Raw genomic sequence first — 144,179 nt, 5'->3', positions numbered from 1 at the left:
AGTAAAGTGCTGAAAGCTACATCAATTCATGAAAATGACATCAGACTGTGAAATCAACTGTCCTGACGTAGTTTTTTGAAGAAAATCTTTGAAACTATGTTTACTTTCACAAAATCAACTTTTGGCCTCCTCTCTGCCTGAAACGTCTTTTAAGAGCATAAAAAGTGAAAATGCATCTCTAGGCAGGAAAGTGCTGAAAGCTGCAGATATTCATGAACATGACATCAGACTGTGAAATCAACTGACCTGATGGACGTTTTTGAAGAAAATCTTTGAAACTATGTTTACTTTCACAAAATCAACTTTTGGCCTCCTCTCTGCCTGAAACGTCTTTTAAGAGCATAAAAAGTGAAAACGCATCTCTAGGCAGTAAAGTGCTGAAAGCTACATCAATTCATGAAAATGACATCAGACTGTGAAATCAACTGTCCTGACGTAGTTTTTTGAAGAAAATCTTTGAAACTATGTTTACTTTCACAAAATCAACTTTTGGCCTCCTCTCTGCCTGAAACGTCTTTTAAGAGCATAAAAAGTGAAAATGCATCTCTAGGCAGGAAAGTGCTGAAAGCTGCAGATATTCATGAACATGACATCAGACTGTGAAATCAACTGTCTTGAGGAAGTTTTTTGAAGAAAATCTTTGAAACTATGTTTACTTTCACAAAATCAACTTTTGGCCTCCTCTCTGCCTGAAACGTCTTTTAAGAGCATAAAAAGTGAAAATGCATCTCTAGGCAGGAAAGTGCTGAAAGCTGCAGATATTCATGAACATGACATCAGACTGTGAAATCAACTGTCCTGACGTAGTTCTTTGAAGAAAATCTTTGAAACTATGTTTACTTTCACAAAATCAACTTTTGGCCTCCTCTCTGCCTGAAACGTCTTTTAAGAGCATACAAAGTGAAAACGCATCTCTAGGCAGTAAAGTGCTTGAAAGCTACATCAATTCATGAAAATGACATCAGACTGTGAAATCAACTGTCCTGATGTAGTTTTTTGAAGAAAATCTTTGAAACTATGTTTACTTTCACAAAATCAACTTTTGGCCTCCTCTCTGCCTGAAACGTCTTTTAAGAGCATAAAAAGTGAAAACGCATCTCTAGGCAGTAAAGTGCTGAAAGCTACATCAATTCATGAAAATTACATCAGACTGTGAAATCAACTCCTGACGTAGTTTTTTGAAGAAAATCTTTGAAACTATGTTTACTTTCACAAAATCAACTTTTGGCCTCCTCTCTGCCTGAAACGTCTTTTAAGAGCATAAAAAGTGAAAATGCATCTCTAGGCAATAAAGTGCTGAAAGCTACATAAATTCATGAAAATGACATCAGACTGTGAAATCAACTGACCTGATGGACGTTTTTGAAGAAAATCTTTGAAACTATGTTTACTTTCACAAAATCAACTTTTGGCCTCCTCTCTGCCTGAAACGTCTTTTAAGAGCATAAAAAGTGAAAATGCATCTCTAGGCAATAAAGTGCTGAAAGCTACATAAATTCATGAAAATGACATCAGACTGTGAAATCAACTGACCTGATGGACGTTTTTGAAGAAAATCTTTGAAACTATGTTTACTTTCACAAAATCAACTTTTGGCCTCCTCTCTGCCTGAAACGTCTTTTAAGAGCATAAAAAGTGAAAACGCATCTCTAGGCAGTAAAGTGCTGAAAGCTACATCAATTCATGAAAATGACATCAGACTGTGAAATCAACTGTCCTGACGTAGTTTTTTGAAGAAAATCTTTGAAACTATGTTTACTTTCACAAAATCAACTTTTGGCCTCCTCTCTGCCTGAAACGTCTTTTAAGAGCATAAAAAGTGAAAATGCATCTCTAGGCAGGAAAGTGCTGAAAGCTGCAGATATTCATAAACATGACATCAGACTGTGAAATCAACTGTCTTGAGGAAGTTTTTTGAAGAAAATCTTTGAAACTATGTTTACTTTCACAAAATCAACTTTTGGCCTCCTCTCTGCCTGAAACGTCTTTTAAGAGCATAAAAAGTGAAAATGCATCTCTAGGCAGGAAAGTGCTGAAAGCTGCAGATATTCATGAACATGACATCAGACTGTGAAATCAACTGTCCTGACGTAGTTCTTTGAAGAAAATCTTTGAAACTATGTTTACTTTCACAAAATCAACTTTTGGCCTCCTCTCTGCCTGAAACGTCTTTTAAGAGCATACAAAGTGAAAACGCATCTCTAGGCAGTAAAGTGCTTGAAAGCTACATCAATTCATGAAAATGACATCAGACTGTGAAATCAACTGTCCTGATGTAGTTTTTTGAAGAAAATCTTTGAAACTATGTTTACTTTCACAAAATCAACTTTTGGCCTCCTCTCTGCCTGAAACGTCTTTTAAGAGCATAAAAAGTGAAAACGCATCTCTAGGCAGTAAAGTGCTTGAAAGCTACATCAATTCATGAAAATGACATCAGACTGTGAAATCAACTGTCCTGATGTAGTTTTTTGAAGAAAATCTTTGAAACTATGTTTACTTTCACAAAATCAACTTTTGGCCTCCTCTCTGCCTGAAACGTCTTTTAAGAGCATAACAAGTGAAAATGCATCTCTAGGCAGGAAAGTGCTGAAAGCTACATCAATTCATGAACATGACATCAGACTGTGAAATCAACTCCTGACGTAGTTTTTTGAAGAAAATCTTTGAAACTATGTTTACTTTCACAAAATCAACTTTTGGCCTCCTCTCTGCCTGAAACGTCTTTTAAGAGCATTAAAAGAGAAAATGCATCTCTAGGCAATAAAGTGCTGAAAGCTACATCAATTCATGAAAATTACATCAGACTGTGAAATCAACTCCTGACGTAGTTTTTTGAAGAAAATCTTTGAAACTATGTTTACTTTCACAAAATCAACTTTTGGCCTCCTCTCTGCCTGAAACGTCTTTTAAGAGCATAAAAAGTGAAAATGCATCTCTAGGCAGGAAAGTGCTGAAAGCTGCAGATATTCATGAACATGACATCAGACTGTGAAATCAACTGTCCTGACGTAGTTTTTTGAAGAAAATCTTTGAAACTATGTTTACTTTCACAAAATCAACTTTTGGCCTCCTCTCTGCCTGAAACGTCTTTTAAGAGCATAACAAGTGAAAATGCATCTCTAGGCAGGAAAGTGCTGAAAGCTACATCAATTCATGAACATGACATCAGACTGTGAAATCAACTCCTGACGTAGTTTTTTGAAGAAAATCTTTGAAACTATGTTTACTTTCACAAAATCAACTTTTGGCCTCCTCTCTGCCTGAAACGTCTTTTAAGAGCATAAAAAGTGAAAACGCATCTCTAGGCAGTAAAGTGCTGAAAGCTACATCAATTCATGAAAATGACATCAGACTGTGAAATCAACTGTCCTGACGTATGTTTTGAAGAAAATCTTTGAAACTAAGTTTACTTTCACAAAATCAACTTTTGGCCTCCTCTCTGCCTGAAACGTCTTTTAAGAGCATAAAAAGTGAAAATGCATCTCTAGGCAATGAAGTGCTGAAAGCTACATCAATTCATGAAAATTACATCAGACTGTGAAATCAACTCCTGACGTAGTTTTTTGAAGAAAATCTTTGAAACTATGTTTACTTTCACAAAATCAACTTTTGGCCTCCTCTCTGCCTGAAACGTCTTTTAAGAGCATAAAAAGTGAAAATGCATCTCTAGGCAGGAAAGTGCTGAAAGCTGCAGATATTCATGAACATGACATCAGACTGTGAAATCAACTGTCCTGACGTATGTTTTGAAGAAAATCTTTGAAACTATGTTTACTTTCACAAAATCAACTTTTGGCCTCCTCTCTGCCTGAAACGTCTTTTAAGAGCATACAAAGTGAAAATGCATCTCTAGGCAATAAAGTGCTGAAAGCTACATAAATTCATGAAAATGACATCAGACTGTGAAATCAACTGACCTGATGGACGTTTTTGAAGAAAATCTTTGAAACTATGTTTACTTTCACAAAATCAACTTTTGGCCTCCTCTCTGCCTGAAACGTCTTTTAAGAGCATAAAAAGTGAAAACGCATCTCTAGGCAGTAAAGTGCTGAAAGCTACATCAATTCATGAAAATGACATCAGACTGTGAAATCAACTGTCCTGACGTAGTTTTTTGAAGAAAATCTTTGAAACTATGTTTACTTTCACAAAATCAACTTTTGGCCTCCTCTCTGCCTGAAACGTCTTTTAAGAGCATAAAAAGTGAAAATGCATCTCTAGGCAATAAAGTGCTGAAAGCTACATCAATTCATGAAAATTACATCAGACTGTGAAATCAACTCCTGACGTAGTTTTTTGAAGAAAATCTTTGAAACTATGTTTACTTTCACAAAATCAACTTTTGGCCTCCTCTCTGCCTGAAACGTCTTTTAAGAGCATAAAAAGTGAAAATGCATCTCTAGGCAGGAAAGTGCTGAAAGCTGCAGATATTCATGAACATGACATCAGACTGTGAAATCAACTGTCCTGACGTATGTTTTGAAGAAAATCTTTGAAACTATGTTTACTTTCACAAAATCAACTTTTGGCCTCCTCTCTGCCTGAAACGTCTTTTAAGAGCATAAAAAGTGAAAATGCATCTCTAGGCAATAAAGTGCTGAAAGCTACATCAATTCATGAAAATTACATCAGACTGTGAAATCAACTCCTGACGTAGTTTTTTGAAGAAAATCTTTGAAACTATGTTTACTTTCACAAAATCAACTTTTGGCCTCCTCTCTGCCTGAAACGTCTTTTAAGAGCATAAAAAGTGAAAATGCATCTCTAGGCAGGAAAGTGCTGAAAGCTGCAGATATTCATGAACATGACATCAGACTGTGAAATCAACTGTCCTGACGTATGTTTTGAAGAAAATCTTTGAAACTATGTTTACTTTCACAAAATCAACTTTTGGCCTCCTCTCTGCCTGAAACGTCTTTTAAGAGCATAAAAAGTGAAAATGCATCTCTAGGCAATAAAGTGCTGAAAGCTACATCAATTCATGAAAATTACATCAGACTGTGAAATCAACTCCTGACCTAGTTTTTTGAAGAAAATCTTTGAAACTATGTTTACTTTCACAAAATCAACTTTTGGCCTCCTCTCTGCCTGAAACGTCTTTTAAGAGCATAAAAAGTGAAAATGCATCTCTAGGCAGGAAAGTGCTGAAAGCTGCAGATATTCATGAACATGACATCAGACTGTGAAATCAACTGTCCTGACGTATGTTTTGAAGAAAATCTTTGAAACTATGTTTACTTTCACAAAATCAACTTTTGGCCTCCTCTCTGCCTGAAACGTCTTTTAAGAGCATACAAAGTGAAAATGCATCTCTAGGCAATAAAGTGCTGAAAGCTACATAAATTCATGAAAATGACATCAGACTGTGAAATCAACTGACCTGATGGACGTTTTTGAAGAAAATCTTTGAAACTATGTTTACTTTCACAAAATCAACTTTTGGCCTCCTCTCTGCCTGAAACGTCTTTTAAGAGCATAAAAAGTGAAAACGCATCTCTAGGCAGTAAAGTGCTGAAAGCTACATCAATTCATGAAAATGACATCAGACTGTGAAATCAACTGTCCTGACGTAGTTTTTTGAAGAAAATCTTTGAAACTATGTTTACTTTCACAAAATCAACTTTTGGCCTCCTCTCTGCCTGAAACGTCTTTTAAGAGCATAAAAAGTGAAAATGCATCTCTAGGCAGGAAAGTGCTGAAAGCTGCAGATATTCATGAACATGACATCAGACTGTGAAATCAACTGTCCTGACGTATGTTTTGAAGAAAATCTTTGAAACTATGTTTACTTTCACAAAATCAACTTTTGGCCTCCTCTCTGCCTGAAACGTCTTTTAAGAGCATAAAAAGTGAAAATGCATCTCTAGGCAATAAAGTGCTGAAAGCTACATAAATTCATGAAAATGACATCAGACTGTGAAATCAACTGACCTGATGGACGTTTTTGAAGAAAATCTTTGAAACTATGTTTACTTTCACAAAATCAACTTTTGGCCTCCTCTCTGCCTGAAACGTCTTTTAAGAGCATAAAAAGTGAAAATGCATCTCAAGGCAGGAAAGTGCTGAAAGCTGCAGATATTCATGAACATGACATCAGACTGTGAAATCAACTGTCTTGAGGAAGTTTTTTGAAGAAAATCTTTGAAACTATGTTTACTTTCACAAAATCAACTTTTGGCCTCCTCTCTGCCTGAAACGTCTTTTAAGAGCATAAAAAGTGAAAATGCATCTCTAGGCAGTAAAGTGCTGAAAGCTACATCAATTCATGAAAATGACATCAGACTGTGAAATCAACTGTCCTGACGTAGTTTTTTGAAGAAAATCTTTGAAACTATGTTTACTTTCACAAAATCAACTTTTGGCCTCCTCTCTGCCTGAAACGTCTTTTAAGAGCATAAAAAGTGAAAACGCATCTCTAGGCAGTAAAGTGCTGAAAGCTACATCAATTCATGAAAATGACATCAGACTGTGAAATCAACTGTCCTGACGTAGTTTTTTGAAGAAAATCTTTGAAACTATGTTTACTTTCACAAAATCAACTTTTGGCCTCCTCTCTGCCTGAAACGTCTTTTAAGAGCATAAAAAGTGAAAATGCATCTCTAGGCAATAAAGTGCTGAAAGCTACATCAATTCATGAAAATTACATCAGACTGTGAAATCAACTCCTGACCTAGTTTTTTGAAGAAAATCTTTGAAACTATGTTTACTTTCACAAAATCAACTTTTGGCCTCCTCTCTGCCTGAAACGTCTTTTAAGAGCATAAAAAGTGAAAATGCATCTCTAGGCAGGAAAGTGCTGAAAGCTGCAGATATTCATGAACATGACATCAGACTGTGAAATCAACTGTCCTGACGTATGTTTTGAAGAAAATCTTTGAAACTATGTTTACTTTCACAAAATCAACTTTTGGCCTCCTCTCTGCCTGAAACGTCTTTTAAGAGCATACAAAGTGAAAATGCATCTCTAGGCAATAAAGTGCTGAAAGCTACATAAATTCATGAAAATGACATCAGACTGTGAAATCAACTGACCTGATGGACGTTTTTGAAGAAAATCTTTGAAACTATGTTTACTTTCACAAAATCAACTTTTGGCCTCCTCTCTGCCTGAAACGTCTTTTAAGAGCATAAAAAGTGAAAACGCATCTCTAGGCAGTAAAGTGCTGAAAGCTACATCAATTCATGAAAATGACATCAGACTGTGAAATCAACTGTCCTGACGTAGTTTTTTGAAGAAAATCTTTGAAACTATGTTTACTTTCACAAAATCAACTTTTGGCCTCCTCTCTGCCTGAAACGTCTTTTAAGAGCATAAAAAGTGAAAATGCATCTCTAGGCAGGAAAGTGCTGAAAGCTGCAGATATTCATGAACATGACATCAGACTGTGAAATCAACTGTCCTGACGTATGTTTTGAAGAAAATCTTTGAAACTATGTTTACTTTCACAAAATCAACTTTTGGCCTCCTCTCTGCCTGAAACGTCTTTTAAGAGCATAAAAAGTGAAAATGCATCTCTAGGCAATAAAGTGCTGAAAGCTACATAAATTCATGAAAATGACATCAGACTGTGAAATCAACTGACCTGATGGACGTTTTTGAAGAAAATCTTTGAAACTATGTTTACTTTCACAAAATCAACTTTTGGCCTCCTCTCTGCCTGAAACGTCTTTTAAGAGCATAAAAAGTGAAAATGCATCTCAAGGCAGGAAAGTGCTGAAAGCTGCAGATATTCATGAACATGACATCAGACTGTGAAATCAACTGTCTTGAGGAAGTTTTTTGAAGAAAATCTTTGAAACTATGTTTACTTTCACAAAATCAACTTTTGGCCTCCTCTCTGCCTGAAACGTCTTTTAAGAGCATAAAAAGTGAAAATGCATCTCTAGGCAGTAAAGTGCTGAAAGCTACATCAATTCATGAAAATGACATCAGACTGTGAAATCAACTGTCCTGACGTAGTTTTTTGAAGAAAATCTTTGAAACTATGTTTACTTTCACAAAATCAACTTTTGGCCTCCTCTCTGCCTGAAACGTCTTTTAAGAGCATAAAAAGTGAAAACGCATCTCTAGGCAGTAAAGTGCTGAAAGCTACATCAATTCATGAAAATGACATCAGACTGTGAAATCAACTGTCCTGACGTAGTTTTTTGAAGAAAATCTTTGAAACTATGTTTACTTTCACAAAATCAACTTTTGGCCTCCTCTCTGCCTGAAACGTCTTTTAAGAGCATAAAAAGTGAAAATGCATCTCTAGGCAGGAAAGTGCTGAAAGCTGCAGATATTCATGAACATGACATCAGACTGTGAAATCAACTGTCTTGAGGAAGTTTTTTGAAGAAAATCTTTGAAACTATGTTTACTTTCACAAAATCAACTTTTGGCCTCCTCTCTGCCTGAAACGTCTTTTAAGAGCATAAAAAGTGAAAATGCATCTCTAGGCAGGAAAGTGCTGAAAGCTGCAGATATTCATGAACATGACATCAGACTGTGAAATCAACTGTCCTGACGTATGTTTTGAAGAAAATCTTTGAAACTATGTTTACTTTCACAAAATCAACTTTTGGCCTCCTCTCTGCCTGAAACGTCTTTTAAGAGCATAAAAAGTGAAAATGCATCTCTAGGCAATAAAGTGCTGAAAGCTACATAAATTCATGAAAATGACATCAGACTGTGAAATCAACTGACCTGATGGACGTTTTTGAAGAAAATCTTTGAAACTATGTTTACTTTCACAAAATCAACTTTTGGCCTCCTCTCTGCCTGAAACGTCTTTTAAGAGCATAAAAAGTGAAAATGCATCTCTAGGCAGTAAAGTGCTGAAAGCTACATCAATTCATGAAAATGACATCAGACTGTGAAATCAACTGTCCTGACGTAGTTTTTTGAAGAAAATCTTTGAAACTATGTTTACTTTCACAAAATCAACTTTTGGCCTCCTCTCTGCCTGAAACGTCTTTTAAGAGCATAAAAAGTGAAAATGCATCTCTAGGCAATAAAGTGCTGAAAGCTACATCAATTCATGAAAATTACATCAGACTGTGAAATCAACTCCTGACGTAGTTTTTTGAAGAAAATCTTTGAAACTATGTTTACTTTCACAAAATCAACTTTTGGCCTCCTCTCTGCCTGAAACGTCTTTTAAGAGCATAAAAAGTGAAAATGCATCTCTAGGCAGGAAAGTGCTGAAAGCTGCAGATATTCATGAACATGACATCAGACTGTGAAATCAACTGTCCTGACGTATGTTTTGAAGAAAATCTTTGAAACTATGTTTACTTTCACAAAATCAACTTTTGGCCTCCTCTCTGCCTGAAACGTCTTTTAAGAGCATAACAAGTGAAAATGCATCTCTAGGCAATAAAGTGCTGAAAGCTACATAAATTCATGAAAATGACATCAGACTGTGAAATCAACTGACCTGATGGACGTTTTTGAAGAAAATCTTTGAAACTATGTTTACTTTCACAAAATCAACTTTTGGCCTCCTCTCTGCCTGAAACGTCTTTTAAGAGCATAAAAAGTGAAAATGCATCTCTAGGCAGGAAAGTGCTGAAAGCTGCAGATATTCATGAACATGACATCGGACTGTGAAATCAACTGTCCTGACGTATGTTTTGAAGAAAATCTTTGAAACTATGTTTACTTTCACAAAATCAACTTTTGGCCTCCTCTCTGCCTGAAACGTCTTTTAAGAGCATAAAAAGTGAAAATGCATCTCTAGGCAGGAAAGTGCTGAAAGCTGCAGATATTCATGAACATGACATCAGACTGTGAAATCAACTCCTGACGTAGTTTTTTGAAGAAAATCTTTGAAACTATGTTTACTTTCACAAAATCAACTTTTGGCCTCCTCTGAAACGCCTGAAACGTCTTTTAAGAGTATAAAAAGTGAAAATGCATCTCTAGGCAGGAAAGTGCTGAAAGCTACATAAATTCATGAAAATGACATCAGACTGTGAAATCAACTGACCTGATGGACGTTTTTGAAGAAAATCTTTGAAACTATGTTTACTTTCACAAAATCAACTTTTGGCCTCCTCTCTGCCTGAAACGTCTTTTAAGAGCATAAAAAGTGAAAATGCATCTCTAGGCAATAAAGTGCTGAAAGCTACATAAATTCATGAAAATGACATCAGACTGTGAAATCAACTGTCCTGACGTAGTTTTTGAAGAAAATCTTTGAAACTATGTTTACTTTCACAAAATCAACTTTTGGCCTCCTCTCTGCCTGAAACGTCTTTTAAGAGCATAAAAAGTGAAAATGCATCTCTAGGCAATAAAGTGCTGAAAGCTACATAAATTCATGAAAATGACATCAGACTGTGAAATCAACTGTCCTGACGTAGTTTTTGAAGAAAATCTTTGAAACTATGTTTACTTTCACAAAATCAACTTTTGGCCTCCTCTCTGCCTGAAACGTCTTTTAAGAGCATAAAAAGTGAAAACGCATCTCTAGGCAGTAAAGTGCTGAAAGCTACATCAATTCATGAAAATTACATCAGACTGTGAAATCAACTCCTGACGTAGTTTTTTGAAGAAAATCTTTGAAACTATGTTTACTTTCACAAAATCAACTTTTGGCCTCCTCTCTGCCTGAAACGTCTAAAAAGTGAAAACGCATCTCTACACTGTAACACTTTGATGTAAATTTACAGGGAAATTCTAACAGTTACCTACTGTATTGTGCTAATACTGTATAATGCTGTAAAAGCAATGCATTCTGGGAGTCACAACGCTCGCTAACGGCCAAGTGTTTCTTTTCACAGTAATCTACTGCGTACCGCTGAGAATCTCGGGAAAGTAACGTTTATTAATTTTGAAATGATCATAAAGAATGAGTTGCCAGAGCTGAGTTTTGCAATTCCTCTGTCCATCTCGTCATTTTTTATTTTAATTATAATGTCTTCTGTGTTAATACGTAGGTCACTTTAGTTTTACCAGATTATGATAAAACATTTTAATGTCGCGCTATTATTTTTCACCATTGCGCGCGAGGTCGGTGTATCGGTTCACTCTCGTCGCGGCAGCAGTAAACACTTCCTGTTCCAGTGCAAGTGGAGGAGACGAGCACCCAACATTGTTAGGATATATATCATTTTTATTTTCACCACCGCCAGTTTTGGACCGTCCAGCGAATTTATTTAGTTTCTTTTTTTATACTCAAACTGGAAGAAAACAGTAGCGTTACAGTTAGTGCACCTGAGTCGCGGCAGCACCAGCCTCATTAACGTGGACCTTTCCAGTGCAAGTCTCGGAGAAACAACACCTGGAGCTTGGGTATTTTTTTAATTTCTACCCCGCCAGTTTAGGCAAGTCAAGTGGATTTATTCTTTTTAATTTTTGATCTTCAGACCAGACGAAAAGCGCAAGTAGGACAACTACTAGCTGTACCCCATGGTAAGTCCAGTTTCAACTTAAGCTAAGTTTTCGAACACATTTGCTAACATGTAGCACATGTTTCTCCATGCGGCAGGCATGTATGTAGCTAGCTAAGCCGTTAGCCACTCTTAGCTTAGTTAAGATTGAAATACTGAATACTATTAGTTACAGGTAACTAAAAAATATCAAGGGAGACAAGGCAGCAGTCTAGCTTATTTTTTCATAATGTTCAGTTGTCAATTTTGCGGCCATGCATGTGTTACTAAATATGCCTTCCAAAATACCCCCACATCAAATTTAAATGTGCTTTTCATGTGTGTAACTGATAATTTGGCAAAGTTTTTGCTTTAAAATGTCATGTATATAGAGATCACCCAGGTCAGAGGGAGTCAAGCTTGAGGGAAGTATGTACTGGCATAACGTTAACGTTAGACGTTTTACTGTCATGCCACTTCGATTTCTGTACCGTCTAGTGTGTTTGTCACGTTTATTTTCACATTTGAAGACACATTAAAGAGGGAAGACCAGTCTTATGTCCATTCCAAAACGGTGGTAAAGTTTTTACTGTGATATCCACGTTTTCATCACACTTGTCAAGAACACATAACAGTTGTGCAGTTGATAATCTTTTCAGCCCGACAATGTCAGGTAGAGAGGTAATGGAGAGAATACTGTTGAGCAAGCAGGGTGCTCTCATGAAGAAGCAGAGGCTTCCAATGTTCATGATGACATAGAGGGAGACCAGGCACAAGTGTTTCCAGAAAGCACAGATGAGCCACTTTTCCTAAAGAACTTGGCTTTGTTTTACCTTAAACTTCAAGCTAAGTTGTTGCTCCCATCTACAGTTATACAGAGCATTATTGAAGATTTCCAGGCAGTGCATGACATAAGTCAGTCTCATCTGTTTCATAAACTGAGTGAAAAGTTGGCAACTTTAGGGATTCCTGATGGTGACATTACGAATGTATTAGATGCCTTGAAATCAGATGATCTATTTCGGCTTGCAACACTGGTACTCTAAAAACGGATAAAAGAAGAAAAACGTTTTTTTTAAAGGAATTCAGATATGTTGAACCAGTGCCTTCGTATCTTGGGCAGAATTAATCTGGAAAGGAATGCTTTGTTCAGTATGTACCTGTTAAAGAAACTTGTCAGTCACTTCTTCAGTGTGACTCAGTCAGACACCAAGTTCATTCAGATTTTGTGACATAGACTGTACAACATTTATTTCTACACCACTGGCCAGGTCCTCTCTAAGAACAGTTGAGTCCTATTAAAAATAATGTGCAGCAGATAATTGCAAATGATCTACACTAATCTGTTAGTATTAAATCTGATTCCAAGTTTAATGAACTTGTGTTTTTTTCATGTTTGTAACCTTGGTTTACCACCTTGCTTGGGCCATGATATTTACTTTGTAAATACTTTTGTATTGCACAGGAAGAGCTAAAAGACTATTACCCTTTGCCAGAATACAGTATGCTGGGCTTGTCTGTAATTGCATTGCACCATTCTGTCCTATCCCTAGCGTAATGTCTGACGACACCCATGAAAGGGTCCGGGAGATCATCCAGGCCACACTTCCAAGTCTTCCTGAAGAAAAGATGAAGTTATTGGTCGAAAAGCTGTTACTGCAGGGAGTAGAAAGCAGACAAGACCTGAAATATGTACGAGAAGAGGACATGGTGGACTTTATCAGGCCCATCCAGTGTAGGAAACTCCTTGATTGCTGGAAATTACAAGGTAATTAACTTGTGTAATTCAGTTGATGCCGGTAATGTACGTATTATTTCGCTCAACAATGAAAAAGAAAAAATTGGTGAGAGTAAGACTTTGTGTTCTTTTGTGTTCTTCTTTTTTCAGATCAAAGAAGTAGTGCTGTGACCCCACCTCGGCAGCTGTCCTCAAGCACCTCACCTGTTGATAGCCCTTCATGGTCAAGCAGCCCCATGTCCTCTCCTCAACCATCTCCACGCCCACATATAAAGAAAAACTGGCCTGAAGCCTTTCAGGTGAACTGGAACAAAATGCCCTCGGATTTGCTTTCTACAGTTATGAGTGGTAAGAGGCCCTCGCCATCTGACAGACGGCAGTTTGTGAGAGTGTTAGTTGATGAAATGAGAAAGTACGAAGCTAACCCCACAAGAGCACAATGCCTCATCATCACCAGAAACGTGATAAGACAATACCCAAAATCCTTTGCTGATACCATGGACGATGGCAAGACAATGATTGGTGGAGGCTATGAATCACTTCTGAGCCAGGTTAAAGTCTGCGTAGAGCACTTGAACAGGAACAACACCCTTGCTCAACATAGAGCATCAAAGGATGCCACAGGGGCTGTCCCAGCTCGAGGACCGGCAGACAGCTATGGGTGCACAAGATGGCAGCCAGAGCTACCACCTGAGGAAACTGAAGATAGCCTTGAAGGTTTGAGACAAAAGATGACAGATATCTTTATACATGAAGGTTTGGCGGGTGCAGGAAGGGAAGAAATACACAATTTGATGGAGAAAACATATTCTCTGCAACGCAAATCGATCAATGCAACACCAGCCGCCCCTCTGGAGGACATTAAAAGTCAGTGGCCCTACTTGTTTCTGCCGAGGAGCATGTGTGCACACTTTGAACTGCTCACAGACATTCACATCCTGAGAATAATGGAGGCATTTCCTGAAGACCAGGGCAAAATCATCTCGGAATACTTCAAGGCAAATCCCAGCAACGATGAAGTGAAGAAGGTCCTCTCCCACGAAAACGGTACAACATTCCCCTATATTCTGGATCTACTGATGGCACACTTCAAAGAGCAGAGAGATACCCTCATCTTGCAGGCAGATGTGAGTATAACTGATAACTTTATTTCAGATAAGCCTTTAAAAGTATTTAAATATAATGAGTGGACCATAGTCTATCTTTTTAAATAATTTTCACTAAGTGAAATTGGCAACCATAGTTAAAACATTGTTGAATTGTATTGACATTAACTTAGAACTGTAATGATATTTTTGTCTCCTATACAGGTGTCAGACACAGCGGCAACTGTGAAGACATCCCTTGCCCTTCCTGAAAGCCCTCGGTTGATCATCCTAGGTAAGCACTGAGCCCCGCAGCTATAGTGAGTTCAGTTGTAGTGAGTTTTTTTCTTATATACTGTATATAATACACACACCTTTACATTTTTGTAAATGGATACTAATTAATAAATAGCTTAGCATGAATAAATGGATACATGAATACATAGTTTTAGATAGTTATTAAACAGTTGAGTCTCTACAATACAGACTCAGTAGGTTATAGAATAATATTTTCTCTGGTATGTCAGTAGTTTATTTCTCTCTCTATTTTTCTCCACTGATTAAGGTGTCCTTATAGCTTGTAAAAATGTAAATAGTTCGTCTGATCTTCTCCGTCCCTTTGTAGATTTTCAAAGTGTATGTCCTGTAGTGATTTTGTGATTATTTGGCTAAAGGTGTCTCTATTAAGAGACAGTCACTACGTTTTATGCAAGACTACGTGCAATAAAGAGTTGACGACACTGCTAAAACCTGGATGCATCAAAAGGCCACACAGCATTAACCATCCTGATATCTATCAAAAGCTTACATTGTTTTAAAATCTTTTCAAATATCAGTTGGAAATGTCAGTACAATACAAAAACAATATAGCAGTAAGTTGCCACTTTATAATACGTCAAATGGTCAATTTGACATTCAGCCTAACTCTGTTTGCATTTTGTTTAAGGTCCAATGATTCCTGATCAACGTTGGATGGTTAGCATTGAGGGCCACGTGGTGTGCGAAGGAGCATCGTTTGTGTTGGGGCTTGCTGTTGTCTTCACATGCTACTACAACTTCAACCTCCAATATCAGGATCAGGCTGCCTGCACACTTGAATTCATACAGAGGTAAGTTTGAATCCCATATCGAGTCATTAGTTTCAGGTGATCCGGCCTTACAGCTCTCCTTGCATTTATCTTTGTGTTATAGATATAGTATCTTTAGGATGCTAGCTTAAAAGCTCTTTAAAGGATAGGTACTTCGAACGGAGCACAGAAAGTTCATTCCAGAAGGAAATTTATCTTCGCTTGGGTGTGTATATATGTGGTTCTAAAATAAACAGAAGAAACACACATTCAACTTCAGCAGTTATCAGATTTTTTGGGGCTAGAGACCCCTTGCAGGGGAGAAAAATAGCGAAAGACCCCCTCATTATGGTAACACCGGTTAAGCTTATGCTTACTAGCATTTGTACTCTTAGATGCCATTGGAACTATTTGTATTCTAATGCTTTTCAATCTAAATGCTTCAGATCCGTTTCATAGTGATAAACATAACACAATCTCGTATTGAATCAGGGGTGCTTTGTAATTATATTTTGCTTAAGCCTGGCTGGCATATGGCTTTGGTTCCCATCTATAGATATGCACCTTTTTAACTCTTCACCACAATTTTATAATTATTAGTAAATTATTTAGCGGACCCCACTTTGAGAATCACTGATTTAGGTTACTTTCACAAAATCAACTTTTGGCCTCCTCTCTGCCTGAAACGTCTTTTAAGAGCATAAAAAGTGAAAATGCATCTCTAGGCAGGAAAGTGCTGAAAGCTGCAGATATTCATGAACATGACATCAGACTGTGAAATCAACTGTCCTGACGTAGTTCTTTGAAGAAAATCTTTGAAACTATGTTTACTTTCACAAAATCAACTTTTGGCCTCCTCTCTGCCTGAAACGTTTTTTAAGAGCATACAAAGTGAAAACGCATCTCTAGGCAGTAAAGTGCTTGAAAGCTACATCAATTCATGAAAATGACATCAGACTGTGAAATCAACTGTCCTGATGTAGTTTTTTGAAGAAAATCTTTGAAACTATGTTTACTTTCACAAAATCAACTTTTGGCCTCCTCTCTGCCTGAAACGTCTTTTAAGAGCATAAAAAGTGAAAATGCATCTCTAGGCAGGAAAGTGCTGAAAGCTGCAGATATTCATGAACATGACATCAGACTGTGAAATCAACTGTCCTGACGTAGTTTTTTGAAGAAAATCTTTGAAACTATGTTTACTTTCACAAAATCAACTTTTGGCCTCCTCTCTGCCTGAAACGTCTTTTAAGAGCATAACAAGTGAAAATGCATCTCTAGGCAGGAAAGTGCTGAAAGCTACATCAATTCATGAACATGACATCAGACTGTGAAATCAACTCCTGACGTAGTTTTTTGAAGAAAATCTTTGAAACTATGTTTACTTTCACAAAATCAACTTTTGGCCTCCTCTCTGCCTGAAACGTCTTTTAAGAGCATAAAAAGTGAAAACGCATCTCTAGGCAGTAAAGTGCTGAAAGCTACATCAATTCATGAAAATTACATCAGACTGTGAAATCAACTCCTGACGTAGTTTTTTGAAGAAAATCTTTGAAACTATGTTTACTTTCACAAAATCAACTTTTGGCCTCCTCTCTGCCTGAAACGTCTTTTAAGAGCATAAAAAGTGAAAACGCATCTCTAGGCAGTAAAGTGCTGAAAGCTACATCAATTCATGAAAATGACATCAGACTGTGAAATCAACTGTCCTGACGTATGTTTTGAAGAAAATCTTTGAAACTAAGTTTACTTTCACAAAATCAACTTTTGGCCTCCTCTCTGCCTGAAACGTCTTTTAAGAGCATAAAAAGTGAAAATGCATCTCTAGGCAATGAAGTGCTGAAAGCTACATCAATTCATGAAAATTACATCAGACTGTGAAATCAACTCCTGACGTAGTTTTTTGAAGAAAATCTTTGAAACTATGTTTACTTTCACAAAATCAACTTTTGGCCTCCTCTCTGCCTGAAACGTCTTTTAAGAGCATAAAAAGTGAAAATGCATCTCTAGGCAGGAAAGTGCTGAAAGCTGCAGATATTCATGAACATGACATCAGACTGTGAAATCAACTGTCCTGACGTATGTTTTGAAGAAAATCTTTGAAACTATGTTTACTTTCACAAAATCAACTTTTGGCCTCCTCTCTGCCTGAAACGTCTTTTAAGAGCATAAAAAGTGAAAACGCATCTCTAGGCAGTAAAGTGCTGAAAGCTACATCAATTCATGAAAATGACATCAGACTGTGAAATCAACTGTCCTGACGTAGTTTTTTGAAGAAAATCTTTGAAACTATGTTTACTTTCACAAAATCAACTTTTGGCCTCCTCTCTGCCTGAAACGTCTTTTAAGAGCATAAAAAGTGAAAATGCATCTCTAGGCAATAAAGTGCTGAAAGCTACATCAATTCATGAAAATTACATCAGACTGTGAAATCAACTCCTGACGTAGTTTTTTGAAGAAAATCTTTGAAACTATGTTTACTTTCACAAAATCAACTTTTGGCCTCCTCTCTGCCTGAAACGTCTTTTAAGAGCATAAAAAGTGAAAATGCATCTCTAGGCAGGAAAGTGCTGAAAGCTGCAGATATTCATGAACATGACATCAGACTGTGAAATCAACTGTCCTGACGTATGTTTTGAAGAAAATCTTTGAAACTATGTTTACTTTCACAAAATCAACTTTTGGCCTCCTCTCTGCCTGAAACGTCTTTTAAGAGCATAAAAAGTGAAAATGCATCTCTAGGCAATAAAGTGCTGAAAGCTACATCAATTCATGAAAATTACATCAGACTGTGAAATCAACTGTCCTGACGTATGTTTTGAAGAAAATCTTTGAAACTATGTTTACTTTCACAAAATCAACTTTTGGCCTCCTCTCTGCCTGAAACGTCTTTTAAGAGCATAAAAAGTGAAAACGCATCTCTAGGCAGTAAAGTGCTGAAAGCTACATCAATTCATGAAAATGACATCAGACTGTGAAATCAACTGTCCTGACGTAGTTTTTTGAAGAAAATCTTTGAAACTATGTTTACTTTCACAAAATCAACTTTTGGCCTCCTCTCTGCCTGAAACGTCTTTTAAGAGCATAAAAAGTGAAAATGCATCTCTAGGCAGGAAAGTGCTGAAAGCTGCAGATATTCATGAACATGACATCAGACTGTGAAATCAACTGTCTTGAGGAAGTTTTTTGAAGAAAATCTTTGAAACTATGTTTACTTTCACAAAATCAACTTTTGGCCTCCTCTCTGCCTGAAACGTCTTTTAAGAGCATAAAAAGTGAAAATGCATCTCTAGGCAGGAAAGTGCTGAAAGCTGCAGATATTCATGAACATGACATCAGACTGTGAAATCAACTGTCCTGACGTATGTTTTGAAGAAAATCTTTGAAACTATGTTTACTTTCACAAAATCAACTTTTGGCCTCCTCTCTGCCTGAAACGTCTTTTAAGAGCATAAAAAGTGAAAATGCATCTCTAGGCAATAAAGTGCTGAAAGCTACATAAATTCATGAAAATGACATCATTTGGCCTCCTCTCTGCCTGAAACGTCTTTTAAGAGCATAAAAAGTGAAAACGCATCTCTAGGCAGTAAAGTGCTGAAAGCTACATCAATTCATGAAAATGACATCAGACTGTGAAATCAACTGTCCTGACGTAGTTTTTTGAAGAAAATCTTTGAAACTATGTTTACTTTCACAAAATCAACTTTTGGCCTCCTCTCTGCCTGAAACGTCTTTTAAGAGCATAAAAAGTGAAAATGCATCTCTAGGCAATAAAGTGCTGAAAGCTACATCAATTCATGAAAATTACATCAGACTGTGAAATCAACTCCTGACGTAGTTTTTTGAAGAAAATCTTTGAAACTATGTTTACTTTCACAAAATCAACTTTTGGCCTCCTCTCTGCCTGAAACGTCTTTTAAGAGCATAAAAAGTGAAAATGCATCTCTAGGCAGGAAAGTGCTGAAAGCTGCAGATATTCATGAACATGACATCAGACTGTGAAATCAACTGTCCTGACGTATGTTTTGAAGAAAATCTTTGAAACTATGTTTACTTTCACAAAATCAACTTTTGGCCTCCTCTCTGCCTGAAACGTCTTTTAAGAGCATAAAAAGTGAAAATGCATCTCTAGGCAATAAAGTGCTGAAAGCTACATCAATTCATGAAAATTACATCAGACTGTGAAATCAACTCCTGACGTAGTTTTTTGAAGAAAATCTTTGAAACTATGTTTACTTTCACAAAATCAACTTTTGGCCTCCTCTCTGCCTGAAACGTCTTTTAAGAGCATAAAAAGTGAAAATGCATCTCTAGGCAGGAAAGTGCTGAAAGCTGCAGATATTCATGAACATGACATCAGACTGTGAAATCAACTGTCCTGACGTATGTTTTGAAGAAAATCTTTGAAACTATGTTTACTTTCACAAAATCAACTTTTGGCCTCCTCTCTGCCTGAAACGTCTTTTAAGAGCATACAAAGTGAAAATGCATCTCTAGGCAATAAAGTGCTGAAAGCTCCATGAATTCATGAAAATGACATCAGACTGTGAAATCAACTGACCTGATGGACGTTTTTGAAGAAAATCTTTGAAACTATGTTTACTTTCACAAAATCAACTTTTGGCCTCCTCTCTGCCTGAAACGTCTTTTAAGAGCATAAAAAGTGAAAACGCATCTCTAGGCAGTAAAGTGCTGAAAGCTACATCAATTCATGAAAATGACATCAGACTGTGAAATCAACTGTCCTGCCGTAGTTTTTTGAAGAAAATCTTTGAAACTATGTTTACTTTCACAAAATCAACTTTTGGCCTCCTCTCTGCCTGAAACGTCTTTTAAGAGCATAAAAAGTGAAAATGCATCTCTAGGCAGGAAAGTGCTGAAAGCTGCAGATATTCATGAACATGACATCAGACTGTGAAATCAACTGTCTTGAGGAAGTTTTTTGAAGAAAATCTTTGAAACTATGTTTACTTTCACAAAATCAACTTTTGGCCTCCTCTCTGCCTGAAACGTCTTTTAAGAGCATAAAAAGTGAAAATGCATCTCTAGGCAGGAAAGTGCTGAAAGCTGCAGATATTCATGAACATGACATCAGACTGTGAAATCAACTGTCCTGACGTATGTTTTGAAGAAAATCTTTGAAACTATGTTTACTTTCACAAAATCAACTTTTGGCCTCCTCTCTGCCTGAAACGTCTTTTAAGAGCATAAAAAGTGAAAATGCATCTCTAGGCAATAAAGTGCTGAAAGCTACATAAATTCATGAAAATGACATCAGACTGTGAAATCAACTGACCTGATGGACGTTTTTGAAGAAAATCTTTGAAACTATGTTTACTTTCACAAAATCAACTTTTGGCCTCCTCTCTGCCTGAAACGTCTTTTAAGAGCATAAAAAGTGAAAACGCATCTCTAGGCAGTAAAGTGCTGAAAGCTACATCAATTCATGAAAATGACATCAGACTGTGAAATCAACTGTCCTGACGTAGTTTTTTGAAGAAAATCTTTGAAACTATGTTTACTTTCACAAAATCAACTTTTGGCCTCCTCTCTGCCTGAAACGTCTTTTAAGAGCATAAAAAGTGAAAATGCATCTCTAGGCAGGAAAGCGCTGAAAGCTGCAGATATTCATGAACATGACATCAGACTGTGAAATCAACTGTCTTGAGGAAGTTTTTTGAAGAAAATCTTTGAAACTATGTTTACTTTCACAAAATCAACTTTTGGCCTCCTCTCTGCCTGAAACGTCTTTTAAGAGCATAAAAAGTGAAAATGCATCTCTAGGCAGGAAAGTGCTGAAAGCTGCAGATATTCATGAACATGACATCAGACTGTGAAATCAACTGTCCTGACGTATGTTTTGAAGAAAATCTTTGAAACTATGTTTACTTTCACAAAATCAACTTTTGGCCTCCTCTCTGCCTGAAACGTCTTTTAAGAGCATAAAAAGTGAAAATGCATCTCTAGGCAATAAAGTGCTGAAAGCTACATAAATTCATGAAAATGACATCAGACTGTGAAATCAACTGACCTGATGGACGTTTTTGAAGAAAATCTTTGAAACTATGTTTACTTTCACAAAATCAACTTTTGGCCTCCTCTCTGCCTGAAACGTCTTTTAAGAGCATAAAAAGTGAAAACGCATCTCTAGGCAGTAAAGTGCTGAAAGCTACATCAATTCATGAAAATGACATCAGACTGTGAAATCAACTGTCCTGACGTAGTTTTTTGAAGAAAATCTTTGAAACTATGTTTACTTTCACAAAATCAACTTTTGGCCTCCTCTCTGCCTGAAACGTCTTTTAAGAGCATAACAAGTGAAAATGCATCTCTAGGCAGGAAAGTGCTGAAAGCTACATCAATTCATGAAAATTACATCAGACTGTGAAATCAACTCCTGACGTAGTTTTTTGAAGAAAATCTTTGAAACTATGTTTACTTTCACAAAATCAACTTTTGGCCTCCTCTCTGCCTGAAACGTCTTTTAAGAGCATAAAAAGTGAAAATGCATCTCTAGGCAATAAAGTGCTGAAAGCTACATAAATTCATGAAAATGACATCAGACTGTGAAATCAACTGACCTGATGGACGTTTTTGAAGAAAATCTTTGAAACTATGTTTACTTTCACAAAATCAACTTTTGGCCTCCTCTCTGCCTGAAACGTCTTTTAAGAGCATAAAAAGTGAAAATGCATCTCTAGGCAGGAAAGTGCTGAAAGCTGCAGATATTCATGAACATGACATCAGACTGTGAAATCAACTGTCCTGACGTAGTTTTTTGAAGAAAATCTTTGAAACTATGTTTACTTTCACAAAATCAACTTTTGGCCTCCTCTCTGCCTGAAACGTCTTTTAAGAGCATAACAAGTGAAAATGCATCTCTAGGCAGGAAAGTGCTGAAAGCTACATCAATTCATGAACATGACATCAGACTGTGAAATCAACTCCTGACGTAGTTTTTTGAAGAAAATCTTTGAAACTATGTTTACTTTCACAAAATCAACTTTTGGCCTCCTCTCTGCCTGAAACGTCTTTTAAGAGCATAAAAAGTGAAAACGCATCTCTAGGCAGTAAAGTGCTGAAAGCTACATCAATTCATGAAAATTACATCAGACTGTGAAATCAACTCCTGACGTAGTTTTTTGAAGAAAATCTTTGAAACTATGTTTACTTTCACAAAATCAACTTTTGGCCTCCTCTCTGCCTGAAACGTCTTTTAAGAGCATAAAAAGTGAAAACGCATCTCTAGGCAGTAAAGTGCTGAAAGCTACATCAATTCATGAAAATGACATCAGACTGTGAAATCAACTGTCCTGACGTATGTTTTGAAGAAAATCTTTGAAACTAAGTTTACTTTCACAAAATCAACTTTTGGCCTCCTCTCTGCCTGAAACGTCTTTTAAGAGCATAAAAAGTGAAAATGCATCTCTAGGCAATGAAGTGCTGAAAGCTACATCAATTCATGAAAATTACATCAGACTGTGAAATCAACTCCTGACGTAGTTTTTTGAAGAAAATCTTTGAAACTATGTTTACTTTCACAAAATCAACTTTTGGCCTCCTCTCTGCCTGAAACGTCTTTTAAGAGCATAAAAAGTGAAAATGCATCTCTAGGCAGGAAAGTGCTGAAAGCTGCAGATATTCATGAACATGACATCAGACTGTGAAATCAACTGTCCTGACGTATGTTTTGAAGAAAATCTTTGAAACTATGTTTACTTTCACAAAATCAACTTTTGGCCTCCTCTCTGCCTGAAACGTCTTTTAAGAGCATAAAAAGTGAAAATGCATCTCTAGGCAATAAAGTGCTGAAAGCTACATAAATTCATGAAAATGACATCAGACTGTGAAATCAACTGACCTGATGGACGTTTTTGAAGAAAATCTTTGAAACTATGTTTACTTTCACAAAATCAACTTTTGGCCTCCTCTCTGCCTGAAACGTCTTTTAAGAGCATAAAAAGTGAAAATGCATCTCTAGGCAGGAAAGTGCTGAAAGCTGCAGATATTCATGAACATGACATCAGACTGTGAAATCAACTGTCCTGACGTAGTTTTTTGAAGAAAATCTTTGAAACTATGTTTACTTTCACAAAATCAACTTTTGGCCTCCTCTCTGCCTGAAACGTCTTTTAAGAGCATAACAAGTGAAAATGCATCTCTAGGCAGGAAAGTGCTGAAAGCTACATCAATTCATGAACATGACATCAGACTGTGAAATCAACTCCTGACGTAGTTTTTTGAAGAAAATCTTTGAAACTATGTTTACTTTCACAAAATCAACTTTTGGCCTCCTCTCTGCCTGAAACGTCTTTTAAGAGCATAAAAAGTGAAAACGCATCTCTAGGCAGTAAAGTGCTGAAAGCTACATCAATTCATGAAAATTACATCAGACTGTGAAATCAACTCCTGACGTAGTTTTTTGAAGAAAATCTTTGAAACTATGTTTACTTTCACAAAATCAACTTTTGGCCTCCTCTCTGCCTGAAACGTCTTTTAAGAGCATAAAAAGTGAAAACGCATCTCTAGGCAGTAAAGTGCTGAAAGCTACATCAATTCATGAAAATGACATCAGACTGTGAAATCAACTGTCCTGACGTATGTTTTGAAGAAAATCTTTGAAACTAAGTTTACTTTCACAAAATCAACTTTTGGCCTCCTCTCTGCCTGAAACGTCTTTTAAGAGCATAAAAAGTGAAAATGCATCTCTAGGCAATGAAGTGCTGAAAGCTACATCAATTCATGAAAATTACATCAGACTGTGAAATCAACTCCTGACGTAGTTTTTTGAAGAAAATCTTTGAAACTATGTTTACTTTCACAAAATCAACTTTTGGCCTCCTCTCTGCCTGAAACGTCTTTTAAGAGCATAAAAAGTGAAAATGCATCTCTAGGCAGGAAAGTGCTGAAAGCTGCAGATATTCATGAACATGACATCAGACTGTGAAATCAACTGTCCTGACGTATGTTTTGAAGAAAATCTTTGAAACTATGTTTACTTTCACAAAATCAACTTTTGGCCTCCTCTCTGCCTGAAACGTCTTTTAAGAGCATAAAAAGTGAAAATGCATCTCTAGGCAATAAAGTGCTGAAAGCTACATAAATTCATGAAAATGACATCAGACTGTGAAATCAACTGACCTGATGGACGTTTTTGAAGAAAATCTTTGAAACTATGTTTACTTTCACAAAATCAACTTTTGGCCTCCTCTCTGCCTGAAACGTCTTTTAAGAGCATAAAAAGTGAAAATGCATCTCTAGGCAGGAAAGTGCTGAAAGCTGCAGATATTCATGAACATGACATCAGACTGTGAAATCAACTGTCCTGACGTAGTTTTTTGAAGAAAATCTTTGAAACTATGTTTACTTTCACAAAATCAACTTTTGGCCTCCTCTCTGCCTGAAACGTCTTTTAAGAGCATAACAAGTGAAAATGCATCTCTAGGCAGGAAAGTGCTGAAAGCTACATCAATTCATGAACATGACATCAGACTGTGAAATCAACTCCTGACGTAGTTTTTTGAAGAAAATCTTTGAAACTATGTTTACTTTCACAAAATCAACTTTTGGCCTCCTCTCTGCCTGAAACGTCTTTTAAGAGCATAAAAAGTGAAAACGCATCTCTAGGCAGTAAAGTGCTGAAAGCTACATCAATTCATGAAAATTACATCAGACTGTGAAATCAACTCCTGACGTAGTTTTTTGAAGAAAATCTTTGAAACTATGTTTACTTTCACAAAATCAACTTTTGGCCTCCTCTCTGCCTGAAACGTCTTTTAAGAGCATAAAAAGTGAAAACGCATCTCTAGGCAGTAAAGTGCTGAAAGCTACATCAATTCATGAAAATGACATCAGACTGTGAAATCAACTGTCCTGACGTATGTTTTGAAGAAAATCTTTGAAACTAAGTTTACTTTCACAAAATCAACTTTTGGCCTCCTCTCTGCCTGAAACGTCTTTTAAGAGCATAAAAAGTGAAAATGCATCTCTAGGCAATGAAGTGCTGAAAGCTACATCAATTCATGAAAATTACATCAGACTGTGAAATCAACTCCTGACGTAGTTTTTTGAAGAAAATCTTTGAAACTATGTTTACTTTCACAAAATCAACTTTTGGCCTCCTCTCTGCCTGAAACGTCTTTTAAGAGCATAAAAAGTGAAAATGCATCTCTAGGCAGGAAAGTGCTGAAAGCTGCAGATATTCATGAACATGACATCAGACTGTGAAATCAACTGTCCTGACGTATGTTTTGAAGAAAATCTTTGAAACTATGTTTACTTTCACAAAATCAACTTTTGGCCTCCTCTCTGCCTGAAACGTCTTTTAAGAGCATAAAAAGTGAAAATGCATCTCTAGGCAATAAAGTGCTGAAAGCTACATAAATTCATGAAAATGACATCAGACTGTGAAATCAACTGACCTGATGGACGTTTTTGAAGAAAATCTTTGAAACTATGTTTACTTTCACAAAATCAACTTTTGGCCTCCTCTCTGCCTGAAACGTCTTTTAAGAGCATAAAAAGTGAAAATGCATCTCTAGGCAGGAAAGTGCTGAAAGCTGCAGATATTCATGAACATGACATCAGACTGTGAAATCAACTGTCCTGACGTAGTTTTTTGAAGAAAATCTTTGAAACTATGTTTACTTTCACAAAATCAACTTTTGGCCTCCTCTCTGCCTGAAACGTCTTTTAAGAGCATAACAAGTGAAAATGCATCTCTAGGCAGGAAAGTGCTGAAAGCTACATCAATTCATGAACATGACATCAGACTGTGAAATCAACTCCTGACGTAGTTTTTTGAAGAAAATCTTTGAAACTATGTTTACTTTCACAAAATCAACTTTTGGCCTCCTCTCTGCCTGAAACGTCTTTTAAGAGCATAAAAAGTGAAAACGCATCTCTAGGCAGTAAAGTGCTGAAAGCTACATCAATTCATGAAAATTACATCAGACTGTGAAATCAACTCCTGACGTAGTTTTTTGAAGAAAATCTTTGAAACTATGTTTACTTTCACAAAATCAACTTTTGGCCTCCTCTCTGCCTGAAACGTCTTTTAAGAGCATAAAAAGTGAAAACGCATCTCTAGGCAGTAAAGTGCTGAAAGCTACATCAATTCATGAAAATGACATCAGACTGTGAAATCAACTGTCCTGACGTATGTTTTGAAGAAAATCTTTGAAACTAAGTTTACTTTCACAAAATCAACTTTTGGCCTCCTCTCTGCCTGAAACGTCTTTTAAGAGCATAAAAAGTGAAAATGCATCTCTAGGCAATGAAGTGCTGAAAGCTACATCAATTCATGAAAATTACATCAGACTGTGAAATCAACTCCTGACGTAGTTTTTTGAAGAAAATCTTTGAAACTATGTTTACTTTCACAAAATCAACTTTTGGCCTCCTCTCTGCCTGAAACGTCTTTTAAGAGCATAAAAAGTGAAAATGCATCTCTAGGCAGGAAAGTGCTGAAAGCTGCAGATATTCATGAACATGACATCAGACTGTGAAATCAACTGTCCTGACGTATGTTTTGAAGAAAATCTTTGAAACTATGTTTACTTTCACAAAATCAACTTTTGGCCTCCTCTCTGCCTGAAACGTCTTTTAAGAGCATAAAAAGTGAAAATGCATCTCTAGGCAATAAAGTGCTGAAAGCTACATAAATTCATGAAAATGACATCAGACTGTGAAATCAACTGACCTGATGGACGTTTTTGAAGAAAATCTTTGAAACTATGTTTACTTTCACAAAATCAACTTTTGGCCTCCTCTCTGCCTGAAACGTCTTTTAAGAGCATAAAAAGTGAAAACGCATCTCTAGGCAGTAAAGTGCTGAAAGCTACATCAATTCATGAAAATGACATCAGACTGTGAAATCAACTGTCCTGACGTAGTTTTTTGAAGGAAATCTTTGAAACTATGTTTACTTTCACAAAATCAACTTTTGGCCTCCTCTCTGCCTGAAACGTCTTTTAAGAGCATAAAAAGTGAAAATGCATCTCTAGGCAATAAAGTGCTGAAAGCTACATCAATTCATGAAAATTACATCAGACTGTGAAATCAACTCCTGACGTAGTTTTTTGAAGAAAATCTTTGAAACTATGTTTACTTTCACAAAATCAACTTTTGGCCTCCTCTCTGCCTGAAACGTCTTTTAAGAGCATAAAAAGTGAAAATGCATCTCTAGGCAGGAAAGTGCTGAAAGCTGCAGATATTCATGAACATGACATCAGACTGTGAAATCAACTGTCTTGAGGAAGTTTTTTGAAGAAAATCTTTGAAACTATGTTTACTTTCACAAAATCAACTTTTGGCCTCCTCTCTGCCTGAAACGTCTTTTAAGAGCATAAAAAGTGAAAATGCATCTCTAGGCAGGAAAGTGCTGAAAGCTGCAGATATTCATGAACATGACATCAGACTGTGAAATCAACTGTCCTGACGTATGTTTTGAAGAAAATCTTTGAAACTATGTTTACTTTCACAAAATCAACTTTTGGCCTCCTCTCTGCCTGAAACGTCTTTTAAGAGCATAAAAAGTGAAAATGCATCTCTAGGCAATAAAGTGCTGAAAGCTACATAAATTCATGAAAATGACATCATTTGGCCTCCTCTCTGCCTGAAACGTCTTTTAAGAGCATAAAAAGTGAAAATGCATCTCTAGGCAATAAAGTGCTGAAAGCTACATAAATTCATGAAAATGACATCAGACTGTGAAATCAACTGACCTGATGGACGTTTTTGAAGAAAATCTTTGAAACTATGTTTACTTTCACAAAATCAACTTTTGGCCTCCTCTCTGCCTGAAACGTCTTTTAAGAGCATAAAAAGTGAAAACGCATCTCTAGGCAGTAAAGTGCTGAAAGCTACATCAATTCATGAAAATGACATCAGACTGTGAAATCAACTGTCCTGACGTAGTTTTTTGAAGAAAATCTTTGAAACTATGTTTACTTTCACAAAATCAACTTTTGGCCTCCTCTCTGCCTGAAACGTCTTTTAAGAGCATAAAAAGTGAAAATGCATCTCTAGGCAGGAAAGTGCTGAAAGCTGCAGATATTCATGAACATGACATCAGACTGTGAAATCAACTGTCCTGACGTAGTTTTTTGAAGAAAATCTTTGAAACTATGTTTACTTTCACAAAATCAACTTTTGGCCTCCTCTCTGCCTGAAACGTCTTTTAAGAGCATAACAAGTGAAAATGCATCTCTAGGCAGGAAAGTGCTGAAAGCTACATCAATTCATGAACATGACATCAGACTGTGAAATCAACTCCTGACGTAGTTTTTTGAAGAAAATCTTTGAAACTATGTTTACTTTCACAAAATCAACTTTTGGCCTCCTCTCTGCCTGAAACGTCTTTTAAGAGCATAAAAAGTGAAAACGCATCTCTAGGCAGTAAAGTGCTGAAAGCTACATCAATTCATGAAAATTACATCAGACTGTGAAATCAACTCCTGACGTAGTTTTTTGAAGAAAATCTTTGAAACTATGTTTACTTTCACAAAATCAACTTTTGGCCTCCTCTCTGCCTGAAACGTCTTTTAAGAGCATAAAAAGTGAAAATGCATCTCTAGGCAGGAAAGTGCTGAAAGCTGCAGATATTCATGAACATGACATCAGACTGTGAAATCAACTGTCCTGACGTATGTTTTGAAGAAAATCTTTGAAACTATGTTTACTTTCACAAAATCAACTTTTGGCCTCCTCTCTGCCTGAAACGTCTTTTAAGAGCATAAAAAGTGAAAATGCATCTCTAGGCAATAAAGTGCTGAAAGCTACATAAATTCATGAAAATGACATCAGACTGTGAAATCAACTGACCTGATGGACGTTTTTGAAGAAAATCTTTGAAACTATGTTTACTTTCACAAAATCAACTTTTGGCCTCCTCTCTGCCTGAAACGTCTTTTAAGAGCATAAAAAGTGAAAACGCATCTCTAGGCAGTAAAGTGCTGAAAGCTACATCAATTCATGAAAATGACATCAGACTGTGAAATCAACTGTCCTGACGTAGTTTTTTGAAGAAAATCTTTGAAACTATGTTTACTTTCACAAAATCAACTTTTGGCCTCCTCTCTGCCTGAAACGTCTTTTAAGAGCATAAAAAGTGAAAATGCATCTCTAGGCAATAAAGTGCTGAAAGCTACATCAATTCATGAAAATTACATCAGACTGTGAAATCAACTCCTGACGTAGTTTTTTGAAGAAAATCTTTGAAACTATGTTTACTTTCACAAAATCAACTTTTGGCCTCCTCTCTGCCTGAAACGTCTTTTAAGAGCATAAAAAGTGAAAATGCATCTCTAGGCAATAAAGTGCTGAAAGCTACATCAATTCATGAAAATTACATCAGACTGTGAAATCAACTCCTGACGTAGTTTTTTGAAGAAAATCTTTGAAACTATGTTTACTTTCACAAAATCAACTTTTGGCCTCCTCTCTGCCTGAAACGTCTTTTAAGAGCATAAAAAGTGAAAATGCATCTCTAGGCAGGAAAGTGCTGAAAGCTGCAGATATTCATGAACATGACATCAGACTGTGAAATCAACTGTCCTGACGTATGTTTTGAAGAAAATCTTTGAAACTATGTTTACTTTCACAAAATCAACTTTTGGCCTCCTCTCTGCCTGAAACGTCTTTTAAGAGCATACAAAGTGAAAATGCATCTCTAGGCAATAAAGTGCTGAAAGCTACATAAATTCATGAAAATGACATCAGACTGTGAAATCAACTGACCTGATGGACGTTTTTGAAGAAAATCTTTGAAACTATGTTTACTTTCACAAAATCAACTTTTGGCCTCCTCTCTGCCTGAAACGTCTTTTAAGAGCATAAAAAGTGAAAACGCATCTCTAGGCAGTAAAGTGCTGAAAGCTACATCAATTCATGAAAATGACATCAGACTGTGAAATCAACTGTCCTGACGTAGTTTTTTGAAGAAAATCTTTGAAACTATGTTTACTTTCACAAAATCAACTTTTGGCCTCCTCTCTGCCTGAAACGTCTTTTAAGAGCATAAAAAGTGAAAATGCATCTCTAGGCAGGAAAGTGCTGAAAGCTGCAGATATTCATGAACATGACATCAGACTGTGAAATCAACTGTCTTGAGGAAGTTTTTTGAAGAAAATCTTTGAAACTATGTTTACTTTCACAAAATCAACTTTTGGCCTCCTCTCTGCCTGAAACGTCTTTTAAGAGCATAAAAAGTGAAAATGCATCTCTAGGCAGGAAAGTGCTGAAAGCTGCAGATATTCATGAACATGACATCAGACTGTGAAATCAACTGTCCTGACGTATGTTTTGAAGAAAATCTTTGAAACTATGTTTACTTTCACAAAATCAACTTTTGGCCTCCTCTCTGCCTGAAACGTCTTTTAAGAGCATAAAAAGTGAAAATGCATCTCTAGGCAATAAAGTGCTGAAAGCTACATCAATTCATGAAAATTACATCAGACTGTGAAATCAACTCCTGACGTAGTTTTTTGAAGAAAATCTTTGAAACTATGTTTACTTTCACAAAATCAACTTTTGGCCTCCTCTCTGCCTGAAACGTCTTTTAAGAGCATAAAAAGTGAAAATGCATCTCTAGGCAGGAAAGTGCTGAAAGCTGCAGATATTCATGAACATGACATCAGACTGTGAAATCAACTGTCCTGACGTATGTTTTGAAGAAAATCTTTGAAACTATGTTTACTTTCACAAAATCAACTTTTGGCCTCCTCTCTGCCTGAAACGTCTTTTAAGAGCATACAAAGTGAAAATGCATCTCTAGGCAATAAAGTGCTGAAAGCTACATAAATTCATGAAAATGACATCAGACTGTGAAATCAACTGACCTGATGGACGTTTTTGAAGAAAATCTTTGAAACTATGTTTACTTTCACAAAATCAACTTTTGGCCTCCTCTCTGCCTGAAACGTCTTTTAAGAGCATAAAAAGTGAAAACGCATCTCTAGGCAGTAAAGTGCTGAAAGCTACATCAATTCATGAAAATGACATCAGACTGTGAAATCAACTGTCCTGACGTAGTTTGTTGAAGAAAATCTTTGAAACTATGTTTACTTTCACAAAATCAACTTTTGGCCTCCTCTCTGCCTGAAACGTCTTTTAAGAGCATAAAAAGTGAAAATGCATCTCTAGGCAGGAAAGTGCTGAAAGCTGCAGATATTCATGAACATGACATCAGACTGTGAAATCAACTGTCTTGAGGAAGTTTTTTGAAGAAAATCTTTGAAACTATGTTTACTTTCACAAAATCAACTTTTGGCCTCCTCTCTGCCTGAAACGTCTTTTAAGAGCATAAAAAGTGAAAATGCATCTCTAGGCAGGAAAGTGCTGAAAGCTGCAGATATTCATGAACATGACATCAGACTGTGAAATCAACTGTCTTGAGGAAGTTTTTTGAAGAAAATCTTTGAAACTATGTTTACTTTCACAAAATCAACTTTTGGCCTCCTCTCTGCCTGAAACGTCTTTTAAGAGCATAAAAAGTGAAAATGCATCTCTAGGCAATAAAGTGCTGAAAGCTACATCAATTCATGAAAATTACATCAGACTGTGAAATCAACTCCTGACGTAGTTTTTTGAAGAAAATCTTTGAAACTATGTTTACTTTCACAAAATCAACTTTTGGCCTCCTCTCTGTCTGAAACGTCTTTTAAGAGCATAAAAAGTGAAAATGCATCTCTAGGCAGGAAAGTGCTGAAAGCTGCAGATATTCATGAACATGACATCAGACTGTGAAATCAACTGTCCTGACGTATGTTTTGAAGAAAATCTTTGAAACTATGTTTACTTTCACAAAATCAACTTTTGGCCTCCTCTCTGCCTGAAACGTCTTTTAAGAGCATAACAAGTGAAAATGCATCTCTAGGCAATAAAGTGCTGAAAGCTACATAAATTCATGAAAATGACATCAGACTGTGAAATTAACTGACCTGATGGACGTTTTTGAAGAAAATCTTTGAAACTATGTTTACTTTCACAAAATCAACTTTTGGCCTCCTCTCTGCCTGAAACGTCTTTTAAGAGCATAACAAGTGAAAATGCATCTCTAGGCAATAAAGTGCTGAAAGCTACATAAATTCATGAAAATGACATCAGACTGTGAAATCAACTGACCTGATGGAAGTTTTTGAAGAAAATCTTTGAAACTATGTTTACTTTCACAAAATCAACTTTTGGCCTCCTCTCTGCCTGAAACGTCTTTTAAGAGCATAAAAAGTGAAAACGCATCTCTAGGCAGTAAAGTGCTGAAAGCTACATCAATTCATGAAAATGACATCAGACTGTGAAATCAACTGTCCTGACGTAGTTTTTTGAAGAAAATCTTTGAAACTATGTTTACTTTCACAAAATCAACTTTTGGCCTCCTCTCTGCCTGAAACGTCTTTTAAGAGCATAAAAAGTGAAAATGCATCTCTAGGCAATAAAGTGCTGAAAGCTACATCAATTCATGAAAATTACATCAGACTGTGAAATCAACTCCTGACGTAGTTTTTTGAAGAAAATCTTTGAAACTATGTTTACTTTCACAAAATCAACTTTTGGCCTCTTCCAAGCCTGAAACTTATTTTAAGAGCATGAAAGGCTGAGAATGTATCATAAACCAGTAAAGGTGGGTAAGCAGGTTGTAATGAAAACATAATGAAACAGTGAAATCAACTGCCCTGAGCCAGTTTTCTGAAACTATGTTTACTTTCACAAAATCCACTTTTGGCCTCTTCCAAGCCTGAAACGTATTTTAAGAGCATAAAAGGCTGAGAATGTACCGTAAACCAATAAAGGTGTGTAAGAATCAGTTTCAATCGAAAACATCATGAAACATTGAAATCAACCAGTTTTGAAATCAAGTCAGTTTTTTTGAAACTATGTTTACTTTCACAAAATCCACTTTTGGCCTCTTCCAAGCCTGAAACATATTTTAAGAGCATAAAAGGCTGAGAATGTACCGTAAACCAGTAAAGGTGGGTAAGCAGGTTGTAATGAAAACATCATGAAACAGTGAAATCAACTGCCCTGAGACAGTTTTTGGAAACTATGTTTACTTTCACAAAATCCACTTTTGGCCTCTTCCAAGCCTGAAACATATTTTAAGAGCATAAAAGGCTGAGAATGTACCGTAAACCAGTAAAGGTGTGTAAGCAGGTTGTAATGAAAACATAATGAAACAGTGAAATCAACTGCCCTGAGCCAGTTTTCTGAAACTATGTTTACTTTCACAAAATCCACTTTTGGCCTCTTCCAAGCCTGAAACGTATTTTAAGAACATAAAAGGCTACATTAAACCAGTAAAGGTGGGTAAGCAGGTTGTAATGAAAACATAATGAAACAGTGAAATCAACTGCCCTGAGCCAGTTTTCTGAAACTATGTTTACTTTCACAAAATCCACTTTTGGCCTCTTCCAAGCCTGAAACGTATTTTAAGAGCATAAAAGGCTGAGAATGTACCGTAAACCAATAAAGGTGTGTAAGAATCAGTTTCAATCGAAAACATCATGAAACATTGAAATCAACCAGTTTTGAAATCAAGTCAGTTTTTTTGAAACTATGTTTACTTTCACAAAATCCACTTTTGGCCTCTTCCAAGCCTGAAATGTATTTTAAGAGCATAAAAGGCTGAGAATGTACCGTAAACCAGTAAAGGTGGGTAAGCAGGTTGTAATGAAAACATCATGAAATAGTGAAATCAACTGACGTGAGCCAGTTTTCTGAAACTATGTTGACTTTCACAAAATCCACTTTTGGCCTCTTTCAAGCCTGAAACGTATTTTAAGAACATAAAAGGCTGAGAATGTACCGTAAACCAGTAAAGGTGGGTAAGCAGGTTGTAATGAAAACATCATGAAATAGTGAAATCAACTGCCCTGAGACAGTTTTTGGAAACTATGTTGACTTTCACAAAATCCACTTTTGGCCTCTTCCAAGCCTGAAACGTATTTTAAGAGCATAAAAAGTGAAAATGCATCTCTAGGCAGGAAAGTGCTGAAAGCTACATCAATTCATGAAAATGACATCAGACTGTGAAATCAACTGTCCTGATGTAGTTTTTTGAAGAAAATCTTTGAAACTATGTTTACTTTCACAAAATCAACTTTTGGCCTCCTCTCTGCCTGAAACGTCTTTTAAGAGCATAAAAAGTGAAAATGCATCTCTAGGCAGGAAAGTGCTGAAAGCTGCAGATATTCATGAACATGACATCAGACTGTGAAATCAACTGTCCTGACGTAGTTTTTTGAAGAAAATCTTTGAAACTATGTTTACTTTCACAAAATCAACTTTTGGCCTCCTCTCTGCCTGAAACGTCTTTTAAGAGCATAAAAAGTGAAAATGCATCTCTAGGCAATAAAGTGCTGAAAGCTACATCAATTCATGAAAATTACATCAGACTGTGAAATCAACTCCTGACGTAGTTTTTTGAAGAAAATCTTTGAAACTATGTTTACTTTCACAAAATCAACTTTTGGCCTCCTCTCTGCCTGAAACGTCTTTTAAGAGCATAACAAGTGAAAATGCATCTCTAGGCAATAAAGTGCTGAAAGCTACATAAATTCATGAAAATGACATCAGACTGTGAAATCAACTGACCTGATGGAAGTTTTTGAAGAAAATCTTTGAAACTATGTTTACTTTCACAAAATCAACTTTTGGCCTCCTCTCTGCCTGAAACGTCTTTTAAGAGCATAAAAAGTGAAAACGCATCTCTAGGCAGTAAAGTGCTGAAAGCTACATCAATTCATGAAAATGACATCAGACTGTGAAATCAACTGTCCTGACGTAGTTTTTTGAAGAAAATCTTTGAAACTATGTTTACTTTCACAAAATCAACTTTTGGCCTCCTCTCTGCCTGAAACGTCTTTTAAGAGCATAAAAAGTGAAAATGCATCTCTAGGCAATAAAGTGCTGAAAGCTACATCAATTCATGAAAATTACATCAGACTGTGAAATCAACTCCTGACGTAGTTTTTTGAAGAAAATCTTTGAAACTATGTTTACTTTCACAAAATCAACTTTTGGCCTCTTCCAAGCCTGAAACTTATTTTAAGAGCATGAAAGGCTGAGAATGTATCATAAACCAGTAAAGGTGGGTAAGCAGGTTGTAATGAAAACATAATGAAACAGTGAAATCAACTGCCCTGAGCCAGTTTTCTGAAACTATGTTTACTTTCACAAAATCCACTTTTGGCCTCTTCCAAGCCTGAAACGTATTTTAAGAGCATAAAAGGCTGAGAATGTACCGTAAACCAATAAAGGTGTGTAAGAATCAGTTTCAATCGAAAACATCATGAAACATTGAAATCAACCAGTTTTGAAATCAAGTCAGTTTTTTTGAAACTATGTTTACTTTCACAAAATCCACTTTTGGCCTCTTCCAAGCCTGAAACATATTTTAAGAGCATAAAAGGCTGAGAATGTACCGTAAACCAGTAAAGGTGGGTAAGCAGGTTGTAATGAAAACATCATGAAACAGTGAAATCAACTGCCCTGAGACAGTTTTTGGAAACTATGTTTACTTTCACAAAATCCACTTTTGGCCTCTTCCAAGCCTGAAACATATTTTAAGAGCATAAAAGGCTGAGAATGTACCGTAAACCAGTAAAGGTGTGTAAGCAGGTTGTAATGAAAACATAATGAAACAGTGAAATCAACTGCCCTGAGCCAGTTTTCTGAAACTATGTTTACTTTCACAAAATCCACTTTTGGCCTCTTCCAAGCCTGAAACGTATTTTAAGAACATAAAAGGCTACATTAAACCAGTAAAGGTGGGTAAGCAGGTTGTAATGAAAACATAATGAAACAGTGAAATCAACTGCCCTGAGCCAGTTTTCTGAAACTATGTTTACTTTCACAAAATCCACTTTTGGCCTCTTCCAAGCCTGAAACGTATTTTAAGAGCATAAAAGGCTGAGAATGTACCGTAAACCAATAAAGGTGTGTAAGAATCAGTTTCAATCGAAAACATCATGAAACATTGAAATCAACCAGTTTTGAAATCAAGTCAGTTTTTTTGAAACTATGTTTACTTTCACAAAATCCACTTTTGGCCTCTTCCAAGCCTGAAATGTATTTTAAGAGCATAAAAGGCTGAGAATGTACCGTAAACCAGTAAAGGTGGGTAAGCAGGTTGTAATGAAAACATCATGAAATAGTGAAATCAACTGACGTGAGCCAGTTTTCTGAAACTATGTTGACTTTCACAAAATCCACTTTTGGCCTCTTTCAAGCCTGAAACGTATTTTAAGAACATAAAAGGCTGAGAATGTACCGTAAACCAGTAAAGGTGGGTAAGCAGGTTGTAATGAAAACATCATGAAATAGTGAAATCAACTGCCCTGAGACAGTTTTTGGAAACTATGTTGACTTTCACAAAATCCACTTTTGGCCTCTTCCAAGCCTGAAACGTATTTTAAGAGCATAAAAGGCTGAGAATGTACCGTAAACCAGTAAAGGTGGGTAAGCAGGTTGTAATGAAAACATCATGAAACAGTGAAATCAACTGCCCTGAGACAGTTTTTGGAAACTATGTTTACTTTCACAAAATCCACTTTTGGCCTCTTCCAAGCCTGAAACATATTTTAAGAGCATAAAAGGCTGAGAATGTACCGTAAACCAGTAAAGGTGGGTAAGCAGGTTGTAATGAAAACATCATGAAACAGTGAAATCAACTGACCTGAGCCAGTTTTTGGCAACTATGTTTACTTTCACAAAATCCACTTTTGGCCTCTTTCAAGCCTGAAACGTATTTTAAGAACATAAAAGGCTACATTAAACCAGTAAAGGTGGGTAAGCAGGTTGTAATGAAAACATAATGAAACAGTGAAATCAACTGCCCTGAGCCAGTTTTCTGAAACTATGTTTACTTTCACAAAATCCACTTTTGGCCTCTTCCAAGCCTGAAACGTATTTTAAGAGCATAAAAGGCTGAGAATGTACCGTAAACCAATAAAGGTGTGTAAGAATCAGTTTCAATCGAAAACATCATGAAACATTGAAATCAACCAGTTTTGAAATCAAGTCAGTTTTTTTGAAACTATGTTTACTTTCACAAAATCCACTTTTGGCCTCTTCCAAGCCTGAAACATATTTTAAGAGCATAAAAGGCTGAGAATGTACCGTAAACCAGTAAAGGTGGGTAAGCAGGTTGTAATGAAAACATCATGAAACAGTGAAATCAACTGACCTGAGCCAGTTTTCTGAAACTATGTTGACTTTCACAAAATCCACTTTTGGACTCTTCCAAGCCTGAAACGTATTTTAAGAGCATAAAAGGCTGAGAATGTACCATAAACCAGTAAAGGTGGGTAAGCAGGTTGTAATGAAAACATCATGAAATAGTGAAATCAACTGACGTGAGCCAGTTTTCTGAAACTATGTTGACTTTCACAAAATCCACTTTTGGCCTCTTTCAAGCCTGAAACGTATTTTAAGAACATAAAAGGCTGAGAATGTACCGTAAACCAGTAAAGGTGGGTAAGCAGGTTGTAATGAAAACATCATGAAATAGTGAAATCAACTGCCCTGAGACAGTTTTTGGAAACTATGTTGACTTTCACAAAATCCACTTTTGGCCTCTTCCAAGCCTGAAACGTATTTTAAGAGCATAAAAGGCTGAGAATGTACCGTAAACCAGTAAAGGTGGGTAAGCAGGTTGTAATGAAAACATCATGAAACAGTGAAATCAACTGCCCTGAGCCAGTTTTCTGAAACTATGTTTACTTTCACAAAATCCACTTTTGGCCTCTTCCAAGCCTGAAACGTATTTTAAGAGCATAAAAGGCTGAGAATGTACCGTAAACCAATAAAGGTGTGTAAGAATCAGTTTCAATCGAAAACATCATGAAACATTGAAATCAACCAGTTTTGAAATCAAGTCAGTTTTTTTGAAACTATGTTTACTTTCACAAAATCCACTTTTGGCCTCTTCCAAGCCTGAAACATATTTTAAGAGCATAAAAGGCTGAGAATGTACCGTAAACCAGTAAAGGTGGGTAAGCAGGTTGTAATGAAAACATCATGAAACAGTGAAATCAACTGACCTGAGCCAGTTTTCTGAAACTATGTTGACTTTCACAAAATCCACTTTTGGACTCTTCCAAGCCTGAAACGTATTTTAAGAGCATAAAAGGCTGAGAATGTACCATAAACCAGTAAAGGTGGGTAAGCAGGTTGTAATGAAAACATCATGAAATAGTGAAATCAACTGACGTGAGCCAGTTTTCTGAAACTATGTTGACTTTCACAAAATCCACTTTTGGCCTCTTTCAAGCCTGAAACGTATTTTAAGAACATAAAAGGCTGAGAATGTACCGTAAACCAGTAAAGGTGGGTAAGCAGGTTGTAATGAAAACATCATGAAATAGTGAAATCAACTGCCCTGAGACAGTTTTTGGAAACTATGTTGACTTTCACAAAATCCACTTTTGGCCTCTTCCAAGCCTGAAACGTATTTTAAGAGCATAAAAGGCTGAGAATGTACCGTAAACCAGTAAAGGTGGGTAAGCAGGTTGTAATGAAAACATCATGAAACAGTGAAATCAACTGCCCTGAGACAGTTTTTGGAAACTATGTTGACTTTCACAAAATCCACTTTTGGACTCTTCCAAGCCTGAAACGTATTTTAAGAGCATAAAAGGCTGAGAATGTACCATAAACCAGTAAAGGTGGGTAAGCAGGTTGTAATGAAAACATCATGAAATAGTGAAATCAACTGACGTGAGCCAGTTTTCTGAAACTATGTTGACTTTCACAAAATCCACTTTTGGCCTCTTTCAAGCCTGAAACGTATTTTAAGAACATAAAAGGCTGAGAATGTACCGTAAACCAGTAAAGGTGGGTAAGCAGGTTGTAATGAAAACATCATGAAATAGTGAAATCAACTGCCCTGAGACAGTTTTTGGAAACTATGTTGACTTTCACAAAATCCACTTTTGGCCTCTTCCAAGCCTGAAACGTATTTTAAGAGCATAAAAGGCTGAGAATGTACCGTAAACCAGTAAAGGTGGGTAAGCAGGTTGTAATGAAAACATCATGAAACAGTGAAATCAACTGCCCTGAGACAGTTTTTGGAAACTATGTTTACTTTCACAAAATCCACTTTTGGCCTCTTCCAAGCCTGAAACATATTTTAAGAGCATAAAAGGCTGAGAATGTACCGTAAACCAGTAAAGGTGGGTAAGCAGGTTGTAATGAAAACATCATGAAACAGTGAAATCAACTGACCTGAGCCAGTTTTTGGCAACTATGTTTACTTTCACAAAATCCACTTTTGGCCTCTTTCAAGCCTGAAACGTATTTTAAGAACATAAAAGGCTACATTAAACCAGTAAAGGTGGGTAAGCAGGTTGTAATGAAAACATAATGAAACAGTGAAATCAACTGCCCTGAGCCAGTTTTCTGAAACTATGTTTACTTTCACAAAATCCACTTTTGGCCTCTTCCAAGCCTGAAACGTATTTTAAGAGCATAAAAGGCTGAGAATGTACCGTAAACCAATAAAGGTGTGTAAGAATCAGTTTCAATCGAAAACATCATGAAACATTGAAATCAACCAGTTTTGAAATCAAGTCAGTTTTTTTGAAACTATGTTTACTTTCACAAAATCCACTTTTGGCCTCTTCCAAGCCTGAAACATATTTTAAGAGCATAAAAGGCTGAGAATGTACCGTAAACCAGTAAAGGTGGGTAAGCAGGTTGTAATGAAAACATCATGAAACAGTGAAATCAACTGACCTGAGCCAGTTTTTGGCAACTATGTTTACTTTCACAAAATCCACTTTTGGCCTCTTTCAAGCCTGAAACGTATTTTAAGAACATAAAAGGCTACATTAAACCAGTAAAGGTGGGTAAGCAGGTTGTAATGAAAACATAATGAAACAGTGAAATCAACTGCCCTGAGCCAGTTTTCTGAAACTATGTTTACTTTCACAAAATCCACTTTTGGCCTCTTCCAAGCCTGAAACGTATTTTAAGAGCATAAAAGGCTGAGAATGTACCGTAAACCAATAAAGGTGTGTAAGAATCAGTTTCAATCGAAAACATCATGAAACATTGAAATCAACCAGTTTTGAAATCAAGTCAGTTTTTTTGAAACTATGTTTACTTTCACAAAATCCACTTTTGGCCTCTTCCAAGCCTGAAATGTATTTTAAGAGCATAAAAGGCTGAGAATGTACCGTAAACCAGTAAAGGTGGGTAAGCAGGTTGTAATGAAAACATCATGAAACAGTGAAATCAACTGACCTGAGCCAGTTTTCTGAAACTATGTTGACTTTCACAAAATCCACTTTTGGACTCTTCCAAGCCTGAAACGTATTTTAAGAGCATAAAAGGCTGAGAATGTACCATAAACCAGTAAAGGTGGGTAAGCAGGTTGTAATGAAAACATCATGAAATAGTGAAATCAACTGACGTGAGCCAGCTTTCTGAAACTATGTTGACTTTCACAAAATCCACTTTTGGCCTCTTTCAAGCCTGAAACGTATTTTAAGAACATAAAAGGCTGAGAATGTACCGTAAACCAGTAAAGGTGGGTAAGCAGGTTGTAATGAAAACATCATGAAATAGTGAAATCAACTGCCCTGAGACAGTTTTTGGAAACTATGTTGACTTTCACAAAATCCACTTTTGGCCTCTTCCAAGCCTGAAACGTATTTTAAGAGCATAAAAGGCTGAGAATGTACCGTAAACCAGTAAAGGTGGGTAAGCAGGTTGTAATGAAAACATCATGAAAGAGTGAAATCAACTGCCCTGAGACAGTTTTTGGAAACTATGTTTACTTTCACAAAATCCACTTTTGGCCTCTTCCAAGCCTGAAACATATTTTAAGAGCATAAAAGGCTGAGAATGTACCGTAAACCAGTAAAGGTGGGTAAGCAGGTTGTAATGAAAACATCATGAAACAGTGAAATCAACTGACCTGAGCCAGTTTTTGGCAACTATGTTTACTTTCACAAAATCCACTTTTGGCCTCTTTCAAGCCTGAAACGTATTTTAAGAACATAAAAGGCTACATTAAACCAGTAAAGGTGGGTAAGCAGGTTGTAATGAAAACATAATGAAACAGTGAAATCAACTGCCCTGAGCCAGTTTTCTGAAACTATGTTTACTTTCACAAAATCCACTTTTGGCCTCTTCCAAGCCTGAAACGTATTTTAAGAGCATAAAAGGCTGAGAATGTACCGTAAACCAATAAAGGTGTGTAAGAATCAGTTTCAATCGAAAACATCATGAAACATTGAAATCAACCAGTTTTGAAATCAAGTCAGTTTTTTTGAAACTATGTTTACTTTCACAAAATCCACTTTTGGCCTCTTCCAAGCCTGAAATGTATTTTAAGAGCATAAAAGGCTGAGAATGTACCGTAAACCAGTAAAGGTGGGTAAGCAGGTTGTAATGAAAACATCATGAAACAGTGAAATCAACTGCCCTGAGCCAGTTTTCTGAAACTATGTTGACTTTCACAAAATCCACTTTTGGCCTCTTCCAAGCCTGAAACGTATTTTAAGAGCATAAAAGGCTGAGAATGTACCGTAAACCAATAAAGGTGTGTAAGAATCAGTTTCAATCGAAAACATCATGAAACATTGAAATCAACCAGTTTTGAAATCAAGTCAGTTTTTTTGAAACTATGTTTACTTTCACAAAATCCACTTTTGGCCTCTTCCAAGCCTGAAACATATTTTAAGAGCATAAAAGGCTGAGAATGTACCGTAAACCAGTAAAGGTGGGTAAGCAGGTTGTAATGAAAACATCATGAAACAGTGAAATCAACTGACCTGAGCCAGTTTTCTGAAACTATGTTGACTTTCACAAAATCCACTTTTGGACTCTTCCAAGCCTGAAACGTATTTTAAGAGCATAAAAGGCTGAGAATGTACCATAAACCAGTAAAGGTGGGTAAGCAGGTTGTAATGAAAACATCATGAAATAGTGAAATCAACTGACGTGAGCCAGTTTTCTGAAACTATGTTGACTTTCACAAAATCCACTTTTGGCCTCTTTCAAGCCTGAAACGTATTTTAAGAACATAAAAGGCTGAGAATGTACCGTAAACCAGTAAAGGTGGGTAAGCAGGTTGTAATGAAAACATCATGAAATAGTGAAATCAACTGCCCTGAGACAGTTTTTGGAAACTATGTTGACTTTCACAAAATCCACTTTTGGCCTCTTCCAAGCCTGAAACGTATTTTAAGAGCATAAAAGGCTGAGAATGTACCGTAAACCAGTAAAGGTGGGTAAGCAGGTTGTAATGAAAACATCATGAAACAGTGAAATCAACTGCCCTGAGACAGTTTTTGGAAACTATGTTTACTTTCACAAAATCCACTTTTGGCCTCTTCCAAGCCTGAAACATATTTTAAGAGCATAAAAGGCTGAGAATGTACCGTAAACCAGTAAAGGTGGGTAAGCAGGTTGTAATGAAAACATCATGAAACAGTGAAATCAACTGACCTGAGCCAGTTTTTGGCAACTATGTTTACTTTCACAAAATCCACTTTTGGCCTCTTTCAAGCCTGAAACGTATTTTAAGAACATAAAAGGCTACATTAAACCAGTAAAGGTGGGTAAGCAGGTTGTAATGAAAACATAATGAAACAGTGAAATCAACTGCCCTGAGCCAGTTTTCTGAAACTATGTTTACTTTCACAAAATCCACTTTTGGCCTCTTCCAAGCCTGAAACGTATTTTAAGAGCATAAAAGGCTGAGAATGTACCGTAAACCAATAAAGGTGTGTAAGAATCAGTTTCAATCGAAAACATCATGAAACATTGAAATCAACCAGTTTTGAAATCAAGTCAGTTTTTTTGAAACTATGTTTACTTTCACAAAATCCACTTTTGGCCTCTTCCAAGCCTGAAATGTATTTTAAGAGCATAAAAGGCTGAGAATGTACCGTAAACCAGTAAAGGTGGGTAAGCAGGTTGTAATGAAAACATCATGAAACAGTGAAATCAACTGACCTGAGCCAGTTTTCTGAAACTATGTTGACTTTCACAAAATCCACTTTTGGACTCTTCCAAGCCTGAAACGTATTTTAAGAGCATAAAAGGCTGAGAATGTACCATAAACCAGTAAAGGTGGGTAAGCAGGTTGTAATGAAAACATCATGAAATAGTGAAATCAACTGACGTGAGCCAGTTTTCTGAAACTATGTTGACTTTCACAAAATCCACTTTTGGCCTCTTTCAAGCCTGAAACGTATTTTAAGAACATAAAAGGCTGAGAATGTACCGTAAACCAGTAAAGGTGGGTAAGCAGGTTGTAATGAAAACATCATGAAATAGTGAAATCAACTGCCCTGAGACAGTTTTTGGAAACTATGTTGACTTTCACAAAATCCACTTTTGGCCTCTTCCAAGCCTGAAACGTATTTTAAGAGCATAAAAGGCTGAGAATGTACCGTAAACCAGTAAAGGTGGGTAAGCAGGTTGTAATGAAAACATCATGAAACAGTGAAATCAACTGCCCTGAGACAGTTTTTGGAAACTATGTTTACTTTCACAAAATCCACTTTTGGCCTCTTCCAAGCCTGAAACATATTTTAAGAGCATAAAAGGCTGAGAATGTACCGTAAACCAGTAAAGGTGGGTAAGCAGGTTGTAATGAAAACATCATGAAACAGTGAAATCAACTGACCTGAGCCAGTTTTTGGCAACTATGTTTACTTTCACAAAATCCACTTTTGGCCTCTTTCAAGCCTGAAACGTATTTTAAGAACATAAAAGGCTACATTAAACCAGTAAAGGTGGGTAAGCAGGTTGTAATGAAAACATAATGAAACAGTGAAATCAACTGCCCTGAGCCAGTTTTCTGAAACTATGTTTACTTTCACAAAATCCACTTTTGGCCTCTTCCAAGCCTGAAACGTATTTTAAGAGCATAAAAGGCTGAGAATGTACCGTAAACCAATAAAGGTGTGTAAGAATCAGTTTCAATCGAAAACATCATGAAACATTGAAATCAACCAGTTTTGAAATCAAGTCAGTTTTTTTGAAACTATGTTTACTTTCACAAAATCCACTTTTGGCCTCTTCCAAGCCTGAAACATATTTTAAGAGCATAAAAGGCTGAGAATGTACCGTAAACCAGTAAAGGTGGGTAAGCAGGTTGTAATGAAAACATCATGAAACAGTGAAATCAACTGACCTGAGCCAGTTTTCTGAAACTATGTTGACTTTCACAAAATCCACTTTTGGACTCTTCCAAGCCTGAAACGTATTTTAAGAGCATAAAAGGCTGAGAATGTACCATAAACCAGTAAAGGTGGGTAAGCAGGTTGTAATGAAAACATCATGAAATAGTGAAATCAACTGACGTGAGCCAGTTTTCTGAAACTATGTTGACTTTCACAAAATCCACTTTTGGCCTCTTTCAAGCCTGAAACGTATTTTAAGAACATAAAAGGCTGAGAATGTACCGTAAACCAGTAAAGGTGGGTAAGCAGGTTGTAATGAAAACATCATGAAATAGTGAAATCAACTGCCCTGAGACAGTTTTTGGAAACTATGTTGACTTTCACAAAATCCACTTTTGGCCTCTTCCAAGCCTGAAACGTATTTTAAGAGCATAAAAGGCTGAGAATGTACCGTAAACCAGTAAAGGTGGGTAAGCAGGTTGTAATGAAAACATCATGAAACAGTGAAATCAACTGCCCTGAGACAGTTTTTGGAAACTATGTTTACTTTCACAAAATCCACTTTTGGCCTCTTCCAAGCCTGAAACATATTTTAAGAGCATAAAAGGCTGAGAATGTACCGTAAACCAGTAAAGGTGGGTAAGCAGGTTGTAATGAAAACATCATGAAACAGTGAAATCAACTGACCTGAGCCAGTTTTTGGCAACTATGTTTACTTTCACAAAATCCACTTTTGGCCTCTTTCAAGCCTGAAACGTATTTTAAGAACATAAAAGGCTACATTAAACCAGTAAAGGTGGGTAAGCAGGTTGTAATGAAAACATAATGAAACAGTGAAATCAACTGCCCTGAGCCAGTTTTCTGAAACTATGTTTACTTTCACAAAATCCACTTTTGGCCTCTTCCAAGCCTGAAACGTATTTTAAGAGCATAAAAGGCTGAGAATGTACCGTAAACCAATAAAGGTGTGTAAGAATCAGTTTCAATCGAAAACATCATGAAACATTGAAATCAACCAGTTTTGAAATCAAGTCAGTTTTTTTGAAACTATGTTTACTTTCACAAAATCCACTTTTGGCCTCTTCCAAGCCTGAAACATATTTTAAGAGCATAAAAGGCTGAGAATGTACCGTAAACCAGTAAAGGTGGGTAAGCAGGTTGTAATGAAAACATCATGAAACAGTGAAATCAACTGACCTGAGCCAGTTTTCTGAAACTATGTTGACTTTCACAAAATCCACTTTTGGACTCTTCCAAGCCTGAAACGTATTTTAAGAGCATAAAAGGCTGAGAATGTACCATAAACCAGTAAAGGTGGGTAAGCAGGTTGTAATGAAAACATCATGAAATAGTGAAATCAACTGACGTGAGCCAGTTTTCTGAAACTATGTTGACTTTCACAAAATCCACTTTTGGCCTCTTTCAAGCCTGAAACGTATTTTAAGAACATAAAAGGCTGAGAATGTACCGTAAACCAGTAAAGGTGGGTAAGCAGGTTGTAATGAAAACATCATGAAATAGTGAAATCAACTGCCCTGAGACAGTTTTTGGAAACTATGTTGACTTTCACAAAATCCACTTTTGGCCTCTTCCAAGCCTGAAACGTATTTTAAGAGCATAAAAGGCTGAGAATGTACCGTAAACCAGTAAAGGTGGGTAAGCAGGTTGTAATGAAAACATCATGAAACAGTGAAATCAACTGCCCTGAGACAGTTTTTGGAAACTATGTTTACTTTCACAAAATCCACTTTTGGCCTCTTCCAAGCCTGAAACATATTTTAAGAGCATAAAAGGCTGAGAATGTACCGTAAACCAGTAAAGGTGGGTAAGCAGGTTGTAATGAAAACATCATGAAACAGTGAAATCAACTGACCTGAGCCAGTTTTTGGCAACTATGTTTACTTTCACAAAATCCACTTTTGGCCTCTTTCAAGCCTGAAACGTATTTTAAGAACATAAAAGGCTACATTAAACCAGTAAAGGTGGGTAAGCAGGTTGTAATGAAAACATAATGAAACAGTGAAATCAACTGCCCTGAGCCAGTTTTCTGAAACTATGTTTACTTTCACAAAATCCACTTTTGGCCTCTTCCAAGCCTGAAACGTATTTTAAGAGCATAAAAGGCTGAGAATGTACCGTAAACCAATAAAGGTGTGTAAGAATCAGTTTCAATCGAAAACATCATGAAACATTGAAATCAACCAGTTTTGAAATCAAGTCAGTTTTTTTGAAACTATGTTTACTTTCACAAAATCCACTTTTGGCCTCTTCCAAGCCTGAAACATATTTTAAGAGCATAAAAGGCTGAGAATGTACCGTAAACCAGTAAAGGTGGGTAAGCAGGTTGTAATGAAAACATCATGAAACAGTGAAATCAACTGACCTGAGCCAGTTTTTGGCAACTATGTTTACTTTCACAAAATCCACTTTTGGCCTCTTTCAAGCCTGAAACGTATTTTAAGAACATAAAAGGCTACATTAAACCAGTAAAGGTGGGTAAGCAGGTTGTAATGAAAACATAATGAAACAGTGAAATCAACTGCCCTGAGCCAGTTTTCTGAAACTATGTTTACTTTCACAAAATCCACTTTTGGCCTCTTCCAAGCCTGAAACGTATTTTAAGAGCATAAAAGGCTGAGAATGTACCGTAAACCAATAAAGGTGTGTAAGAATCAGTTTCAATCGAAAACATCATGAAACATTGAAATCAACCAGTTTTGAAATCAAGTCAGTTTTTTTGAAACTATGTTTACTTTCACAAAATCCACTTTTGGCCTCTTCCAAGCCTGAAATGTATTTTAAGAGCATAAAAGGCTGAGAATGTACCGTAAACCAGTAAAGGTGGGTAAGCAGGTTGTAATGAAAACATCATGAAACAGTGAAATCAACTGACCTGAGCCAGTTTTCTGAAACTATGTTGACTTTCACAAAATCCACTTTTGGACTCTTCCAAGCCTGAAACGTATTTTAAGAGCATAAAAGGCTGAGAATGTACCATAAACCAGTAAAGGTGGGTAAGCAGGTTGTAATGAAAACATCATGAAATAGTGAAATCAACTGACGTGAGCCAGTTTTCTGAAACTATGTTGACTTTCACAAAATCCACTTTTGGCCTCTTTCAAGCCTGAAACGTATTTTAAGAACATAAAAGGCTGAGAATGTACCGTAAACCAGTAAAGGTGGGTAAGCAGGTTGTAATGAAAACATCATGAAATAGTGAAATCAACTGCCCTGAGACAGTTTTTGGAAACTATGTTGACTTTCACAAAATCCACTTTTGGCCTCTTCCAAGCCTGAAACGTATTTTAAGAGCATAAAAGGCTGAGAATGTACCGTAAACCAGTAAAGGTGGGTAAGCAGGTTGTAATGAAAACATCATGAAACAGTGAAATCAACTGCCCTGAGACAGTTTTTGGAAACTATGTTTACTTTCACAAAATCCACTTTTGGCCTCTTCCAAGCCTGAAACATATTTTAAGAGCATAAAAGGCTGAGAATGTACCGTAAACCAGTAAAGGTGGGTAAGCAGGTTGTAATGAAAACATCATGAAACAGTGAAATCAACTGACCTGAGCCAGTTTTTGGCAACTATGTTTACTTTCACAAAATCCACTTTTGGCCTCTTTCAAGCCTGAAACGTATTTTAAGAACATAAAAGGCTACATTAAACCAGTAAAGGTGGGTAAGCAGGTTGTAATGAAAACATAATGAAACAGTGAAATCAACTGCCCTGAGCCAGTTTTCTGAAACTATGTTTACTTTCACAAAATCCACTTTTGGCCTCTTCCAAGCCTGAAACGTATTTTAAGAGCATAAAAGGCTGAGAATGTACCGTAAACCAATAAAGGTGTGTAAGAATCAGTTTCAATCGAAAACATCATGAAACATTGAAATCAACCAGTTTTGAAATCAAGTCAGTTTTTTTGAAACTATGTTTACTTTCACAAAATCCACTTTTGGCCTCTTCCAAGCCTGAAATGTATTTTAAGAGCATAAAAGGCTGAGAATGTACCGTAAACCAGTAAAGGTGGGTAAGCAGGTTGTAATGAAAACATCATGAAACAGTGAAATCAACTGACCTGAGCCAGTTTTCTGAAACTATGTTGACTTTCACAAAATCCACTTTTGGACTCTTCCAAGCCTGAAACGTATTTTAAGAGCATAAAAGGCTGAGAATGTACCATAAACCAGTAAAGGTGGGTAAGCAGGTTGTAATGAAAACATCATGAAATAGTGAAATCAACTGACGTGAGCCAGTTTTCTGAAACTATGTTGACTTTCACAAAATCCACTTTTGGCCTCTTTCAAGCCTGAAACGTATTTTAAGAACATAAAAGGCTGAGAATGTACCGTAAACCAGTAAAGGTGGGTAAGCAGGTTGTAATGAAAACATCATGAAATAGTGAAATCAACTGCCCTGAGACAGTTTTTGGAAACTATGTTGACTTTCACAAAATCCACTTTTGGCCTCTTCCAAGCCTGAAACGTATTTTAAGAGCATAAAAGGCTGAGAATGTACCGTAAACCAGTAAAGGTGGGTAAGCAGGTTGTAATGAAAACATCATGAAACAGTGAAATCAACTGCCCTGAGACAGTTTTTGGAAACTATGTTTACTTTCACAAAATCCACTTTTGGCCTCTTCCAAGCCTGAAACATATTTTAAGAGCATAAAAGGCTGAGAATGTACCGTAAACCAGTAAAGGTGGGTAAGCAGGTTGTAATGAAAACATCATGAAACAGTGAAATCAACTGACCTGAGCCAGTTTTTGGCAACTATGTTTACTTTCACAAAATCCACTTTTGGCCTCTTTCAAGCCTGAAACGTATTTTAAGAACATAAAAGGCTACATTAAACCAGTAAAGGTGGGTAAGCAGGTTGTAATGAAAACATAATGAAACAGTGAAATCAACTGCCCTGAGCCAGTTTTCTGAAACTATGTTTACTTTCACAAAATCCACTTTTGGCCTCTTCCAAGCCTGAAACGTATTTTAAGAGCATAAAAGGCTGAGAATGTACCGTAAACCAATAAAGGTGTGTAAGAATCAGTTTCAATCGAAAACATCATGAAACATTGAAATCAACCAGTTTTGAAATCAAGTCAGTTTTTTTGAAACTATGTTTACTTTCACAAAATCCACTTTTGGCCTCTTCCAAGCCTGAAACATATTTTAAGAGCATAAAAGGCTGAGAATGTACCGTAAACCAGTAAAGGTGGGTAAGCAGGTTGTAATGAAAACATCATGAAACAGTGAAATCAACTGACCTGAGCCAGTTTTCTGAAACTATGTTGACTTTCACAAAATCCACTTTTGGACTCTTCCAAGCCTGAAACGTATTTTAAGAGCATAAAAGGCTGAGAATGTACCATAAACCAGTAAAGGTGGGTAAGCAGGTTGTAATGAAAACATCATGAAATAGTGAAATCAACTGACGTGAGCCAGTTTTCTGAAACTATGTTGACTTTCACAAAATCCACTTTTGGCCTCTTTCAAGCCTGAAACGTATTTTAAGAACATAAAAGGCTGAGAATGTACCGTAAACCAGTAAAGGTGGGTAAGCAGGTTGTAATGAAAACATCATGAAATAGTGAAATCAACTGCCCTGAGACAGTTTTTGGAAACTATGTTGACTTTCACAAAATCCACTTTTGGCCTCTTCCAAGCCTGAAACGTATTTTAAGAGCATAAAAGGCTGAGAATGTACCGTAAACCAGTAAAGGTGGGTAAGCAGGTTGTAATGAAAACATCATGAAACAGTGAAATCAACTGCCCTGAGACAGTTTTTGGAAACTATGTTTACTTTCACAAAATCCACTTTTGGCCTCTTCCAAGCCTGAAACATATTTTAAGAGCATAAAAGGCTGAGAATGTACCGTAAACCAGTAAAGGTGGGTAAGCAGGTTGTAATGAAAACATCATGAAACAGTGAAATCAACTGACCTGAGCCAGTTTTTGGCAACTATGTTTACTTTCACAAAATCCACTTTTGGCCTCTTTCAAGCCTGAAACGTATTTTAAGAACATAAAAGGCTACATTAAACCAGTAAAGGTGGGTAAGCAGGTTGTAATGAAAACATAATGAAACAGTGAAATCAACTGCCCTGAGCCAGTTTTCTGAAACTATGTTTACTTTCACAAAATCCACTTTTGGCCTCTTCCAAGCCTGAAACGTATTTTAAGAGCATAAAAGGCTGAGAATGTACCGTAAACCAATAAAGGTGTGTAAGAATCAGTTTCAATCGAAAACATCATGAAACATTGAAATCAACCAGTTTTGAAATCAAGTCAGTTTTTTTGAAACTATGTTTACTTTCACAAAATCCACTTTTGGCCTCTTCCAAGCCTGAAACATATTTTAAGAGCATAAAAGGCTGAGAATGTACCGTAAACCAGTAAAGGTGGGTAAGCAGGTTGTAATGAAAACATCATGAAACAGTGAAATCAACTGACCTGAGCCAGTTTTTGGCAACTATGTTTACTTTCACAAAATCCACTTTTGGCCTCTTTCAAGCCTGAAACGTATTTTAAGAACATAAAAGGCTACATTAAACCAGTAAAGGTGGGTAAGCAGGTTGTAATGAAAACATAATGAAACAGTGAAATCAACTGCCCTGAGCCAGTTTTCTGAAACTATGTTTACTTTCACAAAATCCACTTTTGGCCTCTTCCAAGCCTGAAACGTATTTTAAGAGCATAAAAGGCTGAGAATGTACCGTAAACCAATAAAGGTGTGTAAGAATCAGTTTCAATCGAAAACATCATGAAACATTGAAATCAACCAGTTTTGAAATCAAGTCAGTTTTTTTGAAACTATGTTTACTTTCACAAAATCCACTTTTGGCCTCTTCCAAGCCTGAAATGTATTTTAAGAGCATAAAAGGCTGAGAATGTACCGTAAACCAGTAAAGGTGGGTAAGCAGGTTGTAATGAAAACATCATGAAACAGTGAAATCAACTGACCTGAGCCAGTTTTCTGAAACTATGTTGACTTTCACAAAATCCACTTTTGGACTCTTCCAAGCCTGAAACGTATTTTAAGAGCATAAAAGGCTGAGAATGTACCATAAACCAGTAAAGGTGGGTAAGCAGGTTGTAATGAAAACATCATGAAATAGTGAAATCAACTGACGTGAGCCAGTTTTCTGAAACTATGTTGACTTTCACAAAATCCACTTTTGGCCTCTTTCAAGCCTGAAACGTATTTTAAGAACATAAAAGGCTGAGAATGTACCGTAAACCAGTAAAGGTGGGTAAGCAGGTTGTAATGAAAACATCATGAAATAGTGAAATCAACTGCCCTGAGACAGTTTTTGGAAACTATGTTGACTTTCACAAAATCCACTTTTGGCCTCTTCCAAGCCTGAAACGTATTTTAAGAGCATAAAAGGCTGAGAATGTACCGTAAACCAGTAAAGGTGGGTAAGCAGGTTGTAATGAAAACATCATGAAACAGTGAAATCAACTGCCCTGAGACAGTTTTTGGAAACTATGTTTACTTTCACAAAATCCACTTTTGGCCTCTTCCAAGCCTGAAACATATTTTAAGAGCATAAAAGGCTGAGAATGTACCGTAAACCAGTAAAGGTGGGTAAGCAGGTTGTAATGAAAACATCATGAAACAGTGAAATCAACTGACCTGAGCCAGTTTTTGGCAACTATGTTTACTTTCACAAAATCCACTTTTGGCCTCTTTCAAGCCTGAAACGTATTTTAAGAACATAAAAGGCTACATTAAACCAGTAAAGGTGGGTAAGCAGGTTGTAATGAAAACATAATGAAACAGTGAAATCAACTGCCCTGAGCCAGTTTTCTGAAACTATGTTTACTTTCACAAAATCCACTTTTGGCCTCTTCCAAGCCTGAAACGTATTTTAAGAGCATAAAAGGCTGAGAATGTACCGTAAACCAATAAAGGTGTGTAAGAATCAGTTTCAATCGAAAACATAATGAAACATTGAAATCAACCAGTTTTGAAATCAAGTCAGTTTTTTTGAAACTATGTTTACTTTCACAAAATCCACTTTTGGCCTCTTCCAAGCCTGAAATGTATTTTAAGAGCATAAAAGGCTGAGAATGTACCGTAAACCAGTAAAGGTGGGTAAGCAGGTTGTAATGAAAACATCATGAAACAGTGAAATCAACTGACCTGAGCCAGTTTTCTGAAACTATGTTGACTTTCACAAAATCCACTTTTGGACTCTTCCAAGCCTGAAACGTATTTTAAGAGCATAAAAGGCTGAGAATGTACCATAAACCAGTAAAGGTGGGTAAGCAGGTTGTAATGAAAACATCATGAAATAGTGAAATCAACTGACGTGAGCCAGTTTTCTGAAACTATGTTGACTTTCACAAAATCCACTTTTGGCCTCTTTCAAGCCTGAAACGTATTTTAAGAACATAAAAGGCTGAGAATGTACCGTAAACCAGTAAAGGTGGGTAAGCAGGTTGTAATGAAAACATCATGAAATAGTGAAATCAACTGCCCTGAGACAGTTTTTGGAAACTATGTTGACTTTCACAAAATCCACTTTTGGCCTCTTCCAAGCCTGAAACGTATTTTAAGAGCATAAAAGGCTGAGAATGTACCGTAAACCAGTAAAGGTGGGTAAGCAGGTTGTAATGAAAACATCATGAAACAGTGAAATCAACTGCCCTGAGACAGTTTTTGGAAACTATGTTTACTTTCACAAAATCCACTTTTGGCCTCTTTCAAGCCTGAAACGTATTTTAAGAACATAAAAGGCTGAGAATGTACCGTAAACCAGTAAAGGTGCGTAAGCAGGTTGTAATGAAAACATCATGAAACAGTGAAATCAACTGACCTGAGCCAGTTTTCTGAAACTATGTTGACTATCACAAAATCAGCTTTTGGCCTCTTCCAAGCCTGAAACTTATTTTAAGAGCATAAAAGGCTGAGAATGTACCATAAACCAGTAAAGGTGGGTAAGCAGGTTGTAATGAAAACATCATGAAACAGTGAAATCAACTGACCTGAGCCAGTTTTTGGCAACTATGTTTACTTTCACAAAATCCACTTTTGGCCTCTTTCAAGCCTGAAACGTATTTTAAGAACATAAAAGGCTACATTAAACCAGTAAAGGTGGGTAAGCAGGTTGTAATGAAAACATAATGAAACAGTGAAATCAACTGCCCTGAGCCAGTTTTCTGAAACTATGTTTACTTTCACAAAATCCACTTTTGGCCTCTTCCAAGCCTGAAACGTATTTTAAGAGCATAAAAGGCTGAGAATGTACCGTAAACCAATAAAGGTGTGTAAGAATCAGTTTCAATCGAAAACATCATGAAACATTGAAATCAACCAGTTTTGAAATCAAGTCAGTTTTTTTGAAACTATGTTTACTTTCACAAAATCCACTTTTGGCCTCTTCCAAGCCTGAAATGTATTTTAAGAGCATAAAAGGCTGAGAATGTACCGTAAACCAGTAAAGGTGGGTAAGCAGGTTGTAATGAAAACATCATGAAACAGTGAAATCAACTGACCTGAGCCAGTTTTCTGAAACTATGTTGACTTTCACAAAATCCACTTTTGGACTCTTCCAAGCCTGAAACGTATTTTAAGAGCATAAAAGGCTGAGAATGTACCATAAACCAGTAAAGGTGGGTAAGCAGGTTGTAATGAAAACATCATGAAATAGTGAAATCAACTGACGTGAGCCAGTTTTCTGAAACTATGTTGACTTTCACAAAATCCACTTTTGGCCTCTTTCAAGCCTGAAACGTATTTTAAGAACATAAAAGGCTGAGAATGTACCGTAAACCAGTAAAGGTGGGTAAGCAGGTTGTAATGAAAACATCATGAAATAGTGAAATCAACTGCCCTGAGACAGTTTTTGGAAACTATGTTGACTTTCACAAAATCCACTTTTGGCCTCTTCCAAGCCTGAAACGTATTTTAAGAGCATAAAAGGCTGAGAATGTACCGTAAACCAGTAAAGGTGGGTAAGCAGGTTGTAATGAAAACATCATGAAACAGTGAAATCAACTGCCCTGAGACAGTTTTTGGAAACTATGTTTACTTTCACAAAATCCACTTTTGGCCTCTTCCAAGCCTGAAACATATTTTAAGAGCATAAAAGGCTGAGAATGTACCGTAAACCAGTAAAGGTGGGTAAGCAGGTTGTAATGAAAACATCATGAAACAGTGAAATCAACTGACCTGAGCCAGTTTTTGGCAACTATGTTTACTTTCACAAAATCCACTTTTGGCCTCTTTCAAGCCTGAAACGTATTTTAAGAACATAAAAGGCTACATTAAACCAGTAAAGGTGGGTAAGCAGGTTGTAATGAAAACATAATGAAACAGTGAAATCAACTGCCCTGAGCCAGTTTTCTGAAACTATGTTTACTTTCACAAAATCCACTTTTGGCCTCTTCCAAGCCTGAAACGTATTTTAAGAGCATAAAAGGCTGAGAATGTACCGTAAACCAATAAAGGTGTGTAAGAATCAGTTTCAATCGAAAACATCATGAAACATTGAAATCAACCAGTTTTGAAATCAAGTCAGTTTTTTTGAAACTATGTTTACTTTCACAAAATCCACTTTTGGCCTCTTTCAAGCCTGAAACGTATTTTAAGAACATAAAAGGCTGAGAATGTACCGTAAACCAGTAAAGGTGCGTAAGCAGGTTGTAATGAAAACATCATGAAACAGTGAAATCAACTGACCTGAGCCAGTTTTCTGAAACTATGTTGACTATCACAAAATCAGCTTTTGGCCTCTTCCAAGCCTGAAACTTATTTTAAGAGCATAAAATGCTGAGAATGTACCATAAACCAGTAAAGGTGGGTAAGCAGGTTGTAATGAAAACATCATGAAACAGTGAAATCAACTGACCTGAGCCAGTTTTTGGCAACTATGTTTACTTTCACAAAATCCACTTTTGGCCTCTTTCAAGCCTGAAACGTATTTTAAGAACATAAAAGGCTACATTAAACCAGTAAAGGTGGGTAAGCAGGTTGTAATGAAAACATAATGAAACAGTGAAATCAACTGCCCTGAGCCAGTTTTCTGAAACTATGTTTACTTTCACAAAATCCCCTTTTGGCCTCTTCCAAGCCTGAAACGTATTTTAAGAGCATAAAAGGCTGAGAATGTACCGTAAACCAATAAAGGTGTGTAAGAATCAGTTTCAATCGAAAACATCATGAAACATTGAAATCAACCAGTTTTGAAATCAAGTCAGTTTTTTTGAAACTATGTTTACTTTCACAAAATCCACTTTTGGCCTCTTCCAAGCCTGAAATGTATTTTAAGAACATAAAAGGCTGAGAATGTACCGTAAACCAGTAAAGGTGGGTAAGCAGGTTGTAATGAAAACATCATGAAACAGTGAAATCAACTGACCTGAGCCAGTTTTCTGAAACTATGTTGACTTTCACAAAATCCACTTTTGGACTCTTCCAAGCCTGAAACGTATTTTAAGAGCATAAAAGGCTGAGAATGTACCGTAAACCAGTAAAGGTGGGTAAGCAGGTTGTAATGAAAACATCATGAAACAGTGAAATCAACTGCCCTGAGACAGTTTTTGGAAACTATGTTTACTTTCACAAAATCCACTTTTGGCCTCTTCCAAGCCTGAAACATATTTTAAGAGCATAAAAGGCTGAGAATGTACCGTAAACCAGTAAAGGTGGGTAAGCAGGTTGTAATGAAAACATAATGAAACAGTGAAATCAACTGCCCTGAGACAGTTTTTGGAAACTATGTTTACTTTCACAAAATCCACTTTTGGCCTCTTTCAAGCCTGAAACGTATTTTAAGAACATAAAAGGCTACATTAAACCAGTAAAGGTGGGTAAGCAGGTTGTAATGAAAACATAATGAAACAGTGAAATCAACTGCCCTGAGCCAGTTTTCTGAAACTATGTTTACTTTCACAAAATCCACTTTTGGCCTCTTCCAAGCCTGAAACGTATTTTAAGAGCATAAAAGGCTGAGAATGTACCGTAAACCAATAAAGGTGTGTAAGAATCAGTTTCAATCGAAAACATCATGAAACATTGAAATCAACCAGTTTTGAAATCAAGTCAGTTTTTTTGAAACTATGTTTACTTTCACAAAATCCACTTTTGGCCTCTTTCAAGCCTGAAACGTATTTTAAGAACATAAAAGGCTGAGAATGTACCGTAAACCAGTAAAGGTGCGTAAGCAGGTTGTAATGAAAACATCATGAAACAGTGAAATCAACTGACCTGAGCCAGTTTTCTGAAACTATGTTGACTATCACAAAATCAGCTTTTGGCCTCTTCCAAGCCTGAAACTTATTTTAAGAGCATAAAAGGCTGAGAATGTACCATAAACCAGTAAAGGTGGGTAAGCAGGTTGTAATGAAAACATCATGAAACAGTGAAATCAACTGACCTGACGTAGTTTTTTGAAGAAAATCTTTGAAACTATGTTTACTTTCACAAAATCAACTTTTGGCCTCCTCTCTGCCTGAAACGTCTTTTAAGAGCATAAAAAGTGAAAATGCATCTCTAGGCAGGAAAGTGCTGAAAGCTGCAGATATTCATGAACATGACATCAGACTGTGAAATCAACTCCTGACGTAGTTTTTTGAAGAAAATCTTTGAAACTATGTTTACTTTCACAAAATCAACTTTTGGCCTCCTCTCTGCCTGAAACGTCTTTTAAGAGCATAAAAAGTGAAAACGCATCTCTAGGCAGGAAAGTGCTGAAAGCTGCAGATATTCATGAACATGACATCAGACTGTGAAATCAACTGTCCTGACGTAGTTTTTTGAAGAAAATCTTTGAAACTATGTTTACTTTCACAAAATCCACTTTTGGCCTCTTCCAAGCCTGAAATGTATTTTAAGAACATAAAAGGCTGAGAATGTACCGTAAACCAGTAAAGGTGGGTAAGCAGGTTGTAATGAAAACATCATGAAACAGTGAAATCAACTGACCTGAGCCAGTTTTCTGAAACTATGTTGACTTTCACAAAATCCACTTTTGGACTCTTCCAAGCCTGAAACGTATTTTAAGAGCATAAAAGGCTGAGAATGTACCGTAAACCAGTAAAGGTGGGTAAGCAGGTTGTAATGAAAACATCATGAAACAGTGAAATCAACTGCCCTGAGACAGTTTTTGGAAACTATGTTTACTTTCACAAAATCCACTTTTGGCCTCTTCCAAGCCTGAAACATATTTTAAGAGCATAAAAGGCTGAGAATGTACCGTAAACCAGTAAAGGTGGGTAAGCAGGTTGTAATGAAAACATAATGAAACAGTGAAATCAACTGCCCTGAGACAGTTTTTGGAAACTATGTTTACTTTCACAAAATCCACTTTTGGCCTCTTTCAAGCCTGAAACGTATTTTAAGAACATAAAAGGCTACATTAAACCAGTAAAGGTGGGTAAGCAGGTTGTAATGAAAACATAATGAAACAGTGAAATCAACTGCCCTGAGCCAGTTTTCTGAAACTATGTTTACTTTCACAAAATCCACTTTTGGCCTCTTCCAAGCCTGAAACGTATTTTAAGAGCATAAAAGGCTGAGAATGTACCGTAAACCAATAAAGGTGTGTAAGAATCAGTTTCAATCGAAAACATCATGAAACATTGAAATCAACCAGTTTTGAAATCAAGTCAGTTTTTTTGAAACTATGTTTACTTTCACAAAATCCACTTTTGGCCTCTTTCAAGCCTGAAACGTATTTTAAGAACATAAAAGGCTGAGAATGTACCGTAAACCAGTAAAGGTGCGTAAGCAGGTTGTAATGAAAACATCATGAAACAGTGAAATCAACTGACCTGAGCCAGTTTTCTGAAACTATGTTGACTATCACAAAATCAGCTTTTGGCCTCTTCCAAGCCTGAAACTTATTTTAAGAGCATAAAAGGCTGAGAATGTACCATAAACCAGTAAAGGTGGGTAAGCAGGTTGTAATGAAAACATCATGAAACAGTGAAATCAACTGACCTGACGTAGTTTTTTGAAGAAAATCTTTGAAACTATGTTTACTTTCACAAAATCAACTTTTGGCCTCCTCTCTGCCTGAAACGTCTTTTAAGAGCATAAAAAGTGAAAATGCATCTCTAGGCAGGAAAGTGCTGAAAGCTGCAGATATTCATGAACATGACATCAGACTGTGAAATCAACTCCTGACGTAGTTTTTTGAAGAAAATCTTTGAAACTATGTTTACTTTCACAAAATCAACTTTTGGCCTCCTCTCTGCCTGAAACGTCTTTTAAGAGCATAAAAAGTGAAAACGCATCTCTAGGCAGGAAAGTGCTGAAAGCTGCAGATATTCATGAACATGACATCAGACTGTGAAATCAACTGTCCTGACGTAGTTTTTTGAAGAAAATCTTTGAAACTATGTTTACTTTCACAAAATCAACTTTTGGCCTCCTCTCTGCCTGAAACGTCTTTTAAGAGCATAAAAAGTGAAAATTCATCTCTAGGCAGGAAAGTGCTGAAAGCTGCAGATATTCATGAACATGACATCAGACTGTGAAATCAACTGTCCTGACGTAGTTTTTTGAAGAAAATCTTTGAAACTATGTTTACTTTCACAAAATCAACTTTTGACCTCTTCTCTGCCTGAAACGTCTTTTAAGAGCATAAAAAGTGAAAACGCATCTCTAGGCAGTAAAGTGCTGAAAGCTACATCAATTCATGAAAATGACATCAGACTGTGAAATCAACTGTCCTGACGTAGTTTTTTGAAGAAAATCTTTGAAACTATGTTTACTTTCACAAAATCAACTTTTGGCCTCCTCTCTGCCTGAAACGTCTTTTAAGAGCATAAAAAGTGAAAATGCATCTCTAGGCAGGAAAGTGCTGAAAGCTACATCAATTCATGAAAATGACATCAGACTGTGAAATCAACTGTCCTGACGTAGTGTTTTGAAGAAAATCTTTGAAACTATGTTTACTTTCACAAAATCAACTTTTGGCCTCCTCTCTGCCTGAAACGTCTTTTAAGAGCATAAAAAGTGAAAATGCATCTCTAGCAGGAAAGTGCTGAAAGCTGCAGATATTCATGAACATGACATCAGACTGTGAAATCAACTGTCCTGACGTAGTTTTTTGAAGAAAATCTTTGAAACTATGTTTACTTTCACAAAATCAACTTTTGGCCTCCTCTCTGCCTGAAACGTCTTTTAAGAGCATAAAAAGTGAAAATGCATCTCTAGGCAGGAAAGTGCTGAAAGCTACATCAATTCATGAAAATGACATCAGACTGTGAAATCAACTGACCTGACGTAGTTTTTTGAAGAAAATCTTTGAAACTATGTTTACTTTCACAAAATCAACTTTTGGCCTCCTCTCTGCCTGAAACGTCTTTTAAGAGCATAAAAAGTGAAAATGCATCTCTAGGCAGGAAAGTGCTGAAAGCTACATCAATTCATGAAAATGACATCAGACTGTGAAATCAACTGTCCTGACGTAGTTTTTTGAAGAAAATCTTTGAAACTATGTTTACTTTCACAAAATCAACTTTTGGCCTCCTCTCTGCCTGAAACGTCTTTTAAGAGCATAAAAAGTGAAAATTCATCTCTAGGCAGGAAAGTGCTGAAAGCTGCAGATATTCATGAACATGACATCCGACTGTGAAATCAACTGTCCTGACGTAGTGTTTTGAAGAAAATCTTTGAAACTATGTTTACTTTCACAAAATCAACTTTTGGCCTCCTCTCTGCCTGAAACGTCTTTTAAGAGCATAAAAAGTGAAAACGCATCTCTAGGCAGGAAAGTGCTGAAAGCTGCAGATATTCATGAACATGACATCAGACTGTGAAATCAACTGTCCTGACGTAGTTTTTTGAAGAAAATCTTTGAAACTATGTTTACTTTCACAAAATCAACTTTTGGCCTCCTCTCTGCCTGAAACGTCTTTTAAGAGCATAAAAAGTGAAAATGCATCTCTAGGCAGGAAAGTGCTGAAAGCTGCAGATATTCATGAACATGACATCAGACTGTGAAATCAACTGTCCTGACGTAGTTTTTTGAAGAAAATCTTTGAAACTATGTTTACTTTCACAAAATCAACTTTTGGCCTCCTCTCTGCTGAAACGTCTTTTAAGAGCATAAAAAGTGAAAACCCATCTCTAGGCAGGAAAGTGCTGAAAGCTACATCAATTCATGAAAATGACATCAGACTGTGAAATCAACTGTCCTGACGTAGTGTTTTGAAGAAAATCTTTGAAACTATGTTTACTTTCACAAAATCAACTTTTGGCCTCCTCTCTGCCTGAAACGTCTTTTAAGAGCATAAAAAGTGAAAATGCATCTCTAGGCAGGAAAGTGCTGAAAGCTACATCAATTCATGAAAATGACATCAGACTGTGAAATCAACTGACCTGACGTAGTTTTTTGAAGAAAATCTTTGAAACTATGTTTACTTTCACAAAATCAACTTTTGGCCTCCTCTCTGCCTGAAACGTCTTTTAAGAGCATAAAAAGTGAAAATGCATCTCTAGGCAGGAAAGTGCTGAAAGCTACATCAATTCATGAAAATGACATCAGACTGTGAAATCAACTGTCCTGACGTAGTTTTTTGAAGAAAATCTTTGAAACTATGTTTACTTTCACAAAATCAACTTTTGGCCTCCTCTCTGCCTGAAACGTCTTTTAAGAGCATAAAAAGTGAAAATTCATCTCTAGGCAGGAAAGTGCTGAAAGCTGCAGATATTCATGAACATGACATCCGACTGTGAAATCAACTGTCCTGACGTAGTGTTTTGAAGAAAATCTTTGAAACTATGTTTACTTTCACAAAATCAACTTTTGGCCTCCTCTCTGCCTGAAACGTCTTTTAAGAGCATAAAAAGTGAAAACGCATCTCTAGGCAGGAAAGTGCTGAAAGCTGCAGATATTCATGAACATGACATCAGACTGTGAAATCAACTGTCCTGACGTAGTTTTTTGAAGAAAATCTTTGAAACTATGTTTACTTTCACAAAATCAACTTTTGGCCTCCTCTCTGCCTGAAACGTCTTTTAAGAGCATAAAAAGTGAAAATGCATCTCTAGGCAGGAAAGTGCTGAAAGCTGCAGATATTCATGAACATGACATCAGACTGTGAAATCAACTGTCCTGACGTAGTTTTTTGAAGAAAATCTTTGAAACTATGTTTACTTTCACAAAATCAACTTTTGGCCTCCTCTCTGCTGAAACGTCTTTTAAGAGCATAAAAAGTGAAAACCCATCTCTAGGCAGGAAAGTGCTGAAAGCTACATCAATTCATGAAAATGACATCAGACTGTGAAATCAACTGTCCTGACGTAGTGTTTTGAAGAAAATCTTTGAAACTATGTTTACTTTCACAAAATCAACTTTTGGCCTCCTCTCTGCCTGAAACGTCTTTTAAGAGCATAAAAAGTGAAAATGCATCTCTAGCAGGAAAGTGCTGAAAGCTGCAGATATTCATGAACTATGACATCAGACTGTGAAATCAACTGTCCTGACGTAGTTTTTTGAAGAAAATCTTTGAAACTATGTTTACTTTCACAAAATCAACTTTTGGCCTCCTCTCTGCCTGAAACGTCTTTTAAGAGCATAAAAAGTGAAAATTCATCTCTAGGCAGGAAAGTGCTGAAAGCTGCAGATATTCATGAACATGACATCCGACTGTGAAATCAACTGTCCTGACGTAGTGTTTTGAAGAAAATCTTTGAAACTATGTTTACTTTCACAAAATCAACTTTTGGCCTCCTCTCTGCCTGAAACGTCTTTTAAGAGCATAAAAAGTGAAAACGCATCTCTAGGCAGGAAAGTGCTGAAAGCTGCAGATATTCATGAACATGACATCAGACTGTGAAATCAACTCCTGACGTAGTTTTTTGAAGAAAATCTTTGAAACTATGTTTACTTTCACAAAATCAACTTTTGGCCTCCTCTCTGCCTGAAACGTCTTTTAAGAACATAAAAAGTGAAAACGCATCTCTAGACAGTAAAGTGCTGAAAGCTACATCAATTCATGAAAATGACATCAGACTGTGAAATCAACTGTCCTGACGTAGTTTTTTGAAGAAAATCTTTGAAACTATGTTTACTTTCACAAAATCAACTTTTGGCCTCCTCTCTGCCTGAAACGTCTTTTAAGAGCATAAAAAGTGAAAATGCATCTCTAGGCAGGAAAGTGCTGAAAGCTGCAGATATTCATGAACATGACATCAGACTGTGAAATCAACTGACCTGACGTAGTTTTTTGAAGAAAATCTTTGAAACTATGTTTACTTTCACAAAATCAACTTTTGGCCTCCTCTCTGCCTGAAACGTCTTTTAAGAGCATAAAAAGTGAAAATGCATCTCTAGGCAGGAAAGTGCTGAAAGCTGCAGATATTCATGAACATGACATCAGACTGTGAAATCAACTGACCTGACGTAGTTTTTTGAAGAAAATCTTTGAAACTATGTTTACTTTCACAAAATCAACTTTTGGCCTCCTCTCTGCCTGAAACGTCTTTTAAGAGCATAAAAAGTGAAAATGCATCTCTAGGCAGGAAAGTGCTGAAAGCTGCAGATATTCATGAACATGACATCAGACTGTGAAATCAACTCCTGACGTAGTTTTTTGAAGAAAATCTTTGAAACTATGTTTACTTTCACAAAATCAACTTTTGGCCTCCTCTCTGCCTGAAACGTCTTTTAAGAGCATAAAAAGTGAAAATGCATCTCTAGGCAGGAAAGTGCTGAAAGCTACATCAATTCATGAAAATGACATCAGACTGTGAAATCAACTGTCCTGACGTAGTTTTTTGAAGAAAATCTTTGAAACTATGTTTACTTTCACAAAATCAACTTTTGGCCTCCTCTCTGCCTGAAACGTCTTTTAAGAGCATAAAAAGTGAAAATTCATCTCTAGGCAGGAAAGTGCTGAAAGCTACATCAATTCATGAACATGACATCAGACTGTGAAATCAACTGTCATGACGTAGTTTTTTGAAGAAAATCTTTGAAACTATGTTTACTTTCACAAAATCAACTTTTGGCCTCCTCTCTGCCTGAAACGTCTTTTAAGAGCATAAAAAGTGAAAACCCATCTCTAGGCAGTAAAGTGCTGAAAGCTACATCAATTCATGAAAATGACATCAGACTGTGAAATCAACTGTCCTGACGTAGTGTTTTGAAGAAAATCTTTGAAACTATGTTTACTTTCACAAAATCAACTTTTGGCCTCCTCTCTGCCTGAAACGTCTTTTAAGAGCATAAAAAGTGAAAATTCATCTCTAGGCAGGAAAGTGCTGAAAGCTACATCAATTCATGAAAATGACATCAGACTGTGAAATCAACTGTCCTGACGTAGTTTTTTGAAGAAAATCTTTGAAACTATGTTTACTTTCACAAAATCAACTTTTGGCCTCCTCTCTGCTGAAACGTCTTTTAAGAGCATAAAAAGTGAAAACCCATCTCTAGGCAGGAAAGTGCTGAAAGCTACATCAATTCATGAAAATGACATCAGACTGTGAAATCAACTGTCCTGACGTAGTTTTTTGAAGAAAATCTTTGAAACTATGTTTACTTTCACAAAATCAACTTTTGGCCTCCTCTCTGCCTGAAACGTCTTTTAAGAGCATAAAAAGTGAAAATGCATCTCTAGGCAGGAAAGTGCTGAAAGCTGCAGATATTCATGAACATGACATCAGACTGTGAAATCAACTGACCTGACGTAGTTTTTTGAAGAAAATCTTTGAAACTATGTTTACTTTCACAAAATCAACTTTTGGCCTCCTCTCTGCCTGAAACGTCTTTTAAGAGCATAAAAAGTGAAAATGCATCTCTAGGCAGGAAAGTGCTGAAAGCTGCAGATATTCATGAACATGACATCAGACTGTGAAATCAACTGACCTGACGTAGTTTTTTGAAGAAAATCTTTGAAACTATGTTTACTTTCACAAAATCAACTTTTGGCCTCCTCTCTGCCTGAAACGTCTTTTAAGAGCATAAAAAGTGAAAATGCATCTCTAGGCAGGAAAGTGCTGAAAGCTGCAGATATTCATGAACATGACATCAGACTGTGAAATCAACTGACCTGACGTAGTTTTTTGAAGAAAATCTTTGAAACTATGTTTACTTTCACAAAATCAACTTTTGGCCTCCTCTCTGCCTGAAACGTCTTTTAAGAGCATAAAAAGTGAAAATGCATCTCTAGGCAGGAAAGTGCTGAAAGCTGCAGATATTCATGAACATGACATCAGACTGTGAAATCAACTCCTGACGTAGTTTTTTGAAGAAAATCTTTGAAACTATGTTTACTTTCACAAAATCAACTTTTGGCCTCCTCTCTGCCTGAAACGTCTTTTAAGAGCATAAAAAGTGAAAATGCATCTCTAGGCAGGAAAGTGCTGAAAGCTACATCAATTCATGAAAATGACATCAGACTGTGAAATCAACTGTCCTGACGTAGTTTTTTGAAGAAAATCTTTGAAACTATGTTTACTTTCACAAAATCAACTTTTGGCCTCCTCTCTGCCTGAAACGTCTTTTAAGAGCATAAAAAGTGAAAACCCATCTCTAGGCAGTAAAGTGCTGAAAGCTACATCAATTCATGAAAATGACATCAGACTGTGAAATCAACTGTCCTGACGTAGTGTTTTGAAGAAAATCTTTGAAACTATGTTTACTTTCACAAAATCAACTTTTGGCCTCCTCTCTGCCTGAAACGTCTTTTAAGAGCATAAAAAGTGAAAATGCATCTCTAGGCAGGAAAGTGCTGAAAGCTGCAGATATTCATGAACATGACATCAGACTGTGAAATCAACTGACCTGACGTAGTTTTTTGAAGAAAATCTTTGAAACTATGTTTACTTTCACAAAATCAACTTTTGGCCTCCTCTCTGCCTGAAACGTCTTTTAAGAGCATAAAAAGTGAAAATGCATCTCTAGGCAGGAAAGTGCTGAAAGCTGCAGATATTCATGAACATGACATCAGACTGTGAAATCAACTGACCTGACGTAGTTTTTTGAAGAAAATCTTTGAAACTATGTTTACTTTCACAAAATCAACTTTTGGCCTCCTCTCTGCCTGAAACGTCTTTTAAGAGCATAAAAAGTGAAAATGCATCTCTAGGCAGGAAAGTGCTGAAAGCTACATCAATTCATGAAAATGACATCAGACTGTGAAATCAACTGTCCTGACGTAGTTTTTTGAAGAAAATCTTTGAAACTATGTTTACTTTCACAAAATCAACTTTTGGCCTCCTCTCTGCTGAAACGTCTTTTAAGAGCATAAAAAGTGAAAACCCATCTCTAGGCAGGAAAGTGCTGAAAGCTACATCAATTCATGAAAATGACATCAGACTGTGAAATCAACTGTCCTGACGTAGTGTTTTGAAGAAAATCTTTGAAACTATGTTTACTTTCACAAAATCAACTTTTGGCCTCCTCTCTGCCTGAAACGTCTTTTAAGAGCATAAAAAGTGAAAATGCATCTCTAGCAGGAAAGTGCTGAAAGCTGCAGATATTCATGAACATGACATCAGACTGTGAAATCAACTGACCTGACGTAGTTTTTTGAAGAAAATCTTTGAAACTATGTTTACTTTCACAAAATCAACTTTTGGCCTCCTCTCTGCCTGAAACGTCTTTTAAGAGCATAAAAAGTGAAAATGCATCTCTAGGCAGGAAAGTGCTGAAAGCTGCAGATATTCATGAACATGACATCAGACTGTGAAATCAACTGACCTGACGTAGTTTTTTGAAGAAAATCTTTGAAACTATGTTTACTTTCACAAAATCAACTTTTGGCCTCCTCTCTGCCTGAAACGTCTTTTAAGAGCATAAAAAGTGAAAATGCATCTCTAGGCAGGAAAGTGCTGAAAGCTACATCAATTCATGAAAATGACATCAGACTGTGAAATCAACTGTCCTGACGTAGTTTTTTGAAGAAAATCTTTGAAACTATGTTTACTTTCACAAAATCAACTTTTGGCCTCCTCTCTGCTGAAACGTCTTTTAAGAGCATAAAAAGTGAAAACCCATCTCTAGGCAGGAAAGTGCTGAAAGCTACATCAATTCATGAAAATGACATCAGACTGTGAAATCAACTGTCCTGACGTAGTGTTTTGAAGAAAATCTTTGAAACTATGTTTACTTTCACAAAATCAACTTTTGGCCTCCTCTCTGCCTGAAACGTCTTTTAAGAGCATAAAAAGTGAAAATGCATCTCTAGCAGGAAAGTGCTGAAAGCTGCAGATATTCATGAACATGACATCAGACTGTGAAATCAACTGTCCTGACGTAGTTTTTTGAAGAAAATCTTTGAAACTATGTTTACTTTCACAAAATCAACTTTGGCCTCCTCTCTGCCTGAAACGTCTTTTAAGAGCATAAAAAGTGAAAATGCATCTCTAGGCAGGAAAGTGCTGAAAGCTACATCAATTCATGAAAATGACATCAGACTGTGAAATCAACTGTCCTGACGTAGTTTTTTGAAGAAAATCTTTGAAACTATGTTTACTTTCACAAAATCAACTTTTGGCCTCCTCTCTGCCTGAAACGTCTTTTAAGAGCATAAAAAGTGAAAATTCATCTCTAGGCAGGAAAGTGCTGAAAGCTGCAGATATTCATGAACATGACATCCGACTGTGAAATCAACTGTCCTGACGTAGTGTTTTGAAGAAAATCTTTGAAACTATGTTTACTTTCACAAAATCAACTTTTGGCCTCCTCTCTGCCTGAAACGTCTTTTAAGAGCATAAAAAGTGAAAACGCATCTCTAGGCAGGAAAGTGCTGAAAGCTGCAGATATTCATGAACATGACATCAGACTGTGAAATCAACTGTCCTGACGTAGTTTTTTGAAGAAAATCTTTGAAACTATGTTTACTTTCACAAAATCAACTTTTGGCCTCCTCTCTGCCTGAAACGTCTTTTAAGAGCATAAAAAGTGAAAATGCATCTCTAGGCAGGAAAGTGCTGAAAGCTGCAGATATTCATGAACATGACATCAGACTGTGAAATCAACTGACCTGACGTAGTTTTTTGAAGAAAATCTTTGAAACTATGTTTACTTTCACAAAATCAACTTTTGGCCTCCTCTCTGCCTGAAACGTCTTTTAAGAGCATAAAAAGTGAAAATGCATCTCTAGGCAGGAAAGTGCTGAAAGCTACATCAATTCATGAAAATGACATCAGACTGTGAAATCAACTGTCCTGACGTAGTTTTTTGAAGAAAATCTTTGAAACTATGTTTACTTTCACAAAATCAACTTTTGGCCTCCTCTCTGCCTGAAACGTCTTTTAAGAGCATAAAAAGTGAAAATTCATCTCTAGGCAGGAAAGTGCTGAAAGCTACATCAATTCATGAACATGACATCAGACTGTGAAATCAACTGTCATGACGTAGTTTTTTGAAGAAAATCTTTGAAACTATGTTTACTTTCACAAAATCAACTTTTGGCCTCCTCTCTGCCTGAAACGTCTTTTAAGAGCATAAAAAGTGAAAACCCATCTCTAGGCAGTAAAGTGCTGAAAGCTACATCAATTCATGAAAATGACATCAGACTGTGAAATCAACTGTCCTGACGTAGTGTTTTGAAGAAAATCTTTGAAACTATGTTTACTTTCACAAAATCAACTTTTGGCCTCCTCTCTGCCTGAAACGTCTTTTAAGAGCATAAAAAGTGAAAATGCATCTCTAGGCAGGAAAGTGCTGAAAGCTGCAGATATTCATGAACATGACATCAGACTGTGAAATCAACTCCTGACGTAGTTTTTTGAAGAAAATCTTTGAAACTATGTTTACTTTCACAAAATCAACTTTTGGCCTCCTCTCTGCCTGAAACGTCTTTTAAGAACATAAAAAGTGAAAACGCATCTCTAGACAGTAAAGTGCTGAAAGCTACATCAATTCATGAACATGACATCAGACTGTGAAATCAACTGTCCTGACGTAGTTTTTTGAAGAAAATCTTTGAAACTATGTTTACTTTCACAAAATCAACTTTTGGCCTCCTCTCTGCCTGAAACGTCTTTTAAGAGCATAAAAAGTGAAAATGCATCTCTAGGCAGGAAAGTGCTGAAAGCTGCAGATATTCATGAACATGACATCAGACTGTGAAATCAACTCCTGACGTAGTTTTTTGAAGAAAATCTTTGAAACTATGTTTACTTTCACAAAATCAACTTTTGGCCTCCTCTCTGCCTGAAACGTCTTTTAAGAGCATAAAAAGTGAAAATGCATCTCTAGGCAGGAAAGTGCTGAAAGCTGCAGATATTCATGAACATGACATCAGACTGTGAAATCAACTGACCTGACGTAGTTTTTTGAAGAAAATCTTTGAAACTATGTTTACTTTCACAAAATCAACTTTTGGCCTCCTCTCTGCCTGAAACGTCTTTTAAGAGCATAAAAAGTGAAAATGCATCTCTAGGCAGGAAAGTGCTGAAAGCTACATCAATTCATGAAAATGACATCAGACTGTGAAATCAACTGTCCTGACGTAGTGTTTTGAAGAAAATCTTTGAAACTATGTTTACTTTCACAAAATCAACTTTTGGCCTCCTCTCTGCCTGAAACGTCTTTTAAGAGCATAAAAAGTGAAAATGCATCTCTAGGCAGGAAAGTGCTGAAAGCTGCAGATATTCATGAACATGACATCAGACTGTGAAATCAACTGACCTGACGTAGTTTTTTGAAGAAAATCTTTGAAACTATGTTTACTTTCACAAAATCAACTTTTGGCCTCCTCTCTGCCTGAAACGTCTTTTAAGAGCATAAAAAGTGAAAATGCATCTCTAGGCAGGAAAGTGCTGAAAGCTACATCAATTCATGAAAATGACATCAGACTGTGAAATCAACTGTCCTGACGTAGTTTTTTGAAGAAAATCTTTGAAACTATGTTTACTTTCACAAAATCAACTTTTGGCCTCCTCTCTGCCTGAAACGTCTTTTAAGAGCATAAAAAGTGAAAATTCATCTCTAGGCAGGAAAGTGCTGAAAGCTACATCAATTCATGAACATGACATCAGACTGTGAAATCAACTGTCATGACGTAGTTTTTTGAAGAAAATCTTTGAAACTATGTTTACTTTCACAAAATCAACTTTTGGCCTCCTCTCTGCCTGAAACGTCTTTTAAGAGCATAAAAAGTGAAAACCCATCTCTAGGCAGTAAAGTGCTGAAAGCTACATCAATTCATGAAAATGACATCAGACTGTGAAATCAACTGTCCTGACGTAGTGTTTTGAAGAAAATCTTTGAAACTATGTTTACTTTCACAAAATCAACTTTTGGCCTCCTCTCTGCCTGAAACGTCTTTTAAGAGCATAAAAAGTGAAAATGCATCTCTAGGCAGGAAAGTGCTGAAAGCTGCAGATATTCATGAACATGACATCAGACTGTGAAATCAACTCCTGACGTAGTTTTTTGAAGAAAATCTTTGAAACTATGTTTACTTTCACAAAATCAACTTTTGGCCTCCTCTCTGCCTGAAACGTCTTTTAAGAACATAAAAAGTGAAAACGCATCTCTAGACAGTAAAGTGCTGAAAGCTACATCAATTCATGAACATGACATCAGACTGTGAAATCAACTGTCCTGACGTAGTTTTTTGAAGAAAATCTTTGAAACTATGTTTACTTTCACAAAATCAACTTTTGGCCTCCTCTCTGCCTGAAACGTCTTTTAAGAGCATAAAAAGTGAAAATGCATCTCTAGGCAGGAAAGTGCTGAAAGCTGCAGATATTCATGAACATGACATCAGACTGTGAAATCAACTCCTGACGTAGTTTTTTGAAGAAAATCTTTGAAACTATGTTTACTTTCACAAAATCAACTTTTGGCCTCCTCTCTGCCTGAAACGTCTTTTAAGAGCATAAAAAGTGAAAATGCATCTCTAGGCAGGAAAGTGCTGAAAGCTGCAGATATTCATGAACATGACATCAGACTGTGAAATCAACTGACCTGACGTAGTTTTTTGAAGAAAATCTTTGAAACTATGTTTACTTTCACAAAATCAACTTTTGGCCTCCTCTCTGCCTGAAACGTCTTTTAAGAGCATAAAAAGTGAAAATGCATCTCTAGGCAGGAAAGTGCTGAAAGCTACATCAATTCATGAAAATGACATCAGACTGTGAAATCAACTGTCCTGACGTAGTTTTTTGAAGAAAATCTTTGAAACTATGTTTACTTTCACAAAATCAACTTTTGGCCTCCTCTCTGCCTGAAACGTCTTTTAAGAGCATAAAAAGTGAAAATTCATCTCTAGGCAGGAAAGTGCTGAAAGCTACATCAATTCATGAACATGACATCAGACTGTGAAATCAACTGTCATGACGTAGTTTTTTGAAGAAAATCTTTGAAACTATGTTTACTTTCACAAAATCAACTTTTGGCCTCCTCTCTGCCTGAAACGTCTTTTAAGAGCATAAAAAGTGAAAACCCATCTCTAGGCAGTAAAGTGCTGAAAGCTACATCAATTCATGAAAATGACATCAGACTGTGAAATCAACTGTCCTGACGTAGTGTTTTGAAGAAAATCTTTGAAACTATGTTTACTTTCACAAAATCAACTTTTGGCCTCCTCTCTGCCTGAAACGTCTTTTAAGAGCATAAAAAGTGAAAATGCATCTCTAGGCAGGAAAGTGCTGAAAGCTGCAGATATTCATGAACATGACATCAGACTGTGAAATCAACTCCTGACGTAGTTTTTTGAAGAAAATCTTTGAAACTATGTTTACTTTCACAAAATCAACTTTTGGCCTCCTCTCTGCCTGAAACGTCTTTTAAGAACATAAAAAGTGAAAACGCATCTCTAGACAGTAAAGTGCTGAAAGCTACATCAATTCATGAACATGACATCAGACTGTGAAATCAACTGTCCTGACGTAGTTTTTTGAAGAAAATCTTTGAAACTATGTTTACTTTCACAAAATCAACTTTTGGCCTCCTCTCTGCCTGAAACGTCTTTTAAGAGCATAAAAAGTGAAAATGCATCTCTAGGCAGGAAAGTGCTGAAAGCTGCAGATATTCATGAACATGACATCAGACTGTGAAATCAACTCCTGACGTAGTTTTTTGAAGAAAATCTTTGAAACTATGTTTACTTTCACAAAATCAACTTTTGGCCTCCTCTCTGCCTGAAACGTCTTTTAAGAGCATAAAAAGTGAAAATGCATCTCCAGGCAGGAAAGTGCTGAAAGCTGCAGATATTCATGAACATGACATCAGACTGTGAAATCAACTCCTGATGTAGTTTTTTGAAGAAAATCTTTGAAACTATGTTTACTTTCACAAAATCAACTTTTGGCCTCCTCTCTGCCTGAAACGTCTTTTAAGAGCATAAAAAGTGAAAATTCATCTCTAGGCAGGAAAGTGCTGAAAGCTACATCAATTCATGAAAATGACATCAGACTGTGAAATCAACTGTCCTGACGTAGTTTTTTGAAGAAAATCTTTGAAACTATGTTTACTTTCACAAAATCAACTTTTGGCCTCCTCTCTGCCTGAAACGTCTTTTAAGAGCATAAAAAGTGAAAATGCATCTCTAGGCAGGAAAGTGCTGAAAGCTGCAGATATTCATGAACATGACATCAGACTGTGAAATCAACTCCTGACGTAGTTTTTTGAAGAAAATCTTTGAAACTATGTTTACTTTCACAAAATCAACTTTTGGCCTCCTCTCTGCCTGAAACGTCTTTTAAGAGCATAAAAAGTGAAAACGCATCTCGAGGCAGTAAAGTGCTGAAAGCTACATCAATTCATGAAAATGACATCAGACTGTGAAATCAACTGACCTGACGTAGTTTTTTGAAGAAAATCTTCGAAACTATGTTTACTTTCACAAAATCAACTTTTGGCCTCCTCTCTGCCTGAAACGTCTTTTAAGAGCATAAAAAGTGAAAATTCATCTCTAGGCAGGAAAGTGCTGAAAGCTGCAGATATTCATGAACATGACAACCGACTGTGAAATCAACTGTCCTGACGTAGTTTTTTGAAGAAAATCTTTGAAACTATGTTTACTTTCACAAAATCAACTTTTGGCCTCCTCTCTGCCTGAAACGTCTTTTAAGAGCATAAAAAGTGAAAACCCATCTCTAGGCAGTAAAGTGCTGAAAGCTACATCAATTCATGAAAATGACAGACTGTGAAATCAACTGACCTGACGTAGTTTTTTGAAGAAAATCTTTGAAACTATGTTTACTTTCACAAAATCAACTTTTGGCCTCCTCTCTGCCTGCAACGTCTTTTAAGAGCATAAAAAGTGAAAATTCATCTCTAGGCAGGAAAGTGCTGAAAGCTGCAGATATTCATGAACATGACATCCGACTGTGAAATCAACTGTCCTGACGTAGTTTTTTGAAGAAAATCTTTGAAACTATGTTTACTTTCACAAAATCAACTTTTGGCCTCCTCTCTGCCTGAAACGTCTTTTAAGAGCATAAAAAGTGAAAATGCATCTCTAGGCAATAAAGTGCTGAAAGCTACATCAATTCATGAAAATTACATCAGACTGTGAAATCAACTCCTGAAGTAGTTTTTTGAAGAAAATCTTTGAAACTATGTTTACTTTCACAAAATCAACTTTTGGCCTCCTCTCTGCCTGAAACGTCTTTTAAGAGCATAAAAAGTGAAAACGCATCTCTAGGCAGTAAAGTGCTGAAAGCTACATCAATTCATGAACATGACATCAGACTGTGAAATCAACTCCTGACGTAGTTTTTTGAAGAAAATCTTTGAAACTATGTTTACTTTCACAAAATCAACTTTTGGCCTCCTCTCTGCCTGAAACGTCTTTTAAGAGCATAAAAAGTGAAAATGCATCTCTAGGCAGGAAAGTGCTGAAAGCTGCAGATATTCATGAACATGACATCAGACTGTGAAATCAACTCCTGACGTAGTTTTTTGTCCTCTTTCACCAGCTTTTCTCATGTTTTCCTGTGCAATGTTATAGGCTTCCTGCATTGACCCTCGCCATTTCTCAGCATATCCCGCATGCGACTGTTTACTTGCTTGTTCTCTGGGAAACATCAGATCAATGGGTAAAGTAGGCTCTCTACCAAACAGCAGGAAAAAAGGGGGAAATCCTGTTGATTCATGGACAGTGGAGTTATATGCATGAACCACTTTGTTCAAATGGTCTCTCCAGTTAGGTTTTTGTGTCTCTTCCAATGTCCGGAGCATACTCAACAAAGTTCTGTTAAATCGCTCAGCTGGGTTGGACTGAGGATGATATGGAGTTGTCCTTGAATGTCGTATCACACTGTAGCTTTGCAGTTTCTTAAACAACTCATTTTCAAATTCCCTTCCCTGGTCATGGTGAATTTTGGCTGGGAAGCCGAATCTCAAAATATAGTCTTCAAAGATCTTGCGTGCAGCTGTCTTGCCTGACTTATTTGGTGTAGCATAAGCCTGTGCAAACTTTGTAAAGTGGTCAATTATCACCAGAATGTATTCCACACCACCATTGCTTCTCTCCAGGTGCAGATAATCAATGGAAATCATTTCAAAAGGTGCTGATGTCGTTATGCTCTGCAGAGGTGTTCTTGTTTGTCTGTTTGGCTTTTTCTGTTTCAAGCACCGGCACACTTTTGTCACATAATGTTCAATTTCCTCTCTCATTTTTGGCCAAAATAATCTCTCTCTGGCTAAAGATATCATCCTGTCAGCTCCTAAATGTCCCATTTCCTCATGTAGTTGCTGATAGATCAGTGACTTGAGCTTTTCAGGAACCACAAGCTGGATTCTGGAGTTAGTCTTTCGTCGCAGGATTCCATCCTTGTCCAAGTGAAGACGAGGCCACTCTCTCAGGAGGCGTTTCACTGTCATTGACTCTTTGATCTTATCTCGGTATCTCAGGTGTTCGCTCTGTTGTTTTAGAGTGATGACTCTGCTTATCACTTCATCCTCTCTTTGACTTGCCTGAATCTCTTCGACTGGTATTGGTTTTACAGTAGTTTCACATGCAGTGGTCAGTTCAGGTAGCACATCTACATTACATGTGATGGCTGAGATCCAATCAGTGTCACCTTTGTTCTGAGCTCGCAGTCCTTCTCCAACTGCTGCGATGTCATCTGGTTCACACTGCTCTGTGCATTCTTTCATCATCTGGTCCATTTCTGCTGGTTGATGGGATAAGAAGTCTGCATCGCGGTTGACAATTCCTGGTCTGTATTTCAGAGTGAAGCGGAAATCTGCTAACTCTGACACCCAGCGATGTCCCACCGCATTTAGTTTTGCTGTCTTCATCACATATGTCAGGGGGTTATTATCGCTGTACACAGTGAAGTGAGGGGCATGGAAGAGATAATCCCGGAATCGTTCAGTTACAGCCCATTTAAGAGCTAAGAATTCCAGCTTCCCTGAATGGAGTCTGTAATTCTTCTCTGTGGGAGTGAATGTTCGCGATCCGTATCCTATCACTCTCAATGCTCCTTCTTGACGCTGATACAAAACGGCTCCAAGACCTTCCTCAGACGCATCAACATGTAGCACCAATGGCTTCTCAAGATCAGGATATGCCATTACTGGAGGATCTGACAGTGTGTCAACCAGTCTATCCAACACCTGCTGATGTAGTGCTGTCCACTCCACTGGCTGAGATGGAGGTAGCTGGGGAGAATGACGGCCTCGACCCTTCTTTATCTGTTTCTTCTCAGTCTTTGGGTGCGATAGTAACTCATAAAGAGGCTTGGCAATCCTGGAAAAATCAGCAATGAATGACCTGTAGTAGCCCAAGAAGCTAACCAGGGATCTCACCTCTCTGACTGTTTTTGGTTTTCTTTTTTTCAGAGCTTGAACAGCCTCTACCTCTGTCGGGTTCATTCGATATCCCTCCTCTGAAATGACACGTCCCACGTAGCAAACTTCCTTTTTAAAGAAGTCACATTTTTTTGGTCTGAGTTTGATTCCACAGTTCTTTTGCCTTTGCAGCACCTTCCTCACATTCTCTACATGGAGGTCAAAGTTCTTACTAAACACCAAGACGTCATCAAGGTAAGGCACGCATACCTCATCTCTCAGGTCTCCAAGGCAACCCTCCATGTACCGCTGGAACGTAGCAGGAGCATTTGTCAGTCCAAAGGGGATCCTGAGCCATTCATATAATCCCCAGGGCGTGATGAAGGCGGTGCATGTCCGGCTCTCTTCACTGACAAAGCCCTGATGATAGGCTTTACCTTGATCAAGCACTGTGAACCATGAGTTTCCTCCAAGATTCTCCAAGATTTCCTGGATTCTTGGGATGGGGTGTCGATCAGGATGTGTCTTTTCATTTAGCTGTCGATAGTCTACACAGAGTCTGATAGTAGAATCCTTTTTCCTCACAATCACGATCGGTGATGAGTAGGAAGAGGTTGACTTCTGGATCCATCCTCTGCTGAGGAGGTCATGTATGTGTTTTTTCACTTCCTCATACAGGTGACGTGGGATGGAATTGTATTTCTTTGTCACTGGGATGTCATCCTTCAAACGTATTTTCATCTGCAGATCAGGAATACATCCAGTGTCCCAATCATCCCTCGCGAAAACTTCACTCTCTTCCCTCAGCATCTGTCTCACTTTGTGTTGCTGCTCTGATGTTAGGTGGGAGAGATCGACAGGTGGATCCCAGAGTTGCTTTTCTGGTTTACTTTCATTACAACTTCCGACTGTTGTTTCCTGACATGGTCTCACTTGTTCATTTTCGCTCAAATCTGCATTTTCATTTTGCATTTCAGATGTGGCTTTTTCCTGAACTTCCTTTACAGCATCTACAGCATATAACCAACCAAGTACAGTTCTGTTTTGTAGTCTGATGTCATCATCTGTGTTGTTTTCAATCACAACCAAAATGGTGGCTTTATCTTCACTGGGTAACTGTACTAACTGTTGCTTTATATCCAGTCCAGCAGGCCATGGTGTGTCTTCATTTGGTTCCAGTATTGCATACTGCTCCCTCAATATGCTCTTGTTGAGTTTCCCACAGACCACCTTTACCATCTTGTGCTTTGGGATGATGACATCCTGTCTTCCGAGCCTTGCAATCTGACTCTCTGAGATGGTGTTCTGCTTTTTCAGAACTGAATATACTGCTCTTGCCTTTTTGTGTCCGACATCGAGGGCTGATCCAAGACTGTGCACAAATTTGCTTGCTGCTGTTCTGTTAGTAGACAAGTTGGTCTGTGCTAACTCTTCAATCACATTGAACCCTATTATTGGTTTTGCAAGTGGGTTAGTGGTCACCAATAGCGGCACTAGTAGTTCACTGTCCTTATTTTCTGGTAGGCTGAACTTCACTCCTATCCATCCCTCATAAGGTATCTTTGTCCCATTTGCAGCAGAGAGATCCAATACACCCTCATCAAAGAGCTCTTGCACTGGTCGAATCTCAGCATCTGGTAAAGTGTGTCTTTTTCCAATCCATGTCAACAATAGACACTTGGGATCCTGTATCCCATAACACTGTCGTCTGAACTCCACCAAGGTTACACTGGACAAGACTTTTGCGTCCCACTAACTTTGCTGTTCTTTCTTGTTTTCTTGTCAATATGGCCTGACTAGTTAGCAAAGCATCATTGTTCAACTTAACATCGGCCACTTCTATTTTGCATGTGCTGGCGGTGGTATCTTTTCTCTTTCGACAGCCAATAGCCCAATGTTCACTGCTGCCACACTTGTAACAGTGACTACATCGGCCGTCTGGGTTGGATTTTTCACACTCAGAACACTTTCTCGGGTTTCGTGTCACACTACCAGAGTTGTTCTGCTTAGTTTTAGCTGGTTTGTCTTCTTCTTTATTTATCTTTGCTTGGTTGAGACTAGCCACATGTGTAGTGAGGTTCTGGAGCGCTTCACAGATCACTTTATTACCAGCATCAAGCTTCTCAAGTATAGGGTTAGGTTTAACTGTGTGGCTTTTATTTTTCTTCAAACCACTAACCTGCTCAACATCACTGTTCCCCTCTTCTTGAACCATGGCCACTTTCACTCCTTTTGGTTTGGAGACAGATAAGAGTTTATTTCTCCTCTCCAGTTCCACACTGTAAGCAGCGCTCATTTTCTCGAGTAACACTTCGTCCTGTACAGATGAATCCTGCAGGTAAGGCTTGATATCGGTACGTACAGCATCATCTTGTAACCCTGTCACCAATGTTTGCAAGAACTGGGTCTGTATGAGTTCTGGGTTATACTTCAGCCCGACCTTGGCTCTTTCTGATGCAAATAGAACTTTCTGTCTGAGGTCCATAGTGCGGATTAGAAACTGCACAGGGGTTTCTTTTGGCTCTTGGACAGCACGGGTCAGTGAATGATAAAGTTCTGTGGCATCTTTCTCGACGAAATGAGTCCTAAGGACTTGTCTTAAAAAGTTCAGTGATAGTTTTTGTCTGCTCTCCAAGTAGCTCTTTAATCTGACTTCAGGTGCAATAGACTGGATTACTGCTTCAACAATCTCACCTTCATCGTAGCCTTTTTGTAGTCCACGTTCAATCTGTCTTTCAAGGCTGGTGAAATTCAGCTTGTCTTTTTGGCCCACTTCACCAATTTGACCAATAATCCTGAAATCCTTCCTGTACATGGGATGCAGATTCACGTTGTTTCTGGTTTGTTCTGGGTCTCTTACTGAGCCTGTTAAGCTGCTTGACCTCTGTGGTGACAAAGCTGGTTGCGGTGTAGTACCATCTGCCGTCGACAGGGGGCGCCCCATAACTGCCTCTGGCTGCCCACTCGTCTCCTCCACACATGCAGATACATTCTGTCCACCAGCATCGTCAGTCTCTTTTCTCAAGTTGTCAATAAAATCGTTCGTGGCTAAAAGCACTGAAAATCATGTATCTTCCAACCCAGTAACATCTTCACTCTCCAGGTAACCCAGGATCAGCCTTCTCAGTAACCGACATGACGATTTTATCTCCTCACTGGGCTGAAGTCCTAGCTCCTGACTTACTGCACTGAGATCAGTTACTGATAAAGTTACAAGTTTCTCCTCAATATCAGCCAGTAGCGATTCCCATTCACCCTCCATATTTGTTCAGTCTTTGAATTACTCACAGCTTGAAGAAAGCAAGAGTACTTTTTTTATTTTCCTTCCACGTGTGTCTTTTCTGCTGCATCGGTGAGCTGGTAGCTGCTGCTAGCCGTCATAACAAGCTAGCTCGGCTACACTCGTTGTCCACAGAAACACACCTTTTTCCGTCAGAAAACTTGCTTAGACCGGGCGGAAACACCAAAATTATGTTGCACCCTTAAAATGAACCGTCCAACAACACGTCCATCTTCGTTTTGCCACTTTTATTTTCAAACCCCACGGTTAAGCACAAGCACATCTTTTCCTTCAGCCTGCATACATCACGTTCTCTCTAAAACTCTCTTAAAGCGACAGCGCTTTCTTCTAAAGGGTCAGTACACCAACTTTCTTCCCTTTACAGTTAGCAAGCATACCGTTCAGTAGTTAATAACATTACCTACTGAAGTAATACAAATATGAATGAACTTAAACACATATTTAAAGCAAATGATTTTACATAGACACCCTGATAGTAAATTAGCAAGAAATATGAAATGACATATTTCAGTGCGCTACATTGACTTTCACAAAATCCACTTTTGGCCTCTTCCAAGCCTGAAATGTATTTTAAGAGCATAAAAGGCTGAGAATGTACCGTAAACCAGTAAAGGTGGGTAAGCAGGTTGTAATGAAAACATCATGAAACAGTGAAATCAACTGCCCTGAGCCAGTTTTTTTGAAGAAAATCTTTGAAACTATGTTGACTTTCACAAAATCCACTTTTGGCCTCTTCCAAGCCTGAAATGTATTTTAAGAGCATAAAAGGCTGAGAATGTACCATAAACCAGTAAAGGTGGGTAAGCAGGTTGTAATGAAAACATCATGAAACAGTGAAATCAACTGCCCTGAGCCAGTTTTGTTGAAGAAAATCTTTAAAACTATGTTGAATTTCACAAAATCCACTTTGGGCCTCTTCCAAGCCTGAAACGTATTTTAAGAGCATAAAAGGCTGAGAATGTACCATAAACCAGTAAAGGTGGGTAAGCAGGTTGTAATGAAAACATCATGAAACAGTGAAATCAACTGCCCTGAGCCAGTTTTCTGAAGAAAATCTTTGAAACTATGTTGACTTTCACAAAATCCACTTTTGGCCTCTTCCAAGCCTGAAATGTATTTTAAGAGCATAAAAGGCTGAGAATGTACCGTAAACCAGTAAAGGTGGGTAAGCAGGTTGTAATGAAAACATCATGAAACTGAAATCAACTGCCCTGAGCCAGTTTGTTGAAGAAAATCTTTGAAACTGTTTACTTTCACAAAATCCACTTTTGGCCTCTTCCAAGCCTGAAACGTATTTTAAGAGCATAAAAGGCTGAGAATGTACCGTAAACCAGTAAAGGTGGGTAAGCAGGTTGTAATGAAAACATCATGAAACAGTGAAATCAACTGACCTGAGCCAGTTTTCTGAAACTATGTTTACTTTCACAAAATCCACTTTTGGACTCTTCCAAGCCTGAAACGTATTTTAAAAGCATAAAAGGCTGAGAATGTACCGTAAACCAGTAAAGGTGGGTAAGCAGGTTGTAATGAAAACATCATGAAACAGTGAAATCAACTGACCTGAGCCAGTTTTCTGAAACTATGTTTACTTTCACAAAATCAGCTTTTGGCCTCTTCCAAGCCTGAAACGTATTTTAAGAACATAAAAGGCTACATTAAACCAGTAAAGGTGGGTAAGCAGGTTGTAATGAAAACATAATGAAACAGTGAAATCAACTGCCCTGAGCCAGTTTTCTGAAACTATGTTGACTTTCACAAAATCCACTTTTGGCCTCTTCCAAGCCTGAAACGTATTTTAAGAACATAAAAGGCTACATTAAACCAGTAAAGGTGGGTAAGCAGGTTGTAATGAAAACATAATGAAACATTGAAATCAACTGCCCTGAGCCAGTTTTTGGAAACTGTTTACTTTCACAAAATCCACTTTTGGCCTCTTCCAAGCCTGAAACTTATTTTAAGAGCATAAAAGGCTGAGAATGTACCATAAACCAGTAAAGGTGGGTAAGCAGGTTGTAATGAAAACATCATGAAACAGTGAAATCAACTGACCTGACGTAGTTTTTTGAAGAAAATCTTTGAAACTATGTTTACTTTCACAAAATCAACTTTTGGCCTCCTCTCTGCCTGAAACGTCTTTTAAGAGCATAAAAAGTGAAAACACATCTCTAGGCAGTAAAGTGCTGAAAGCTACATCAATTCATGAAAATGACATCAGACTGTGAAATCAACTGTCCTGACGTAGTTTTTTGAAGAAAATCTTTGAAACTATGTTTACTCTCACAAAATCAACTTTTGGTCTCCTCTCTGCCTGAAACGTCTTTTAAGAGCATAAAAAGTGAAAATGCATCTCTAGGCAGGAAAGTGCTGAAAGCTGCAGCTATTCATGAACATGACATCAGACTGTGAAATCAACTCCTGACGTAGTTTTTTGAAGAAAATCTTTGAAACTATGTTTACTTTCACAAAATCAACTTTTGGCCTCCTCTCTGCCTGAAACGTCTTTTAAGAGCATAACAAGTGAAAACGCATCTCTAGGCAGGAAAGTGCTGAAAGCTGCAGATATTCATGAACATGACATCAGACTGTGAAATCAACTGTCCTGACGTAGTTTTTTGAAGAAAATCTTTGAAACTATGTTTACTTTCACAAAATCAACTTTTGGCCTCCTCTCTGCCTGAAACGTCTTTTAAGAGCATAAAAAGTGAAAATGCATCTCTAGGCATTAAAGTGCTGAAAGCTACATCAATTCATGAAAATTACATCAGACTGTGAAATCAACTCCTGACGTAGTTTTTTGAAGAAAATCTTTGAAACTATGTTTACTTTCACAAAATCAACTTTTGGGCTCCTCTCTGCCTGAAACGTCTTTTAAGAGCATAAAAAGTGAAAATGCATCTCTAGGCAGGAAAGTGCTGAAAGCTGCAGATATTCATGAACATGACATCAGACTGTGAAATCAACTCCTGACGTAGTTTTTTGAAGAAAATCTTTGAAACTATGTTTACTTTCACAAAATCAACTTTTGGCCTCCTCTCTGCCTGAAACGTCTTTTAAGAGCATAAAAAGTGAAAACGCATCTCTAAGGCAGTAAAGTGCTGAAAGCTTCATCAATTCATGAAAATGACATCAGACTGTGAAATCAACTGTCCTGATGTAGTTTTTTGAAGAAAATCTTTGAAACTATGTTTACTTTCACAAAATCAACTTTTGGCCTCCTCTCTGCCTGAAACGTCTTTTAAGAGCATAAAAAGTGAAAATGCATCTCTAGGCATTAAAGTGCTGAAAGCTACATCAATTCATGAAAATTACATCAGACTGTGAAATCAACTCCTGACGTAGTTCTTTGAAGAAAATCTTTGAAACTATGTTTACTTTCACAAAATCAACTTTTGGCCTCCTCTCTGCCTGAAACGTCTTTTAAGAGCATAAAAAGTGAAAACGCATCTCTAGGCAGGAAAGTGCTGAAAGCTGCAGATATTCATGAACATGACATCAGACTGTGAAATCAACTGTCCTGATGTAGTTTTTTGAAGAAAATCTTTGAAACTATGTTTACTTTCACAAAATCAACTTTTGGCCTCCTCTCTGCCTGAAACGTCTTTTAAGAGCATAAAAAGTGAAAACACATCTCTAGGCAGTAAAGTGCTGAAAGCTACATCAATTCATGAAAATGACATCAGACTGTGAAATCAACTGTCCTGACGTAGTTTTTTGAAGAAAATCTTTGAAACTATGTTTACTTTCACAAAATCAACTTTTGGCCTCCTCTCTGCCTGAAACGTCTTTTAAGAGCATAAAAAGTGAAAATGCATCTCTAGGCAGGAAAGTGCTGAAAGCTGCAGATATTCATGAACATGACATCAGACTGTGAAATCAACTCCTGACGTAGTTTTTTGAAGAAAATCTTTGAAACTATGTTTACTTTCACAAAATCAACTTTTGGCCTCCTCTCTGCCTGAAACGTCTTTTAAGAGCATAAAAAGTGAAAACGCATCTCTAGGCAGGAAAGTGCTGAAAGCTGCAGATATTCATGAACATGACATCAGACTGTGAAATCAACTGTCCTGACGTAGTTTTTTGAAGAAAATCTTTGAAACTATGTTTACTTTCACAAAATCAACTTTTGGCCTCCTCTCTGCCTGAAACGTCTTTTAAGAGCATAAAAAGTGAAAATGCATCTCTAGGCATTAAAGTGCTGAAAGCTACATCAATTCATGAAAATTACATCAGACTGTGAAATCAACTCCTAACGTAGTTTTTTAAAGAAAATCTTTGAAACTATGTTTACTTTCACAAAATCAACTTTTGGGCTCCTCTCTGCCTGAAACGTCTTTTAAGAGCATAAAAAGTGAAAATGCATCTCTAGGCAGGAAAGTGCTGAAAGCTGCAGATATTCATGAACATGACATCAGACTGTGAAATCAACTCCTGACGTAGTTTTTTGAAGAAAATCTTTGAAACTATGTTTACTTTCACAAAATCAACTTTTGGCCTCCTCTGCCTGAAACGTCTTTTAAGAGCATAAAAAGTGAAAACGCATCTCTAAGGCAGTAAAGTGCTGAAAGCTTCATCAATTCATGAAAATGACATCAGACTGTGAAATCAACTGTCCTGATGTAGTTTTTTGAAGAAAATCTTTGAAACTATGTTTACTTTCACAAAATCAACTTTTGGCCTCCTCTCTGCCTGAAACGTCTTTTAAGAGCATAAAAAGTGAAAATGCATCTCTAGGCATTAAAGTGCTGAAAGCTACATCAATTCATGAAAATGACATCAGACTGTGAAATCAACTGTCCTGATGTAGTTTTTTGAAGAAAATCTTTGAAACTATGTTTACTTTCACAAAATCAACTTTTGGCCTCCTCTCTGCCTGAAACGTCTTTTAAGAGCATAAAAAGTGAAAACGCATCTCTAAGGCAGTAAAGTGCTGAAAGCTTCATCAATTCATGAAAATGACATCAGACTGTGAAATCAACTGTCCTGACGTAGTTTTTTGAAGAAAATCTTTGAAACTATGTTTACTTTCACAAAATCAACTTTTGGCCTCCTCTCTGCCTGAAACGTCTTTTAAGAGCATAAAAAGTGAAAATGCATCTCTAGGCAGGAAAGTGCTGAAAGCTACATCAATTCATGAAAATGACATCAGACTGTGAAATCAACTGTCCTGAAGTAGTTTTTTGAAGAAAATCTTTGAAACTATGTTTACTTTCACAAAATCAACTTTTGGGCTCCTCTCTGCCTGAAACGTCTTTTAAGAGCATAAAAAGTGAAAATGCATCTCTAGGCAGGAAAGTGCTGAAAGCTGCAGATATTCATGAACATGACATCAGACTGTGAAATCAACTCCTGACGTAGTTTTTTGAAGAAAATCTTTGAAACTATGTTTACTTTCACAAAATCAACTTTTGGCCTCCTCTCTGCCTGAAACGTCTTTTAAGAGCATAAAAAGTGAAAATGCATCTCTAGGCAGTAAAGTGCTGAAAGCTGCAGATATTGACATGACATCAGACTGTGAAATCAACTGTCCTGACGTAGTGTTTTGAAGAAAATCTTTGAAACTATGTTTACTTTCACAAAATCAACTTTTGGCCTCCTCTCTGCCTGAAACGTCTTTTAAGAGCATAAAAAGTGAAAATGCATCTCTAGGCAATAAAGTGCTGAAAGCTACATAAATTCATGAAAATGACATCAGACTGTGAAATCAACTGACCTGATGGACGTTTTTGAAGAAAATCTTTGAAAGTATGTTTACTTTCACAAAATCAACTTTTGGCCTCCTCTCTGCCTGAAACGTCTTTTAAGAGCATAAAAAGTGAAAACGCATCTCTAGGCAGTAAAGTGCTTGAAAGCTACATCAATTCATGAAAATGACATCAGACTGTGAAATCAACTGTCCTGATGTAGTTTTTTGAAGAAAATCTTTGAAACTATGTTTACTTTCACAAAATCAACTTTTGGCCTCCTCTCTGCCTGAAACGTCTTTTAAGAGCATAAAAAGTGAAAACGCATCTCTAGGCAGTAAAGTGCTGAAAGCTACATCAATTCATGAAAATGACATCAGACTGTGAAATCAACTGTCCTGACGTAGTTTTTTGAAGAAAATCTTTGAAACTATGTTTACTTTCACAAAATCAACTTTTGGCCTCCTCTCTGCCTGAAACGTCTTTTAAGAGCATAAAAAGTGAAAATGCATCTCTAGGCAGGAAAGTGCTGAAAGCTGCAGATATTCATGAACATGACATCAGACTGTGAAATCAACTCCTGACGTAGTTTTTTGAAGAAAATCTTTGAAACTATGTTTACTTTCACAAAATCAACTTTTGGCCTCCTCTCTGCCTGAAACGTCTTTTAAGAGCATAAAAAGTGAAAATGCATCTCTAGGCAGTAAAGTGCTGAAAGCTGCAGATATTGACATGACATCAGACTGTGAAATCAACTGTCCTGACGTAGTGTTTTGAAGAAAATCTTTGAAACTATGTTTACTTTCACAAAATCAACTTTTGGCCTCCTCTCTGCCTGAAACGTCTTTTAAGAGCATAAAAAGTGAAAATGCATCTCTAGGCAATAAAGTGCTGAAAGCTACATAAATTCATGAAAATGACATCAGACTGTGAAATCAACTGACCTGATGGACGTTTTTGAAGAAAATCTTTGAAACTATGTTTACTTTCACAAAATCAACTTTTGGCCTCCTCTCTGCCTGAAACGTCTTTTAAGAGCATAAAAAGTGAAAATGCATCTCTAGGCAGGAAAGTGCTGAAAGCTGCAGATATTCATGAACATGACATCAGACTGTGAAATCAACTCCTGACGTAGTTTTTTGAAGAAAATCTTTGAAACTATGTTTACTTTCACAAAATCAACTTTTGGCCTCCTCTCTGCCTGCAACGTCTTTTAAGAGCATAAAAAGAGAAAATGCATCTCTAGGCAATAAAGTGCTGAAAGCTACATCAATTCATGAAAATTACATCAGACTGTGAAATCAACTCCTGACGTAGTTTTTTGAAGAAAATCTTTGAAACTATGTTTACTTTCACAAAATCAACTTTTGGCCTCCTCTCTGCCTGAAACGTCTTTTAAGAGCATAAAAAGTGAAAATGCATCTCTAGGCAGGAAAGTGCTGAAAGCTGCAGATATTCATGAACATGACATCAGACTGTGAAATCAACTCCTGACGTAGTTTTTTGAAGAAAATCTTTGAAAGTATGTTTACTTTCACAAAATCAACTTTTGGCCTCCTCTCTGCCTGAAACGTCTTTTAAGAGCATAAAAAGTGAAAACGCATCTCTAGGCAGTAAAGTGCTTGAAAGCTACATCAATTCATGAAAATGACATCAGACTGTGAAATCAACTGTCCTGATGTAGTTTTTTGAAGAAAATCTTTGAAACTATGTTTACTTTCACAAAATCAACTTTTGGCCTCCTCTCTGCCTGAAACGTCTTTTAAGAGCATAAAAAGTGAAAATGCATCTCTAGGCAGTAAAGTGCTGAAAGCTGCAGATATTGACATGACATCAGACTGTGAAATCAACTGTCCTGACGTAGTGTTTTGAAGAAAATCTTTGAAACTATGTTTACTTTCACAAAATCAACTTTTGGCCTCCTCTCTGCCTGAAACGTCTTTTAAGAGCATAAAAAGTGAAAATGCATCTCTAGGCAATAAAGTGCTGAAAGCTACATAAATTCATGAAAATGACATCAGACTGTGAAATCAACTGACCTGATGGACGTTTTTGAAGAAAATCTTTGAAACTATGTTTACTTTCACAAAATCAACTTTTGGCCTCCTCTCTGCCTGAAACGTCTTTTAAGAGCATAAAAAGTGAAAATGCATCTCTAGGCAGGAAAGTGCTGAAAGCTGCAGATATTCATGAACATGATATCAGACTGTGAAATCAACTCCTGACGTAGTTTTTTGAAGAAAATCTTTGAAACTATGTTTACTTTCACAAAATCAACTTTTGGCCTCCTCTCTGCCTGCAACGTCTTTTAAGAGCATAAAAAGAGAAAATGCATCTCTAGGCAATAAAGTGCTGAAAGCTACATCAATTCATGAAAATTACATCAGACTGTGAAATCAACTCCTGACGTAGTTTTTTGAAGAAAATCTTTGAAACTATGTTTACTTTCACAAAATCAACTTTTGGCCTCCTCTCTGCCTGAAACGTCTTTTAAGAGCATAAAAAGTGAAAACGCATCTCTAGGCAGTAAAGTGCTGAAAGCTACATCAATTCATGAAAATGACATCAGAATGTGAAATCAACTCCTGACGTAGTTTTTTGAAGAAAATCTTTGAAAGTATGTTTACTTTCACAAAATCAACTTTTGGCCTCCTCTCTGCCTGAAACGTCTTTTAAGAGCATAAAAAGTGAAAACGCATCTCTAGGCAGTAAAGTGCTTGAAAGCTACATCAATTCATGAAAATGACATCAGACTGTGAAATCAACTGTCCTGATGTAGTTTTTTGAAGAAAATCTTTGAAACTATGTTTACTTTCACAAAATCAACTTTTGGCCTCCTCTCTGCCTGAAACGTCTTTTAAGAGCATAAAAAGTGAAAATGCATCTCTAGGCAGTAAAGTGCTGAAAGCTGCAGATATTGACATGACATCAGACTGTGAAATCAACTGTCCTGACGTAGTGTTTTGAAGAAAATCTTTGAAACTATGTTTACTTTCACAAAATCAACTTTTGGCCTCCTCTCTGCCTGCAACGTCTTTTAAGAGCATAAAAAGAGAAAATGCATCTCTAGGCAATAAAGTGCTGAAAGCTACATCAATTCATGAAAATTACATCAGACTGTGAAATCAACTCCTGACGTAGTTTTTTGAAGAAAATCTTTGAAACTATGTTTACTTTCACAAAATCAACTTTTGGCCTCCTCTCTGCCTGAAACGTCTTTTAAGAGCATAAAAAGTGAAAACGCATCTCTAGGCAGTAAAGTGCTGAAAGCTACATCAATTCATGAAAATGACATCAGAATGTGAAATCAACTCCTGACGTAGTTTTTTGAAGAAAATCTTTGAAAGTATGTTTACTTTCACAAAATCAACTTTTGGCCTCCTCTCTGCCTGAAACGTCTTTTAAGAGCATAAAAAGTGAAAACGCATCTCTAGGCAGTAAAGTGCTTGAAAGCTACATCAATTCATGAAAATGACATCAGACTGTGAAATCAACTGTCCTGATGTAGTTTTTTGAAGAAAATCTTTGAAACTATGTTTACTTTCACAAAATCAACTTTTGGCCTCCTCTCTGCCTGAAACGTCTTTTAAGAGCATAAAAAGTGAAAATGCATCTCTAGGCAGTAAAGTGCTGAAAGCTGCAGATATTGACATGACATCAGACTGTGAAATCAACTGTCCTGACGTAGTGTTTTGAAGAAAATCTTTGAAACTATGTTTACTTTCACAAAATCAACTTTTGGCCTCCTCTCTGCCTGAAACGTCTTTTAAGAGCATAAAAAGTGAAAATGCATCTCTAGGCAATAAAGTGCTGAAAGCTACATAAATTCATGAAAATGACATCAGACTGTGAAATCAACTGACCTGATGGACGTTTTTGAAGAAAATCTTTGAAACTATGTTTACTTTCACAAAATCAACTTTTGGCCTCCTCTCTGCCTGAAACGTCTTTTAAGAGCATAAAAAGTGAAAATGCATCTCTAGGCAGGAAAGTGCTGAAAGCTGCAGATATTCATGAACATGATATCAGACTGTGAAATCAACTCCTGACGTAGTTTTTTGAAGAAAATCTTTGAAACTATGTTTACTTTCACAAAATCAACTTTTGGCCTCCTCTCTGCCTGCAACGTCTTTTAAGAGCATAAAAAGAGAAAATGCATCTCTAGGCAATAAAGTGCTGAAAGCTACATCAATTCATGAAAATTACATCAGACTGTGAAATCAACTCCTGACGTAGTTTTTTGAAGAAAATCTTTGAAACTATGTTTACTTTCACAAAATCAACTTTTGGCCTCCTCTCTGCCTGAAACGTCTTTTAAGAGCATAAAAAGTGAAAACGCATCTCTAGGCAGTAAAGTGCTGAAAGCTACATCAATTCATGAAAATGACATCAGAATGTGAAATCAACTCCTGACGTAGTTTTTTGAAGAAAATCTTTGAAAGTATGTTTACTTTCACAAAATCAACTTTTGGCCTCCTCTCTGCCTGAAACGTCTTTTAAGAGCATAAAAAGTGAAAACGCATCTCTAGGCAGTAAAGTGCTTGAAAGCTACATCAATTCATGAAAATGACATCAGACTGTGAAATCAACTGTCCTGATGTAGTTTTTTGAAGAAAATCTTTGAAACTATGTTTACTTTCACAAAATCAACTTTTGGCCTCCTCTCTGCCTGAAACGTCTTTTAAGAGCATAAAAAGTGAAAATGCATCTCTAGGCAGTAAAGTGCTGAAAGCTGCAGATATTGACATGACATCAGACTGTGAAATCAACTGTCCTGACGTAGTGTTTTGAAGAAAATCTTTGAAACTATGTTTACTTTCACAAAATCAACTTTTGGCCTCCTCTCTGCCTGCAACGTCTTTTAAGAGCATAAAAAGAGAAAATGCATCTCTAGGCAATAAAGTGCTGAAAGCTACATCAATTCATGAAAATTACATCAGACTGTGAAATCAACTCCTGACGTAGTTTTTTGAAGAAAATCTTTGAAACTATGTTTACTTTCACAAAATCAACTTTTGGCCTCCTCTCTGCCTGAAACGTCTTTTAAGAGCATAAAAAGTGAAAACGCATCTCTAGGCAGTAAAGTGCTGAAAGCTACATCAATTCATGAAAATGACATCAGAATGTGAAATCAACTCCTGACGTAGTTTTTTGAAGAAAATCTTTGAAAGTATGTTTACTTTCACAAAATCAACTTTTGGCCTCCTCTCTGCCTGAAACGTCTTTTAAGAGCATAAAAAGTGAAAACGCATCTCTAGGCAGTAAAGTGCTTGAAAGCTACATCAATTCATGAAAATGACATCAGACTGTGAAATCAACTGTCCTGATGTAGTTTTTTGAAGAAAATCTTTGAAACTATGTTTACTTTCACAAAATCAACTTTTGGCCTCCTCTCTGCCTGAAACGTCTTTTAAGAGCATAAAAAGTGAAAATGCATCTCTAGGCAGTAAAGTGCTGAAAGCTGCAGATATTGACATGACATCAGACTGTGAAATCAACTGTCCTGACGTAGTGTTTTGAAGAAAATCTTTGAAACTATGTTTACTTTCACAAAATCAACTTTTGGCCTCCTCTCTGCCTGAAACGTCTTTTAAGAGCATAAAAAGTGAAAATGCATCTCTAGGCAATAAAGTGCTGAAAGCTACATAAATTCATGAAAATGACATCAGACTGTGAAATCAACTGACCTGATGGACGTTTTTGAAGAAAATCTTTGAAACTATGTTTACTTTCACAAAATCAACTTTTGGCCTCCTCTCTGCCTGAAACGTCTTTTAAGAGCATAAAAAGTGAAAATGCATCTCTAGGCAGGAAAGTGCTGAAAGCTGCAGATATTCATGAACATGATATCAGACTGTGAAATCAACTCCTGACGTAGTTTTTTGAAGAAAATCTTTGAAACTATGTTTACTTTCACAAAATCAACTTTTGGCCTCCTCTCTGCCTGCAACGTCTTTTAAGAGCATAAAAAGAGAAAATGCATCTCTAGGCAATAAAGTGCTGAAAGCTACATCAATTCATGAAAATTACATCAGACTGTGAAATCAACTCCTGACGTAGTTTTTTGAAGAAAATCTTTGAAACTATGTTTACTTTCACAAAATCAACTTTTGGCCTCCTCTCTGCCTGAAACGTCTTTTAAGAGCATAAAAAGTGAAAACGCATCTCTAGGCAGTAAAGTGCTGAAAGCTACATCAATTCATGAAAATGACATCAGAATGTGAAATCAACTCCTGACGTAGTTTTTTGAAGAAAATCTTTGAAACTATTTTTACTTTCACAAAATCAACTTTTGGCCTCCTCTCTGCCTGAAACGTCTTTTAAGAGCATAAAAAGTGAAAATGCATCTCTAGGCAGTAAAGTGCTGAAAGCTGCAGATATTGACATGACATCAGACTGTGAAATCAACTGTCCTGACGTAGTGTTTTGAAGAAAATCTTTGAAACTATGTTTACTTTCACAAAATCAACTTTTGGCCTCCTCTCTGCCTGAAACGTCTTTTAAGAGCATAAAAAGTGAAAATGCATCTCTTGGCAATAAAGTGCTGAAAGCTACATAAATTCATGAAAATGACATCAGACTGTGAAATCAACTGACCTGATGGACGTTTTTGAAGAAAATCTTTGAAACTATGTTTACTTTCACAAAATCAACTTTTGGCCTCCTCTCTGCCTGAAACGTCTTTTAAGAGCATAAAAAGTGAAAATGCATCTCTAGGCAGGAAAGTGCTGAAAGCTGCAGATATTCATGAACATGACATCAGACTGTGAAATCAACTCCTGACGTAGTTTTTTGAAGAAAATCTTTGAAACTATGTTTACTTTCACAAAATCAACTTTTGGCCTCCTCTCTGCCTGCAACGTCTTTTAAGAGCATAAAAAGAGAAAATGCATCTCTAGGCAATAAAGTGCTGAAAGCTACATCAATTCATGAAAATTACATCAGACTGTGAAATCAACTCCTGACGTAGTTTTTTGAAGAAAATCTTTGAAACTATGTTTACTTTCACAAAATCAACTTTTGGCCTCCTCTCTGCCTGAAACGTCTTTTAAGAGCATAAAAAGTGAAAATGCATCTCTAGGCAGGAAAGTGCTGAAAGCTGCAGATATTGACATGACATCAGACTGTGAAATCAACTGTCCTGACGTAGTGTTTTGAAGAAAATCTTTGAAACTATGTTTACTTTCACAAAATCAACTTTTGGCCTCCTCTCTGCCTGAAACGTCTTTTAAGAGCATAAAAAGTGAAAATGCATCTCTAGGCAGGAAAGTGCTGAAAGCTGCAGATATTCATGAACATGACATCAGACTGTGAAATCAACTCCTGACGTATTTTTTTGTCCTCTTTCACCAGCTTTTCTCATGTTTTCCTGTTCAATGTTATAGGCTTCCTGCATTGACCCTCGCCATTTCTCAGCATATCCCGCATGCGACTGTTTACTTGCTTGTTCTCTGGGAAACATCAGATCAATGGGTAAAGTAGGCTCTCTACCAAACAGCAGGAAAAAAGGGGGAAATCCTGTTGATTCATGGACAGTGGAGTTATATGCATGAACCACTTTGTTCAAATGGTCTCTCCAGTTAGGTTTTTGTGTCTCTTCCAATGTCCGGAGCATACTCAACAAAGTTCTGTTAAATCGCTCAGCTGGGTTGGACTGAGGATGATATGGAGTTGTCCTTGAATGTCGTATCCCACTGTAGCTTTGCAGTTTCTTAAACAACTCATTTTCAAATTCCCTTCCCTGGTCATGGTGAATTTTGGCTGGGAAGCCGAATCTCAAAATATAGTCTTCAAAGATCTTGCGTGCAGCTGTCTTGCCTGACTTATTTGGTGTAGCATAAGCCTGTGCAAACTTTGTAAAGTGGTCAATTATCACCAGAATGTATTCCACACCACCATTGCTTCTCTCCAGGTGCAGATAATCAATGGAAATCATTTCAAAAGGTGCTGATGTCGTTATGCTCTGCAGAGGTGTTCTTGTTTGTCTGTTTGGCTTTTTCTGTTTCAAGCACCGGCACACTTTTGTCACATAATGTTCAATTTCCTCTCTCATTTTTGGCCAAAATAATCTCTCTCTGGCTAAAGATATCATCCTGTCAGCTCCTAAATGTCCCATTTCCTCATGTAGTTGCTGATAGATCAGTGACTTGAGCTTTTCAGGAACCACAAGCTGGATTCTGGAGTTAGTCTTTCGTCGCAGGATTCCATCCTTGTCCAAGTGAAGACGAGGCCACTCTCTCAGGAGGCGTTTCACTGTCATTGACTCTTTGATCTTATCTCGGTATCTCAGGTGTTCGCTCTGTTGTTTTAGAGTGATGACTCTGCTTATCACTTCATCCTCTCTTTGACTTGCCTGAATCTCTTCGACTGGTATTGGTTTTACAGTAGTTTCACATGCAGTGGTCAGTTCAGGTAGCACATCTACATTACATGTGATGGCTGAGATCCAATCAGTGTCACCTTTGTTCTGAGCTCGCAGTCCTTCTCCAACTGCTGCGATGTCATCTGGTTCACACTGCTCTGTGCATTCTTTCATCATCTGGTCCATTTCTGCTGGTTGACGGGATAAGAAGTCTGCATCGCGGTTGACAATTCCTGGTCTGTATTTCAGAGTGAAGCGGAAATCTGCTAACTCTGACACCCAGCGATGTCCCACCGCATTTAGTTTTGCTGTCTTCATCACATATGTCAGGGGGTTATTATCGCTGTACACAGTGAAGTGAGGGGCATGGAAGAGATAATCCCGGAATCGTTCAGTTACAGCCCATTTAAGAGCTAAGAATTCCAGCTTCCCTGAATGGAGTCTGTAATTCTTCTCTGTGGGAGTGAATGTTCGCGATCCGTATCCTATCACTCTCAATGCTCCTTCTTGACGCTGATACAAAACGGCTCCAAGACCTTCCTCAGACGCATCAACATGTAGCACCAATGGCTTCTCAAGATCAGGATATGCCATTACTGGAGGATCTGACAGTGTGTCAACCAGTCTATCCAACACCTGCTGATGTAGTGCTGTCCACTCCACTGGCTGAGATGGAGGTAGCTGGGGAGAATGACGGCCTCGACCCTTCTTTATCTGTTTCTTCTCAGTCTTTGGGTGCGATAGTAACTCATAAAGAGGCTTGGCAATCCTGGAAAAATCAGCAATGAATGACCTGTAGTAGCCCAAGAAGCTAACCAGGGATCTCACCTCTCTGACTGTTTTTGGTTTTCTTTTTTTCAGAGCTTGAACAGCCTCTACCTCTGTCGGGTTCATTCGATATCCCTCCTCTGAAATGACACGTCCCACGTAGCAAACTTCCTTTTTAAAGAAGTCACATTTTTTTGGTCTGAGTTTGATTCCACAGTTCTTTTGCCTTTGCAGCACCTTCCTCACATTCTCTACATGGAGGTCAAAGTTCTTACTAAACACCAAGACGTCATCAAGGTAAGGCACGCATACCTCATCTCTCAGGTCTCCAAGGCAACCCTCCATGTACCGCTGGAATGTAGCAGGAGCATTTGTCAGTCCAAAGGGGATCCTGAGCCATTCATATAATCCCCAGGGCGTGATGAAGGCGGTGCATGTCCGGCTCTCTTCACTGACAAAGCCCTGATGATAGGCTTTACCTTGATCAAGCACTGTGAACCATGAGTTTCCTCCAAGATTCTCCAAGATTTCCTGGATTCTTGGGATGGGGTGTCGATCAGGATGTGTCTTTTCATTTAGCTGTCGATAGTCTACACAGAGTCTGATAGTAGAATCCTTTTTCCTCACAATCACGATCGGTGATGAGTAGGAAGAGGTTGACTTCTGGATCCATCCTCTGCTGAGGAGGTCATGTATGTGTTTTTTCACTTCCTCATACAGGTGACGTGGGATGGAATTGTATTTCTTTGTCACTGGGATGTCATCCTTCAAACGTATTTTCATCTGCAGATCAGGAATACATCCAGTGTCCCAATCATCCCTCGCGAAAACTTCACTCTCTTCCCTCAGCATCTGTCTCACTTTGTGTTGCTGCTCTGATGTTAGGTGGGAGAGATCGACAGGTGGATCCCAGAGTTGCTTTTCTGGTTTACTTTCATTACAACTTCCGACTGTTGTTTCCTGACATGGTCTCACTTGTTCATTTTCGCTCAAATCTGCATTTTCATTTTGCATTTCAGATGTGGCTTTTTCCTGAACTTCCTTTACAGCATCTACAGCATATAACCAACCAAGTACAGTTCTGTTTTGTAGTCTGATGTCATCATCTGTGTTGTTTTCAATCACAACCAAAATGGTGGCTTTATCTTCACTGGGTAACTGTACTAACTGTTGCTTTATATCCAGTCCAGCAGGCCATGGTGTGTCTTCATTTGGTTCCAGTATTGCATACTGCTCCCTCAATATGCTCTTGTTGAGTTTCCCACAGACCACCTTTACCATCTTGTGCTTTGGGATGATGACATCCTGTCTTCCGAGCCTTGCAATCTGACTCTCTGAGATGGTGTTCTGCTTTTTCAGAACTGAATATACTGCTCTTGCCTTTTTGTGTCCGACATCGAGGGCTGATCCAAGACTGTGCACAAATTTGCTTGCTGCTGTTCTGTTAGTAGACAAGTTGGTCTGTGCTAACTCTTCAATCACATTGAACCCTATTATTGGTTTTGCAAGTGGGTTAGTGGTCACCAATAGCGGCACTAGTAGTTCACTGTCCTTATTTTCTGGTAGGCTGAACTTCACTCCTATCCATCCCTCATAAGGTATCTTTGTCCCATTTGCAGCAGAGAGATCCAATACACCCTCATCAAAGAGCTCTTGCACTGGTCGAATCTCAGCATCTGGTAAAGTGTGTCTTTTTCCAATCCATGTCAACAATAGACACTTGGGATCCTGTATCCCATAACACTGTCGTCTGAACTCCACCAAGGTTACACTGGACAAGACTTTTGCGTCCCACTAACTTTGCTGTTCTTTCTTGTTTTCTTGTCAATATGGCCTGACTAGTTAGCAAAGCATCATTGTTCAACTTAACATCGGCCACTTCTATTTTGCATGTGCTGGCGGTGGTATCTTTTCTCTTTCGACAGCCAATAGCCCAATGTTCACTGCTGCCACACTTGTAACAGTGACTACATCGGCCGTCTGGGTTGGATTTTTCACACTCAGAACACTTTCTCGGGTTTCGTGTCACACTACCAGAGTTGTTCTGCTTAGTTTTAGCTGGTTTGTCTTCTTCTTTATTTATCTTTGCTTGGTTGAGACTAGCCACATGTGTAGTGAGGTTCTGGAGCGCTTCACAGATCACTTTATTACCAGCATCAAGCTTCTCAAGTATAGGGTTAGGTTTAACTGTGTGGCTTTTATTTTTCTTCAAACCACTAACCTGCTCAACATCACTGTTCCCCTCTTCTTGAACCATGGCCACTTTCACTCCTTTTGGTTTGGAGACAGATAAGAGTTTATTTCTCCTCTCCAGTTCCACACTGTAAGCAGCGCTCATTTTCTCGAGTAACACTTCGTCCTGTACAGATGAATCCTGCAGGTAAGGCTTGATATCGGTACGTACAGCATCATCTTGTAACCCTGTCACCAATGTTTGCAAGAACTGGGTCTGTATGAGTTCTGGGTTATACTTCAGCCCGACCTTGGCTCTTTCTGATGCAAATAGAACTTTCTGTCTGAGGTCCATAGTGCGGATTAGAAACTGCACAGGGGTTTCTTTTGGCTCTTGGACAGCACGGGTCAGTGAATGATAAAGTTCTGTGGCATCTTTCTCGACGAAATGAGTCCTAAGGACTTGTCTTAAAGAGTTCAGTGATAGTTTTTGTCTGCTCTCCAAGTAGCTCTTTAATCTGACTTCAGGTGCAATAGACTGGATTACTGCTTCAACAATCTCACCTTCATCGTAGCCTTTTTGTAGTCCACGTTCAATCTGTCTTTCAAGGCTGGTGAAATTCAGCTTGTCTTTTTGGCCCACTTCACCAATTTGACCAATAATCCTGAAATCCTTCCTGTACATGGGATGCAGATTCACGTTGTTTCTGGTTTGTTCTGGGTCTCTTACTGAGCCTGTTAAGCTGCTTGACCTCTGTGGTGACAAAGCTGGTTGCGGTGTAGTACCATCTGCCGTCGACAGGGGGCGCCCCATAACTGCCTCTGGCTGCCCACTCGTCTCCTCCACACGTGCAGATACATTCTGTCCACCAGCATCGTCAGTCTCTTTTCTCAAGTTGTCAATAAAATCGTTCGTGGCTAAAAGCACTGAAAATCATGTATCTTCCAACCCAGTAACATCTTCACTCTCCAGGTAACCCAGGATCAGCCTTCTCAGTAACCGACATGACGATTTTATCTCCTCACTGGGCTGAAGTCCTAGCTCCTGACTTACTGCACTGAGATCAGTTACTGATAAAGTTACAAGTTTCTCCTCAATATCAGCCAGTAGCGATTCCCATTCACCCTCCATATTTGTTCAGTCTTTGAATTACTCACAGCTTGAAGAAAGCAAGAGTACTTTTTTTATTTTCCTTCCACGTGTGTCTTTTCTGCTGCATCGGTGAGCTGGTAGCTGCTGCTAGCCGTCATAACAAGCTAGCTCTGCTACACTCGTTGTCCACAGAAACACACCTTTTTCCGTCAGAAAACTTGCTTAGACCGGGCGGAAACACCAAAATTATGTTGCACCCTTAAAATGAACCGTCCAACAACACGTCCATCTTCGTTTTGCCACTTTTATTTTCAAACCCCACGGTTAAGCACAAGCACATCTTTTCCTTCAGCCTGCATACATCACGTTCTCTCTAAAACTCTCTTAAAGCGACAGCGCTTTCTTCTAAAGGGTCAGTACACCAACTTTCTTCCCTTTACAGTTAGCAAGCATACCGTTCAGTAGTTAATAACATTACCTACTGAAATAATACAAATATGAATGAACTTAAACACATATTTAAAGCAAATGATTTTACATAGACACCCTGATAGTAAATTAGCAAGAAATATGAAATGACATATTTCAGTGCGCTACATTGACTTTCACAAAACCCACTTTTGGCCTCTTCCAAGCCTGACACGTATTTTAAGAGCATAAAAGGCTGAGAATGTACCGTAAACCAGTAAAGGTGGGTAAGCAGGTTGTAATGAAAACATCATGAAACAGTGAAATCAACTGCCCTGAGCCAGTTTTTTTGAAGAAAATCTTTGAAACTATGTTGACTTTCACAAAATCCACTTTTGGCCTCTTCCAAGCCTGAAACGTATTTTAAGAGCATAAAAGGCTGAGAATGTACCGTAAACCAATAAAGGTGTGTAAGAATCAGTTTCAATCGAAAACATCATGAAACATTGAAATCAACCAGTTTTGAAATCAAGTCAGTTTTTTTGAAACTATGTTTACTTTCACAAAATCCACTTTTGGCCTCTTTCAAGCCTGAAACGTATTTTAAGAACATAAAAGGCTGAGAATGTACCGTAAACCAGTAAAGGTGCGTAAGCAGGTTGTAATGAAAACATCATGAAACAGTGAAATCAACTGACCTGAGCCAGTTTTCTGAAACTATGTTGACTTTCACAAAATCAGCTTTTGGCCTCTTCCAAGCCTGAAACTTATTTTAAGAGCATGAAAGGCTGAGAATGTATCATAAACCAGTAAAGGTGGGTAAGCAGGTTGTAATGAAAACATAATGAAACAGTGAAATCAACTGCCCTGAGCCAGTTTTCTGAAACTATGTTTACTTTCACAAAATCCACTTTTTTTCTTTTCTTCCAAGCCTGAAACGTATTTTAAGAGCATTAAAGGCTAAGAATGTACCGTAAACCAATAAACGTGTGTAAGAATCAGTTTCAATCGAAAACATCATGAAACATTGAAATCAACCAGTTTTGAAATCAAGTCAGTTTTTTTGAAACTATGTTTACTTTCACAAAATCCACTTTTGGCCTCTTTCAAGCCTGAAACGTATTTTAAGAACATAAAAGGCTACATTAAACCAGTAAAGGTGGGTAAGCAGGTTGTAATGAAAACATCATGAAACAGTGAAATCAACTGACCTGAGCCAGTTTTCTGAAACTAATAACAGTTAGTTGAGAAATGATTAAGCTTTGGCTCCTCTTTCAAACCAAGTACAGAAAACATGCCTTAGTTTAGACAAGAACTGAAATCAAATGAAAAGTCCTACGAGCTGTTCTTCATGACTTTCACAAAATCAACTTTTGGCCTCCTCTCTGCCTGAAACGTCTTTTAAGAGCATAAAAAGTGAAAACGCATCTCTAGGCAGTAAAGTGCTGAAAGCTAGATCAATTCATGAAAATGACATCAGACTGTGAAATCAACTGTCCTGACGTAGTTCTTTGAAGAAAATCTTTGAAACTATGTTTACTTTCACAAAATCAACTTTTGGCCTCCTCTCTGCCTGAAACGTCTTTTAAGAGCATAAAAAGTGAAAATGCATCTCTAGGCAGGAAAGTGCTGAAAGCTGCAGATATTAACATGACATCAGACTGTGAAATCAACTGTCCTGACGTAGTGTTTTGAAGAAAATCTTTGAAACTATGTTTACTTTCACAAAATCAACTTTTGGCCTCCTCTCTGCCTGAAACGTCTTTTAAGAGCATAAAAAGTGAAAATGCATCTCTAGGCAATAAAGTGCTGAAAGCTACATAAATTCATGAAAATAACATCAGACTGTGAAATCAACTGACCTGATGGACGTTTTTGAAGAAAATCTTTGAAACTATGTTTACTTTCACAAAATCAACTTTTGGCCTCCTCTCTGCCTGAAACGTCTTTTAAGAGCATAAAAAGTGAAAATGCATCTCTAGGCAGGAAAGTGCTGAAAGCTGCAGATATTCATGAACATGACATCAGACTGTGAAATCAACTCCTGACATAGTTTTTTGAAGAAAATCTTTGAAAGTATGTTTACTTTCACAAAATCAACTTTTGGCCTCCTCTCTGCCTGAAACGTCTTTTAAGAGCATAAAAAGTGAAAACGCATCTCTAGGCAGTAAAGTGCTGAAAGCTACATCAATTCATGAAAATGACATCAGACTGTGAAATCAACTGTCCTGACGTAGTTTTTTGAAGAAAATCTTTGAAACTATGTTTACTTTCACAAAATCAACTTTTGGCCTCCTCTCTGCCTGAAACGTCTTTTAAGAGCATAAAAAGTGAAAATGCATCTCTAGGCAGGAAAGTGCTGAAAGCTGCAGATATTCATGAACATGACATCAGACTGTGAAATCAACTGTCCTGACGTAGTTTTTTGAAGAAAATCTTTGAAACTATGTTTACTTTCACAAAATCAACTTTTGGCCTCCTCTCTGCCTGAAACGTCTTTTAAGAGCATAAAAAGTGAAAATGCATCTCTAGGCAATAAAGTGCTGAAAGCTACATCAATTAATGAAAATTACATCAGACTGTGAAATCAACTGTCCTGACGTAGTTTTTTGAAGAAAATCTTTGAAACTATGTTTACTTTCACAAAATCAACTTTTGGCCTCCTCTCTGCCTGAAACGTATTTTAAGAGCATAAAAAGTGAAAATGCATCTCTAGGCAGGAAAGTGCTGAAAGCTGCAGATATTCATGAACATGACATCAGACTGTGAAATCAACTCCTGACGTAGTTTTTTGAAGAAAATCTTTGAAACTATGTTTACTTTCACAAAATCAACTTTTGGCCTCCTCTCTGCCTGAAACGTCTTTTAAGAGCATAAAAAGTGAAAACGCATCTCTAGGCAGTAAAGTGCTGAAAGCTACATCAATTCATGAAAATGACATCAGACTGTGAAATCAACTGTCCTGACGTAGTGTTTTGAAGAAAATCTTTGAAACTATGTTTACTTTCACAAAATCAACTTTTGGCCTCCTCTCTGCCTGAAACGTCTTTTAAGAGCATAAAAAGTGAAAATGCATCTCTAGGCAGGAAAGTGCTGAAAGCTGCAGATATTCATGAACATGACATCAGACTGTGAAATCAACTGTCCTGACGTAGTTTTTTGAAGAAAATCTTTGAAACTATGTTTACTTTCACAAAATCAACTTTTGGCCTCCTCTCTGCCTGAAACGTCTTTTAAGAGCATAAAAAGTGAAAATGCATCTCTAGGCAGGAAAGTGCTGAAAGCTGCAGATATTCATGAACATGACATCAGACTGTGAAATCAACTCCTGACGTAGTTTTTTGAAGAAAATCTTTGAAAGTATGTTTACTTTCACAAAATCAACTTTTGGCCTCCTCTCTGCCTGAAACGTCTTTTAAGAGCATAAAAAGTGAAAACGCATCTCTAGGCAGTAAAGTGCTGAAAGCTACATCAATTCATGAAAATGACATCAGACTGTGAAATCAACTGTCCTGACGTAGTTTTTTGAAGAAAATCTTTGAAACTATGTTTACTTTCACAAAATCAACTTTTGGCCTCCTCTCTGCCTGAAACGTCTTTTAAGAGCATAAAAAGTGAAAATGCATCTCTAGGCAGGAAAGTGCTGAAAGCTGCAGATATTCATGAACATGACATCAGACTGTGAAATCAACTGTCCTGACGTAGTTTTTTGAAGAAAATCTTTGAAACTATGTTTACTTTCACAAAATCAACTTTTGGCCTCCTCTCTGCCTGAAACGTCTTTTAAGAGCATAAAAAGTGAAAATGCATCTCTAGGCAATAAAGTGCTGAAAGCTACATCAATTCATGAAAATTACATCAGACTGTGAAATCAACTGTCCTGACGTAGTTTTTTGAAGAAAATCTTTGAAACTATGTTTACTTTCACAAAATCAACTTTTGGCCTCCTCTCTGCCTGAAACGTATTTTAAGAGCATAAAAAGTGAAAATGCATCTCTAGGCAGGAAAGTGCTGAAAGCTGCAGATATTCATGAACATGACATCAGACTGTGAAATCAACTCCTGACGTAGTTTTTTGAAGAAAATCTTTGAAAGTATGTTTACTTTCACAAAATCAACTTTTGGCCTCCTCTCTGCCTGAAACGTCTTTTAAGAGCATAAAAAGTGAAAACGCATCTCTAGGCAGTAAAGTGCTGAAAGCTACATCAATTCATGAAAATGACATTAGACTGTGAAATCAACTGTCCTGACGTAGTTTTTTGAAGAAAATCTTTGAAACTATGTTTACTTTCACAAAATCAACTTTTGGCCTCCTCTCTGCCTGAAACGTCTTTTAAGAGCATAAAAAGTGAAAATGCATCTCTAGGCAGGAAAGTGCTGAAAGCTGCAGATATTCATGAACATGACATCAGACTGTGAAATCAACTGTCCTGACGTAGTTTTTTGAAGAAAATCTTTGAAACTATGTTTACTTTCACAAAATCAACTTTTGGCCTCCTCTCTGCCTGAAACGTCTTTTAAGAGCATAAAAAGTGAAAATGCATCTCTAGGCAATAAAGTGCTGAAAGCTGCAGATATTCATGAACATGACATCAGACTGTGAAATCAACTCCTGACGTAGTTTTTTGAAGAAAATCTTTGAAACTATGTTTACTTTCACAAAATCAACTTTTGGCCTCCTCTCTGCCTGAAACGTCTTTTAAGAGCATAAAAAGTGAAAACGCATCTCTAGGCAGTAAAGTGCTGAAAGCTACATCAATTCATGAAAATGACATCAGACTGTGAAATCAACTGTCCTGACGTAGTTTTTTGAAGAAAATCTTTGAAACTATGTTTACTTTCACAAAATCAACTTTTGGCCTCCTCTCTGCCTGAAACGTCTTTTAAGAGCATAAAAAGTGAAAATGCATCTCTAGGCAGGAAAGTGCTGAAAGCTGCAGATATTCATGAACATGACATCAGACTGTGAAATCAACTGTCCTGACGTAGTTTTTTGAAGAAAATCTTTGAAACTATGTTTACTTTCACAAAATCAACTTTTGGCCTCCTCTCTGCCTGAAACGTCTTTTAAGAGCATAAAAAGTGAAAATGCATCTCTAGGCAGGAAAGTGCTGAAAGCTGCAGATATTCATGAACATGACATCAGACTGTGAAATCAACTCCTGACGTAGTTTTTTGAAGAAAATCTTTGAAAGTATGTTTACTTTCACAAAATCAACTTTTGGCCTCCTCTCTGCCTGAAACGTCTTTTAAGAGCATAAAAAGTGAAAACGCATCTCTAGGCAGTAAAGTGCTGAAAGCTACATCAATTCATGAAAATGACATCAGACTGTGAAATCAACTGTCCTGACGTAGTTTTTTGAAGAAAATCTTTGAAACTATGTTTACTTTCACAAAATCAACTTTTGGCCTCCTCTCTGCCTGAAACGTCTTTTAAGAGCATAAAAAGTGAAAATGCATCTCTAGGCAGGAAAGTGCTGAAAGCTGCAGATATTCATGAACATGACATCAGACTGTGAAATCAACTGTCCTGACGTAGTTTTTTGAAGAAAATCTTTGAAACTATGTTTACTTTCACAAAATCAACTTTTGGCCTCCTCTCTGCCTGAAACGTCTTTTAAGAGCATAAAAAGTGAAAATGCATCTCTAGGCAGGAAAGTGCTGAAAGCTGCAGATATTCATGAACATGACATCAGACTGTGAAATCAACTCCTGACGTAGTTTTTTGAAGAAAATCTTTGAAAGTATGTTTACTTTCACAAAATCAACTTTTGGCCTCCTCTCTGCCTGAAACGTCTTTTAAGAGCATAAAAAGTGAAAACGCATCTCTAGGCAGTAAAGTGCTGAAAGCTACATCAATTCATGAAAATGACATTAGACTGTGAAATCAACTGTCCTGACGTAGTTTTTTGAAGAAAATCTTTGAAACTATGTTTACTTTCACAAAATCAACTTTTGGCCTCCTCTCTGCCTGAAACGTCTTTTAAGAGCATAAAAAGTGAAAATGCATCTCTAGGCAGGAAAGTGCTGAAAGCTGCAGATATTCATGAACATGACATCAGACTGTGAAATCAACTGTCCTGACGTAGTTTTTTGAAGAAAATCTTTGAAACTATGTTTACTTTCACAAAATCAACTTTTGGCCTCCTCTCTGCCTGAAACGTCTTTTAAGAGCATAAAAAGTGAAAATGCATCTCTAGGCAATAAAGTGCTGAAAGCTGCAGATATTCATGAACATGACATCAGACTGTGAAATCAACTCCTGACGTAGTTTTTTGAAGAAAATCTTTGAAACTATGTTTACTTTCACAAAATCAACTTTTGGCCTCCTCTCTGCCTGAAACGTCTTTTAAGAGCATAAAAAGTGAAAACGCATCTCTAGGCAGTAAAGTGCTGAAAGCTACATCAATTCATGAAAATGACATCAGACTGTGAAATCAACTGTCCTGACGTAGTGTTTTGAAGAAAATCTTTGAAACTATGTTTACTTTCACAAAATCAACTTTTGGCCTCCTCTCTGCCTGAAACGTCTTTTAAGAGCATAAAAAGTGAAAACGCATCTCTAGGCAGTAAAGTGCTGAAAGCTACATCAATTCATGAAAATGACATCAGACTGTGAAATCAACTGTCCTGACGTAGTGTTTTGAAGAAAATCTTTGAAACTATGTTTACTTTCACAAAATCAACTTTTGGCCTCCTCTCTGCCTGAAACGTCTTTTAAGAGCATAAAAAGTGAAAACGCATCTCTAGGCAGTAAAGTGCTGAAAGCTACATCAATTCATGAAAATGACATCAGACTGTGAAATCAACTGTCCTGACGTAGTGTTTTGAAGAAAATCTTTGAAACTATGTTTACTTTCACAAAATCAACTTTTGGCCTCCTCTCTGCCTGAAACGTCTTTTAAGAGCATAAAAAGTGAAAACGCATCTCTAGGCAGTAAAGTGCTGAAAGCTACATCAATTCATGAAAATGACATCAGACTGTGAAATCAACTGTCCTGACGTAGTGTTTTGAAGAAAATCTTTGAAACTATGTTTACTTTCACAAAATCAACTTTTGGCCTCCTCTCTGCCTGAAACGTCTTTTAAGAGCATAAAAAGTGAAAACGCATCTCTAGGCAGTAAAGTGCTGAAAGCTACATCAATTCATGAAAATGACATCAGACTGTGAAATCAACTGTCCTGACGTAGTGTTTTGAAGAAAATCTTTGAAACTATGTTTACTTTCACAAAATCAACTTTTGGCCTCCTCTCTGCCTGAAACGTCTTTTAAGAGCATAAAAAGTGAAAATGCATCTCTAGGCAGGAAAGTGCTGAAAGCTGCAGATATTCATGAACATGACATCAGACTGTGAAATCAACTGTCCTGACGTAGTTTTTTGAAGAAAATCTTTGAAACTATGTTTACTTTCACAAAATGAACTTTTGGCCTCCTCTCTGCCTGAAACGTCTTTTAAGAGCATAAAAAGTGAAAATGCATCTCTAGGCAGGAAAGTGCTGAAAGCTGCAGATATTCATGAACATGACATCAGACTGTGAAATCAACTCCTGACGTAGTTTATTGAAGAAAATCTTTGAAAGTATGTTTACTTTCACAAAATCAACTTTTGGCCTCCTCTCTGCCTGAAACGTCTTTTAAGAGCATAAAAAGTGAAAACGCATCTCTAGGCAGTAAAGTGCTGAAAGCTACATCAATTCATGAAAATGACATCAGACTGTGAAATCAACTGTCCTGACGTAGTTTTTTGAAGAAAATCTTTGAAACTATGTTTACTTTCACAAAATCAACTTTTGGCCTCCTCTCTGCCTGAAACGTCTTTTAAGAGCATAAAAAGTGAAAATGCATCTCTAGGCAGGAAAGTGCTGAAAGCTGCAGATATTCATGAACATGACATCAGACTGTGAAATCAACTGTCCTGACGTAGTTTTTTGAAGAAAATCTTTGAAACTATGTTTACTTTCACAAAATCAACTTTTGGCCTCCTCTCTGCCTGAAACGTCTTTTAAGAGCATAAAAAGTGAAAATGCATCTCTAGGCAATAAAGTGCTGAAAGCTACATCAATTCATGAAAATTACATCAGACTGTGAAATCAACTGTCCTGACGTAGTTTTTTGAAGAAAATCTTTGAAACTATGTTTACTTTCACAAAATCAACTTTTGGCCTCCTCTCTGCCTGAAACGTATTTTAAGAGCATAAAAAGTGAAAATGCATCTCTAGGCAGGAAAGTGCTGAAAGCTGCAGATATTCATGAACATGACATCAGACTGTGAAATCAACTCCTGACGTAGTTTTTTGAAGAAAATCTTTGAAACTATGTTTACTTTCACAAAATCAACTTTTGGCCTCCTCTCTGCCTGAAACGTCTTTTAAGAGCATAAAAAGTGAAAACGCATCTCTAGGCAGTAAAGTGCTGAAAGCTACATCAATTCATGAAAATGACATCAGACTGTGAAATCAACTGTCCTGACGTAGTGTTTTGAAGAAAATCTTTGAAACTATGTTTACTTTCACAAAATCAACTTTTGGCCTCCTCTCTGCCTGAAACGTCTTTTAAGAGCATAAAAAGTGAAAACGCATCTCTAGGCAGTAAAGTGCTGAAAGCTACATCAATTTATGAAAATGACATCAGACTGTGAAATCAACTGTCCTGACGTAGTGTTTTGAAGAAAATCTTTGAAACTATGTTTACTTTCACAAAATCAACTTTTGGCCTCCTCTCTGCCTGAAACGTCTTTTAAGAGCATAAAAAGTGAAAATGCATCTCTAGGCAGGAAAGTGCTGAAAGCTGCAGATATTCATGAACATGACATCAGACTGTGAAATCAACTCCTGACGTAGTTTTTTGAAGAAAATCTTTGAAACTATGTTTACTTTCACAAAATCAACTTTTGGCCTCCTCTCTGCCTGAAACGTCTTTTAAGAGCATAAAAAGTGAAAATGCATCTCTAGGCAATAAAGTGCTGAAAGCTGCAGATATTGACATGACATCAGACTGTGAAATCAACTGTCCTGACGTAGTGTTTTGAAGAAAATCTTTGAAACTATGTTTACTTTCACAAAATCAACTTTTGGCCTCCTCTCTGCCTGAAACGTCTTTTAAGAGCATAAAAAGTGAAAATGCATCTCTAGGCAGGAAAGTGCTGAAAGCTGCAGATATTGACATGACATCAGACTGTGAAATCAACTGTCCTGACGTAGTGTTTTGAAGAAAATCTTTGAAACTATGTTTACTTTCACAAAATCAACTTTTGGCCTCCTCTCTGCCTGAAACGTCTTTTAAGAGCATAAAAAGTGAAAATGCATCTCTAGGCAATAAAGTGCTGAAAGCTACATAAATTCATGAAAATAACATCAGACTGTGAAATCAACTGTCCTGACGTAGTGTTTTGAAGAAAATCTTTGAAACTATGTTTACTTTCACAAAATCAACTTTTGGCCTCCTCTCTGCCTGAAACGTCTTTTAAGAGCATAAATAGTGAAAACGCATCTCTAGGCATTAAAGTGCTGAAAGCTACATCAATTCATGAAAATGACATCAGACTGTGAAATCAACTGTCCTGACGTAGTTTTTTGAAGAAAATCTTTGAAACTATGTTTACTTTCACAAAATCAACTTTTGGCCTCCTCTCTGCCTGAAACGTCTTTTAAGAGCATAAAAAGTGAAAATGCATCTCTAGGCAGGAAAGTGCTGAAAGCTGCAGATATTCATGAACATGACATCAGACTGTGAAATCAACTGTCCTGACGTAGTTTTTTGAAGAAAATCTTTGAAACTATGTTTACTTTCACAAAATCAACTTTTGGCCTCCTCTCTGCCTGAAACGTCTTTTAAGAGCATAAAAAGTGAAAATGCATCTCTAGGCATTAAAGTGCTGAAAGCTACATCAATTCATGAAAATTACATCAGACTGTGAAATCAACTCCTGGCGTAGTTTTTTGAAGAAAATCTTTGAAACTATGTTTACTTTCACAAAATCAACTTTTGGCCTCCTCTCTGCCTGAAACGTATTTTAAGAGCATAAAAAGTGAAAATGCATCTCTAGGCAGGAAAGTGCTGAAAGCTGCAGATATTCATGAACATGACATCAGACTGTGAAATCAACTGTCCTGACGTAGTGTTTTGAAGAAAATCTTTGAAACTATGTTTACTTTCACAAAATCAACTTTTGGCCTCCTCTCTGCCTGAAACGTCTTTTAAGAGCATAAAAAGTGAAAATGCATCTCTAGCCAATAAAGTGCTGAAAGCTACATCAATTCATGAAAATTACATCAGACTGTGAAATCAACTCCTGACGTAGTTTTTTGAAGAAAATCTTTGAAACTATGTTTACTTTCACAAAATCAACTTTTGGCCTCCTCTCTGCCTGAAACGTCTTTTAAGAGCATAAAAAGTGAAAATGCATCTCTAGGCAGGAAAGTGCTGAAAGCTGCAGATATTGACATGACATCAGACTGTGAAATCAACTGTCCTGACGTAGTGTTTTGAAGAAAATCTTTGAAACTATGTTTACTTTCACAAAATCAACTTTTGGCCTCCTCTCTGCCTGAAACGTCTTTTAAGAGCATAAAAAGTGAAAATGCATCTCTAGGCAATAAAGTGCTGAAAGCTACATAAATTCATGAAAATAACATCAGACTGTGAAATCAACTGACCTGATGGACGTTTTTGAAGAAAATCTTTGAAACTATGTTTACTTTCACAAAATCAACTTTTGGCCTCCTCTCTGCCTGAAACGTCTTTTAAGAGCATAAAAAGTGAAAACGCATCTCTAGGCAGTAAAGTGCTGAAAGCTACATCAATTCATGAAAATGACATCAGACTGTGAAATCAACTCCTGACGTAGTTTTTTGAAGAAAATCTTTGAAAGTATGTTTACTTTCACAAAATCAACTTTTGGCCTCCTCTCTGCCTGAAACGTCTTTTAAGAGCATAAAAAGTGAAAACGCATCTCTAGGCAGTAAAGTGCTGAAAGCTACATCAATTCATGAAAATGACATCAGACTGTGAAATCAACTGTCCTGACGTAGTTTTTTGAAGAAAATCTTTGAAACTATGTTTACTTTCACAAAATCAACTTTTGGCCTCCTCTCTGCCTGAAACGTCTTTTAAGAGCATAAAAAGTGAAAATGCATCTCTAGGCAGGAAAGTGCTGAAAGCTGCAGATATTCATGAACATGACATCAGACTGTGAAATCAACTGTCCTGACGTAGTTTTTTGAAGAAAATCTTTGAAACTATGTTTACTTTCACAAAATCAACTCTTGGCCTCCTCTCTGCCTGAAACGTCTTTTAAGAGCATAAAAAGTGAAAATGCATCTCTAGGCAATAAAGTGCTGAAAGCTACATCAATTCATGAAAATTACATCAGACTGTGAAATCAACTCCTGGCGTAGTTTTTTGAAGAAAATCTTTGAAACTATGTTTACTTTCACAAAATCAACTTTTGGCCTCCTCTCTGCCTGAAACGTATTTTAAGAGCATAAAAAGTGAAAATGCATCTCTAGGCAGGAAAGTGCTGAAAGCTGCAGATATTCATGAACATGACATCAGACTGTGAAATCAACTCCTGACGTAGTTTTTTGAAGAAAATCTTTGAAACTATGTTTACTTTCACAAAATCAACTTTTGGCCTCCTCTCTGCCTGAAACGTCTTTTAAGAGCATAAAAAGTGAAAACGCATCTCTAGGCAGTAAAGTGCTGAAAGCTACATCAATTCATGAAAATGACATCAGACTGTGAAATCAACTGTCCTGACGTAGTGTTTTGAAGAAAATCTTTGAAACTATGTTTACTTTCACAAAATCAACTTTTGGCCTCCTCTCTGCCTGAAACGTCTTTTAAGAGCATAAAAAGTGAAAACGCATCTCTAGGCAGTAAAGTGCTGAAAGCTACATCAATTCATGAAAATGACATCAGACTGTGAAATCAACTGTCCTGACGTAGTTTTTTGAAGAAAATCTTTGAAACTATGTTTACTTTCACAAAATCAACTTTTGGCCTCCTCTCTGCCTGACACGTATTTTAAGAGCATAAAAGGCTGAGAATGTACCGTAAACCAGTAAAGGTGGGTAAGCAGGTTGTAATGAAAACATCATGAAAGAGTGAAATCAACTGCCCTGAGCCAGTTTTTTTGAAGAAAATCTTTGAAACTATGTTGACTTTCACAAAATCCACTTTTGGCCTCTTCCAAGCCTGAAACGTATTTTAAGAGCATAAAAGGCTGAGAATGTACCGTAAACCAGTAAAGGTGGGTAAGCAGGTTGTAATGAAAACATCATGAAACAGTGAAATCAACTGCCCTGAGCCAGTTTTCTGAAGAAAATCTTTGAAACTATGTTGACTTTCACAAAATCCACTTTTGGCCTCTTCCAAGCCTGAAATGCATTTTAAGAGCATAAAAGGCTGAGAATGTACCGTAAACCAGTAAAGGTGGGTAAGCAGGTTGTAATGAAAACATCATGAAACTGAAATCAACTGCCCTGAGCCAGTTTTCTGAAGAAAATCTTTGAAACTATGTTGACTTTCAGAAAATCCACTTTTGGCCTCTTCCAAGCCTGAAATGTATTTTAAGAGCATAAAAGGCTGAGAATGTACCGTAAACCAGTAAAGGTGGGTAAGCAGGTTGTAATGAAAACATCATGAAACAGTGAAATCAACTGCCCTGAGACAGTTTTTGGAAACTATGTTGACTTTCACAAAATCCACTTTTGGCCTCTTCCAAGCCTGAAACGTATTTTAAGAGCATAAAAGGCTGAGAATGTACCGTAAACCAGTAAAGGTGGGTAAGCAGGTTGTAATGAAAACATCATGAAACTGAAATCAACTGCCCTGAGCCAGTTTGTTGAAGAAAATCTTTGAAACTGTTTACTTTCACAAAATCCACTTTTGGCCTCTTCCAAGCCTGAAACGTATTTTAAGAGCATAAAAGGCCGTAATAAAAGTACCGTAAACCAATAAAGGTGTGTAAGAATCAGTTTCTATCGAAAACATCATGAAACAGTGAAATCAACTGCCCTGAGCCAGTTTTCTGAAGAAAATCTTTGAAACTATGTTGACTTTCACAAAATCCACTTTTGGCCTCTTCCAAGCCTGAAATGTATTTTAAGAGCATAAAAGGCTGAGAATGTACCGTAAACCAGTAAAGGTGGGTAAGCAGGTTGTAATGAAAGCATCATGAAACTGAAATCAACTGCCCTGAGCCAGTTTTCTGAAGAAAATCTTTGAAACTATGTTGACTTTCACAAAATCCACTTTTGGCCTCTTCCAAGCCTGAAATGTATTTTAAGAGTATAAAAGGCTGAGAATGTACCGTAAACCAGTAAAGGTGGGTAAGCAGGTTGTAATGAAAACATCATGAAACTGAAATCAACTGCCCTGAGCCAGTTTGTTGAAGAAAATCTTTGAAACTGTTTACTTTCACAAAATCCACTTTTGGCCTCTTCCAAACCTGAAACGTATTTTAAGAGCATAAAAGGCTGAGAATGTACCGTAAACCAGTAAAGGTGGGTAAGCAGGTTGTAATGAAAACATCATGAAACAGTGAAATCAACTGACCTGAGCCAGTTTTCTGAAACTATGTTTACTTTCACAAAATCCACTTTTGGACTCTTCCAAGCCTGAAACGTATTTTAAGAGCATAAAAGGCTGAGAATGTACCGTAAACCAGTAAAGGTGGGTAAGCAGGTTGTAATGAAAACATCATGAAATACTGAAATCAACTGACGTGAGCCAGTTTTCTGAAACTATGTTGACTTTCACAAAATCCGCTTTTGGCCTCTTCCAAGCCTGAAACGTATTTTAAGAGCATAAAAGGCTGAGAATGTACCGTAAACCAGTAAAGGTGGGTAAGCAGGTTGTAATGAAAACATCATGAAACTGAAATCAACTGCCCTGAGCCAGTTTGTTGAAGAAAATCTTTGAAACTGTTTACTTTCACAAAATCCACTTTTGGCCTCTTCCAAACCTGAAACGTATTTTAAGAGCATAAAAGGCCGTAATAAAAGTACCGTGAACCAATAAAGGTGTGTAAGAATCAGTTTCTATCGAAAACATCATGAAACAGTGAAATCAACTGCCCTAAGCCAGTTTTTTGAAACTATGTTGACTTTCACAAAATCCACTTTTTTGAAGAAAATCTTTGAAACTGTTTACTTTCACAAAATCCACTTTTGGCCTCTTCCAAGCCTGAAACGTATTTTAAGAGCATAAAAGGCCGTAATAAAAGTACCGTAAACCAGTAAAGGTGGGTAAGCAGGTTGTAATGAAAACATCATGAAACTGAAATCAACTGCCCTGAGCCAGTTTGTTGAAGAAAATCTTTGAAACTGTTTACTTTCACAAAATCCACTTTTGGCCTCTTCCAAACCTGAAACGTATTTTAAGAGCATAAAAGGCTGAGAATGTACCGTAAACCAGTAAAGGTGGGTAAGCAGGTTGTAATGAAAACATCATGAAACAGTGAAATCAACTGACCTGAGCCAGTTTTCTGAAACTATGTTTACTTTCACAAAATCCACTTTTGGACTCTTCCAAGCCTGAAACGTATTTTAAGAGCATAAAAGGCTGAGAATGTACCGTAAACCAGTAAAGGTGGGTAAGCAGGTTGTAATGAAAACATCATGAAACAGTGAAATCAACTGACCTGAGCCAGTTTTCTGAAACTATGTTTACTTTCACAAAATCCACTTTTGGACTCTTCCAAGCCTGAAACGTATTTTAAGAGCATAAAAGGCTGAGAATGTACCGTAAACCAGTAAAGGTGGGTAAGCAGGTTGTAATGAAAACATCATGAAATACTGAAATCAACTGACGTGAGCCAGTTTTCTGAAACTATGTTGACTTTCACAAAATCCGCTTTTGGCCTCTTCCAAGCCTGAAACGTATTTTAAGAGCATAAAAGGCTGAGAATGTATCGTAAACCAGTAAAGGTGGGTAAGCAGGTTGTAATGAAAACATCATGAAACAGTGAAATCAACTGACCTGAGCCAGTTTTTGGAAACTATGTTTACTTTCACAAAATCCACTTTTGGCCTCTTCCAAGCCTGAAACGTATTTTAAGAGCATAAAAGGCTGAGAATGTATCGTAAACCAGTAAAGGTGGGTAAGCAGGTTGTAATGAAAACATCATGAAAAAGTGAAATCAACTGACCTGAGCCAGTTTTTGGAAACTATGTTTACTTTCACAAAATCCACTTTTGGCCTCTTCCAAGCCTGAAACGTATTTTAAGAGCATAAAAGGCTGAGAATGTATCGTAAACCAGTAAAGGTGGGTAAGCAGGTTGTAATGAAAACATCATGAAATAGTGAAATCAACTGCCCTGAGACAGTTTTTGGAAACTATGTTTACTTTCACAAAATCCACTTTTGGCCTCTTCCAAGCCTGAAACATATTTTAAGAGCATAAAAGGCTGAGAATGTACCGTAAACCAGTAAAGGTGGGTAAGCAGGTTGTAATGAAAACATCATGAAACAGTGAAATCAACTGCCCTGAGACAGTTTTTGGAAACTATGTTGACTTTCACAAAATCCACTTTTGGCCTCTTCCAAGCCTGAAACGTATTTTAAGAGCATAAAAGGCTGAGAATGTACCGTAAACCAGTAAAGGTGGGTAAGCAGGTTGTAATGAAAACATCATGAAACTGAAATCAACTGCCCTGAGCCAGTTTGTTGAAGAAAATCTTTGAAACTGTTTACTTTCACAAAATCCACTTTTGGCCTCTTCCAAACCTGAAACGTATTTTAAGAGCATAAAAGGCTAAGAATGTACCGTAAACCAATAAAGGTGTGTAAGAATCAGTTTCTATCGAAAACATCTTGAAACAGTGAAATTAACTGCCCTAAGCCAGTTTTTTGAAACTATGTTGACTTTCACAAAATCCACTTTTTTGAAGAAAATCTTTGAAACTGTTTACTTTCACAAAATCCACTTTTGGCCTCTTCCAATCCTGAAACGTATTTTAAGAGCATAAAAGGCTGAGAATGTACCGTAAACCAGTAAAGGTGGGTAAGCAGGTTGTAATGAAAACATCATGAAACAGTGAAATCAACTGACCTGAGCCAGTTTTCTGAAACTATGTTTACTTTCACAAAATCCACTTTTGGCCTCTTTCAAGCCTGAAACGTATTTTAAGAACATAAAAGGCTGAGAATGTACCGTAAACCAGTAAAGGTGGGTAAGCAGGTTGTAATGAAAACATCATGAAACAGTGAAATCAACTGCCCTGAGACAGTTTTTGGAAACTATGTTTACTTTCACAAAATCCACTTTTGGCCTCTTCCAAGCCTGAAACATATTTTAAGAGCATAAAAGGCTGAGAATGTACCGTAAACCAGTAAAGGTGGGTAATCAGGTTGTAATGAAAACATCATGAAATAGTGAAATCAACTGACCTGAGCCAGTTTTCTGAAACTATGTTTACTTTCACAAAATCCACTTTTGGCCTCTTCCAAGCCTGAAACGTATTTTAAGAGCATAAAAGGCTGAGAATGTACCGTAAACCAGTAAAGGTGGGTAATCAGGTTGTAATGAAAACATCATGAAATAGTGAAATCAACTGACGTGAGCCAGTATTCTGAAACTATGTTGACTTTCACAAAATCCACTTTTGGCCTCTTTCAAGCCTGAAACGTATTTTAAGAACATAAAAGGCTGAGAATGTACCGTAAACCAGTAAAGGTGGGTAAGCAGGTTGTAATGAAAACATCATGAAACAGTGAAATCAACTGCCCTGAGACAGTTTTTGGAAACTATGTTTACTTTCACAAAATCCACTTTTGGCCTCTTCCAAGCCTGAAACATATTTTAAGAGCATAAAAGGCTGAGAATGTACCGTAAACCAGTAAAGGTGGGTAAGCAGGTTGTAATGAAAACATCATGAAACAGTGAAATCAACTGACCTGAGCCAGTTTTTGGAAACTATGTTTACTTTCACAAAATCCACTTTTGGCCTCTTCCAAGCCTGAAACATATTTTAAGAGCATAAAAGGCTGAGAATGTACCGTAAACCAGTAAAGGTGGGTAAGCAGGTTGTAATAAAAACATCATGAAACAGTGAAATCAACTGCCCTGAGCCAGTTTTCTGAAACTATGTTTACTTTCACAAAATCCACTTTTGGCCTCTTCCAAGCCTGAAACGTATTTTAAGAGCATAAAAAGTGAAAATGCATCTCTAGGCAGGAAAGTGCTGAAAGCTACATCAATTCATGAAAATGACATCAGACTGTGAAATCAACTGTCCTGACGTAGTTTTTTGAAGAAAATCTTTGAAACTATGTTTACTTTCACAAAATCAACTTTTGGCCTCCTCTCTGCCTGAAACGTCTTTTAAGAGCATAAAAAGTGAAAATGCATCTCTAGGCAGGAAAGTGCTGAAAGCTGCAGATATTCATGAACATGACATCAGACTGTGAAATCAACTCCTGACGTAGTTTTTTGAAGAAAATCTTTGAAACTATGTTTACTTTCACAAAATCAACTTTTGGCCTCCTCTCTGCCTGAAATGTATTTTAAGAGCATAAAAGGCTGAGAATTTACCGTAAACCAGTAAAGGTGGGTAAGCAGGTTGTAATGAAAACATCATGAAACTGAAATCAACTGCCCTGAGCCAGTTTGTTGAAGAAAATCTTTGAAACTGTTTACTTTCACAAAATCCACTTTTGGCCTCTTCCAAGCCTGAAACGTATTTTAAGAGCATAAAAGGCTGAGAATGTACCGTAAACCAATAAAGGTGTGTAAGAATCAGTTTCAATCGAAAACATCATGAAACATTGAAATCAACCAGTTTTGAAATCAAGTCAGTTTTTTTGAAACTATGTTTACTTTCACAAAATCAACTTTTGGGCTCCTCTCTGCCTGAAACGTCTTTTAAGAGCATAAAAAGTGAAAATGCATCTCTAGGCAGGAAAGTGCTGAAAGCTGCAGATATTCATGAACATGACATCAGACTGTGAAATCAACTCCTGACGTAGTTTTTTGAAGAAAATCTTTGAAACTATGTTAACTTTCACAAAATCAACTTTTGGCCTCCTCTCTGCCTGAAATGTATTTTAAGAGCATAAAAGGCTGAGAATTTACCGTAAACCAGTAAAGGTGGGTAAGCAGGTTGTAATGAAAACATCATGAAACTGAAATCAACTGCCCTGAGCCAGTTTGTTGAAGAAAATCTTTGAAACTGTTTACTTTCACAAAATCCACTTTTGGCCTCTTCCAACCCTGAAACGTATTTTAAGAGCATAAAAGGCTGAGAATGTACCGTAAACCAATAAAGGTGTGTAAGAATCAGTTTCAATCGAAAACATCATGAAACATTGAAATCAACCAGTTTTGAAATCAAGTCAGTTTTTTTGAAACTATGTTTACTTTCACAAAATCCACTTTTGGCCTCCTCTCTGCCTGAAACGTCTTTTAAGAGCATAAAAAGTGAAAACGCATCTCTAGGCAGGAAAGTGCTGAAAGCTGCAGATATTCATGAACATGACATCAGACTGTGAAATCAACTCCTGACGTAGTTTTTTGAAGAAAATCTTTGAAACTATGTTTACTTTCACAAAATCAACTTTTGGCCTCCTCTCTGCCTGAAATGTATTTTAAGAGCATAAAAGTCTGAGAATTTACCGTAAACCAGTAAAGGTGGGTAAGCAGGTTGTAATGAAAACATCATGAAACTGAAATCAACTGCCCTGAGCCAGTTTGTTGAAGAAAATCTTTGAAACTGTTTACTTTCACAAAATCCACTTTTGGCCTCTTCCAAGCCTGAAACGTATTTTAAGAGCATAAAAGGCTGAGAATGTACCGTAAACCAATAAAGGTGTGTAAGAATCAGTTTCAATCGAAAACATCATGAAACATTGAAATCAACCAGTTTTGAAATCAAGTCAGTTTTTTTGAAACTATGTTTACTTTCACAAAATCCACTTTTGGCCTCTTTCAAGCCTGAAACGTATTTTAAGAACATAAAAGGCTGAGAATGCACCGTAAACCAGTAAAGGTGCGTAAGCAGGTTGTAATGACAACATCATGAAACAGTGAAATCAACTGACCTGAGCCAGTTTTCTGAAACTATGTTGACTTTCACAAAATCAGCTTTTGGCCTCTTCCAAGCCTGAAACTTATTTTAAGAGCATAAAAGGCTGAGAATGTACCGTAAACCAGTAAAGGTGGGTAAGCAGGTTGTAATGAAAAGATAATGAAACAGTGAAATCAACTGCCCTGAGCCAGTTTTCTGAAACTATGTTTACTTTCACAAAATCCACTTTTTTTCTTTTCTTCCAAGCCTCAAACGTATTTTAAGAGCATTAAAGGCTAAGAATGTACCGTAAACCAATAAACGTGTGTAAGAATCAGTTTCAATCGAAAACATCATGAAACATTGAAATCAACCAGTTTTGAAATCAAGTCAGTTTTTTTGAAACTATGTTAACTTTCACAAAATCCACTTTTGGCCTCTTTCAAGCCTGAAACGTATTTTAAGAACATAAAAGGCTACATTAAACCAGTAAAGGTGGGTAAGCAGATTGTAATGAAAACATCATGAAACAGTGAAATCAACTGACCTGAGCCAGTTTTCTGAAACTAATAACAGTTAGTTGAGAAATGATTAAGCTTTGGCTCCTCTTTCAAACCAAGTACAGAAAACATGCCTTAGTTTAGACAAGAACTGAAATCAAATGAAAAGTCCTACGAGCTGTTCTTCATGACTTTCACAAAATCAACTTTTGGCCTCCTCTCTGCCTGAAACGTCTTTTAAGAGCATAAAAAGTGAAAATGCATCTCTAGGCAGGAAAGTGCTGAAAGCTGCAGATATTCATGAACATGACATCAGACTGTGAAATCAACTGTCCTGACGTAGTTTTTTGAAGAAAATCTTTGAAACTATGTTTACTTTCACAAAATCAACTTTTGGCCTCCTCTCTGCCTGAAACGTCTTTTAAGAGCATAAAAAGTGAAAATGCATCTCTTGGCAATAAAGTGCTGAAAGCTACATCAATTCATGAAAATGACATCAGACTGTGAAATCAACTGTCCTGACGTAGTTTTTTGAAGAAAATCTTTGAAACTATGTTTACTTTCACAAAATCAACTTTTGGCCTCCTCTCTGCCTGAAACGTCTTTTAAGAGCATAAAAAGTGAAAATGCATCTCTAGGCAATAAAGTGCTGAAAGCTACATAAAATCATGAAAATGACATCAGACTGTGAAATCAACTGACCTGATGGACGTTTTTGAAGAAAATCTTTGAAACTATGTTGACTTTCACAAAATCAACTTTTGGCCTCCTCTCTGCCTGAAACGTCTTTTAAGAGCATAAAAAGTGAAAATGCATCTCTAGGCAGGAAAGTGCTGAAAGCTGCAGATATTCATGAACATGACATCAGACTATGAAATCAACTGTCCTGACGTAGTTTTTTGAAGAAAATCTTTGAAACTATGTTTACTTTCACAAAATCAACTTTTGGCCTCCTCTCTGCCTGAAACGTCTTTTAAGAGCATAAAAAGTGAAAATGCATCTCTTGGCAATAAAGTGCTGAAAGCTACATCAATTCATGAAAATGACATCAGACTGTGAAATCAACTGTCCTGACGTAGTTTTTTGAAGAAAATCTTTGAAACTATGTTGACTTTCACAAAATCAACTTTTGGCCTCCTCTCTGCCTGAAACGTCTTTTAAGAGCATAAAAAGTGAAAATGCATCTCTAGGCAGGAAAGTGCTGAAAGCTGCAGATATTCATGAACATGACATCAGACTATGAAATCAACTGTCCTGACGTAGTTTTTTGAAGAAAATCTTTGAAACTATGTTTACTTTCACAAAATCAACTTTTGGCCTCCTCTCTGCCTGCAACGTCTTTTAAGAGCATAAAAAGTGAAAATGCATCTCTAGGCAGGAAAGTGCTGAAAGCTGCAGATATTCATGAACATGACATCAGACTGTGAAATCAACTGTCCTGACGTAGTTTTTTGAAGAAAATCTTTGAAACTATGTTTACTTTCACAAAATCAACTTTTGGCCTCCTCTCTGCCTGAAACGTCTTTTAAGAGCATAAAAAGTGAAAATGCATCTCTTGGCAATAAAGTGCTGAAAGCTACATCAATTCATGAAAATGACATCGGACTGTGAAATCAACTGTCCTGACGTAGTTTTTTGAAGAAAATCTTTGAAACTATGTTTACTTTCACAAAATCAACTTTTGGCCTCCTCTCTGCCTGAAACGTCTTTTAAGAGCATAAAAAGTGAAAATGCATCTCTTGGCAATAAAGTGCTGAAAGCTACATCAATTCATGAAAATGACATCAGACTGTGAAATCAACTGTCCTGACGTAGTTTTTTGAAGAAAATCTTTGAAACTATGTTTACTTTCACAAAATCAACTTTTGGCCTCCTCTCTGCCTGAAACGTCTTTTAAGAGCATAAAAAGTGAAAATGCATCTCTAGGCAATAAAGTGCTGAAAGCTACATAAATTCATGAAAATGACATCAGACTGTGAAATCAACTGTCCTGACGTAGTTTTTTGAAGAAAATCTTTGAAACTATGTTTACTTTCACAAAATCCACTTTTGGCCTCTTCCAAGCCTGACACGTATTTTAAGAGCATAAAAGGCTGAGAATGTACCGTAAACCAGTAAAGGTGGGTAAGCAGGTTGTAATGAAAACATCATGAAACTGAAATCAACTGCCCTGAGCCAGTTTTTTGAAGAAAATCTTTGAAACTATGTTTACTTTCACAAAATCAACTTTTGGCCTCCTCTCTGCCTGAAACGTCTTTTAAGAGCATAAAAAGTGAAAATGCATCTCTTGGCAATAAAGTGCTGAAAGCTACATCAATTCATGAAAATGACATCAGACTGTGAAATCAACTGTCCTGACGTAGTTTTTTGAAGAAAATCTTTGAAACTATGTTTACTTTCACAAAATCAACTTTTGGCCTCCTCTCTGCCTGAAACGTCTTTTAAGAGCATAAAAAGTGAAAATGCATCTCTAGGCAATAAAGTGCTGAAAGCTACATAAATTCATGAAAATGACATCAGACTGTGAAATCAACTGTCCTGACGTAGTTTTTTGAAGAAAATCTTTGAAACTATGTTTACTTTCACAAAATCCACTTTTGGCCTCTTCCAAGCCTGACACGTATTTTAAGAGCATAAAAGGCTGAGAATGTACCGTAAACCAGTAAAGGTGGGTAAGCAGGTTGTAATGAAAACATCATGAAACTGAAATCAACTGCCCTGAGCCAGTTTGTTGAAGAAAATCTTTGAAACTGTTTACTTTCACAAAATCCACTTTTGGCCTCTTCCAAACCTGAAACGTATTTTAAGAGCATAAAAGGCTGAGAATGTACCGTAAACCAGTAAAGGTGGGTAAGCAGGTTGTAATGAAAACATCATGAAACAGTGAAATCAACTGACCTGAGCCAGTTTTCTGAAACTATGTTTACTTTCACAAAATCCACTTTTGGACTCTTCCAAGCCTGAAACGTATTTTAAGAGCATAAAAGGCTGAGAATGTACCGTAAACCAGTAAAGGTGGGTAAGCAGGTTGTAATGAAAACATCATGAAATAGTGAAATCAACTGACGTGAGCCAGTTTTCTGAAACTATGTTGACTTTCACAAAATCCGCTTTTGGCCTCTTCCAAGCCTGAAACATATTTTAAGAGCATAAAAGGCTGAGAATGTACCGTAAACCAGTAAAGGTGGGTAAGCAGGTTGTAATGAAAACATCATGAAACAGTGAAATCAACTGCCCTGAGACAGTTTTTGGAAACTATGTTGACTTTCACAAAATCCACTTTTGGCCTCTTCCAAGCCTGAAACGTATTTTAAGAGCATAAAAGGCTGAGAATGTACCGTAAACCAGTAAAGGTGGGTAAGCAGGTTGTAATGAAAACATCATGAAACTGAAATCAACTGCCCTGAGCCAGTTTGTTGAAGAAAATCTTTGAAACTGTTTACTTTCACAAAATCCACTTTTGGCCTCTTCCAAACCTGAAACGTATTTTAAGAGCATAAAAGGCCGTAATAAAAGTACCGTAAACCAATAAAGGTGTGTAAGAATCAGTTTCTATCGAAAACATCATGAAACAGTGAAATCAACTGCCCCTGAGCCAGTTTTTTGAAACTATGTTGACTTTCGCAAAATCCACTTTTTTGAAGAAAATCTTTGAAACTGTTTACTTTCACAAAATCCACTTTTGGCCTCTTCCAAGCCTGAAACGTATTTTAAGAGCATAAAAGGCTGAGAATGTACCGTAAACCAGTAAAGGTGGGTAAGTAGGTTGTAATGAAAACATCATGAAACAGTGAAATCAACTGCCCCTGAGCCAGTTTTTGGAAACGATGTTGACTTTCACAAAATCCGCTTTTGGCCTCTTCCAAGCCTGAAACATATTTTAAGAGCATAAAAGGCTGAGAATGTACCGTAAACCAGTAAAGGTGGGTAAGCAGGTTGTAATGAAAACATCATGAAACAGTGAAATCAACTGACGTGAGCCAGTTTTCTGAAACTATGTTGACTTTCACAAAATCCGCTTTTGGCCTCTTCCAAGCCTGAAACATATTTTAAGAGCATAAAAGGCTGAGAATGTACCGTAAACCAGTAAAGGTGGGTAAGCAGGTTGTAATGAAAACATCATGAAACAGTGAAATCAACTGCCCTGAGCCAGTTTGTTGAAGAAAATCTTTGAAACTGTTTACTTTCACAAAATCCACTTTTGGCCTCTTCCAAACCTGAAACGTATTTTAAGAGCATAAAAGGCTGAGAATGTACCGTAAACCAGTAAAGGTGGGTAAGCAGGTTGTAATGAAAACATGATGAAACTGTGAAATCAACTGACCTGAGCCAGTTTTCTGAAACTATGTTGACTTTCACAAAATCCGCTTTTGGCCTCTTCCAAGCCTGAAACATATTTTAAGAGCAGAAAAGGCTGAGAATGTACCGTAAACCAGTAAAGGTGGGTAAGCAGGTTGTAATGAAAACATCATGAAACAGTGAAATCAACTGCCCTGAGACAGTTTTTGGAAACTATGTTGACTTTCACAAAATCCACTTTTGGCCTCTTCCAAGCCTGAAACGTATTTTAAGAGCATAAAAGGCTGAGAATGTACCGTGAACCAGTAAAGGTGGGTAAGCAGGTTGTAATGAAAACATCATGAAACTGAAATCAACTGCCCTGAGCCAGTTTGTTGAAGAAAATCTTTGAAACTGTTTACTTTCACAAAATCCACTTTTGGCCTCTTCCAAACCTGAAACGTATTTTAAGAGCATAAAAGGCCGTAATAAAAGTACCGTAAACCAATAAAGGTGTGTAAGAATCAGTTTCTATCGAAAACATCATGAAACAGTGAAATCAACTGCCCCTGAGCCAGTTTTTTGAAACTATGTTGACTTTCGCAAAATCCACTTTTTTGAAGAAAATCTTTGAAACTGTTTACTTTCACAAAATCCACTTTTGGCCTCTTCCAAGCCTGAAACGTATTTTAAGAGCATAAAAGGCTGAGAATGTACCGTAAACCAGTAAAGGTGGGTAAGTAGGTTGTAATGAAAACATCATGAAACAGTGAAATCAACTGCCCCTGAGCCAGTTTTTGGAAACGATGTTGACTTTCACAAAATCCGCTTTTGGCCTCTTCCAAGCCTGAAACATATTTTAAGAGCATAAAAGGCTGAGAATGTACCGTAAACCAGTAAAGGTGGGTAAGCAGGTTGTAATGAAAACATGATGAAACAGTGAAATCAACTGACCTGAGCCAGTTTTCTGAAACTATGTTTACTTTCACAAAATCCACTTTTGGACTCTTCCAAGCCTGAAACGTATTTTAAGAGCATAAAAGGCTGAGAATGTACCGTAAACCAGTAAAGGTGGGTAAGCAGGTTGTAATGAAAACATCATGAAACAGTGAAATCAACTGCCCTGAGACAGTTTTTGGAAACTATGTTGACTTTCACAAAATCCACTTTTGGCCTCTTCCAAGCCTGAAACGTATTTTAAGAGCATAAAAGGCTGAGAATGTACCGTAAACCAGTAAAGGTGGGGAAGCAGGTTGTAATGAAAACATCATGAAACTGAAATCAACTGCCCTGAGCCAGTTTGTTGAAGAAAATCTTTGAAACTGTTTACTTTCACAAAATCCACTTTTGGCCTCTTCCAAACCTGAAACGTATTTTAAGAGCATAAAAGGCTGAGAATGTACCGTAAACCAGTAAAGGTGGGTAAGCAGGTTGTAATGAAAACATGATGAAACTGTGAAATCAACTGACCTGAGCCAGTTTTCTGAAACTATGTTTACTTTCACAAAATCCACTTTTGGACTCTTCTAAGCCTGAAACGTATTTTAAGAGCATAAAAGGCTGAGAATGTACCGTAAACCAGTAAAGGTGGGTAAGTAGGTTGTAATGAAAACATCATGAAATAGTGAAATCAACTGACGTGAGCCAGTTTTCTGAAACTATGTTGACTTTCACAAAATCCGCTTTTGGCCTCTTCCAAGCCTGAAACATATTTTAAGAGCATAAAAGGCTGAGAATGTACCGTAAACCAGTAAAGGTGGGTAAGCAGGTTGTAATGAAAACATCATGAAACAGTGAAATCAACTGCCCTGAGACAGTTTTTGGAAACTATGTTGACTTTCACAAAATCCACTTTTGGCCTCTTCCAAGCCTGAAACGTATTTTAAGAGCATAAAAGGCTGAGAATGTACCGTAAACCAGTAAAGGTGGGTAAGCAGGTTGTAATGAAAACATCATGAAACTGAAATCAACTGCCCTGAGCCAGTTTGTTGAAGAAAATCTTTGAAACTGTTTACTTTCACATAATCCACTTTTGGCCTCTTCCAAACCTGAAACGTATTTTAAGAGCATAAAAGGCCGTAATAAAAGTACCGTAAACCAATAAAGGTGTGTAAGAATCAGTTTCTATCGAAAACATCATGAAACAGTGAAATCAACTGCCCCTGAGCCAGTTTTTTGAAACTATGTTGACTTTCGCAAAATCCACTTTTTTGAAGAAAATCTTTGAAACTGTTTACTTTCACAAAATCCACTTTTGGACTCTTCCAAGCCTGAAACGTATTTTAAGAGCATAAAAGGCTGAGAATGTACCGTAAACCAGTAAAGGTGGGTAAGTAGGTTGTAATGAAAACATCATGAAACAGTGAAATCAACTGCCCTGAGACAGTTTTTGGAAACTATGTTGACTTTCACAAAATCCACTTTTGGCCTCTTCCAAGCCTGAAACGTATTTTAAGAGCATAAAAGGCTGAGAATGTACCGTAAACCAGTAAAGGTGGGTAAGCAGGTTGTAATGAAAACATCATGAAACTGAAATCAACTGCCCTGAGCCAGTTTGTTGAAGAAAATCTTTGAAACTGTTTACTTTCACAAAATCCACTTTTGGCCTCTTCCAAACCTGAAACGTATTTTAAGAGCATAAAAGGCCGTAATAAAAGTACCGTAAACCAATAAAGGTGTGTAAGAATCAGTTTCTATCGAAAACATCATGAAACAGTGAAATCAACTGCCCCTGAGCCAGTTTTTTGAAACTATGTTGACTTTCGCAAAATCCACTTTTTTGAAGAAAATCTTTGAAACTGTTTACTTTCACAAAATCCACTTTTGGCCTCTTCCAAGCCTGAAATGTATTTTAAGAGCATAAAAGGCTGAGAATGTACCGTAAACCAGTAAAGGTGGGTAAGTAGGTTGTAATGAAAACATCATGAAACAGTGAAATCAACTGCCCCTGAGCCAGTTTTTGGAAACGATGTTGACTTTCACAAAATCCGCTTTTGGCCTCTTCCAAGCCTGAAACATATTTTAAGAGCATAAAAGGCTGAGAATGTACCGTAAACCAGTAAAGGTGGGTAAGCAGGTTGTAATGAAAACATCATGAAACAGTGAAATCAACTGACGTGAGCCAGTTTTCTGAAACTATGTTGACTTTCACAAAATCCGCTTTTGGCCTCTTCCAAGCCTGAAACATATTTTAAGAGCATAAAAGGCTGAGAATGTACCGTAAACCAGTAAAGGTGGGTAAGCAGGTTGTAATGAAAACATCATGAAACAGTGAAATCAACTGCCCTGAGACAGTTTTTGGAAACTATGTTGACTTTCACAAAATCCGCTTTTGGCCTCTTCCAAGCCTGAAACGTATTTTAAGAGCATAAAAGGCTGAGAATGTACCGTAAACCAGTAAAGGTGGGGAAGCAGGTTGTAATGAAAACATCATGAAACTGAAATCAACTGCCCTGAGCCAGTTTGTTGAAGAAAATCTTTGAAACTGTTTACTTTCACAAAATCCACTTTTGGCCTCTTCCAAACCTGAAACGTATTTTAAGAGCATAAAAGGCTGAGAATGTACCGTAAACCAGTAAAGGTGGGTAAGCAGGTTGTAATGAAAACATGATGAAACTGTGAAATCAACTGACCTGAGCCAGTTTTCTGAAACTATGTTTACTTTCACAAAATCCACTTTTGGACTCTTCCAAGCCTGAAACGTATTTTAAGAGCATAAAAGGCTGAGAATGTACCGTAAACCAGTAAAGGTGGGTAAGTAGGTTGTAATGAAAACATCATGAAATCAACTGACGTGAGCCAGTTTTCTGAAACTATGTTGACTTTCACAAAATCCGCTTTTGGCCTCTTCCAAGCCTGAAACATATTTTAAGAGCATAAAAGGCTGAGAATGTACCGTAAACCAGTAAAGGTGGGTAAGCAGGTTGTAATGAAAACATCATGAAACAGTGAAATCAACTGCCCTGAGACAGTTTTTGGAAACTATGTTGACTTTCACAAAATCCACTTTTGGCCTCTTCCAAGCCTGAAACGTATTTTAAGAGCATAAAAGGCTGAGAATGTACCGTAAACCAGTAAAGGTGGGTAAGCAGGTTGTAATGAAAACATCATGAAACTGAAATCAACTGCCCTGAGCCAGTTTGTTGAAGAAAATCTTTGAAACTGTTTACTTTCACAAAATCCACTTTTGGCCTCTTCCAAACCTGAAACGTATTTTAAGAGCATAAAAGGCCGTAATAAAAGTACCGTAAACCAATAAAGGTGTGTAAGAATCAGTTTCTATCGAAAACATCATGAAACAGTGAAATCAACTGCCCTAAGCCAGTTTTTTGAAACTATGTTGACTTTCGCAAAATCCACTTTTTTGAAGAAAATCTTTGAAACTGTTTACTTTCACAAAATCCACTTTTGGCCTCTTCCAAGCCTGAAACGTATTTTAAGAGCATAAAAGGCTGAGAATGTACCGTAAACCAGTAAAGGTGGGTAAGCAGGTTGTAATGAAAACATCATGAAACAGTGAAATCAACTGACGTGAGCCAGTTTTCTGAAACTATGTTGACTTTCACAAAATCCGCTTTTGGCCTCTTCCAAGCCTGAAACATATTTTAAGAGCATAAAAGGCTGAGAATGTACCGTAAACCAGTAAAGGTGGGTAAGCAGGTTGTAATGAAAACATCATGAAACAGTGAAATCAACTGCCCTGAGACAGTTTTTGGAAACTATGTTGACTTTCACAAAATCCACTTTTGGCCTCTTCCAAGCCTGAAACGTATTTTAAGAGCATAAAAGGCTGAGAATGTACCGTAAACCAGTAAAGGTGGGTAAGCAGGTTGTAATGAAAACATCATGAAACAGTGAAATCAACTGCCCTGAGACAGTTTTTGGAAACTATGTTGACTTTCACAAAATCCACTTTTGGCCTCTTCCAAGCCTGAAACGTATTTTAAGAGCATAAAAGGCTGAGAATGTACCGTAAACCAGTAAAGGTGGGTAAGTAGGTTGTAATGAAAACATCATGAAACAGTGAAATCAACTGCCCCTGAGCCAGTTTTTGGAAACGATGTTGACTTTCACAAAATCCGCTTTTGGCCTCTTCCAAGCCTGAAACATATTTTAAGAGCATAAAAGGCTGAGAATGTACCGTAAACCAGTAAAGGTGGGTAAGCAGGTTGTAATGAAAACATCATGAAACAGTGAAATCAACTGACGTGAGCCAGTTTTCTGAAACTATGTTGACTTTCACAAAATCCGCTTTTGGCCTCTTCCAAGCCTGAAACATATTTTAAGAGCATAAAAGGCTGAGAATGTACCGTAAACCAGTAAAGGTGGGTAAGCAGGTTGTAATGAAAACATCATGAAACAGTGAAATCAACTGCCCTGAGACAGTTTTTGGAAACTATGTTGACTTTCACAAAATCCACTTTTGGCCTCTTCCAAGCCTGAAACGTATTTTAAGAGCATAAAAGGCTGAGAATGTACCGTAAACCAGTAAAGGTGGGGAAGCAGGTTGTAATGAAAACATCATGAAACTGAAATCAACTGCCCTGAGCCAGTTTGTTGAAGAAAATCTTTGAAACTGTTTACTTTCACAAAATCCACTTTTGGCCTCTTCCAAACCTGAAACGTATTTTAAGAGCATAAAAGGCTGAGAATGTACCGTAAACCAGTAAAGGTGGGTAAGCAGGTTGTAATGAAAACATGATGAAACTGTGAAATCAACTGACCTGAGCCAGTTTTCTGAAACTATGTTTACTTTCACAAAATCCACTTTTGGACTCTTCCAAGCCTGAAACGTATTTTAAGAGCATAAAAGGCTGAGAATGTACCGTAAACCAGTAAAGGTGGGTAAGTAGGTTGTAATGAAAACATCATGAAATCAACTGACGTGAGCCAGTTTTCTGAAACTATGTTGACTTTCACAAAATCCGCTTTTGGCCTCTTCCAAGCCTGAAACATATTTTAAGAGCATAAAAGGCTGAGAATGTACCGTAAACCAGTAAAGGTGGGTAAGCAGGTTGTAATGAAAACATCATGAAACAGTGAAATCAACTGCCCTGAGACAGTTTTTGGAAACTATGTTGACTTTCACAAAATCCACTTTTGGCCTCTTCCAAGCCTGAAACGTATTTTAAGAGCATAAAAGGCTGAGAATGTACCGTAAACCAGTAAAGGTGGGTAAGCAGGTTGTAATGAAAACATCATGAAACTGAAATCAACTGCCCTGAGCCAGTTTGTTGAAGAAAATCTTTGAAACTGTTTACTTTCACAAAATCCACTTTTGGCCTCTTCCAAACCTGAAACGTATTTTAAGAGCATAAAAGGCCGTAATAAAAGTACCGTAAACCAATAAAGGTGTGTAAGAATCAGTTTCTATCGAAAACATCATGAAACAGTGAAATCAACTGCCCTAAGCCAGTTTTTTGAAACTATGTTGACTTTCGCAAAATCCACTTTTTTGAAGAAAATCTTTGAAACTGTTTACTTTCACAAAATCCACTTTTGGCCTCTTCCAAGCCTGAAACGTATTTTAAGAGCATAAAAGGCTGAGAATGTACCGTAAACCAGTAAAGGTGGGTAAGCAGGTTGTAATGAAAACATCATGAAACAGTGAAATCAACTGACGTGAGCCAGTTTTCTGAAACTATGTTGACTTTCACAAAATCCGCTTTTGGCCTCTTCCAAGCCTGAAACATATTTTAAGAGCATAAAAGGCTGAGAATGTACCGTAAACCAGTAAAGGTGGGTAAGCAGGTTGTAATGAAAACATCATGAAACAGTGAAATCAACTGCCCTGAGACAGTTTTTGGAAACTATGTTGACTTTCACAAAATCCACTTTTGGCCTCTTCCAAGCCTGAAACGTATTTTAAGAGCATAAAAGGCTGAGAATGTACCGTAAACCAGTAAAGGTGGGTAAGCAGGTTGTAATGAAAACATCATGAAACAGTGAAATCAACTGCCCTGAGACAGTTTTTGGAAACTATGTTGACTTTCACAAAATCCACTTTTGGCCTCTTCCAAGCCTGAAACGTATTTTAAGAGCATAAAAGGCTGAGAATGTACCGTAAACCAGTAAAGGTGGGTAAGCAGGTTGTAATGAAAACATCATGAAACAGTGAAATCAACTGCCCCTGAGCCAGTTTTTGGAAACGATGTTGACTTTCACAAAATCCGCTTTTGGCCTCTTCCAAGCCTGAAACATATTTTAAGAGCATAAAAGGCTGAGAATGTACCGTAAACCAGTAAAGGTGGGTAAGCAGGTTGTAATGAAAACATCATGAAACAGTGAAATCAACTGCCCTGAGACAGTTTTTGGAAACTATGTTGACTTTCACAAAATCCACTTTTGGCCTCTTCCAAGCCTGAAACGTATTTTAAGAGCATAAAAGGCTGAGAATGTACCGTAAACCAGTAAAGGTGGGTAAGTAGGTTGTAATGAAAACATCATGAAACAGTGAAATCAACTGCCCCTGAGCCAGTTTTTGGAAACGATGTTGACTTTCACAAAATCCGCTTTTGGCCTCTTCCAAGCCTGAAACATATTTTAAGAGCATAAAAGGCTGAGAATGTACCGTAAACCAGTAAAGGTGGGTAAGCAGGTTGTAATGAAAACATCATGAAACAGTGAAATCAACTGACGTGAGCCAGTTTGCTGAAACTATGTTGACTTTCACAAAATCCGCTTTTGGCCTCTTCCAAGCCTGAAACATATTTTAAGAGCATAAAAGGCTGAGAATGTACCGTAAACCAGTAAAGGTGGGTAAGCAGGTTGTAATGAAAACATCATGAAACAGTGAAATCAACTGCCCTGAGACAGTTTTTGGAAACTATGTTGACTTTCACAAAATCCACTTTTGGCCTCTTCCAAGCCTGAAACGTATTTTAAGAGCATAAAAGGCTGAGAATGTACCGTAAACCAGTAAAGGTGGGTAAGTAGGTTGTAATGAAAACATCATGAAACAGTGAAATCAACTGCCCCTGAGCCAGTTTTTGGAAACGATGTTGACTTTCACAAAATCCGCTTTTGGCCTCTTCCAAGCCTGAAACATATTTTAAGAGCATAAAAGGCTGAGAATGTACCGTAAACCAGTAAAGGTGGGTAAGCAGGTTGTAATGAAAACATCATGAAACAGTGAAATCAACTGACGTGAGCCAGTTTTCTGAAACTATGTTGACTTTCACAAAATCCGCTTTTGGCCTCTTCCAAGCCTGAAACATATTTTAAGAGCATAAAAGGCTGAGAATGTACCGTAAACCAGTAAAGGTGGGTAAGCAGGTTGTAATGAAAACATCATGAAACAGTGAAATCAACTGCCCTGAGACAGTTTTTGGAAACTATGTTGACTTTCACAAAATCCACTTTTGGCCTCTTCCAAGCCTGAAACGTATTTTAAGAGCATAAAAGGCTGAGAATGTACCGTAAACCAGTAAAGGTGGGTAAGTAGGTTGTAATGAAAACATCATGAAATAGTGAAATCAACTGACGTGAGCCAGTTTTCTGAAACTATGTTGACTTTCACAAAATCCGCTTTTGGCCTCTTCCAAGCCTGAAACATATTTTAAGAGCATAAAAGGCTGAGAATGTACCGTAAACCAGTAAAGGTGGGTAAGCAGGTTGTAATGAAAACATCATGAAACAGTGAAATCAACTGCCCTGAGACAGTTTGTTGAAGAAAATCTTTGAAACTGTTTACTTTCACAAAATCCACTTTTGGCCTCTTCCAAACCTGAAACGTATTTTAAGAGCATAAAAGGCCGTAATAAAAGTACCGTAAACCAATAAAGGTGTGTAAGAATCAGTTTCTATCGAAAACATCATGAAACAGTGAAATCAACTGCCCTAAGCCAGTTTTTTGAAACTATGTTGACTTTCGCAAAATCCACTTTTTTGAAGAAAATCTTTGAAACTGTTTACTTTCACAAAATCCACTTTTGGCCTCTTCCAAGCCTGAAACGTATTTTAAGAGCATAAAAGGCTGAGAATGTACCGTAAACCAGTAAAGGTGGGTAAGCAGGTTGTAATGAAAACATCATGAAACAGTGAACTCAACTGACGTGAGCCAGTTTTCTGAAACTATGTTGACTTTCACAAAATCCGCTTTTGGCCTCTTCCAAGCCTGAAACATATTTTAAGAGCATAAAAGGCTGAGAATGTACCGTAAACCAGTAAAGGTGGGTAAGCAGGTTGTAATGAAAACATCATGAAACAGTGAAATCAACTGCCCTGAGACAGTTTTTGGAAACTATGTTGACTTTCACAAAATCCACTTTTGGCCTCTTCCAAGCCTGAAACGTATTTTAAGAGCATAAAAGGCTGAGAATGTACCGTAAACCAGTAAAGGTGGGTAAGCAGGTTGTAATGAAAACATCATGAAACAGTGAAATCAACTGCCACTGAGCCAGTTTTTGGAAACGATGTTGACTTTCACAAAATCCGCTTTTGGCCTCTTCCAAGCCTGAAACATATTTTAAGAGCATAAAAGGCTGAGAATGTACCGTAAACCAGTAAAGGTGGGTAAGCAGGTTGTAATGAAAACATCATGAAACAGTGAAATCAACTGACGTGAGCCAGTTTTCTGAAACTATGTTGACTTTCACAAAATCCGCTTTTGGCCTCTTCCAAGCCTGAAACATATTTTAAGAGCATAAAAGGCTGAGAATGTACCGTAAACCAGTAAAGGTGGGTAAGCAGGTTGTAATGAAAACATCATGAAACATTGAAATCAACTGCCCTGAGACAGTTTTTGGAAACTATGTTGACTTTCACAAAATCAACTTTTGGCCTCTTCCAAGCCTGAAACGTATTTTAAGAGCATAAAAGGCTGAGAATGTACCGTAAACCAGTAAAGGTGGGTAAGTAGGTTGTAATGAAAACATCATGAAACAGTGAAATCAACTGCCCCTGAGCCAGTTTTTGGAAACGATGTTGACTTTCACAAAATCCGCTTTTGGCCTCTTCCAAGCCTGAAACATATTTTAAGAGCATAAAAGGCTGAGAATGTACCGTAAAACCAGTAAAGGTGGGTAAGCAGGTTGTAATGAAAACATCATGAAACAGTGAAATCAACTGACGTGAGCCAGTTTTCTGAAACTATGTTGACTTTCACAAAATCCGCTTTTGGCCTCTTCCAAGCCTGAAACATATTTTAAGAGCATAAAAGGCTGAGAATGTACCGTAAACCAGTAAAGGTGGGTAAGCAGGTTGTAATGAAAACATCATGAAACAGTGAAATCAACTGACCTGAGCCAGTTTTCTGAAACTATGTTTACTTTCACAAAATCCACTTTTGGACTCTTCCAAGCCTGAAACGTATTTTAAGAGCATAAAAGGCTGAGAATGTACCGTAAACCAGTAAAGGTGGGTAAGTAGGTTGTAATGAAAACATCATGAAATAGTGAAATCAACTGACGTGAGCCAGTTTTCTGAAACTATGTTGACTTTCACAAAATCCGCTTTTGGCCTCTTCCAAGCCTGAAACATATTTTAAGAGCATAAAAGGCTGAGAATGTACCGTAAACCAGTAAAGGTGGGTAAGCAGGTTGTAATGAAAACATCATGAAACAGTGAAATCAACTGCCCTGAGACAGTTTTTGGAAACTATGTTGACTTTCACAAAATCCACTTTTGGCCTCTTCCAAGCCTGAAACGTATTTTAAGAGCATAAAAGGCTGAGAATGTACCGTAAACCAGTAAAGGTGGGTAAGCAGGTTGTAATGAAAACATCATGAAACTGAAATCAACTGCCCTGAGCCAGTTTGTTGAAGAAAATCTTTGAAACTGTTTACTTTCACAAAATCCACTTTTGGCCTCTTCCAAACCTGAAACGTATTTTAAGAGCATAAAAGGCCGTAATAAAAGTACCGTAAACCAATAAAGGTGTGTAAGAATCAGTTTCTATCGAAAACATCATGAAACAGTGAAATCAACTGCCCTAAGCCAGTTTTTTGAAAGTATGTTGACTTTCGCAAAATCCACTTTTTTGAAGAAAATCTTTGAAACTGTTTACTTTCACAAAATCCACTTTTGGCCTCTTCCAAGCCTGAAACGTATTTTAAGAGCATAAAAGGCTGAGAATGTACCGTAAACCAGTAAAGGTGGGTAAGCAGGTTGTAATGAAAACATCATGAAACAGTGAAATCAACTGACCTGAGCCAGTTTTCTGAAACTATGTTGACTTTCACAAAATCCACTTTTGGACTCTTCCAAGCCTGAAACGTATTTTAAGAGCATAAAAGGCTGAGAATGTACCGTAAACCAGTAAAGGTGGGTAAGCAGGTTGTAATGAAAACATCATGAAACAGTGAAATCAACTGCCCTGAGACAGTTTTTGGAAACTATGTTGACTTTCACAAAATCCACTTTTGGCCTCTTCCAAGCCTGAAACGTATTTTAAGAGCATAAAAGGCTGAGAATGTACCGTAAACCAGTAAAGGTGGGTAAGCAGGTTGTAATGAAAACATCATGAAACTGAAATCAACTGCCCTGAGCCAGTTTGTTGAAGAAAATCTTTGAAACTGTTTACTTTCACAAAATCCACTTTTGGCCTCTTCCAAACCTGAAACGTATTTTAAGAGCATAAAAGGCTGAGAATGTACCGTAAACCAGTAAAGGTGGGTAAGCAGGTTGTAATGAAAACATCATGAAACAGTGAAATCAACTGCCCTAAGCCAGTTTTTTGAAACTATGTTGACTTTCGCAAAATCCACTTTTTTGAAGAAAATCTTTGAAACTGTTTACTTTCACAAAATCCACTTTTGGCCTCTTCCAAGCCTGAAACGTATTTTAAGAGCATAAAAGGCTGAGAATGTACCGTAAACCAGTAAAGGTGGGTAAGCAGGTTGTAATGAAAACATCATGAAACAGTGAAATCAACTGACCTGAGCCAGTTTTCTGAAACTATGTTGACTTTCACAAAATCCACTTTTGGACTCTTCCAAGCCTGAAACGTATTTTAAGAGCATAAAAGGCTGAGAATGTACCGTAAACCAGTAAAGGTGGGTAAGCAGGTTGTAATGAAAACATCATGAAACAGTGAAATCAACTGCCCTGAGACAGTTTTTGGAAACTATGTTGACTTTCACAAAATCCACTTTTGGCCTCTTCCAAGCCTGAAACGTATTTTAAGAGCATAAAAGGCTGAGAATGTACCGTAAACCAGTAAAGGTGGGTAAGCAGGTTGTAATGAAAACATCATGAAACTGAAATCAACTGCCCTGAGCCAGTTTGTTGAAGAAAATCTTTGAAACTGTTTACTTTCACAAAATCCACTTTTGGCCTCTTCCAAACCTGAAACGTATTTTAAGAGCATAAAAGGCTGAGAATGTACCGTAAACCAGTAAAGGTGGGTAAGCAGGTTGTAATGAAAACATCATGAAACAGTGAAATCAACTGCCCTAAGCCAGTTTTTTGAAACTATGTTGCCTTTCGCAAAATCCACTTTTTTGAAGAAAATCTTTGAAACTGTTTACTTTCACAAAATCCACTTTTGGCCTCTTCCAAGCCTGAAACGTATTTTAAGAGCATAAAAGGCTGAGAATGTACCGTAAACCAGTAAAGGTGGGTAAGCAGGTTGTAATGAAAACATCATGAAACTGAAATCAACTGCCCTGAGCCAGTTTGTTGAAGAAAATCTTTGAAACTGTTTACTTTCACAAAATCCACTTTTGGCCTCTTCCAAACCTGAAATGTATTTTAAGAGCATAAAAGGCCGTAATAAAAGTACCGTAAACCAATAAAGGTGTGTAAGAATCAGTTTCTATCGAAAACATCATGAAACAGTGAAATCAACTGCCCTAAGCCAGTTTTTTGAAATTATGTTGACTTTCGCAAAATCCACTTTTTTGAAGAAAATCTTTGAAACTGTTTACTTTCACAAAATCCACTTTTGGCCACTTCCAAGCCTGAAACGTATTTTAAGAGCATAAAAGGCTGAGAATGTACCGTAAACCAGTAAAGGTGGGTAAGCAGGTTGTAATGAAAACATCATGAAACAGTGAAATCAACTGACGTGAGCCAGTTTTCTGAAACTATGTTGACTTTCACAAAATCCGCTTTTGGCCTCTTCCAAGCCTGAAACATATTTTAAGAGCATAAAAGGCTGAGAATGTACCGTAAACCAGTAAAGGTGGGTAAGCAGGTTGTAATGAAAACATCATGAAACAGTGAAATCAACTGCCCTGAGACATTTTTTGGAAACTATGTTGACTTTCACAAAATCCACTTTTGGCCTCTTCCAAGCCTGAAACGTATTTTAAGAGCATAAAAGGCTGAGAATGTACCGTAAACCAGTAAAGGTGGGTAAGCAGGTTGTAATGAAAACATCATGAAACTGAAATCAACTGCCCTGAGCCAGTTTGTTGAAGAAAATCTTTGAAACTGTTTACTTTCACAAAATCCACTTTTGGCCTCTTCCAAACCTGAAACGTATTTTAAGAGCATAAAAGGCCGTAATAAAAGTACCGTAAACCAATAAAGGTGTGTAAGAATCAGTTTCTATCGAAAACATCATGAAACAGTGAAATCAACTGCCCTAAGCCAGTTTTTTGAAACTATGTTGACTTTCGCAAAATCCACTTTTTTGAAGAAAATCTTTGAAACTGTTTACTTTCACAAAATCCACTTTTGGCCTCTTCCAAGCCTGAAACGTATTTTAAGAGCATAAAAGGCTGAGAATGTACCGTAAACCAGTAAAGGTGGGTAAGTAGGTTGTAATGAAAACATCATGAAACAGTGAAATCAACTGCCCCTGAGCCAGTTTTTGGAAACGATGTTGACTTTCACAAAATCCGCTTTTGGCCTCTTCCAAGCCTGAAACATATTTTAAGAGCATAAAAGGCTGAGAATGTACCGTAAACCAGTAAAGGTGGGTAAGCAGGTTGTAATGAAAACATCATGAAACAGTGAAATCAACTGACGTGAGCCAGTTTTCTGAAACTATGTTGACTTTCACAAAATCCGCTTTTGGCCTCTTCCAAGCCTGAAACATATTTTAAGAGCATAAAAGGCTGAGAATGTACCGTAAACCAGTAAAGGTGGGTAAGCAGGTTGTAATGAAAACATCATGAAACAGTGAAATCAACTGACCTGAGCCAGTTTTTGGAAACTATGTTGACTTTCACAAAATCCACTTTTGGCCTCTTCAAAGCCTGAAACGTATTTTAAGAGCATAAAAGGCTGAGAATGTACCGTAAACCAGTAAAGGTGGGTAAGCAGGTTGTAATGAAAACATCATGAAACAGTGAAATCAACTGACCTGAGCCAGTTTTCTGAAACTATGTTTACTTTCACAAAATCCACTTTTGGACTCTTCCAAGCCTGAAACGTATTTTAAGAGCATAAAAGGCTGAGAATGTACCGTAAACCAGTAAAGGTGGGTAAGCAGGTTGTAATGAAAACATCATGAAATAGTGAAATCAACTGACGTGAGCCAGTTTTCTGAAACTATGTTGACTTTCACAAAATCCGCTTTTGGCCTCTTCCAAGCCTGAAACATATTTTAAGAGCATAAAAGGCTGAGAATGTACCGTAAACCAGTAAAGGTGGATAAGCAGGTTGTAATGAAAACATCATGAAACAGTGAAATCAACTGCCCTGAGACAGTTTTTGGAAACTATGTTGACTTTCACAAAATCCACTTTTGGCCTCTTCCAAACCTGAAACGTATTTTAAGAGCATAAAAGGCCGTAATAAAAGTACCGTAAACCAATAAAGGTGTGTAAGAATCAGTTTCTATCGAAAACATCATGAAACAGTGAAATCAACTGCCCTAAGCCAGTTTTTTGAAACTATGTTGACTTTCGCAAAATCCACTTTTTTGAAGAAAATCTTTGAAACTGTTTACTTTCACAAAATCCACTTTTGGCCTCTTCCAAGCCTGAAACGTATTTTAAGAGCATAAAAGGCTGAGAATGTACCGTAAACCAGTAAAGGTGGGTACGCAGGTTGTAATGAAAACATCATGAAACAGTGAAATCAACTGACGTGAGCCAGTTTTCTGAAACTATGTTGACTTTCACAAAATCCGCTTTTGGCCTCTTCCAAGCCTGAAACATATTTTAAGAGCATAAAAGGCTGAGAATGTACCGTAAACCAGTAAAGGTGGGTAAGCAGGTTGTAATGAAAACATCATGAAACAGTGAAATCAACTGACCTGAGCCAGTTTTTGGAAACTATGTTTACTTTCACAAAATCCACTTTTGGCCTCTTTCAAGCCTGAAACGTATTTTAAGAACATAAAAGGCTACATTAAACCAGTAAAGGTGGGTAAGCAGGTTGTAATGAAAACATAATGAAACAGTGAAATCAACTGCCCTGAGCCAGTTTTCTGAAACTATGTTTACTTTCACAAAATCCACTTTTGGCCTCTTTCAAGCCTGAAACGTATTTTAAGAACATAAAAGGCTGAGAATGTACCGTAAACCAGTAAAGGTGGGTAAGCAGGTTGTAATGAAAACATCATGAAACAGTGAAATCAACTGTCCTGACGTAGTTTTTTGAAGAAAATCTTTGAAACTATGTTTACTTTCACAAAATCAACTTTTGGCCTCCTCTCTGCCTGAAACGTCTTTTAAGAGCATAAAAAGTGAAAATGCATCTCTAGGCAGGAAAGTGCTGAAAGCTGCAGATATTCATGAACATGACATCTGACTGTGAAATCAACTCCTGACGTAGTTTTTTGAAGAAAATCTTTGAAACTATGTTTACTTTCACAAAATCAACTTTTGGCCTCCTCTCTGCCTGAAACGTCTTTTAAGAGCATAAAAAGTGAAAACGCATCTCTAGGCAGGAAAGTGCTGAAAGCTACATCAATTCATGAAAATGACATCAGACTGTGAAATCAACTGTCCTGACGTAGTTCTTTGAAGAAAATCTTTGAAACTGTTTACTTTCACAAAATCAACTTTTGGCCTCCTCTCTGCCTGAAACGTCTTTTAAGAGCATAAAAAGTGAAAATGCATCTCTAGGCAGGAAAGTGCTGAAAGCTACATCAATTCATGAAAATGACATCAGACTGTGAAATCAACTGTCCTGACGTAGTTTTTTGAAGAAAATCTTTGAAACTATGTTTACTTTCACAAAATCAACATTTGGCCTCCTCTCTGCCTGAAACGTCTTTTAAGAACATAAAAAGTGAAAATGCATCTCTAGGCAGGAAAGTGCTGAAAGCTACAGATATTCATGTACATGACATCCGACTGTGAAATCAACTGTCCTGACGTAGTTTTTTGAAGAAAATCTTTGAAACTATGTTTACTTTCACAAAATCAACTTTTGGCCTCCTCTCTGCCTGAAACGTCTTTTAAGAGCATAAAAAGTGAAAATGCATCTCTAGGCAGGAAAGTGCTGAAAGCTACAGATATTCATGAACATGACATCAGACTGTGAAATCAACTGACCTGACGTAGTTTTTTGAAGAAAATCTTTGAAACTATGTTTACTTTCACAAAATCAACTTTTGGCCTCCTCTCTGCCTGAAACGTCTTTTAAGAGCATAAAAAGTGAAAATGCATCTCTAGGCAGGAAAGTGCTGAAAGCTACAGATATTCATGAACATGACATCAGACTGTGAAATCAACTGACCTGACGTAGTTTTTTGAAGAAAATCTTTGAAACTATGTTTACTTTCACAAAATCAACTTTTGGCCTCCTCTCTGCCTGAAACGTCTTTTAAGAGCATAAAAAGTGAAAACGCATCTCTAGGCAGTAAAGTGCTGAAAGCTACATCAATTCATGAAAATGACATCAGACTGTGAAATCAACTGTCCTGACGTAGTTTTTTGAAGAAAATCTTTGAAACTATGTTTACTTTCACAAAATCAACTTTTGGCCTCCTCTCTGCCTGAAACGTCTTTTAAGAGCATAAAAAGTGAAAATGCATCTCTAGGCAGGAAAGTGCTGAAAGCTGCAGATATTCTTGAACATGACATCAGACTGTGAAATCAACTGTCCTGACGTAGTTCTGTGAAGAACATCTTTGAAACTATGTTTACTTTCACAAAATCAACTTTTGGCCTCCTTCTCTGCTTGAAACGTCTTTTAAGAGCATAAAAAGTGAAAACGCATATCTAGACAGTAAAGTGCTGAAAGCTACATCAATTCATGAAAATGACATCAGACTGTGAAATCAACTGTCCTGACGTAGTTTTTTGAAGAAAATCTTTGAAACTATGTTTACTTTCACAAAATCAACTTTTGGCCTCCTCTCTGCCTGAAACGTCTTTTAAGAGCATAAAAAGTGAAAATGCATCTCTAGGCAGGAAAGTGCTGAAAGCTACAGATATTCACGAACATGACATCAGACTGTGAAATCAACTGACCTGACGTAGTTTTTTGAAGAAAATCTTTGAAACTATGTTTACTTTCACAAAATCAACTTTTGGCCTCCTCTCTGCCTGAAACGTCTTTTAAGAGCATAAAAAGTGAAAACGCATCTCTAGGCAGTAAAGTGCTGAAAGCTACATCAATTCATGAAAATGACATCAGACTGTGAAATCAACTGTCCTGACGTAGTTTTTTGAAGAAAATCTTTGAAACTATGTTTACTTTCACAAAATCAACTTTTGGCCTCCTCTCTGCCTGAAACGTCTTTTAAGAGCATAAAAAGTGAAAATGCATCTCTAGGCAGGAAAGTGCTGAAAGCTGCAGATATTCTTGAACATGACATCAGACTGTGAAATCAACTGACCTGACGTAGTTTTTTGAAGAAAATCTTTGAAACTATGTTTACTTTCACAAAATCAACTTTTGGCCTCCTCTCTGCCTGAAACGTCTTTTAAGAGCATAAAAAGTGAAAACGCATCTCTAGGCAGTAAAGTGCTGAAAGCTACATCAATTCATGAAAATGACATCAGACTGTGAAATCAACTGTCCTGACGTAGTTTTTTGAAGAAAATCTTTGAAACTATGTTTACTTTCACAAAATCAACTTTTGGCCTCCTCTCTGCCTGAAACGTCTTTTAAGAGCATAAAAAGTGAAAATGCATCTCTAGGCAGGAAAGTGCTGAAAGCTACATAAATTCATGAAAATGACATCAGACTGTGAAATCAACTGACCTGATGGACGTTTTTGAAGAAAATCTTTGAAACTATGTTTACTTTCACAAAATCAACTTTTGGCCTCCTCTCTGCCTGAAACGTCTTTTAAGAGCATAAAAAGTGAAAATTCATCTCTAGGCAGGAAAGTGCTGAAAGCTGCAGATATTCATGAACATGACATCCGACTGTGAAATCAACTGTCCTGACGTAGTTTTTTGAAGAAAATCTTTGAAACTATGTTTACTTTCACAAAATCAACTTTTGGCCTCCTCTCTGCCTAAAAAGTCTTTTAAGAGCATAAAAAGTGAAAATGCATCTCTAGGCAGGAAAGTGCTGAAAGCTACAGATATTCATGAACATGACATCAGACTGTGAAATCAACTGACCTGACGTAGTTTTTTGAAGAAAATCTTTGAAACTATGTTTACTTTCACAAAATCAACTTTAGGCCTCCTCTCTGCCTGAAACGTCTTTTAAGAGCATAAAAAGTGAAAATTCATCTCTCGGCAGGAAAGTGCTGAAAGCTACATAAATTCATGAAAATGACATCAGACTGTGAAATCAACTGACCTGATGGACGTTTTTGAAGAAAATCTTTGAAACTATGTTTACTTTCACAAAATCAACTTTTGGCCTCCTCTCTGCCTGAAACGTCTTTTAAGAGCATAAAAAGTGAAAATTCATCTCTAGGCAGGAAAGTGCTGAAAGCTGCAGATATTCATGAACATGACATCCGACTGTGAAATCAACTGTCCTGACGTAGTTTTTTGAAGAAAATCTTTGAAACTATGTTTACTTTCACAAAATCAACTTTTGGCCTCCTCTCTGCCTAAAAAGTCTTTTAAGAGCATAAAAAGTGAAAATGCATCTCTAGGCAGGAAAGTGCTGAAAGCTACAGATATTCATGAACATGACATCAGACTGTGAAATCAACTGACCTGACGTAGTTTTTTGAAGAAAATCTTTGAAACTATGTTTACTTTCACAAAATCAACTTTAGGCCTCCTCTCTGCCTGAAACGTCTTTTAAGAGCATAAAAAGTGAAAATTCATCTCTCGGCAGGAAAGTGCTGAAAGCTGCAGATATTCATGAACATGACATCCGACTGTGAAATCAACTGTCCTGACGTAGTTTTTTGAAGAAAATCTTTGAAACTGTTTACTTTCACAAAATCAACTTTTGGGCTCCTCTCTGCCTGAAACGTCTTTTAAGAGCATAACAAGTGAAAATTCATCTCTAGGCAGGAAAGTGCTGAAAGCTGCAGATATTCTTGAACATGACATCAGACTGTGAAATCAACTGTCCTGACGTAGTTCTGTGAAGAACATCTTTGAAACTATGTTTACTTTCACAAAATCAACTTTTGGCCTCCTCTCTGCCTGAAACGTCTTTTAAGAGCATAAAAAGTGAAAATGCATCTCTAGGCAGGAAAGTGCTGAAAGCTGCAGATATTCTTGAATATGACATCAGACTGTGAAATCAACTGTCCTGACGTAGTTTTTTTGAAGAAAATCTTTGAAACTATGTTTACTTTCAGAAAATCAACTTTTGGCCTCCTCTCTGCCTGAAACGTTTCAGGCAGAGAGGAGGCCAAAAGTTGATTTTGTGAAAGTAAACATAGTTTCAAAGATTTTCTTCAAAAAAGTGGATTTTGTGAAAGTAAACATAGTTTCAAAGATTTTCTTCAAAGAACTGCATCAGGACAGTTGATTTCACAGTTTGATGTCATTCTCATGAATACCTGCAGCTTTCAGCACTTTCCTGCCTAGAGATGCATTTTCACTTTTTATGCTCTTGAAAGACGTTTCAGGCAGAGAGGAGGCCAAAAGTTGATTTTGTGAAAGTAAACATAGTTTCAAAGATTATCTTCAAAAAAGTGGATTTTGTGAAAGTCAAAATACTTTCAAAGGTTTTCTTCAAAAAACTGGCTCAGGGCAGTTCAGTTTCATGATGTTTTCATTAGAACCTGATGATTACCCACCTTTACTGGTTTACGGTACATTCTCAGCCTTTTATGCTCTTAAAATACGTTTCAGGCTTGGAAGAGGCCAAAAGTTGATTTTGTGAAAGTAAACATTGTTTCAAAGATTTTCTTCAAAAACGTCCATCAGGACAGTTGATTTCACAGTCTGATGTCATGTTCATGAATATCTGCAGCTTACAGCACTTTCCTGCCTAGAGATGCATTTTCACTTTTTATACTCTTAAAAGCCGTTTCAGGCAGAGAGGAGGCCAAAAGTTGATTTTGTGAAAGTAAAAAGTTTCAAAGATTTTCTTCAAAAAAGTGGATTTTGTGAAAGTAAACAGTTTCAAAGATTTTCTTCAAAAAAGTGGATTTTGTGAAAGTAAACATAGTTTCAAAGATTTTCTTCAAAAAACTGGCTCAGGACAGTTGATTTCACAGTTTCATGATGTTTTCATTAGAAGCTGATGCTTACACACCTTTACTGGTTCAAGGTACAATCTCAGCCTTTTATGCTCTTAAAAGATGTTTCAGGCCTGGAAGAGGCCAAAAGTGGATTTTGTGAAAGTCAACACAGTTTCAAAGATTTTCTTCAAAAAAGTGGATTTTGTGAAAGTCAACATAGTTTCAAAAAACTGGCTTAGGGCAGTTGATGTCACTGTTTCATGATGTTTTCATTACAACCTGCTTACCCACCTTTGCTGGTTTACGGTACATTCTCAGCCTTGGAAGAGGCTTGGAAGAGGCCAAAAGTGGATTTTGTGAAAGTCAACACAGTTTCAAAGATTTTCTTCAAAAAACTCCGTCAGGACAGTTGATTTCACAGTTTGATGTCATTCTCATGAATACCTGCAGCTTTCAGCACTTTCCTGCCTAGAGATGCATTTTCACTTTTTATGCTCTTAAAAGACGTTTCAGGCAGAGAGGAGGCCAAAAGTTGATTTTGTGAAAGTAAACATAGTTTCAAAGATTTTCTTCAAAAAAGTTGATTTTGTGAAAGTAAACATAGTTTCAAAGATTTTCTTCAAAAAAGTGGATTTTGTGAAAGTCAAAATACTTTCAAAGGTTTTCTTCAAAAAACTGGCTCAGGGCAGTTCAGTTTCATGATGTTTTCATTAGAACCTGATGATTACCCACCTTTACTGGTTTACGGTACATTCTCAGCCTTTTATGCTCTTAAAATACATTTCAGGCTTGGAAGAGGCCAAAAGTGGATTTTGTGAAAGTCAACACAGTTTCAAAGATTTTCTTCAAAAAAGTGGATTTTGTGAAAGTCAACATAGTTTCAAAAAACTGGCTTAGGGCAGTTGATGTCACTGTTTCATGATGTTTTCATTACAACCTGCTTACCCACCTTTACTGGTTTACGGTACATTCTCAGCCTTTTATGTTCTTAAAATACGTTTCAGGCTTGAAAGACGCCAAAAGTGGATTTTGTGAAAGTAAACATAGTTTCAAAGATTTTCTTCAAAGAACTACATCAGGACAGTTGATTTCACAGTTTGATGTCATTCTCATGAATACCTGCAGCTTTCAGCACTTTCCTGCCTAGAGATGCATTTTCACTTTTTATGCTCTTGAAAGACGTTTCAGGCAGAGAGGAGGCCAAAAGTTGATTTTGTGAAAGTAAACATAGTTTCAAAGATTTTCTTCAAAAAACTCCGTCAGGACAGTTGATTTCACAGTTTGATGTCATTCTCATGAATACCTGCAGCTTTCAGCACTTTCCTGCCTAGAGATGCATTTTCACTTTTTATGCTCTTAAAAGACGTTTCAGGCAGAGAGGAGGCCAAAAGTTGATTTTGTGAAAGTAAACATAGTTTCAAAGATTTTCTTCAAAAAAGTTGATTTTGTGAAAGTAAACATAGTTTCAAAGATTTTCTTCAAAAAAGTGGATTTTGTGAAAGTCAAAATACTTTCAAAGGTTTTCTTCAAAAAACTGGCTCAGGGCAGTTCAGTTTCATGATGTTTTCATTAGAACCTGATGATTACCCACCTTTACTGGTTTACGGTACATTCTCAGCCTTTTATGCTCTTAAAATACGTTTCAGGCTTGGAAGAGGCCAAAAGTTGATTTTGTGAAAGTAAACATAGTTTCAAAGATTTTCTTCAAAGAACTACGTCAGGACAGTTGATTTCACAGTCTGATGTCATTTTCATGAATTGATGTAGCTTTCAGCACTTTACTGCCTAGAGATGCATTTTCACTTTTTATGCTCTTAAAAGACGTTTCAAGCAGAGAAGGAGGCCAAAAGTTGATTTTGTGAAAGTAAACATAGTTTCAAAGATTTTCTTCAAAGAACTACGTCAGGACAGTTGATTTCACAGTCTGATGTCATTTTCATGAATTGATGTAGCTTTCAGCACTTTACTGCCTAGAGATGCGTTTTCACTTTTTATGCTCTTAAAAGACGTTTCAGGCAGAGAGGAGGCCAAAAGTTGATTTTGTGAAAGTAAACATAGTTTCAAAGATTTTCTTCAAAAAACTACGTCAGGACAGTTGATTTCACAGTCTGATGTCATTTTCATGAATTGATGTAGCTTTCAGCACTTTACTGTCTAGAGATGCGTTTTCACTTTTTATGCTCTTAAAATACGTTTCAGGCAGAGAGGAGGCCAAAAGTTGATTTTGTGAAAGTAAACATAGTTTCAAAGATTTTCTTCAAAGAACTACATCAGGACAGTTGATTTCACAGTTTGATGTCATTCTCATGAATACCTGCAGCTTTCAGCACTTTCCTGCCTAGAGATGCATTTTCACTTTTTATGCTCTTGAAAGACGTTTCAGGCAGAGAGGAGGCCAAAAGTTGATTTTGTGAAAGTAAACATAGTTTCAAAGATTTTCTTCAAAAAACTCCGTCAGGACAGTTGATTTCACAGTTTGATGTCATTCTCATGAATACCTGCAGCTTTCAGCACTTTCCTGCCTAGAGATGCATTTTCACTTTTTATGCTCTTAAAAGACGTTTCAGGCAGAGAGGAGGCCAAAAGTTGATTTTGTGAAAGTAAACATAGTTTCAAAGATTTTCTTCAAAAAAGTTGATTTTGTGAAAGTAAACATAGTTTCAAAGATTTTCTTCAAAAAAGTGGATTTTGTGAAAGTCAAAATACTTTCAAAGGTTTTCTTCAAAAAACTGGCTCAGGGCAGTTCAGTTTCATGATGTTTTCATTAGAACCTGATGATTACCCACCTTTACTGGTTTACGGTACATTCTCAGCCTTTTATGCTCTTAAAATACGTTTCAGGCTTGGAAGAGGCCAAAAGTTGATTTTGTGAAAGTAAACATAGTTTCAAAGATTTTCTTCAAAGAACTACGTCAGGACAGTTGATTTCACAGTCTGATGTCATTTTCATGAATTGATGTAGCTTTCAGCACTTTACTGCCTAGAGATGCATTTTCACTTTTTATGCTCTTAAAAGACGTTTCAAGCAGAGAAGGAGGCCAAAAGTTGATTTTGTGAAAGTAAACATAGTTTCAAAGATTTTCTTCAAAGAACTACGTCAGGACAGTTGATTTCACAGTCTGATGTCATTTTCATGAATTGATGTAGCTTTCAGCACTTTACTGCCT

The sequence above is a fragment of the Anarhichas minor genome, unplaced genomic scaffold, assembly GCF_050575085.1.
Source record: "Anarhichas minor isolate MPS153535 unplaced genomic scaffold, ASM5057508v1 ptg000055l, whole genome shotgun sequence".
NCBI lineage: Eukaryota > Metazoa > Chordata > Actinopteri > Perciformes > Anarhichadidae > Anarhichas > Anarhichas minor.
This window is presented reverse-complemented; position numbering follows the sequence as displayed.